Source organism: Gossypium hirsutum, chromosome A09 (genome assembly GCF_007990345.1).
Source record: "Gossypium hirsutum isolate 1008001.06 chromosome A09, Gossypium_hirsutum_v2.1, whole genome shotgun sequence".
Taxonomy (NCBI): domain Eukaryota; kingdom Viridiplantae; phylum Streptophyta; class Magnoliopsida; order Malvales; family Malvaceae; genus Gossypium; species Gossypium hirsutum.
The window spans coordinates 66,516,520-66,660,698 of NC_053432.1; the positions used below are offsets into that span (position 1 = coordinate 66,516,520).

Consider the following 144,179-nt stretch of genomic DNA (forward strand, 5'->3'; position numbering starts at 1 on the left):
TACGCAACCCATTGAATTTTCGAACACAGTCAGGTACAATATTAACGGTCTTCCTGGAGTTGGCGGTACCAGCACCGGGAGACTAGACAAATACTGTTTTATCTTGTCAAAAGCCACTTGGCATTCTTCGTTCAATTCTCCTGGATTATGTTTTCGAAGGAGTCGAAAAATTGGGTCACACTGATTGGTAAGTTGAGCAATGAACCGAGCGATGTAGTTTAACCTCCCTAAAAATCCTCTTACTTCTTTTTGCGTGAGCGCATGTGGTAGTTCTTGTATGGCCTTTATCTTATCTGGATCAACTTCAATGCCTCTCTCGCTTATGATGAAGCCTAGCAATTTTCTCGAGGTAGCCCCAAACATACACTTGGCTGGATTAAGTTTTAGCTGGAACTTTCTCAGTCTTTTGAACAACTTTTTGAGGTTCCCAACATGTTCTCTTTCCCCCTTGGATTTGGCGATCATATCATCGACGTAGACTTCTATTTCTTTGTGTATCATGTCATGAAACAACATCACCATGGCCCTCTGATATGTTTCCCCAGCGTTCTTTAATCCGAACGGCATCACCTTATAACATAATATTCCCCACATCATTACGAATGTAGTTTTCTCCATATCCTCAGGAGCCATCTTTATCTGATTATAACCTGAGAATCCATCCATGAACGAAAACAATGAATGTTTGGTTGTGTTATCCACCAATGTATCGATGTGTGGCAAAGGAAAATTATCTTTAGGACTTGTTTGATTCAAATTGCGATAATCCACACACATTCGTACCTTGCCGTCTTTCTTCGGTACTAGGACTATGTTAGATACCCATTGTGGATACTTGGAGACTTGTAGGAAGCCAGCATCAAATTGTTTTTTGACTTCTTCTTTTATCTTTAACAGCATTTCAGGTCTCATTCGTCTTAGCTTCTGTTGAATAGGTTTGCATTCTGGTTTCAGTGGGAGTCTATGGACTACTACGTCCTCATCCAATCCTGGCATGTCCTGATACGAACATGCAAATACATCTTTGTATTCTTGAAGCAAAGCGATCAAATCATGTTTAGTGTTATCTGAAATAGAGGTCTCAATCTTCACTTCTTGCCTCTTTTCTTCATTTCCCAAGTTTACTATCTTAACAGATTCTTGATGAGGTAGAATCTGTTTATCTTCTTGTTCTACCATTCTTAGTAAGTCAGGAGACGAGACATAGTCTTCAACATTTTCCTCAGCTTCAAACTCTCCTAAGCAAATAGCCTTTTCAAAATCGATTTCAAGATTTGTCACAGGTTTATTCATATCGTTGATACCTGAGCACCTGAAAGTTGAATGGAAAAGAAAACTATAGAGGAGCATCAAAGTATTGGGACCAACAAGTATGGCATGATGTGAGATATATGCAATGACAGGCTGTGAGAAGAGGGAAAAAATTATGAATTTAATGAGAATGAAAAGACCATGACAAAATGCATCTCCATTAACGTTTATTTAAATGATAAAGAGCAAATCATAAGCTCTTACAAAAGAATCCCTACTATTACTTAGGGGCACACAAAAAGAAGAGTGTTAACATTGAGCATTACTCTGGAGAAGACTTAGAAACTACTAGGATATCCACAGCAGTCCAATTGTTCAAAACAAATCCAGGAGGACAAGGGTGTATCATTGAAACATCTTTAATTGTGTCATTTCCTTTGTCAATGACATTTATACTGACATTCTGAAGACCCCTTTCAATTAATAACAGCGTGCTTCGTGGATTATCTTGCCCGGGGTATATCATTCCTGCAGATGTAAATATTTTTGACAAATGATGGTACGTTATGGGCTCCCATTCTAATTCTCGGCCTAAGACTCTTGCGATCCGCCTTTCTTGATCTTTCTGCAACTGTTTCCTTCTCTATCGTATGTCTGGCTGGAGCCTCAAACTGTATCAGGCCTTGTGGTGCACTGGCTTTAGAGCCCTGACTATTCCTTGCAGATATCTTCCCAAACCCTTCCTTACTCGGGCTCCTTTTCCCACAGTCATCTTAACGCTCAATCTGGTATTCCCTGACAGTTTTGGCATCGGAATTCTATTTCCCTCAACGACAAAAGTGGCATTGACAAATTCAAATGATCGGAAGGAACATTCTATTACATCTTTGCTCACTTCCAGGTACGGTGCATCGGCAGAGATAGATGCGACCATGTCTTCTTCTCCCTCGACAGTGACCAAACAGCCATCCATGATAAACTTCACTTTTTGATGGAGAGAGGACAGAACTGCTCCAGCAGAATAGATCCAGGGCTTTCCCAAAAGACAGTTATACGAGGGTGTGATGTCCATGACCTGGAACTCGGCATTATAAATGTAGGGACCTACTTCTAGAAGGATCTCAATCTTTCCCATGACTTCACGCCTTGTCCCATCGAATGCCCTGACTGTGGAATGACAGGGCCTTAAATAGGACAGATCCATCGGAATTCTGGAAAGCATGGTCAAAGGCATGACGTTGAGTGCCGACCCATTATCGATGAGCACGTTCGGTATTATGTAACCCTTGCAGCGAGTCGTAATATGCAGTGCTTTCACTGAGCCTTTACCGTTTGGCAGTATCTCATCATCACTAAAAAAATAAAATTGTCAGCGTTCAGATTATTCACCCACCTATCAAGCTTCTCAACAGATATGTTGTTTGCTACGTAAGCTTGATTTAACACCTTCAGCAAAGCGTTCCGGTGTGGCTCTGAATTTAACAGTAGAGATAAAACTGAGATTCGTGCTAGTTGCTTATACAATTGTTCCACCACATTGTATTCACTGTGCTTGATAAATTTCAAGAACTCCTGTGCTTCCTCTTCATCCACAAGCTTTTTAATTTCTTGTACGGGTGGAGTTTCCTGCTCGACTTCGGCCTCATACATCACTGCCTTTCCTTTTTACTTCCAATCACTGTTCTTCTTTATCGGCTCAATCTCTTTAGAATAACACCGCCCACTACGGGTAAAATGGCCTACCTCCCCAACATCTCTAGTTGTGGCTTCAAATGTTTCACCTTCAGGTGTGACGATGTTGATGTCATATTTCCACGGTACCGCCTTGTCGTCATTGTAAGGGAAAGGAGATGGTACTTCAATGATCATCTTTGGTTTCACTAGTTCCTTCCTTGCATCGTAATAAATTACGAATGGTCGATCGACGCTATACGGAAAACCTAACGATTGATTGTCAGAGGCGCATACTTCTCCTTCATCGGCCTCTTCCCTTTTATTAAAAATCCCAATCTCCTTATTATCCATCATGTCTTGTAATAGTTTTCTAAATTTTTCACAGGATTGAATGTTATGCCCTTCAAGATCATGGAAATTACAAAAACCTTAACCTCATTCTCCGAGAATTTTGTTGGTGCGACAGAGTAATTCCTTCTCAACCAATACCTCCTAGATTTTCTGCAGAGGCGTCCTTACTTCAAAAACACAGCTTTTTGTTTGCCATTTACCCTCCTCCGTTACCGCGTTCACATTCCCTTCAGCATGGTCAGGGAACAGGTTCCCAGTTGCATTACTAGCACTATCGAATCATAGGATGCCTGCATCAATGAGTCATTGAACTCTCCTCTTAAAGGCAAGGCAATTCTCCGTAGAATGCCCCTGGTTTCCAGCATGATATACACAACTAGCATTAGGATCGTACCATTTCGGGTACGGGGGTTTCAGGGGTGCCATATAATGGGGAGATATCAATTATTTCTCCAAAAATTTTAGGAACAATTCCCCATATGACACAGGAATAGGAGTAAATTGCGGTCTCTCGAGATTGGGCCTTGCTGGTCTTGGTTCGTTTTTGGGTTGGCTTTGAGAGGGTACAGTGCTTTGTGGGAATGTGGCGACGGGTCTTCGGTTGTTCATGGCGTATACGGGTTGAGAAGGAGGTGGTGCTTGGTAGTAAGAGCTTTGGGGAGGAAAATAGACGTTTGGGGATGAGTGATATCGCGGTCGTGGTTGGTTTGAGTATGGTTTTGGAGTATAGCGGCTTCCAGCTCCCACCATATGGGTTTCTGGCTCTCTTTTCTTTACGGGAGCTGCCCTTTTTGAACTGTCAGAACCTTCTATCCTTCCACTCTTGATGGCATTCTCAATAAGTTCCCCGGATATCACAATATTCGCAAAGTCGTTTGTGGAACTTCCTACCAACTTGTCATAGAATGGCTCTTTCAACATGTTGATGAAAAGGACTGTTATCTTAGTCTTAGTCAGTAGAGGCTCTACTTGGGCCGAGATATCTCTCCATTTTTTAGCGTATTGCCTGAAGGTCTCCGTTGGTTTCTTCTCCATCATTTGCAGAGTCATTCGGTCAAGTACCATATCGAATACGTGTTTGTACTATTCACAAAACGCTGACGCTAAATCCTTCCATGATTGGATCCTTTCTCTATTAAGCTAATTATACCATCGAAGAGCTGATCCGACTAAGCTATCCTGAAAACAGTGTATGAATAGCTTATCTTCATTCACATAGCCGGTCATCTTCCGGAAAAACATGATGAGATGCACTTTTGGGTATCTTGTCCAATCGTACTTTTCAAAATTCGGTACCTTAAACTTTGGAGGCAAAACTAAATCGGGTACCAAACTGAGCTCTTTAGCGCTCAATGCAGAGAAGACTTCAGTGCCTTCTATCATCTTGAGCCTTTCCTCTAGGCTCCTATATTTCTCTTTTGCATCGTGATCATCCAATCTCAACCTGACTATCTCTTCTAGATCATCCAAATCTGGAACAGGTGGATCAGCAGGACTAGCCTTCGGGTTTGATACGAACATTCCTTGCCCAAGATTAGCAGGTGGCGCAGGTCGTTGCTCCAGGCCTGTAGGTTTCCATTAAGCGTACCCTCTTTTTATTGCGTGGGCGTGCGGTGGAGTAAATCTTGGAGGATGGGGCGGATCCTGATCGAGGTTAACCCTTGACTGTGGTTCCACAACGTCAAGGTTCATAGGTCCCTTTCCTTTTACCAGAGCCGACATTATTTCCATCATCCTGGCCATTTGGTCCCTTTGCTCGAGCGACTCTTCTCGAGATCTCACCATCAGGTCTCTGGTTTCTTGTTGTGACTTTGCTAACTGTTCTTGTAATTCCCTTTGTATTCTTTCCATCCTCTCAATCCTTTCGTTAAATTCAACCTCCATCACTCTAACTTGTCGACGTGTCCTATATGAGTGACGTGATTCCAGGCTTGTAGTGTCGCAGCTACGGATTATACGGTTTTAGCCTCAGTGAATGATTAAGGTGATATGTACATGCAATGAATGAATGAATGAATAAATATCAAGTGAATGTTAGTCATGAATGTATATGCAAGAATTTGGTGTTGATTTCAAGATAGCCCCTATTTAGGCATTTCATTTATCAAAAGAGTCTTTTACAAAACATTTTGTCGTCATCATACAAACTTTCTGGCTATATCGCTATATTTCTTCACTCGTTCTAAGAATTCTAATATGTTTGATCTTCGGCTCGAGGTGAACTGGCAACTGAGAACTTCAGCTTCATCTGATAGTTGTACCACGTGCACGAATACTTTACGAATTTCATTGATCAAATAGCTCAATTTCTCGTCCTTTTCATAGAGGGTTCTTCCATAGGCGCGAGTATCTCTGTCATACTGATTATTCTTTTCTTGCAAGGCTTCTAAGAGATCTAGCTATTGTTAACGAGCTTGCAGCGTCTCTTCTAATTCCCGTATTTTCTCTCTCAGCTCTCGACATTCAGATTGACTAGCTATTAATTTGGTAGACACAGTTTCGTATTCTGCATTCTTCTTTCTTAGCTCTAACATAGCCCGCGCAGCTTTTCCCTCTTTTTTCTTCGCTTTCTCTTTCTAGAATTCCATCCCGCCTTTAATGTTGCTTAATTCTTCTTTCCATTCCGCTGATGACTTGCCTAGCCCACTATTCTTTATAGTGCCTCTTAATTCCTTATTTTTCAGATGAAGATCTCTTAAGTCATTTCTTATGATCTCAGCTTCTTTTTGAACTTTCTCGACTCTGGATCTTTCAATTTGAACATCAATCTTCAGCTGGTAATTTTCCTTTTGAAGAGCACTAAGGTCCCGTGACATCTTGGCTTTTTCTCGTTTAAATTCCAGTCTTGACATTTCTAGCTCGGATGGCATTTCTTCCGAGAAAGGATTCTGGAAGGTATAATTCGTTGACGAGACTTGCTGACTATTCATTCGTTATTTTCTCCATACATTATAATCCTGGGTGAAAGTATCAGTGTATAGAGCCAATTCCATCAGATGAATTTTCTTCCAAGACTTCGCCGTATCTCGGACCCTTTTCGTATAACCCTCGCCTGCGAAAGCAAATTCAGACTGTGCTAATCCTCCAGTGGCAGGTATGTAATAGCCCGATTTTAGGCTTAGTCGGAACAGTGGTTTCGGGACCACAAATCCGACGAAAAAAAAAATGTAATGGCTTGAATTTTCAGAGGTGTCGGAACGGTGATTCGAGATCACTAAATTCGACAAATGGGTAGAAAATATTATTAATTTAGCAAGTATAAGTTAAATATGAAGTTAGGAAAATTTTTGAAATAGTGAATAGTGCACTAGAAATAAATATTAAAATAATTAGAATCGAAATGAGGTATCAAGACCTCGGGGATTTTAAACTGAGCCATAAATATTTTTATAAATATTTATGGAGTGTTAAAAAGTTAGTATTAAAGTTTCGTTAAGAAATTTTAAAGTTCCGATAATTAATTGAACAAAAAGGACTAAATTGTAACAAATGCAAAATTTTGGGAAATGATTAAATAGCTTAAATGATAAAAGGAAGAGGGCTTAAAAGAAAATAGACCCAAGGTCTATTTGGGCTGGACGGCAGAGGCATGAAATCAGCAAGAAAGTAAGGAGAATTAAGGGCAAAATTGGAAAATTGCAAAATTTGCTTAATAAAGTTAGGACCCAAGTGGAATTATCTAGATTTCTCTTCATTTTTCTGAATTCTCATCAGCTAAAACACCATGGAAGGGCTTCTTCAAGCTGGTTCTTCATATTTTTATTACAAGTAAGTTCAATTCTTGACTATTTCTTGAAATTTTTGTATTTTTATGACTTTTACAACTAGGCCCACTTGTTAAATCCATTAGTTTTTGATTTTATGAAAGAAGTTGAAAGTTGATATGAATATGTGCTGGAAGTATATGATGATTTAGCATGAAATTAGAGCTTTAAATTGTTCATATGCTGATTTTATTGAAAGAATTGAATAGAAAGTGAATGTTTGGGACCTAATAGTAAAAGAGTTTGAAGATAGAGTTATATGTGGCAATTCTGAATTTCAATAGTTGTGTAACAACTTATAATGTCTAGTAAAGTACTAATTGAGAAAATTAGATTAATTGAGGGGTTAATTGAGAAAGGACCGAATTGTATAAACTGTGAAATTTGGGGCAAAATGGAAATCAACATTTTGCACTAAAGCAGTTTTGGACAGCAGCAGTAGTGTAACTTTGAAAAATCACCAAAAATTGTATAGATTGAATTAGAGGATGAATAAAATATGAAATTAAAGCTTATTGAGTATAGTTTCTTATAAAAGAAATGATGTGAGCAATGGAATTGTAAATCGTGAGATATAATAGATTTTGTGAGACAAGGTCAGAATGAATTCGGGTTCCCCTGTTCTGACTTTGGAAAATCATTAAAAATTGTACAGAAATGATTATGAGTTATAGTTTATATGGTTAGAATCCTTAATGAGTCTATTTTTAGAAGAAACAAGCTAAAACATCATCCGAATTCTGTACAATGAGATAATTAATTTTTAGTGAATAGTGGTCGGAACTGTCAGACAGCGAAACAGGGGAAACTTTAAAGAATAAACTGTACTATTTGGCTGAACCAAAAATTATGAAAATTTTATGGTATGAAGATATGTGAGTCTAGTTTCAGGGAAAATTAACGGATCTTAATTTGGAGCTCTGTAGCTCCGAATAAAAATAATTTAGTGACTCTGACTCGGATAAACAGCTTTGAATATACATGTTAGTGAATATTGAAATTATGGTTAATGTTGTTTAAGTGTGTTATACACATTAAGGATGTGGAATGGAGAGGAGGAGGAGGAAAATTGGGAAATATATGAATGATTCGTGTATAAATGGTCATATGTTTGATTATAACTCATAAACGATGAAATATGAATGATGCTTATTTTTGTGCATTATTGGTCATGGTTTAAGCTCATGTGTGAAAATAAAGTTTCATAGTATGTGTGTATGGTATATTCAGTATATGATTTGGCATGAAATAATACCATGAATGGTTTATGAATTAACACATGTTGGTAAGCCTGATATATGAATAAATGATCAAATTGAGCGGAACGCCGGATTTGAGTACTTCTGATCAAGTGACAAAGTGATAAGTGGTAGCTTTAGCTACACTTATCTGATCAAGAGACAAGTGGAAAGTGATAAGTAATAGCTTCGGCTATACTTATCTGATCAAGTGATAAAGTGATAAGTTATAGCTTCGGCTATACTTATCTGATCAAGTGACAAAGTGATAAGTGATAGCTTCAGCTACACTTATCTGATCAAGTGACAAGTGGAAAGTGATAAGTGATAGCTTCGGCTACACTTATCTGATCAAGTGACAAGTGAAAAGTGATAAGTGATAGCTTCGGCTATACTTATCTGATCAAGAGACAAAGTGATAAGTGATAGCTTTAGCTACACTTATCTGATCAAGAGACAAAGTGATAAGTGGCTACACTTATCTGATCAAGAAACAAAGTGATAAGTGGCTACACTTATCTGATCAAGGGACAAGTGATAAGTGATCATACGTAAGACCATAGTTATACTATGGCAAAGTGAAAGTGAAGTACTCAATTTTCCGTGACCGTTCCCTAATTTGATTAAGGATGGTAAGTGACAAATGGGCCCAAAAGAATTAAAGTAAATGGATAAGTGGTAGTGTATTTATATCAGGACGATGTTGTTATTCAAACTAAAGTGATATTTTCATTGCTAAATTGAGAATTTCATAAATGTGTTATTGAATGGTATAATCAATAAACATTGAGTTAAATGGTAAATACGTATTAGTTTTGAATTTGATGTCATTGAATTGTACGTGAATTAAATGGAAATTTCTAGTGATATGATTTAAATTATGAGCATGAGAAATTGCGAATTGAATGAAATGGAAATGAAGCATTAAATTGCATGAGTATGTATCGGGTCTCGCAGGCCCTAATTATTATGATTATAATATTTTGAGGATATATTGTGAAAAGCTATAGAAACATGTTAATTATTTTTGAAAGTTTTAATTTTGATGAAATTTTATAACTCGGTTAAATACGTTTACAAGTGTATGTGTTTTGGTAATGCCTCGTACCCTATTCCGGTGTTGGATACGGGTAAGGGGTGTTACATTTAGTGGTATCAGAGCTACGGTTTAGTCGGTTCTCGGACCAAACGTAGCATATGTGAGCCTAGCTATACATGCCACGTTATTACTCTTGATGATGTGATATCTCCGGGCTCTAACGAAATTGCTTTGTTAAGACAGAGATGATTTTCAATCGAGCTATTTTCGATAATGCTAAAAATGAAATTGAGATAAATGAAAAATGCTCACGTTATGTTGGAATTTGGAAAGGTAAGTATAAAAATTTGTGATATGGATGTGTTCATGTATGAAAAGAGATGACTATAAGTTAAAAAAAAAGTTTATGTTGTGATAAGCTCATCCAAGTATGTTGGTGATTATATAATGCTATGTGCTCAACATATTTGACTAAGTGAATATGATAAGCAAATTTACTTAAATAGATGGAACGTGTGAATGTACATCTGCTTGAATAAGTGAAATTAGTGTGTTCATATGATAGAATCTTATGTTTAATTGTTAAATTAAAGATAATAAGATATTTTGTTTTATGTCTAAACCATGAATATTATAATAGTATGAAAAATTGAATTGGAAGTCAAATTGAGTAGAACGCAGGAATGAGTACTTTCGTTCAGTGATATGTGATGAATTGACGGAAAAGACCATGGTTTGACCATGGCAACATGTGAACATGTGATTATGTGATTCCGTGTAAGACCATAGCTGGGCTATGGCATCGGTAAGTGATATGTGATTCCGTGTAAGACCATAGCTGGGCTATGGCATCGGTAAGTGATATGTGATTCCGTGTAAGACCATAGCTGGGCTATGGCATCGGTAAGTGATATGTGACTCCGTGTAAGACCATAGCTGGGCTATGGCATCGGTATGTGATTTGTGATTACGTGTAAGACCATAGTTGGACTATGGCATCGAGAAAACGAAGTACTCAATTCCGTAAGACGTTCTCTAATTTGGCAAATGTCGGTAAGTAAAATAGAAGCCAAGTATTGTAATTTAATTAGATATTAACATTGAGCTTGAGTAAGTAAATTCGTTGTGTGAAATTGTGAGTGACAGAAAACATTTGTAATAAATAGATGTGTTAATTTGCTTGGAATGAATTACGTGGTTTTGATGGTATTACATTGATGATGAATACAAAATCATTTATATATATATGTATCTATGAGAGCAAGTTGAAAGATTTATGACTTCACCAACACCCCCTTATCAGTATTGTTCTATGACGAAAATTATCTTGATGAGACAGATATGTTTTTCAACTGAGTTAATTCTAATAGTATAGAAATAAATACTAAAATGTTTGAGTGAAAATGTATTAATTATGAGTTGAAACTCATAAAAGTATGGATCAAAGAATAAAACATTTTTTTTATTGATGAATGTTATAATTATACAAGCATATGAGTTATGATATTTGGATTATGATGCTATATAGAAATTTTGATTGTGAATTAGTGATTTGAGTTAGAATTTTGTGTTGAGAACAAAAGTGATTAAAAGCAAATGTTTATTAAATGCTTTGAGAATGTGAACTTAGTAATGAATTGGCTATTTGTGATGGTATGTGTTATGTGCATTTATGTGTAAGATAAATTTGAGGCTTTACTACACTCACCCCCATATTAGTAAAATGTTACAATGAAATTTGTGAGATTCTGGTTGAATAAGCTTACGAGTGTAGTGTTACAGAAGTTCGTGTACGGAAGAATAATAATGTGGTCGGAAAAGTGAATGAATTAGAAAATGAGGACAATATAAAAAGAGAGAAATATTTGATAGTTCTGAAAACTACTCAGATTATCAAAATGGATATCATTCTATATGGATTGTAATTTTTCGATACTTTGTGTAGCTTCAGATGCTAAAATATCGCTATCCTGATTTTCTTATGAATCTATGTGATTATCTGTAAAAGATATGAAAAATCCAAAATCATGTGCGAATTTGAAATATACTGTGGAAGTAAATCATTAACCTACCATCTGGTAAGATTTTCGGGGACGAAAATCCCTAAAGGGGGGGAGAGTTGTAATAGCCCGATTTTAGGCTTAGTCGGAACAGTGGTTTCGGGACCACAAATCCGACGAAAAAAAAAATGTAATGGCTTGAATTTTCAGAGGTGTCGGAACGGTGATTCGAGATCACTAAATTCGACAAATGGGTAAAAATATTATTAATTTAGCAAGTATAAGTTAAATATGAAGTTAGGAAAATTTTTGAAATATTGAATAGTGCACTAGAAATAAATATTAAAATAATTAGAATCGAAATGAGGTATCAAGACCTCGGGGATTTTAAACTGAGCCATAAATATTTTTATAAATATTTATGGAGTGTTAAAAAGTTAGTATTAAAGTTTCGTTAAGAAATTTTAAAGTTCCGATAATTAATTGAACAAAAAGGACTAAATTGTAACAAATGCAAAATTTTGGGAAATGATTAAATAGCTTAAATGATAAAAGGAAGAGGGCTTAAAAGAAAATAGACCCAAGGTCTATTTGGGCTGGACGGCAGAGGCATGAAATCAGCAAGAAAGTAAGGAGAATTAAGGGCAAAATTGGAAAATTGCAAAATTTGCTTAATAAAGTTAGGACCCAAGTGGAATTATCTAGATTTCTCTTCATTTTTCTGAATTCTCATCAGCTAAAACACCATGGAAGGGCTTCTTCAAGCTGGTTCTTCATATTTTTATTACAAGTAAGTTCAATTCTTGACTATTTCTTGAAATTTTTGTATTTTTATGACTTTTACAACTAGGCCCACTTGTTAAATTCATTAGTTTTTGATTTTATGAAAGAAGTTGAAAGTTGATATGAATATGTGCTGGAAGTATATGATGATTTAGCATGAAATTAGAGCTTTAAATTGTTCATATGCTGATTTTATTGAAAGAATTGAATAGAAAGTGAATGTTTGGGACCTAATAGTAAAAGAGTTTGAAGATAGAGTTATATGTGGCAATTCTGAATTTCAATAGTTGTGTAACAACTTATAATGTCTAGTAAAGTACTAATTGAGAAAATTAGATTAATTGAGGGGTTAATTGAGAAAGGACCGAATTGTATAAACTGTGAAATTTGGGGCAAAATGGAAATCAACATTTTGCACTAAAGCAGTTTTGGACAGCAGCAGTAGTGTAACTTTGAAAAATCACCAAAAATTGTATAGATTGAATTAGAGGATGAATAAAATATGAAATTAAAGCTTATTGAGTCTAGTTTCTTATAAAAGAAATGATGTGAGCAATGGAATTGTAAATCGTGAGATATAATAGATTTTGTGAGACAAGGTCAGAATGAATTCGGGTTCCCCTGTTCTGACTTTGGAAAATCATTAAAAATTGTACAGAAATGATTATGAGTTATAGTTTATATGGTTAGAATCCTTAATGAGTCTATTTTTAGAAGAAACAAGCTAAAACATCATCCGAATTCTGTACAATGAGATAATTAATTTTTAGTGAATAGTGGTCGGAACTGTCAGACAGCGAAACAGGGGAAACTTTAAAGAATAAACTGTACTATTTGGCTGAACCAAAAATTATGAAAATTTTATGGTATGAAGATATGTGAGTCTAGTTTCAGGGAAAATTAACGGATCTTAATTTGGAGCTCTGTAGCTCCGGATAAAAATAATTTAGTGACTCTGACTCGGATAAACAGCTTTGAATATACATGTTAGTGAATATTGAAATTATGGTTAATGTTGTTTAAGTGTGTTATACACATTAAGGATGTGGAATGGAGAGGAGGAGGAGGAAAATTGGGAAATATATGAATGATTCGTGTATAAATGGTCATATGTTTGATTATAACTCATAAACGATGAAATATGAATGATGCTTATTTTTGTGCATTATTGGTCATGGTTTAAGCTCATGTGTGAAAATAAAGTTTCATAGTATGTGTGTATGGTATATTCAGTATATGATTTGGCATGAAATAATACCATGAATGGTTTATGAATTAACACATGTTGGTAAGCCTGATATATGAATAAATGATCAAATTGAGCGGAACGCCGGATTTGAGTACTTCTGATCAAGTGACAAAGTGATAAGTGGTAGCTTTAGCTACACTTATCTGATCAAGAGACAAGTGGAAAGTGATAAGTAATAGCTTCGGCTATACTTATCTGATCAAGTGATAAAGTGATAAGTTATAGCTTCGGCTATACTTATCTGATCAAGTGACAAAGTGATAAGTGATAGCTTCAGCTACACTTATCTGATCAAGTGACAAGTGGAAAGTGATAAGTGATAGCTTCGGCTACACTTATCTGATCAAGTGACAAGTGAAAAGTGATAAGTGATAGCTTCGGCTATACTTATCTGATCAAGAGACAAAGTGATAAGTGATAGCTTTAGCTACACTTATCTGATCAAGAGACAAAGTGATAAGTGGCTACACTTATCTGATCAAGAAACAAAGTGATAAGTGGCTACACTTATCTGATCAAGGGACAAGTGATAAGTGATCATACGTAAGACCATAGTTATACTATGGCAAAGTGAAAGTGAAGTACTCAATTTTCCGTGACCGTTCCCTAATTTGATTAAGGATGGTAAGTGACAAATGGGCTCAAAAGAATTAAAGTAAATGGATAAGTGGTAGTGTATTTATATCAGGACGATGTTGTTATTCAAACTAAAGTGATATTTTCATTGCTAAATTGAGAATTTCATAAATGTGTTATTGAATGGTATAATCAATAAACATTGAGTTAAATGGTAAATACGTATTAGTTTTGAATTTGATGTCATTGAATTGTACGTGAATTAAATGGAAATTTCTAGTGATATGATTTAAATTATGAGCATGAGAAATTGCGAATTGAATGAAATGGAAATGAAGCATTAAATTGCATGAGTATGTATCGGGTCTCGCAGGCCCTAATTATTATGATTATAATATTTTGAGGATATATTGTGAAAAGTTATAGAAACATGTTAATTATTTTTGAAAGTTTTAATTTTGATGAAATTTTATAACTCGGTTAAATACGTTTACAAGTGTATGTGTTTTGGTAATGCCTCGTACCCTATTCCGGTGTTGGATACGGGTAAGGGGTGTTACAAGGTATGAATTGTCGCGAAGAAAACTGCCTCTGGGCCAATAACGGAGCATAACCTACTCCTCCCCATAATCCGAGCAGTGGCACCCAATCTTGGTTTCCAACCTTGTATAACATAACCGAAGGGCGGATCCATGGTGCTCTCCAAGTTACATCTTCAGCTTGAAAGTTCTGAAAAATTGAAACCCAATGCTCTTCAGTGACATCCTTTGGCAATTCTCTCTCAAGATAGGCTTCCAACGGGGCGAAGGTTTTTGAAAACATGTGGTACGGTGTATGCTTTACTTTCCAGAAATGGCTCAAAATCCAAACATTAAGCAATTGCGCATATCCGATAAAGCGTCCTTCCCCTTTCCTCCTACAACTGCTTAGGGATCTGAAGGTCTCAGCCAAAATAGTTGGGATAGGGTTGATTCCTTATTTTAACTTTTCAAAGAAGTCCACTACTGCAACCTCTATATGTCCTAGAACTTTTGAGAAGACGACCAATCCGTAAATGGCCAAAGCAAACAGATTCACTCTCTTCAAAATATCGGGATGATTTAGGACTAAATCCCGCAGGGAAAACCACAGAATACAGCTGATTTCATTCTTTTTCTTTATTTGTTTCTCGGCTCATGTGTCGATCAAGCCAGTCAACTTTACCAGCTTTTTCTTTAAAGTCATCGGCTTGGGCTCCTTCACATAAATTTGTATAATTGCACATTATCAATACGAAGTAAAGCAGCGTACTATTCCACGGTTGGGGTCATATCTTCTTGATTGAAAATGAAACACTGGTAAGCCGGATCCTAGAATATGATCATCGCCTGAATCAATCTTTCATCTATGTTGACAGCGATCAGGCTGGCTATATCCCCGTACCTTTCAGTGAAGATGCCTCTAATGTCCAAATCTCACTGTCTCCAAATCTGAGTCAAGTCATCAAGGTTATTCTGACGAACGTTCACAGTTACGTGCTCGGGTAGGTTGGGAATACATCATTCCATTAAACTGTCCCCTTTTTTCTTTTTGGGTTCTTAGAAACCAATCTCGGACCTCAGCATTTTTCTCGATCGTTTATATAATTGACTCTTCCATTAGAAACCTGTTTTTGGCAACCGATCTTTAATCAACACCCTCCTGATATGATGCCTATAATGTATGATGAAAAATAAAGATAAAGACAAACAACCTTGGTTAGTAATCACAATAAATATGGATTGAAGAAAAACTATGGAAAATCTAACAAATTAAGTTACCCGGTCCAACAGACCCGATTCCTTTGCAAAGTATAAATGAAAGGTAAAGTTACCCGGTCCAATTGACCCGATTCCTTTGCAAAGTATAAATGAAAGGTAAGAGTCGTTTCTCCCGTATACTTATTTTGGTGACTACTAACGGACGGAGGTTCGACATGGCTCTAGTTAGATGGCTCGTATAGTTTACTATATGCGATTTCGATTCTAGACAGGTACTCGAATTGTTCGTACTATCGTCTACTAAGACTAGTACGGAACCTCGGTCATCGGCCATCACAGGCTTACGAGTTCAATTCGAGGGATTACATTTACTTATGCCTATGCAGAGAGACAAGTTAACTCACGAAAGCATAAGTCATATGTAACCCGAAAGTATTCACTAGCCTATGCGGAGGGACGAGTTAACTCATGAAGGCATAGCATTTACTTTCACTTAAACGGAAGGAGCCCGGGTAGAGAGCTCATGTTATGCAAAAATGCAAGTGCACGGTGTGTGGGGAGAAACTCACAAACCTTTACGTTTTATTTAAAAACTAAACCAAAACTAAAACCATAAAAACTTAAAGCTGAAAAACAACTAGATAGAACAAGTTAGAAAAATATACACAACACGATGCAAATGCTTGACTTTTCAAAAACACAATTTTGGGATCACGACTAAATATTAATTTGAACAAGGAATTTTGAAAATTTTGACAACACACGTTTAATTCGACTTGACTCTTAAAAATCTACTCCCTAGCGGAGTCGCCAGCTGTAGCGATGTAAAATTTTTTTGCTTTGGTCGCTAGCTGAGGCGATTATTTGAAAACTTTGAAAATGGAATTTTGGTTTTTTTTTTAAAAAAGGGAGTCGCCACCGATCTTTTTCTAGGTGTGATCGGACATCTAATAAATCATCTTTTCTGAAAAGAAAATTTATTCTTGAACAAAATGAAGGCCGAATTTAGGTCTACGCGAAAATCCAGAGAAAAATAGGGTTCGGGAGTCGGTTACGCACGAGGAAGGTATTAGCACCCTCGTGACGCCCAAAATTGGTATCTCATTAAACATGTGTTGTCTTGATTTTCAAAAATACGAATTCAATTTGACATTTAATCGTGATCCGAATGGAAAACGAGAATTTTTAGTTTTCGATTTTTTAGAAGGATGTCCCGTTTTTAACGTGAGCCGACGAATTTCACCCAACATAGCGATGAAATCGATGACTTAATGTTAAATTGGTTCATTGCATTTTTTATTGAAATTAGTAAAAAAAAACATGAATAAAAAAAATCTTTAAAGTAGTGAATAACAAAATGATATAAAATGGGCGGGAAACAAAAATAAAGGAGTTAGAAATACATCGAAGCACATAATAAATACGACAATAATATTAAAAACAATAACAATGCATGCGATATATTAAACGTAATAATAGTATTAAACACGAAATAAAAACAATGAATATATATACATAATAATGATATTAATAGTGTTAGAAATATACTATATATAGTATTTGAAGTATATACATAAGATAGTAAAAATATATAACTAGTAATGTTAAAATATATACATAATATATATATATAATAAATATTGAAAAATATATGTACATAACATATATGAAAAATATATACATAATAATATTAAAATAAAATAATAAGTGATAATAGTGAAAATAATAAGTATAATAATAAATATAATGATGTATGAAAATAATACTATATATAAAAGTATATATATAATATAATATTAAGAAGAATATTAAAAAAAACTATTAATAATGATATATAATATATATAAGTATTAAGTAATAATAATGAAATACTAATAAATAAAAACTATAATAATAATAACAGTAATAATAGTATAAATAATATTAAAATTAAAATAAAATAACGAGAAAAGTAAAAAAGGACGAAATTGAATTGAGAAACTAAATTTTGAGGCCAAATCGAAAAAAGAAAAATAGGGACCCCTTTGAAGTGCGCGAATGATATGAGGGACTAAAAGGGAGATTTTCCTTTCCCACCAAAACACTGCACTTAAGATGGGATCAAAATGGACACGGAGCAAAATCATGGGGCCAAATTGAAAATAAAAAAGTGATTTAATTGCAAAAGCTTGAAAAAGCGAAAGGACCGCGCACATAAATAACCCATTAAACAAAAACACGCGGATCCTCTAGTGGGTTGGGTCGGACGGATCGGGTATGGCTAAAACGACGTAGTTTTGGGGTTAAAGGGTAGCCCCCAAAACGACGTCGTTTTTGGGGGCTATATAAGGCCAAAATTTTTGAAAAAAAATCATTTGTATCATTTGAAAGTAAAAAAAAAAGGAGAGAAAGGGGGAGAATGGGGGATTTCCGGCCATAGGGCCGGTTACCGTCCGGTCACCGGACCGTCGCCAGCCACCGCCGGCCACCGTACACGATGGCCAAAAACTCAAAAAATGTATTTTTTTTTATTTTTTTGTATTTTTTTACGTTTTAAAATATTATTTTTTTATTTATATTTATGCTTAATAATATATATGTTTTATATGTATATTGATGGGAAAATAAAAGGAAAATGTACGTATGTATGCGAAAGATTGAAAAGAAAAAAATAAAAAATACCCTTTAGTTCGTTTGCTTTATTTTTTTCTTCGAATGCTTACTATTGCTTCTGTATTCTTTGGGACTGTTTTGTTGTTTGAGCATGTGATGAACTTGCCGAATTTTTTTGTATTTTTCAAAGAAGAAAATGCCCTCCTTTTTTTATTTCGGTGTGGCTTTTTAAAGCCGAATTACATACATTTTCTAATATTATCTATCTCTTCTTTGCAGGTGCAAGTGGAGGTAGACTAGGGCGGTGGAGTTGACCTGAGTTGATGGTCGCAGTGGTGTCAGAGGCAAGTGAGGGTGGCAGAGGCTGAGTTGGCAGCAACTAAATTTAAGAAGATTAGGGTTTCTTTCTTTTTTTGATTTGGGCTTAGGATTTGTAGTTGGGCTAGGGGTTTTGGGTTTAGGTAGCTTGGGTTCAATTTAGTTTGGGTTAAATTGGGTTATTGGGGTTTAAGTTGTAAATGGGCCAAAATTGGCCTACAACAGGCAGTACTGTTCACTTGATGTACTTACCCCTATTATCTAATTTGCATAACACCCGTTCATACAGTTGGGGGTCCACAGTGTTAGCCATGTTGTATCGAGAACTTTGTCGGACGACAGATCCTTCTGCGATGGATATAGGCGGATGCCTCATACTGCTGCAGTCGTGGGCACTTTACTGGATGTCATTTTTGGCATCAATTAGTCACCAATCATATATATTTCCACTCATTAATAGGTGATGAATTTTTATGCGTTATAACAATCAGTTGACTTTTTTTTTTTCGGATTATGTTGTTCTAACAATTTTTTTCTTAGATGGAGCACAAATCTGGGTATCGAAAGGTCATACACGGTTCCGATATACCGTCTGATGATCGAGAATCATTCTGGAGAAGGGATAAGTTTTTCCAATATCAATTTCATTTTATTATTTTATTTCACTCGACCTATGTTAATATAAACAATGTGATTAACTATGCAGTTCATTTGGATGCCGTATTCTGTTCTAGAAATTATGGCGATTATTCCCTCGTCTGCCCGCGTCCACTCAAACTTATGGTGTATTAGCGCACCCGTTATCAATTTTCAGATAGTGAAGTGGTGTCATGGCGATCGAATACTTCGGCAGTTCGGTTGCATTTAATATATCCCGAGTCTGCCAGTACAATTAGGGATATCCATGGGATGACCAGGAGGGGAAGGCATGGGCTTGATTGGGGAGATGAGCATGAATAATATGTTACGATGTGGAACAACCAGTTTAGGAGGGTACCTCAGATGAATCGTGGCTTGGATCTCCAACCCTCGTTACAGTACCTACAGTGGTACTGTGAGATAAGGAAACCATTTTTGTTTGGTGGGCGGTCGATGGTAGTACCCCCACATACGACACGAATTGGGCAACATCTTCCAGATCCGCATCATGCACCAGAGCAGAAGCCAGAGCAGGAGCCAGAGCCGGAACTGCACTCTGGAGGTAGTTCTTATCATCCAGATTTAAGGGGCGATAACTATTTCTCGGGCTCCTCAGGCCAGGGATATCATTCAGAGTTTGATATCTTCAGCCCACTACCAACTCAGTACTCCAGTCATCCCAGCTCATATTTATCTCAGTACTCTACTCCTTCCGGCCCGTATCCACCCATGTACTCAACTCCTCCAGAGCCGTATCCACCACCGTACTCTACTCCTTTCGGCCCATATCCACCGCCATATTCTACTCCTTTCGGTTCATGTTCATCGATGGCGTTTAAGACATATGATTTTTCGTCTATGTTTCACACACCCCCACAAACAGATGAAGAGAACGTTGATCGCCGTAGTCGTCCGCAATGTGAGCTTCGGGCTCCACAAAAATATACCCCTATAACCACACCATCAAACCATCAATTTTAGGGGGTTTTGTAATATAAATAACTTCCTTTTTTATGTAAATTTTTTTTGGCATTTTATTTATCAATTTAATTTATTTTTGGCAAATTATGTAATGACTATTTATGTAATGAGTTTTTTATCATTTAATTACAAAGGAGAGTCATCATTCCCCCGGTTGAAGAATGTAATTATAATAGTAAATGAAATACATAATAAATCTGAGTTAAGTATGTATGAACACAAATAGTCATGCTTCACCCGGAGTAAGCATGTAAATTGTATATAAACATGTGCTTCGAAGGCGAATTTCGGATTTGCTTGGGTTGAAGTACATAATTGAAAAAAAAGAGGAGTATTAAAAACAATCAATTTTAAAATGCTTAAAAAATCCATTTAATGCTACTCGGCGGGACTTTTTCTTCCAACATGTAATTAACAAAATCTTAATTTCTATCCGATCGTGACGATTGTCCAATATGGTAGTTTCGGAGCAGGCATTTATTCCGATTATGACCGAGTAATCTGCATACTCCACACAACTTCCCATCGGATTTCTCTCTAATTTCCATTTCGTTACGGATTCTAGATGATTGCGGACGACCTTTTGGGTTCCTACGCAACCCTTTGTGATACGGGGTTGCGCGCGGACCAAGATCGAGTTGCCAAGTCACGAGAAACTCCTACGAAAACCCTAAACAATTAGATCTGAAACGAAACAGAAAATTAAAAGATTAGATTTTTGAATTTTCAGATCTGAAATAAAATCTCCAAATCAGCAAAGAATCAAATTGAGAATAGAAATAAGTGTTAGGGTTCTTGAAACCCTCAAGGAGATTGTGATTCTGCCCAATTGAACACCATGATAGTTTTCCCCAAATTTCGACAATCTAATTTCACCCAAAAAGAGTATGGAAAAACCCTAGAAATTGGGGATTTTTGGGCTGATTCCTTAAGATAGAAAAAGGCTGAAAACACAATAAGAACAGAAAATAGATTAGATAATGATTCAGCACAAGTAGAAATAAAGAAAGAATTGACAGTAAGAAATTAAAAGATAAGTCCTAAGAAGCCTTGAAATCTCGAAAGATCTCACAACTCCCTTCAAACGGCTCTAATCTCCCCTCCAAAGAATATCAATGGCAAGAAGAAGGTTGAAGATGGCTCCCACAATCACAAGATTGTTAAAACAACTTCTAAAGAAAACTCAAGAGAAAAATCTTGGAGAAAACTCAAAGAAAATTCTGCTCTCAACAAATCTGAAATTTTAATAATAATGATAAGTGTTTAACAAGGTGGACAGCCATGCCTTTAAATAGGCCTTATAACTAGTCCTAATCTAATTAGAAAACTAAAATAAAAAAAACTCCTAATTATTTTAATATGGAAATTCGGTCAAAGGTCATTTTATCTGGGACTCTTGGACTGAATATTGACATAAAAATTTAAACTAAGTAAATAAATAAATAAAAATAAAAATAAAACTTTACAACTTGGGCCACTTTGACAATTGGGCCTGATTTTCAACTAAGTATGGACGGATTTCTTGATTGGGCTGGGAATTTGCTTATTGGGCCTCGCCTTCAAGAATTTGGGCTTTTGTGACTCGTATCATTCCCCCCTTCCTCAAAAAGATTCGTCCTCGAATCTGAAAAATCAAATGAACTCGACTTTCCTCTATCGAACGGAACTAATGGCAATTGAGTCCACTGAAAAGAATAGCCATGAGATAGTAAATAGCAACGGAAACAAGCTTGTAGTCCAATCATAAGCATAACAGAACAGGTATAACGCATGTGAATGGACATATTCAGATTACCATGCAAACAATCTAATTTACTCACCACTGCCTCGTGAAATATTTGAAACAAAGATGGACATGTTTTAAGGCATTCAGTCGTCTCACATTGTTCCCACAAACCATGAATAAATTGCGAGTAATAAATCAAATGGTAAACATAATCGTCACAAGTAGGTATTTGAAAAGATTCACATGGTTCACAGAGTTGCATAATCATACCATGCATTAATCGACAGTTTATAGATTCACTCACACATGCATTATCAAAAACAAGAATCTTTTTATCAACCATCAAAACAGATAGATCATCAATAAATAAAATAGGACAGTCAAGCACGTTTCGATCTAAGTGTTCATCAACACGATCTTTATCACTATCCGAGGAGTACAAAAGTGTTTCAAAGGTTTCAAGCATCTTACCTCGATAAGCAGAAGAATAAGGGTCGATTTTACCTTTTTCATTTAAAACAAACCTTCGCTCATCGGGGGCATAGTGTAGTCGAATCTTCGTTGTTGAGTTAACGTTTGTCAAATGGAACTCAAACTTCATGTACAACCACATAAACTGTTTAAGGCACGAATATAAATTGAAAACAAATTTGGAAAATTTCGTTACCTTATTCTCCAAAACAGATTTGGACAAATTCGAGGATTTTACACAAGGTAAATCAAGAGCATAACAAATCACGCTTCTTTTCGTAATGACTTTATCAACCACAATCGTAGAGTAACAATTAATCGGATCAAAATGAGGGGATCTTTTAAGAACTAAGTCACCAAAAGTTTTATCAATAATTTTCAAATCTGCACTGGACTCGGTTTCTAAAATTTCCTTACCTCGCTTACCTTCGGGATTGCATCTATAAGCTGGTCGATTTGGGATTGAAGCTCCGGGTACTAAGTCAATTTGATGTTCTATCCCTCGTAAAGGTGGTAAACCTTTAGGGGCCTCACTAAAAACATCCTCGTAATCCTGCAAAAGAGATTGAAACACACTAGGCAAATTTTCGTTAATGTTAGATAAAGATAAATAATTTTGCCTAAACCTCACAAGGATACAAGGCTGTTTATTAAGTAGGGCTCTCTTCACATCTTTTTTGTTGCCAAAAGATTTTTTCCGCTCATTTTACCACTAGAGGATTCACTCACCTTTGGGCTTTTTAAATTTTGACTTTTTCCACTACTATTAGCCTATTTTCTCTCTGTCTTTTGTACTTGCTCTTTCTCCCTTACCCCCTCACAAAATTTTATCATCCTCAATTGATCTTTATATACATCAGTAGGATTTAAAGGAGCAAAAGTGAATTTCTTGCCTTTAAATACAAGGGAGTATCGATTAAGTTTACCTTGGTGTGTAACATCGTGATCAAATTGCCAAGGTCGTCCAAGGAGCAAGTGTGCCGCATGCATGGGGACTACATCACACCATACGTCATCCTCATAATTGCCGAGTTTAAAAGTGACCAAGGACTGTTTCGTAACTTTAACTTCAGAACATTCATTAAGCCACTGAAGGTGATATGGCTTAGGGTGTTTGGTACAAGGCAACTTTAAAGAATCCACCAAATAACTACTCACTACATTCGAGCAACTACCACTATCAATAATGAGTGAACATAAGTTACCTTTAATAAAACACCGAGAATGGAAAATATTGGCCCTTTGGCTATCATCATCTTTCATCTGAATGTTAAGGGTTCGACGAACTACAAGGCATTGAAAATTAGCAAAGTCCCCTTCCTTTGGTGGTTCGACCAACTCGTCGCCATTAACACTGTCATCCACAAGGTCTGGCATATCTGGATCTGTATTATCAGAGTCGGAAGTGTACTCACCGTTATCTTTTAGAAGAAGTAATCTCGTGTTAGGGCATTCTCTACTATAATGACCACGCCCTTTGCACTTAAAGCATTCAATCTCACGAGTCCTCTTCGCACTCGAATCACCTAAATTGGGTTGCTTAGAAGGTGTTTGCGTTTTAGCAGGAGCCCCTTTTTTCCAATCTGATTGTTTGCTTCCATTACTCAAAAAAGACTTGTTAGTAACAAAAGGTGGTTTTGAACTCTTAAAATCAGAATTGGAATTGTTACCTCGATAATATTGTGAAGTAGAGAAGGACCCAAACCTTTGTTCCTTTAATTGTTGCTCGATCTCAATGGCTTTGTGAACTGCTTCTTCCAAATCAATGTAAGTTTGTAGCCTCAATGTATTAGCTATCAGCCTGTTCAAACCATCAATGAATCGAACCATAGTTGTTTCTTCATCTTCCTCCACATTAGCTCTTTGAATGAGCATCTCCATCTCTTTAAAATATTCATCCACCGTCCTACTACCTTGGATAAGTCTTCTCAACTTTGTTTTAATTTCTCTATAGTAGTGAGGTGGAATAAACCTTTTACGCATAATCTGTTTCAACTCATCCCATGTCGAAATCTCACCTTCATAATTCCGATGGCGGTTTACCCCAAGTTGAGTCCACCAACTTAATGCATAATCAGAAAATTCCAGTGTTGCTAATGCTACCTTTTCATCATCCGGACATTTATAATACCGAAACATGAGTTCAATCTTAGATTCCCAATCACAATAAGCGTCAGGATCATTCTTACCACGAAATTGGGGAATTGTGAATTTCGGTTTTGCCAAAGAAGGTTGTCTACGATCATGAAAATCGTCATCCATTCTAGGGACACGTCGAGGGCCGCGCCTATGGGGCTGGTTATTCCTATCTTCCCTGATTGGATCTTGATATTGAAGTTCTTGATTCATTCGTACCTCATTCAAAGTAGTATTCAATGCTTGAAGGGTAGCATTTATTTGTGTGATTGCAACAGTGTGTCATTCTAACTGTTGTTGGACTTCCATAAGTGTATCATTATTATCACCTTTAGACATCTTCAAAACCTGTAAAAAATAAACACTCAACACTCAAAAATAAAAGTTAGCAAACCTCACCATTAATCACTCAAAAAGAAAAATCAAATTCTCAATGAGGTCGAATTCAATCTTGTGAGTTCTTTATCAGAGTTTATATCAACCAATTAGAGAGTGTGAACCAAACTACCAAAGAATCCTAATTTGCACTAGGATGCCAAAAACTGACGAGACACCAATTGATTCGTGTTGTACCGAGGAAGAATTGGGCACACGTTTAAATCCTACTAACACAAAAAACAAGAAGGTGTTAGATATTGTAAAGGGAGAATAAAAAGCAAACAAATGAAAACCTACAGCTAAGAATCAATAAAAATTGTTGAAAACAGAAAACCCGAAAAACTGCGGAGTAACTTGACAACTTCGTTCGAGGTGTTCCCGATCTCAAAAAATCACAAAATTAAATCTGGAATGTCTTCAAATATTGAATTTTTGATCTGGAAAATTTGGGCACCAAATTCAACCCGCTGAATATTTTTTTAATTTTTTATTGGATTTCGTCTTTTTTCAATTTTTTGACTTTTTCGACTTATTTTTTTGCGGGAAATATTTTTGTATATTCAATAACAGTGCCAAAAATATGTATGTAAAATTTCAGATCAATCAGAAAACGTTTACCCACTCAAATTAATTTTTTTTCGAAAATTTTTCTGGGTAAAACTGCTGTTTGTAATTTAAAAAATAGAGATCAGTTTAGAAATCAACCAAGAACACCCAAAACGCCCAAAATCTGATACCAAATGATACGGGGTTGCGCGCGGACCAAGATCGAGTTGCCAAGTCACGAGAAACTCCTACGAAAACCCTAAACAATTAGATCTGAAACGAAACAGAAAATTAAAAGATTAGATTTTTGAATTTTCAGATCTGAAATAAAATCCCCAAATCAGCAAAGAATCAAATTGAGAATAGAAATAAGTGTTAGGGTTCTTGAAACCCTCAAGGAGATTGTGATTCTGCCCAATTGAACACCATGATAGTTTTCCCCAAATTTCGACAATCTAATTTCACCCAAAAAGAGTATGGAAAAACCCTAGAAATTGGGGATTTTTGGGCTGATTCCTTAAGATAGAAAAAGGCTGAAAACACAATAAGAACAGAAAATAGATTAGATAATGATTCAGCACAAGTAGAAATAAAGAAAGAATTGACAGTAAGAAATTAAAAGATAAGTCCTAAGAAGCCTTGAAATCTCGAAAGATCTCACAACTCCCTTCAAACGGCTCTAATCTCCCCTCCAAAGAATATCAATGGCAAGAAGAAGGTTGAAGATGGCTCCCACAATCACAAGATTGTTAAAACAACTTCTAAAGAAAACTCAAGAGAAAAATCTTGGAGAAAACTCAAAGAAAATTCTGCTCTCAACAAATCTGAAATTTTAATAATAATGATAAGTGTTTAACAAGGTGGACAGCCATGCCTTTAAATAGGCCTTATAACTAGTCCTAATCTAATTAGAAAACTAAAATAAAAAAAACTCCTAATTATTTTAATATGGAAATTCGGTCAAAGGTCATTTTATCTGGGACTCTTGGACTGAATATTGACATAAAAATTTAAACTAAGTAAATAAATAAATAAAAATAAAAATAAAACTTTACAACTTGGGCCACTTTGACAATTGGGCCTGATTTTCAACTAAGTATGGACGGATTTCTTGATTGGGCTGGGAATTTGCTTATTGGGCCTCGCCTTCAAGAATTTGGGCTTTTGTGACTCGTATCACTTTGTCTGGGAAAAGCTCGAATGTCGTCGAAGGAACCTCCCAAGTAGATACGTCAGGAAGTATGGGAAGCTCATTCTCCCATACACGCAACGTGCGTTCGAGGGTATACACTTCATCGATAAATTGATCTACATTGAGCGAGACTTTAGCACAAGCTGCTACAACATGTGCACAAGGATAATGAAGTGTCTGGAACCTCCTACAATCGCACCGTCTATTTCGGAGATCAACTCCATAGGACCTAGGTGGTATACCGGGTCGACGACCGATGGTCTCTGTAAAGCGAAACGTATCATTAAATCGTGAATATACTTCTACATTCATCGACCTCGTCATCCGACGGTTTGCAACCATTGCATCCCTGACATATTCGACAAACACATGTCCTGCCTCCATCTGGTTGACTTGTTACTGACCCATTCTTGGCATCAAGGTAGCCAACCTGTAGAATGTAGCCGAGAAGACAGATGAAATCTGAAGATGTCGTGTTTTCAATAACACAGCGTTGATGCCCTTCACCAAGTTTGTGGTCATTTGACCGTAACGAAAGCCCTCGTCAAAACTTTTAGCCCGTTGCCACGGCTCCATGGTACCCAACCATTGTCAAAAAGATGTGTTCGTTTGACCTTCCATGTCATTCTCAAGTCGAGTCATTCTTTGCCGGAAAATGTGTAGCTCAAGCTCGTACGCTGTGTATGTATTAAGAAAATATAAGTTACAGTCTCATCACAAAAAATTAGGTTATATATTGAAAGGATAATGTTATTCTTTACCCATTTTCACAATTTGTCTCTTCCAGTATGCATTCTTATAATCTCGATAGAAGTTAGACGCAATGTGCCATATGAAGTAAACAGATCCCCACGGTACACTATATTAGAGATGATGCAAATATTATCATTACTAATAACATACCTCCACAGGTTTGTAAGGAAGAATTCCCACGACTCTATATTCTCTTTATCTACAATGGAAAACGCAATCGGGAGCACGTTATTGTTCCTGTCCTGAGCAATCGCAAGAAGTAAGATCTGTGTATATTTACTATATAGCCATGTCCCATCTACTTGCACAAACGGCTTGCAGTGGGGAAATGCACGTACACATGGATCAAACGTCTAGAACATCCATTGGAAAATTCTTTTTCTCGGTTGTAGTTGGTCATCCGGGCCGTAATAAGGTCGTGTCTGCAACTCAATGGTAGTCCCTGGTACGTACTCCCTCATAGCGGCAATCCATCCCTTCAACTCATTATATGATGCATCGAAATCTCCGTACAATTGCTCTATTGCCATCTGTTTAGCTATCCATGCCTTCCGTATGACACTCGAAACTGGAATCGTGCCTGTATTTCGGCAATCAGTACCGAAACTTTAATGGTCAGCATGTCTTTAATCATTGGCATGATGTACGTACAGATGGTTTTGGAATCAAGTTTTCGATGATCTTCTGTCATACGTGATGAAGTGCATCTGTTAGGCCCAACAAATTTTCGTTTCTCTCACATCTGCGACTTTTGGATAAATGCAGCTCGTATCCGCCAATTGCAGCCTTCCGCTGACTTCTAACACTCTCTAATATATAATATCGGTTTAGACACGACGGCTTTATAGTCTACTGATATATTCATACTATATCGTTAATGGAAAATACGCACTCTTCCTTATTTTTAAATCTCTGGCCCACGAACAACTCCTCAGGATCAGAATATACGATCATCCGATGAGCAAATTGTATTTCAGGGTACTCTGGGAACTCGGCTACATGCGCCGCATCGGGGTCTATCCGAGACATGTGTGCCCTAGGATTATTATGTATCACAATACGACAAATCTGGTTCCTGACTGAAGACGCATTAACATTTACTTCTCCATTCACGCCTTCATCGTCAATATCATCTGGGACCTCATCCACGTCGAGATCACTTTCACTATTGACTTCATGATCAGAAGGATCACTACTATGGTATACATCATCACCAACCACAGCAGTCTTGGGTGCAGCATTAAGATCAATGTCGATCCCATGTATAGTTGATTGACTACCAACGTATGATACTGGAACCACCACACACTGTTCTTGATCTCCATCTTCTTCACCTAATGGAGTGGGATCTTTAGTTTCCTCCACACCATCTAACTCAGCAAATAACTGAATCGGTGCATTTTGGTTGCTCCAAGTCCCACAATAAAGAGCGACCATTGTCTCCACGTCTTCATCATCTACAAGTTCTATTTCGGTGAATTTTATGGGATCCGTCGAAACTGGAAACTTGTAGAAAAGTTTCGAGATCCTTCTCCCACAACGTTTATAAATTTTTTCACTAATTTTTTCCTTCATATCATCAAAAGAGATATTTCTATTGAATCTCATTGCTACTTGTTTGCGACATTCAAATATACATCCTACGCTTGTTGTCAAAATTTTTCCATCAAAATAAACGCATACGAAAAACTGATTCTCCATATTCAATACTAGATCTGTTAAAAAAAATTCAAAATTCTCAAAATAGTTTCGAATAGCAAAAAAGTTACATAAAATTTTTAATGCAAAATTTTTCATTCAGAAGTTAACAAAATTATTAATCTAACAAACTTTTAAATAATAAAATTTCTAACAAAATTCTACATTCTATTTAAAAATAAATAAATTAAAATACCTTATCCTTCTTCTTACTTTCCTTTCTTTCCTTCTTCTCCCTCTCTTCTTACTTCTATTTTGTTGCTAAATTTTCTTTATGTTCTTCATCTGATTTTCGGGGGAATATATAGGGAAAAAATTAAGCATTTGGACCCCACCAGTTGCGCCTACCAAGAAGGCACAACTAGTCGCGCTTGTCAAATAAGCTCAACTAGTTGAGCCTGTCAGATAGGCGCAACATGTATATATACTTTTCCCGTCTATATACACGGGTTGTATAATAACCCGAAAAAATATATATAATAATAATTTTTTAAACGAAAAAAAATTAATATTAAAAAAATTGATTGCGCCTGTCAGGTAGACACGACCTAAAAAAATATACTATTTTCGTAATTAATCTGACTGACAACCTATTTTCGTGTATAAATTTTTTTTATAATATTTAGGTAAAAAATCCCGTTTGTCTGAATATCTATTTATTGAATGAACCAAAAAAATCTATTTATTTATTCATTTATATTTTGCACTTAACATATTATTGTTTTTACTTTTACTAAACTAATTGCCACGTGACAAAAAATTATTTGTGAGCGTGAATAGGGGCAACAATTAGGGGCAAAAGAAATTTGTTCCTCCACACCCATTCATGCGTTGTCACAAGGTTGGACGATAAATCTTTTTCGAGGGATGAGGAAAAATACAAGTATGAGGGTCCAATTTTCAGCGTAAGAATAAGTTGGGCTTAACCTTTTACAAAGCCCATTAGTTAAATCTAAAAGATCTTGTAACTTCGAATGGTTTTGGAGCATTCTTAGAATTGAGAAAGAATAACAATCTCAGTTTCAACACAATTAAGAACACAAATCTTAGTTTATATTCACAAATTTGATTATTTTAAATTTAAAGAAAATTAAGGTTATAATTCTAAAAGACCTTGGTTTAAGATCAAATTTCTTGAAGCGAGACGTACTTGAATAATCATCTACGAGCTAAATAGAGTTAAAGACTTGAAGAAAACGAGCTCCAACAATCCATATTAGGCCTCTTTTGGTTTACCAGTGAAGGCCAGTGTGGTGCAGTGAGGGATAGTAAACTCACTGGTATGTTGTTTGGTTCAACAGCACAATGCAGTGAAAACTTATTTTAGCCACACTGATATGCTGAAAACAGGCTGGAGGATTCAGCTGCAGTGAAAGCCAGTACAATTGTAGGTATTTTTTTGAGACAAACATACCTATACTTTTATTTATTATTTTACCATTTTAGCCTTGAAATTTAAATTAATTTCTTCCCCAACCACAGTTGTTTTCAGATTTAGGAATGAAACAGCCATTTTCTTTTTCATATTTGAGAAGTAAAACACTAATTTCTCCCCTCTTTTTTGCTTTGTTCTTGGTTGTAGCTGCTTTTTGAAGGTATTTTCATTAATTTCTTGTTATCTCTAGTTCTGGCTTCTTCTACTCTTCTTTGTCACAGTTGTTATTATTATTACTATTATTTTTTAGAACGAAACAACCATTTTCTTTTACTTTGTTCTTGGTTTAGCAGTGTTTTAACACTGATTTCTCCACTCTTTTTTGCTTTGTTCTTGGTTGTGGCTGAGGTATTTTCATTAATTTCTTATTATCTCTAGTTCTGGCTTCTTCTACTCTTCTTTGTTGTAGTTGTTAGTCCTTTTGACTATTGATGTTAAAGTAGTAGATTAATGATCTAATGTTTTAGAAGTGCATTTGGTTAAATCTTTGTCTGTTTACTGAGAAATGTGAGGTTAAAAAAAGAACTTTTACCATTTCTGTTTTGTTATTATTGCACTCAAATTTAAAACTCTGAACAAAAAAAAATGAGCTTAGTTAAATTTGGAGAATTGAAAAGAAAATAGACTTTGGCCTTGATGGGGTTGAGTTTTTGGAAGTACATACAAATAATTCTTTGTTTGTTTGCTAATAAATATGAGGAAAAGCAAGATGAACTTTTCCCATTTCTGTTTTCTTCATATGAGCCTATTTTGATTTTCTTTGGCACTCAAATTTGAAGTCCTGAACACCAAAACTAAACTTAGTTGAATTTGGTTAATTGAAAAAATATATGGGAACTGAAAAAAAAACAAGTCCTTGTTGTGTTGATGGGATTGAGTTTTTAGAAGTGCATTGGGATAAATTCTTTGTTTGTTTGCTATGAAAAGTGAGAAGAAAATGAACCTTACAATTATATAAATTATTTGTTTGTTTGTTATGAAATGTGAGAAAAAAAAGTGAGCTTAGTTCAACATTCAATATTCTGTTCTTATGATTTGTGTCTTGCAGGTTGGAGGCTCTGAGGTGCCTACTTCATTTGTTAGTGTAGAAGCAGGCAAGGTATGTATTTGAAATAGTGAAACTTGTCTAAAATCGTGTAACTGCAAGGAAAAATGTAAAATCTTACCTACAAGTTTGATGTCTGTGCTATCAACCAACCATTGTGCCCCATCTTTCTTAAATCCTGTGAAGTCTGAAGTAAACTCTGTTTTATGGATCAGCCTCCTAAAAATGAAAACATATCAACAATTTTAAGCCATTTCTATAGAACAAAACAAAAGTCAATCCTATCAAGTAGTATCACCATTATTAAAGACATCTGATATTGTCATGCTTCAAAAATACTCTTGATAGGAGCCCACTCAACTATATTCGCTTCATGCATATGTAAATGCAGACAAATGAAAGTCATTACTCCGAAACAAAAGTCATTTCACATGCATAGTTCATGCTTTTCTAAGCTGATCATGCTAACTTTCATAAGCTTAAACACTAGTAAAAGTCATTACTCCAACACTTTCAATTCACATTTACAATCAGTAATCCAAATATACCACATCTAGAACAATTTATCAATTTAAATTATATTCAACAAGTACTATTAAAATTTTAAATCTGAAACTAAGAAGGAACAAAGATTTTTATTACAGAGAGATAAAAAAAACCAAAAGAAAAAAGAGAAGAGAGTGGAAGGTCAAACTTTATCAATGGCATGGGTTCTTAAAAAATTATTTGATAACAAAGTAGCTTCTTTTTATTGGGAAATCTGGGTATTCTTTCTCAAGTTTACTGAGAGAGAAAGAAATGGCAGTAAGTTTTTTCTTCTTTTAACTTTATTGTGTTTTAGTTTAATTTACAGTACTTTTATGTTTGTTTCCCGAGAAAATTTCAAATAAGCTGAGAATTATGGAATTCATTTTATCAAAAACTCTTGTTCTTATTATTTATATCTAAATTTTTATCATAAAAACTCAAATTCCATAGCTTTCTAAACTATAGCAGATTATCAATTAGTCACTATAACAAAAATTATCAAGTGGGCTTTGAAGAGAATTAAGCAAGGAGTTCAAAACTACCAAAATGTAACAAAATTAACTAGAAATTCACCTTGAATTTTGATCTCAAATTGCCGAAATTTCAAAGCTTTTCTTCTCCAACATTCGGCTCCCCAAAAGATGAACATGCAAGCACTAACATTTTTGTGTTTTGTTTTATCAATATTTGAGTTATTACTAATTTACTATATTAGCCTTTCTAATTGATTTTAAACCGGCACATATAGCATGGACATATACGGCAGTCATCAAATTAAAAGGGTTATTTACCAATTAAGTACTTAAAATCAGGGTTATTTACCAATTAAGTACTTAAAATCAATCTTCACTAATAATTTCATCTTAACAATCTCCAAATTGCCGTCTATGCTTTTGTCTAAGGTTAATTTACAACATAAGCACTCAGACTTATAAATCCAATCCAATTCAGCACTAAAATGAATGCATGCATGGCTTTCTAATTTTTATGTTTTATAATACTTACAATAATAATTATCTTACCAAAATAACCTTAAATAACATATAAAAAAAAATCATGCATAATGCCATTTAAACTATTATTCTACTGTCCATTACAACTAAATGGTTTAATAACCATGCAAACACTTTAGTAAACACTTTATGTAACGTCCCCTAACCCTATATCGTCTCCGAAATAGGGTTACGAGACATTACCAGTCAGTACAGTCTAATTCCGGTCATTAATTAAAATAAATATTCACACACATCCTAGTTTTAAGATGTCGTCCCTTTAATGGGCCCTCGCGATCCAATATGAACAGTGAATTCAATTCGGGACTAATTAGAATCACTACGAGTTTTTAGTAAATTTTAAAATTCATACTACATACCGTTGACAACCATAATTTACTTATTTCATCAATACTTTTACAACCTAAATGACTCTCATTAAACATCCTAGGTACATGTCATTATCAATACTCAACATACTTTACCTCATTGAATTCGGGATCGGCCTGAGATGCTGATTCAACAGTCTAGCCTTAACTTAACCTGCGCACGGAAACAAACCGTACGCTGAGTATACACTCAGTGGTATTTCTATAATCCGAACACTTAAACAATTATAAAACTTTTTAATTTATATATATTGAACTATTCAAACTCAATGAGTATTCAAACATCCACTTTCCAACCATTGTTTTGGTCTACTTTAAATTTCAAATCATTTATTAATTTCAATAGCAATTAATCAATCAGTAATGTTCATTAACAATCAGAACAATTATTTATTCAGTACCAGTCACTTATTCGGTAACAATGAATTATTCAATAATAACCAGTTACTCAGTATCGATCAATTGATCGGTTATCCAGTAACAGTCAATTATTCAGTAAAATCAGATATTCAGTAACAATTAAGTTATTCAGTAGCAGTCATTCATTCAGTGACAATCAGTTATTCAGTAATGATCAATTATTCAGTAATATTCAGTTATTCAGTAACAGTCTAATATCCAGTAACAGTCAATTATCCGGTAACAGTCAGTTATTCAGTAATAATCAGCTATTTTATACCTTTATTTACCCCTATTAACATGACTCGGACTCAGACGGATACATGGATCTAACCAACACACCAGTACGACACATAGTGCCTCATCGGCCGAAGTCGGAACAGTAACAGTAACAGTAGCAGTACGGTACACAGAGTACCTCATCGGAACAAATCTGGAACAGTAATAGTATGGTACACTGAGTACCTCATCGGAACAAATCCGAAACAGTAACAGTAACAATATCCGACACACAAAGTGCCGAATCGGTAACAGTAACGGTAACAGTAACAGTAGTCGGCACATAAGTGCCTGATCAGTAAGCCGACAAAAACCCGTACTCTTTCATATCCTATGGCATGCCAACTATATCCGACTAGCCCGACTAGTTAATAGGGTATTTAATTCACTTTTTAGTTTTCAATTAATTCATATTTTAATTAATTATTTTTTTTTTCAATTCAATATAATTCTATTCACTTTTCACTAATAAATATTCAATTTCACAATAAACACATGTTCATAATTATTTCACCACATTTTCAAATCAAATCATTTCAATAAAAACACAATACCAATAATTCATACTTTAATTATTTACCATAACATTCAATTAAAATACAACAATTATTAATTAAATTCACCCTTCAATTTCAATCAATATTCATTTTATTTCAAATAATTTAATCAATGCACCTACCATACATAATAAATAATAAATTCAATAATTAAATATTAAGTTCGGGTTATAGAAATACAAACCGTAATTTTTGAGCTAACTCCCGTTGACTTTGTTTTGTCCTTTCTTAACCGAGATTTCCGGTACCACATTGACTATTTAAGCTTCAAGCATCAAACTTTCAATTTTCACTTTCTTCTTTCTTTTCTCCTTTCTTTCTTTCTTTCCCTGCTTTTCGTTTTGCCTATTCTGTTTCTATTTCTATTTTTTTTTCTTTATTTCATTAAACCATTATATATATAATATAATAACCTAACAATTACCTATTATAAAAATCTATTTAATAACAAATATTCTTTTAACATTTGTATCCATTTATAATATTAGACTTGTCTTTCACTAATGTATTTATTATATAAATATCTTTTACTTAATAATAATATATAATTTAATAATATACTTATATAATAAGTAAATGTACATGTAATTTACAAAATACATATACTAATATTACACATGTCACTATACATACCATACACTTGTCAACTTTTTATTTATTTTTCACATAAAAATCTTATAATATAATTATTTAATTAATAAATTCCTTTTATAAATAATTATATCTATTAATACTTAAATACAAGCATTCCAAGTGTATGTATTTTTTTTATTAATACACTTGTACCCAATCATTACCACACATTTGTTTTACTTTTATTTATTTATCATATAATATTAATTTAATAATAATAAATACACTAATATTTACTTAAATAATAAGCAAATACATACATGTATTACAAATGTGTGTATTATATTTATTACACTTGTATTTTATTTTTGCCATATACTTAGCACTCTTTTTGGCTTATTTACTTATTTAGTCCTTTCAATTTTCTTTATTCTATAATTAAACTTTCACACTTCATTCAATTTAATCCTTTTATCCAATTATCCTTAATTTAAGCTAGTTTACTTAATTAAACTTTAATTAGCCACTCGATTAACTTTGTAAATATTTTTAATAAATATTTACTAATCCATTTTTCAGAAATGGAGACCCGAAAATACACTTTTTCGGTAACGGTAAAATTCGGGTCATTACGATTCTCTCCCCCTTAATAAATTTCGTCCTCGAAATTTGCCTAAAAGAGAGGTGGGGGTTCAATGATCTCACTGTTTCTTTCGATTCCCGTGTAGCTTCCTCAATATTATGACTTCATTTCTCAAGCTAGTATCTCGATCGGTTCTTCTTCTTTATACTATGAATCAATTCAAATTTCAATATCCCTTGTCAAAGTAACATATGGAAGATCTGATTTGCATCATTTGAACATCATATCCTGAAAAATCCCATAAATTTTTCATGCCTTCAGAGGTTAAACCATCCAATATATTTCCAGTCCGATCTTTCATAGATTCACGTAACCTAACAGTACGAGAACTCAATATCCTGATGTTTCAAATTCACATATGATTTCTGTTTATCAAACTATTTCAGTCTATCTCGAATCACTTTCATTCAATTTCCATATAGAATTTTCGACAATCAAATACTGCTTTTAAACTATCTCGAATTATTTTCATTTTTCTTTAGTCTCACGAATCAACCAGCTCTGTATATTCTTTTCTCACAGTATTTAATCAGATCCCATGCAGTTTTATATTCATAATCATTCAGAACTTTATACAGTGCTGAAAACTGTTATCACGTACCCAGAACTTCTTGTACTTGTTCTATAATCAGAGTATAAACTACGTATCTCAATCAAAAATAATAGAAACCACTATACCATGTAATCTGATATTCTCAGAAACCTATATTTTAGACAATTATTAAGTAAGAATTTATTCATACCCGAGTAAAATATGCAAACCTCGCCATACCTTCGACAATTATTCAAATATCATCTTTCTTTTTCGAAGATAAAGATAATTCCAAGTCAATCCCATAGAGATTCTATCTCATTTCCATTCTAATATCATTACTGATTGTAACAGTTCTGAATTCTTCAGTACAACTTCTGTTTCTAAATAGCAGACAATCATCAAATTCAATCTGAAATTTTCAATCAAAATTATTTGTTCCCTATACCCATTTAACCAGTAACTCATTATCACCTTTCTGAACTTTGCAGACCTACTGTAGAGAAGTAAGTTTAACCTTTATTTCAACTAGAATTGAACGATCATCAGATAATGACAATCGAGTGTTCATAGCTCATAACACAAAGCAAAACTTTAAATTCTGAGTATTCATAACTCCATTTGCTTTTTCTAGATGATATTCAATTATCAAATCATGATCTTTTAGTGCAAAGACAATAGCTACCACTTCCGAATCATGTATCAAATAATTCTTCTCATATAATTCTAACTTTCCAAAACATAATTCATTAATTTTCTTTCTTGCATCAAAACACTGTTATCCCTGTAAATCACAAGTTTCTTCACCGGATTTCAGACTAAACCAGAACTAATGCTTCAGTTAACTGAGCTTTCAACTAATCAGAACCTTGCTAAGGTCTATTAGATCATTCCAATTCCACATCTTTCTGTAATAACCGACTAGTTTTAGAAAACCTCTGATTTCAAATATATTTTTCACTATTATCCCAGTCACAAAATCTATAGCACATTCAACTTCTTCAATCAACAGTAGTTCGGGCAACTTTTTTGGAAACACATTAGAATTCTCTTGCACTATCGTCACCGATTTAAACCTTAACTTAAATACTTTAATATTCAATACATAAAAAAGGTAAATACCATGACCCATTTCCGGCATATATCTATGTTGGCATGTTCAATATCACAATAGACAATTAGCTCAATCTTCTCTGATTCAACAAAACATTTCATCATTCTAACCTTGCAGTATAATATACTTTTGCTTATAATTTACCACCATATCATGCAGAATTAACCATTCCATTCTTGAGATTATATCAAACAGTAATAATATCAAATCGATCAGAAAACAATAGTATCATTTCAAACAGTTCTTGCAAATCTTATTAACCCATAAATACTAATCCGAAAAATTTAATGCTTCAACCAAAAAAAAAATTCAGCAAACTCAACAGACAAATCTTTAATAGATACTGAACTTATGTAATCATAGGAATAGTCAAACCAAGATCAATTTAAAATAATCATATTAGTGTCGATAAAGAAAAAAGTACCTGTAATGACATCTGGTAGAGATAAATCTTCTTATATACAATTAACATATACCCTGGCTGATGTTCATTCTCCAGATTTTACAGTGAAGTCATTTGTCACACTTCGGCTTTCACTCGTATTTCTGAGATTACAGGGTAACCTACCTCTGATAACTGCGTTACTCGGTCTTGAATTCTAAATAATATCTTTTCAACTTTCTTTGAGCAATCGTTAAAATAATAATCAGAAGAATCATATCTAATCACATATTCCACTATTTATTCTACATTCCTCAGCTTTTTGTCTTCTTTTAAACCACCTTCAAACCATTTGTACCTTACAGTTTCTATCGGAATATACCCTCTGATATATTTATTCAATCAAACAAATTCCCTTCATACACAGTTACGGTTATATGATCCTGTTTAAGCTTCAAGAATTCTGTACGTTTCTGATCAAGAAATCTCTGACTGATATATATATATTCTTTCAGAACTCATCTCAGAAAATTTCCAAATAACCCTTTCTTAATCACAATATAATCAATTTTTCTACCACTGATAACCTAAATCTTTTAACAGAAATATCATACATTTCTAACATTTAATCGGTGAATAGAACAATTCATTTACAATCCCGATAATATTCTCTAACCAGATTTCAGTTCTTTCAAGATCATTCTCAGCTGTAATTCTCAATTCATCCACACCATATATATACATGTACAGATCATTAACAGCAAGTAACTTACCCGTTCAGACAAGCTCTATACCTTGAAACACTTCGGGAACCGATTAAGAAACAGGAGAGATAGATACTGTAGCAGATACAATTTCTTCTACTCATTGAAGAACGTCAGTTATAATTCTAAATAATTATGTATCATTTCTTTTTCTATTATTTCATCAGTCATCATTCAGTAATTAATTACCCATTGAGTTAATACCCAGTGTTGTTGATTCAGTTTTCATCTAATTCACGAAACTATTCGTCTCTAGTATACATTTCATAATCAATACCATAGATATTTTCGTCTAACATTTTCACTACAAAACACAGACAAACAAATATATCAGCATCCGATCCCGATTCAATTTCGACTCAATTATGGCATGTACCTCTAGACTCAATTCTGAGCTCGATTTAGTCTGAGAATCGGCTAAACCTAAATAGCTCTAATACCACTAAATGTAACGTCCCCTAACCTTATATGGTCTCCGAAATAGGGTTACGAGACATTACCAGTCAGTACAGTCCAATTCAGGTCATTAATTAAAATAAATATTCACACACATCCTAGTTTTAAGATGCGTCCCTTTAATGGGCCCTCGCGGTCCAATATGAACAGTGAATTCAATTCGGGACTAATTTAGAATCACTACGAGTTTTTAGTAAATTTCAAAATTCATACTACATACCGTTGACAACCATAATTTACTTATTTCATCAATACTTTTACAACCTAAATGACTCTCATTAAACATCCTAGGTACATGCCATTATCAATATTCAACACACTTTACCTCATTGAATTCGGGGTCGACCTGGGATGCTGATTCAACGTCTAGCCTTAACTTAACCTGCGCACGGAAACAAACCGTACGCTGAGTATACACTCAGTGGTATTTCTATAATCCGAACACTTAAACAATTATAAAACTTATTAATTTATATATATTGAACTATTCAAACTCAATGAGTATTCAAACATTCACTTTCCAACCATTGTTTTGGTCTACTTTAAATTTCAAATCATTTATTAATTTCAATAGCAATTAATCAATTAGTAATGTTCATTAACAATCAGAACAATTATTTATTCTGTAACAGTCACTTATTCAGTAACAATGAATTATTCAATAATAACCAGTTACTCAGTATCGATCAATTGATCGGTTATCCAGTAACAATCAATTATTCAGTAAAATCAGATATTCAGTAACAATTAAGTTATTCAGTTGCAGTCATTCATTCAGTGACAATCAGTTATTCAGTAATGATCAATTATTCAGTAATATTCAGTTATTCAGTAACAGTCTAATATCCAGTAACAGTCGATTATCCGGTAACAGTCAATTATTCAGTAATAATCAGTTATTTTATACCTTTATTTACCCTTATTAACATGACTCGGACTCAGACGGATACACGGATCCAACCAACACACCAGTACGACACATAGTGCCTCATCGGCCGAAGCCGGAACAGTAACAGTAACAGTAGCAGTACGGTACACAGAATACCTCATCGGTAACAGTAACAGTAACAATATCTGACACACAAAGTGCCGAATCGGTAACAGTAACGGTAACAGTAACAGTAGTTGGCACATAAGTGCCTGATTAGTAAGCCGGCAAAAACCCGTACTCTTTCATATCCTATGGCATACCAACTATATCCGACTAGCCCGACTAGTTAATAGGGTATTTAATTCACTTTTCAGTTTTCAATTAATTCATATTTTAATTAATTAATTATATTTTTTTTTTCAATTCAATATAATTCTATTCACTTTTCACTAATAAATATTCAATTTCACAATAAACACATGTTCATAATTATTTCACCACATTTTCAAATCAAATCATTTCAATAAAAACACAATACCTATAATTCATACTTTAATTATTTACCATAACATTCAATTAAAATACAACAATTATTAATTAAATTCACCCTTCAATTTCAATCAATATTCATTTTATTTCAAATAATTTAATCAATGCACCTATCATACATAATAAATAATAAATTCAATAATTAAATATTAAGTTCGAGTTATAGAAATACAAACCGTAATTTTCGAGCTAACTCCCGTTGACTTTGTCTTGTCCTTTCTTAGCTGAGATTTTCGGTACCACATTGACTATTTAAGCTTCAAGCATCAAACTTTCAATTTTCCCTTTCTTCTTTCTTTTCTCCTTTCTTTCTTTCTTTCCCTGCTTTTCGTTTTGCCTATTCTGTTTCTATTTCTATTTTTTTTTCTTTATTTCATTAAACCATTATATATATAATATAATAACCTAATAATTATCTATTATAAAAATCTATTTAATAACAAATATTCTTTTAACATTTGTATCCATTTATAATATTACACTTGTCTTTCACTAATGTATTTATTATATAAATATTTTTTACTTAATAATAATATATAATTTAATAATATACTTATATAATAAGTAAATGTACATGTATTTTACAAATGTACATATACTAATATTACACATGTCACTATACATACCATACACTTGTCAACTTTTTATTTATTTTTCACATAAAAATCTTATAATATAATTATTTAATTAATAAATTCCTTTTATAAATAATTATATCTATTAATACTTAAATACAAGCATTACAAGTGTATGTATTTTTTTTATTAATACACTTGTACCCAATCATTACCACACATTTGTCTTACTTTTATTTATTTATCATATAATATTAATTTAATAATAATAAATACACTAATATTTACTTAAATAATAAGCAAATACATGCATGTATTACAAATGTGTGTATTATATTTATTACACTTGTATTTTATTTTTGCCATATACTTAGCACTCTTTTTGGCTTATTTACTTATTTAGTCCTTTCAATTTTCTTTATTCTATAATTAAACTTTCACACTTCATTCAATTTAATCCTTTTATCCAATTATCCTTAATTTAAGCTAGGTCACTTAATTAAACTTTAATTAGCCACTCGATTAACTTTGTAAATATTTTTAATAAATATTTACTAATCCATTTTCCAGAAATGGAGACCCGAAAATACACTTTTTCGGTAACGGTAAAATTCGAGTCATTACACTTTAATTAATAAACCACATACAATTCGATCCTATTAAAACTGCCCTCAATATCTTCATAATTTGCAATCATATCCTTTTTAATTAATTAAGCACACAAACCTTAAAATTTAAACACGAGTTACCTGTCAGTGTTAAGTGTTTTAAAAAGCACACGATGTACTCCTCTGGTAATTTCTTAGAATTATTGAGTTCTGACCTTTAAGGGCATTGCAGGTTCTGTCACTATATGATATCTGAAGATGAAATGAAATGTTATGATTTTATTAAAAAATATGAAAATTTAAATCTAATAATATTTGCAATTAATTTTTATCAAATTAACCTTAAAACTTGAATTACATACTAAAAAGTTGGTACTGCCACATTAAAAAAAAAGTCAAACTTAGGTACCAAATGATATATTAAGTCTAAAATTTATTTCCAAAACAAGTTATATAGTACAATTAGTCTTTGTTTAATTTTATGAAGCATATGATAATCAATTATCCTTTCTATATCCTCATAATTGTTTACCATGGATCTTTGAGAATTTTTCTTTACTGTTCATCTTATGGCTTTCATCTTTTTGTGATGTGTTATTCTTAATTTTTTTATGAAACTATATTATTATATCTAATTATATATTTATGGTTTTATGTCGGTTGACATTTAAAATCAAAATAATAATAGATGGTAAAGACACGAAAATTTGTGGAGGGAGATAGTACCTTAGCAACAAAAGCTGTTTGGGATGATGAGTTGACGTTGATATTTTGTGAGCTTTGCGTGAATGAAGTCAATGCTGGTAATAGACCAACAACTCATCTAAACTCAAAAGGATGGGAAAATGTCGTTGCTCTTTTTCAAGCAAAAACACAAAAAAATTATGGAAAACCTCAATTGAAAAACAAGTGGGATACATTAAAAAAGGAATGGAGGTTATGGAGGGAGTTGCTCAAGGAATCTACAGGTATTAGATGGTGTCCATCTAAAAAGACGGTCGATGCTACCGAAGAATGGTGGGCTGAAAAAATACAGGTTAGTGTTAACTTTATCATTATTTTAATGCATAAAGTTTAGTGAAATTAATAATTTACAAATATAAATATCTGAGTATAACATTTAAACTTTTATGTAGGAAAATCCTAATTTTAAAGGATTTAAGAAGAAAGGAATTGAACCACGATTGAATGATTTAATGTGGCAAATGTTTGGTGGCATTGTAGCCACTGGAGAGAATGCATGGGCACCTTCGTCTGGTGTTCTTCCAAGTGGGGTTCCTATGGGAGATGATACACCTAATGAGGAATTTGGTGATTCAGATGAAAATAGTAATGAGAATGAAAGCATCCTTCCTAATGAGGTACCATCAAACCCTCATCGTGAAACTCCTAATCGAAGAAAGGAAATACTTGGGGTTGTACACGGTAAAGGAAAAGAATCAAGTTCAAGTAGAAAATCATCAAGAGATTCATTGGCTACTCATATTGAGAAATTGTGTGAGAGTATGGCTAGTCCAAGGAAGTCAGTGAATGAAATTGTTTTTCCTCACTCTGAATATACTATTTCAAATGCAATGGATGCTTTGCGTGATTTGGGAGATGAAATTCCAAAAAAAGATGAACTATACTATTTTGCCATCAAAATGTTCCAAATACCGGTGAAACGAGAAGTGTTTTTGAACTTAGATCCAGATGTTAGGGTTTGGTGGCTTCGACGTGAGTATGCTGGACAAAATCCAATTGCATCATTTTCATCCTTGGTAGCAACATCCTCCTTTCCCTTCCAACCATACCATCCATCACCTCCACCATAAGCTCCTTAGAATTATTATTGTAATATAACTATGCTATAACTATGCTACTTTTTTATATGTAAAACTAATGTATGATCTACTTTTTCATATGCAAAACTAATGTATGATCTACTTTTTTATATGTGAACCTAATGTATGATATACTTTTTTATATGTAAAACTAATGTATGATCTACTTTTTTATAGGTAAACCTAATGTATGATATTTTTTATGTTTGGTATTTTTAGCTATGCTTTTATTCAATTTTTTATGTTGTATAGAATGTCACAAGTTATTAATTTATTTTCATTTGATTACTTTTTCAGGTTATGGATGAATTTAACAATATGTATAATAGTTTCTATATGAATTATGATACCCCTGAATTAAGTGAAGAAGCTCAACGAAGAATAGCCACAATTGTTACACAAGTTGAGCACAACAATTATCATGAAGAGGAAGAACAAGTGTTAAGCAGTGTATTGCTACACCATGAAACTTATTTCACTAAGCAACCGTGTATGGATTCAAATTATACAGGTCAAATGTGGGTGGACGAAATATTAAATGGGTATGATGATCGTTGTATGAATAGTTTTAGGATGCCAAAAAATATATTTCACAGCTTGTTGCATGATTTGCAAACCAATTATGGCTTAAAGCATGGGAATGTATCTACGATGGAGAAGTTAGCATTATCATTGTATATTCTTGGAAATAGAGAATCAAATTCAAATGCAGCAGAACGATTTCAACGATCTGGGGAAACTGTTAGTTGAATTTTTACTGATATGTTACATATATTTGCTCGAATGGGAATAGACACGATTAAACCCACTGAAGGTCAATTCGAGGAAGTACCGAACCATATTCGACATGATACAAGATATTGGCCTCACTTTAAGGTAAAATTTACACAATCTTTATATTTTTAAAATATAAATTATTTCTAACTTTTATCTCATTACTTGTATTTATTTTAAAGGATTGTATAGGGGCCATAGATGGAACACACATAAAAGCATGCATTTCGCATTCTTGTCAAATACCTTATATCAGACAGAAAGGTGAACCAACTCAAAATATTATGGCAGTTTGTGACTTCAATATGTGCTTGCTTTATTTTTACATTTCCTAGTTGGGAAGGAACAGCACATGACAATAGAATTTTTTTGCAAGCACTTAGAAAACAAGAGTTAAAGTTTCCACACCCTCCACCAGGTTGAACTTTAATTTTTTTAATTAATCTTTACATAAAAACCAATATTAAAATTTTTAATTTTTTTTTAAACTTGATATTATGTTTTACTTTTTTGTAGGAAAATATTATCTTGTCGATTCAGGATATCCACAAATGGCAGGTTTTCTAGGTCTATATAGGGGGAACGATATCATTTACCTGACTTTCATTGAGGTAATCATAGAGCATCTGGAAAAAAAGAAATTTTTAATCATGCCCATTCTTCGTTACGCTCTGTGATTGAACGAACATTTGGAGTGTGGAAAAAAAATGGCCAATATTAAGAGATATTCCAAGCTATTCATTCGACAAGCAAGTTTTAATAGTTATTGCAACAATGGTTTTGCATAATTATATTTGAAGACATGCTTGGTCAAATGATGAGGATTTTCGACAATTTGAGAATATACCCGACATGCCAATCTCTTCAGGCAATTTTGATAGAGGTGAATCGAGTTCTTCTAACAGTGAAAGTGACCTTGAAATTGCAATGTTAAGGGAAACCATTGCAAATAGTTTAATGAATCAATATTTGTAAAAATAATTTTGTATCATAACCTAATTTCTAGTAATAATGAAACTTGTTATGTCTTATGTTACTATATATATATTTTTATTAAAAATCATTCGTTTAGATACTTCAAAATTTGATCCAAGTATAATGTTACTATTTGCAAAAATAATATTTATCATTGTTATAAAAGAATATTTAACTATAAAAAATTAAAAATTATTATCATTTTATCTAATAAATAATTTAAATTGATTATATAATTCATTAAAATATTTATAATAAAATATTGGAAGATAAATTTTAATATTTTATTAAATGAATTTATAAATTTACATATTTTAATAATTTTATATAAGTAAAATAATTTAAAAACTTCTATTATATATCAATTCTAATATGATGTCCTTAATAGTCATTTTTTATTTTCACCCCACCGTTACAACTGCGTTTGAATCCAAACACACACGCCACCGCTGTTTCTAATCTCACCGCTACAGTATCCAATCTCACTGCTACAGTAACCAATCTCACTGCCACTGCTGTTTTTAACCTCACCGGAGGTAAACACACCACTCATCCAAACTAAGCTTTAGCCTCCATGGAGTTTCAGTCCAATTTGAGTTAATTTAAACCTTATTAGTCTTAGTTTTGCTTTATTTTTACCTAATCTATTTTCGGCCCATTTGAACCGTTTTTATTATGCCCAATTATGTTATTTTCCTGGTAAAATTTGTCCCATGCCCATTCCTTACTAGGCTGGCCGAATTCCCCTTGTTATTTCCATAGTCTTATTTCATGATTAAGATATTTATTTACCTATTACTTATTGTTCAAGTAATCCTAGTGTAATTAGGAGTTCATTTTTACCCTAATTTTGCCTATATAAGGCAAGCCATGCCCCTCTCATGTAGTTCACCACACGCATCTTTTTTATGAAATATGCATCTTTTTGAGTTTCTTTATCTTTCTTTGCAAGATATTTCTCTTGTGATTTTTACAAGTGTTTTCATTATGTTTTTCTTCAAAAAGCCACGGGAAGCATTCTACACCTTTTAATATATTAGTTTGTCATTTTAGGAGGTTTAATAGAATTGTGTGACCTAAATTCCTGTTCAAGAAATAATACAATAATAAGGCTGAGGGCCAAAATACACTTTCTCTATTTGACTTTAATTAGAATAAAGTTTTTCAACCTTTAGATAATAGTTGAAACTCCTATTGTATCATTCAGTTTTTCAACATTAGTAAATTTCTCCTCTGCTTGTGTTTCATTTTTTCTTTCTTCTTTGCAATCATTTTATATTGCCATTATCGACTATTAATTTTAACAAGGTTGTTTAGAACCATTCTTCAAAGGGTTTCATAGGGCATCGACTTTTAATTACCTTCCATCAAGTCTTTTTTCATCTCTCCCAAATCTTTATATATCTTTATTATATTCTTTCGAATCTTTTTTTAATATTCTTTCATCTTGTTTAATTTTAGGTTTTAAGGTCTAAGGTTTTCTCTTCTAGAAACATGTTTTGATACTCAAAAAAAACCTTTCAACCCATTTGATATTTCTTTTCATTTCTATATTGTTGGGTTTTTTGAGATCTTCTTCTTCTTCTTCTTTCACTTGGATATTTATTCTTTGTTGGTGAATTCCTTCTTTTGGTGGTTCTTTTTGCTACCCATTCTATCTAACTCTTCTTGGTTTCCTTGTTACGTTTCAAGTTGCTTATTCATCAAGCTAGGGTTTCCCCTCTTCAATTTGGTTCTTGGTGCTTCTAACAACTTGAATCTCAATCCCATCCATTGTGACTTAACATAGCCATTGGTTTGATGGCCTTAAAATATCAGTTGTCATAATTAAAGTATTATTGAATTGAAACAAATATAAAGTCATATAAAACAAACTGATGTTTTTATAAATTCATTTAATTTAATATTTTATTAGATCAAATAACCCACTTCCTACCTTTGAATAAAAAATTAGTAACATAAACCCTATTTACAGAGTTTAAAATAATATCTCTGTACATACATATCTTACGACTTCATTAGTTATATGATTTTAGCCATAGCTATTATGTTGCAGGCGCCAATTACATTTCCTTTCTATGTCATTTTCTTCTCCAACTAAACTAGACAACTGTAACATCAAAGACTTTGGTGTCGTTTCATAAATTATTCAAAAAAATTAAATTCTTTCAAAATTAATTTAATTCGTTTGATAATCTAAAATTAAAACAGTTTTATAGATTCTTTTATAAAAAAGTAAAAAAAAAAAGTAGATAAGAACTACTTATTACTCTAGGGAGAATATTTTTGATTAATTTAATTTAATTTAATATTATATTATCTTAAAAAAATTTAAAATTTTAGAATAAGGTGAAATTTTTAAAAATTAAAGATAAAAATATAAAAATTAATTTTTTATAATTTAAATTTTATATTTATTAAATAATTTAATTATATTTAATAATTAAATTTAAGTAATTTATCAAATAAATTTTATAGCTTAAATTAATATTTAAATTTTCAATACTTAATTTTTCAATGCTTATCTTTTTTCTTCAATTTATCAAACAACTTGATTAATACATTACTTTTGTTACTTTTCAAATTATGAGTTTTTATATCTAAAAATAAATTAATTCGTGAAATGATAAAAAAAATTACATTCATATTCTTAATTGATTTTTCATTTATGTTTTTAAAATTTATTTTATCATCCCTGTTTAAAGTTTACAATGGCCTCTTTCAACAATATCATATTCATGCATCCTCTTACTTAAAAAAAAAAAAAAAAACTGCTCTACTCTAATCTCAAAAATAAAAATATGTGTTATTTTCTCTCTCTTTAGGCCCAAAAGGAAGCGTTAAAAGAGTTTGTGTTTTAATTTGGGCTTGGCTGTGCTGAGCTGAGCTTCAAAATAAAATATGCCACAGATTTGTTGTGATGAAGTGTGTGTGAAGAAACAGAGCAACCAAAGAGGAAAAAAGAAACAAGAAAAATGGAAAAAGGAGGAGAAGAGAGTTGGAGTGAGGAAGTAGAGGATCTGGTGGCTGCTGGAGACACGCAAGGCGCTATTTCCTTCCTCGAAAATCTCATTTCCCAACTCCAGGCGGCGTCCTCCTCCGACGACCTCCGATTAGCATCTGCTTTCTCTGACTTAGCTTCTCTCTATTCCTCCATCGGTTTCTCCCTCAAATCCGATCAACTTCTTTCACGCGCTTCTCTTCTCAAGCATCATGCTCACTCTTCAAGGTACTCTCTTTCTTTTCATTTATTGTTAATGTAAATAGAAATAATTTCAATGCTAAAATTTTCTTGACTTTTTCTTTTTCCAACTTCAGTATAGGTCTGAAAAACAAGGACTTGAAGGGGGATTCCTTAACTTCATCTGATGTTTCTTTGGCTGAAAATGACAATCCTTTGACTCATGGTACAACTCAATATACTTACTCTTTACCTTAACCTTCGTTTGAGTGTCGAGTTTGCTACTTTTTTTTTGGTTTCTGAATTCACATATAGTATTTCGGTGCCTTGCAGAAATTTGCTTCTTTAGTAGGGTAGTGTGATGGAAAACCTAATATGTCTACATTTTGGGGGGATTTTATTGTATGTATCTCTATGAATTTTGTGGAACTGATTTTTCTTCTTTTTTTTTTCTTTTTGCAAAAGGGAATCTTGAAAAGTTACCAGTATTGCCTGGTGATTGTTGGACACCCAAATCATCTTCAGATGATGGTATGTTTCGTTTCAATAGCTTTTTCCCTCTGAATGGTCTTTTCTCTTTTTTTGGTTCTCTGAAATGTCTGTATAATAGTTTTTGGATGACCTTTTATGGAATTGCAATTCTAATGGTTTGTACAGATTGGGAAGCTATTGCAGATCGTGAACCAAGTGAATTACTCTCCTCAGAATGCTTGCCTGGAGTGTCAAATCTTTCTTTGGAGGATAGTAAAGTTGAAGCCCCTAAGAGACGGGGAAGGGGAACATTTTCATACAGAAAAACTGAATTGTATTGCGATCGACTCTCCGATGTGTCTGCATCCAAAGATACTGATAATGAGGATGTGCGCAAACACCCTGAAACAAAAACGATGGAATGTAAGCCTTTATGTCCCACAATTCAAGTTTTTTTTTTTTTTGCCATAAATGCTCTGTATATGTATAAGATAGCTTAGTCTTTCTTATTGAACTTGAAACTATGTTTATTTGCTTGTTCCCAGGCCTTGATCTAATGGGATGTACTTTCTTTTGTCTTGTCATATCTTTTTCAACGGTTTCAAGTTATTTATGGTCTTTCTTTCTTTTTATACTGGTCAAGCATATCAATATAACAAGTTGTATAAGGTTGAGAACTCTGGGCTATCCTTTTTTTTATTTTTTTATTGCAGTAAGATGAATACAAATTGCAACTGGGGGCAAGTAATAAGTTTTTTTATGGATTTGGATATGCTACTGTTGAACCTCTTGAACCTTGATTCATCACATTGGATGGCTGATTTTAGTTTGATAGTCAATGCTCAAATTAACTTTTCTGTTTTGTCTTTTTATGTCTTTCTAATCATTTACGTTTGGAAATTCTTTTGAACGCAGCTAAATATGGCATGCATCATGTTCTTGTTTTGGCTGACTTTTCACCAAGTACTAGGACAACAGACCTAGAGAAGCTGTTTGAAGACTTCAGAGATCGAGGAGTTGCCATCCGCTGGGTCAATGATACAACAGCCCTTGCAGTATTTCGAACACCTTCTATAGGTAATAATTACTAGCTTTATTATTGATGCTTCTTTGTATGCTATGTGAATTAAATATCTAAATTTAGTTTGAGGTAGGGGCTATCTTTTAAAATTTTCACTAGTTCAGAAAACTGGAATCAGTTTCATGGTTATAGCTCTTTAACGTGCATCGATTAAACTTGGGGCCGGATACAAGCATTATTCCTCTTGGTTAAATATGTGTCCCAGAACAGAATGCAATTAAGGAAAATGATATCTTGAGGGAAGGGTGAGTTTTCTCATTTACATTTTTTGGTTCATTTTTTAGTTTCAAGTTATAAGATCGGAGTGCTTCTTGACCTAGGTTTTCAAGTTGTAAGCATATCGGTCTATATATCACTTGTGATGGGCGTGGAGCCTTTATCTTTATATAGTTTAATCAGAGATCTGTATGTGCCTGACGCTGCAGGCTTTTTAAATTGACATGGTATAACAAGTGGTGATAATGGTGCTTCTTTCCCTGTAGCTATGTCCTAAAAGTTGTTTTAACATATTAATAAGCCTCATCTTTCTTAAGTAGCTATCTATGTTTTAAGTTTAGTTGTTTTAATAAGTCCTCAAGCTGTTAATGTTATTTAGATGAGACATATACTCTTCAGCCAAAATTTTATGTTCTTCCATCTCAAAGCCATTATGAGATTAGAACACAAATCATTTTGTGTGCCAAAAATATCAGGATGGGTTGTTCTGTTGGTTACCATTTTTTTGAAAATTGGTTGAAATTTCAATATCTATCAAATTTAGGGAGAAAGTAACCAGAGATAGCATTGCGATCAGGTTGTGATGCCATTAGCTTCTTTCAGAACTTGCTTCTGATGTTTAAGGATGTGGGTAGCCATTTGTCTAAAGTTGCTTATAATCCTATATATTGGAAAGGCTCTGTGAGATGTTTTTCCTTCTAAGCAGTTTATTTGGTGCTTTGTTGTTGTTTGTTTCCTTGTTTTAGTTCTTCTTGTTGTCAACTTCCCTTTAAATTATTGGAAGATTTCCTCTCACATGGATAGATAAAATTCAATTGTATCAGAAAAAGGACAATGCTTTTTTATTTGAAAAGCTAATGGTTCAAGTGGAAACAATGGCAGGACTTGTAATGAAAGTAAACTTCAATTGTATTTATTTGTTGTCCATATTTGGACCGTTGAAACAATGGCAGACTTAAAATGAGTCAACATTAATGGATGTATTTGTTGTTCCATTTTGAACCACTTTGGACAATCTATAGCATTGTCCTTAAAAAGAGGGTTAAACATATAAATTGTATTGTTCCATGTCCAATCAGCTGGCACAGTTCTGCATCAATAGTTTTTATTTGACTAGCTATCTCAAATTTTGATGCCAGCCCTTGAAGCTCGCAACCATGTTCGATGTCCGTTTACTATACGTATACTTGACAAGGATGATATACTTTTGGGCTCAATTTCAGCAAAAGGTAATTTAAATAGGCTTGCGCCATTTAATTGAACAGTTACGACATTTTCTGTCCATTTACCATGTGTATTTGTGCTTAGTTTTCTCTGTGCATTAATGATTCATTTGCTTTTGTTGAATTTGGATTAACCATGCTGAGATATTTCTAATTTATATGCTATTGGCTTGTGAAGATGCTCTTTTGTTTGAGACCAGACACCCTGTTTCTGTATCTGTAGTTCTGTTTATATGAAGCAGCTTTTCAACTGATATAACTCTACATTGTGTTATAGCCTATGTTATCCGAACATTTTATTTTCTCTGAAGTATCATATCTAACATGTACCTAACATATATTTGTACATAGTTATAGAGGTTTGATCCTCCAAATATATGAAAAAACTTAAAAAAATTAAGCATATCTGTGTGAGATGCATATCAGTATTTGACACTCATCCCAGTTTATAGTATTCTATGCCTAGTAGATGGTATATTTCCATGTCATAAATTATGCAACTTGTTTGTTTAAAGTGTTGCGGTAGCTTCTCCCCAAGTAACAAACCTCAAAAAAAGGGAGAGATGTTATTCCATTGTTGGGCCGATCTTGCATAATTTAGAGTTGTAGGATTTATCTCATAAAGGAATACGTGGTAAAGATTTTAATGGTGGTGAAATGTGTGTTGTTCATCTCTCAGATTTGGAGCCTCCTCGCCAGAGGCCACAGACATCGGCAAGAACTGCCCAGAGGTTGATTGCTCAGGCAATAGGATCAAAATTGCCGTCAAACTTCGGGTCTAGAGAATTAAGAAGCCAGGAAGAAGCCAGGAGGACCCGAATAGTTACAAGGCAAAAGTTGAGAGATGATGCCTGGGGCGATGACTGAGTCAAATGGAAGGGTTTCTTTTTTTTTTTTTTTTTCTTCTCCTGTTGTTAATCTATAAAGTCTTGACCAACCAAAGGAAAACGAACAAAAGAAAAACAAAAATGGAGTTTGAATATTTGTTTGGTTGTGTGGTAGCTTAGGGGTTCAGTATCCCTCATTTTAAGGTGATTGCTTGATTTCTGGAAATATATTAATTGATTTTACTTCAATCAGTACTTAATTTCGATACCAATCCCTGGCATGGATTAGAGGTTAAAATTTCATCGGCAATCATAAAACGGATTGCATGAACAATTTAAACACTTTCACGTTGTAACATGATATTCATTACAGTTTCCTGCCGGACTGTCATCATATCAACGATGGTTTTTTTGGCAATTATTTACAAAGAAATGGAATGGTCGCGTGGAGAATAGTAAACCAACCCAACCATGAATTTCTTTGAATTCTGATGGGGAGGAAAATTGGGAGAAAATAATGTATATGAAAGGATTTAGCTGAAAGAACAATTAAGGAATTAATGATGTTCTTATATATTTTGTATAAGAATTATTCAGACATCAAATTTGAGATTGCTATTAACAAAAAAAGTGTCCTCAATGGTTTGTATATATAATAATGAACAATTTCAGCTTGAGGGCATAACCAAAATCCTACTCTAAAAGGATTAAATTATACATAAGTTTTTGGTTTGGTCATTGAACTATTCAAAACTTCTCATTTAAGTTACTAAGTTGTTAAAATCAATGCTATATAACTTTCTCTACTTACACCAATCAAAACCTCTCTTTCCCCTTCTCTTCTGCAAATCAATCTTCTTTTCATGAAATAGCTTTAGACGTCACAAATCTGCGAACCAAAATTTAAACAACTCGTCAATAGGTACTAATCCATCGTACAGATAGCTGAATTGTTGCTTGGAGGTTGTTGTTGGAACATTTAAAAAAAAAAACAACCCTTAACAGTCAAGTGACTTGAATAAAAACTTTTGAATAGTCTAGTGACTTAAATGAAAACTTTTGAATAGTTCAATGATCAAATTGTAACTTTTTTTAGTTTATTGACCAAAATGAAAATTTACCCATAATTTAGTAACTAAAGGTGTAGTTTACCCTTATTTAAATAATTTATTTTTTTGGATTTTTTTTATGAATTATGACTAAATTAATAAATTTTGTAAATGTTGATCACTAAATTTGTTCATTTTTTTAGAATTAGGACCAAATTGATCCAAAAAATTGAATTTCGAAAATTTTAATGATTAAATTGAAAAAAAATAATTTAATGATCAAAATAAAACTATTTTCATAATTAGGTGACCCTTTTATAAATTACAGCATTTTTAATGCATTTTGAAAGTTCAAGTATTCATTTGAGTGTAAAAAAAAAGTAGGGATTTAATTTTTTTTAAAAAATGTTTGAGTACTTTTTACACCCTTAAAACCTTTAAAGGTTTAATTTATAAAAGGATTTTAGAGAACAAAATTAAATCATAAGCATTGTTGACATACAAAATCAAAGGTTTTACATGGTTTCTATTTTCTTCTCTATGTTTGACGCGTGGTTCTTAATTATTTTTAAGGCTTATTAGAAAAAAAAATAAGTTTTAAAACTTAAAAAAATCAATTAGGCTTTTAACAAATTTTAGCACCTAACTGAATCCTTAAATATGAAAAATTAATTAATCAAGCTCTTTGTCAATATTGATAAAGTTTGACTGTTAAATTTTGTTAACGTGGCAAACAAACCAATTAAACGACGACATATGGCGCCCATGTGTACACCATGATGACATGGCATTTTACCATGTCAATAAATTTTTTTAAAAAATAAATAATATTTTAAAAATAATTATTTAAAAATTACATTTAAGATGAATCTAGACAAACATTATGTAGGTTCATTTGAACCTGGACAAGTGGTTGTTGAGGTTCATCCTAAATGTGATTTTTAAATAATTATTTAAAAATTTATATAAAAGTATTTAAAATGGTTAAGAATTATAAAAAATTATAAAAAAATCATTAAACTAATTAAGAAATAAAAACTATTTAAAAATTATTAAAAAATAATTATTGGAATGAACGTGAACAAATAATTGACCAAGTTCAAATGCATTTAGAAATCACTTGTCTAGATTTATTCATGATTTTCAATAAATTTTAAACATTTTTATTAGTTTTTAATATTTTTATAGCCTCTTATAATTATTAATAATGTTCCATAATTTTTATATGTTTTTTGTAATTATCTAAAAAACCATATGTAGAATGAACCTAGACAAGTGATTGCCCAGATCAAATGAACTTGGATATTTGTTTGTCTAAATTCATCCTAGATGTGATTTTTAAATAATTATTTTTAAAACATCATTTATTTTTAGAAATATTTCTTGACATGGAAAAATGCCACATCATCATGGTGTACATGTAGCTGCCACGTGTTGCTACCTGATTACTCTATTAGCCACGACAGCAAAACTTAACAATCAATGATCAGCGTTAATATTTCATCTTTAGGGCTCAATTGGGTGCGAAATTTTATTTAAAACTTAATTGATATTTTGATTTTTCACTAAAGTTTTTTATTTTCACCAATAAGACTTTTTTTTTAAGTTTGCTCGTGGTTTCAATTAAGGGTGGGTTTGTGGCGGCGGTGCGGTGCGGTGCAGTGCAGTGCAGTGCGTTTAGCTTACCTTTTGTCTCACACTACAGTATCGCTACAGTATTCAATCTCACCGCCACCGTTGTTTTACACTAACTGCAGGTAAACGCACCGCCTATCCAAACTCACCCTAATAATATTGTTAATATAAACTATATCCCATTATTAAAAATAAAATTTAATTTTAAAATTTTTTTATGACATATATCATTATAGTCACTAACAGTATATAGAATTTTATATATCAATGTTGTCACGTCCCAAAAATTAGGTTAGTAAAAATTGGGTTAGTGAATCAAAAGTGATCATGTCCTGTTTTTGAATAAATGTTGCAAGGATTTTGTAAAGTGAATTGATTTGGATTCAGTGGTTAAGAGTTTTGTTTACTTGCCTAAAGTCCTGTGTTCAAATCCCTTTCTTTGAATTTTTATTAATTTTAGTTCCAACCACTGGTTCAGTGGTAAAATTTCAGCTTACCAGGTCCTGTGTTTGAATCTTATTTGTGAGCAAAGTGGAAATATTTTTATTCATTCTTATTGTATCATCCATGTGGAAGTAGCCAGATTAAATTTGAATTCTGATCAGCCTAATATGATAGCAACTAACCTTATTTGTTGGGATTTAGTTGTTCTTTTTAAAATTTTTGAGAAAATCCCTCCTTAAAAACACTCTCCCACACAATTGTTCCTTTTCCACTCTCCCTCATTATTCTCATTTTGTTTTCACATTAATTTGCTATCAAAAAAACTTCTCTGATTTCTCCTTTTTTTTTCTTTTTTTTTTCCTAAATTGCTCTTCTTTGACCTCTAATTCTTCTGTTGTCGTCCCCTTGCTATTGTTTCTTTTGTTGTTGTCACCTTGCCATTGTGGTGTTGTTGAATTTTAAGTGCTATTTTCTGTGTGGTGTTCTCAATCGAGTAGATTGTATCTCAATTCCTGAGTAAGTGTTGTATACTTTTCTCTATAATAAGGTTTCTACCAATTTTCTATACAAGGTAGGTGGTTTTAGTTATCAGTAAACCTTGTTTTAATCGTTCCTGCAGTTCTGTTTAGGTGAGAATCAAAGAGCATGCTCTATCAGGTTGAGTATTGATGTCTTCTCTTTAGAGGTTAGAATGCAAAATGCTCATTTTTAGAGAGTTGATTGGTGTTTCTTCGGGATAGTGTTGTGGAATGTGTTTGTTATTAATTGATTGATTTAGGGAGTGAGGTTGTGTAATTAAATATTTTTGGATGTTGTTTGTGCAAAATTTGGTGTGTTGTTGTTTTACCGGCATCTTGGAAGTCATCAGGTGTGTGGAGCTGACTCTTAACTTCATAAAATAGCGAAAATTTGAAACTATCAACGCCACACAACCGTGTGAGCCACACAATTGTGTGTCAAGCCATGTGAGCCACACGGGCTATGCTAGGTAGGGGTGTGAGTCACACGGGTGTGTGGGCCCATTTTGAGTAAGTTTAGTTAGGATCGAGTTTTGGATTGCATATTTGAGGTTAGCAATTTCGTAAACTCAGATGAATGACATGTAGTTTTGTTCGATCAATGAAATTTGTTGTTTCTGTTTTGTATGATTTATCTTGTATGATAAGTATATAGCATGTTTGATTTTTGATAAATTTAGTAATGTGAAAATTGTTACAAGTATTATAGAGTGGCTGAATGTGTTGAAGGATTTGTGTGTTGAAAGAAGGTAAGTATTCTGTTTAAATTTGTCAAATGATTGTTATACGATTATTGATAAATTATGTTTTGTTCCAATTCTCATAGCATGTGACATTGTGGCTATTCTGATTATATTGATTTGTTATTTTTGGAATCTGACATATCTGTTCTACAAAATATGAAATTCCATGCCTACTGATTTCTGTTAAAAATACAATAGCATGCACAACATGCTTACTGTTATGATTCCGTATTTGCATGCCATGTCATATTGCATAGGGTTGGGATGATATGGTAAGGAGGAAGTTTTGGCAATTTAATGATCTGCACTATCTGGTGGTTTAACCACATATCTGTTCTAGCAACTTGACTGCAAATATGGTGGCTCGACCACATATATTTGATCTGGCAGTTTTAACTGCAACTCTGGTGGCATTGTCCACAATTATTTGTTCGTGTGTTTTATGAAGGACAAGTTTTGGGAAACTCTAATTGGTGTGTAGCAGAGTTGGGTAAGAAGTTTTTCGAAAAATTTGCATTATATTTTCTGAAAATACTGCATTGACATAACCATGCATGCTCAATTTTGCTCATTTGCATTTGATAAAATTCTCTGCGATATTTTGATCTATTTATTGTGTTATATGTAGTACTTATGATTTGGTTATGTTACACACTGAGCTTCATAGCTCACCTGCTTACTTTATCTTCTCAGGTAATTCGCGAACTTAGGATTGGGCGGCGGTCAGGAGCTTGGATTGGTTTCCTCACGTAAGATTATATTAATTAATTATTAATTAAACTTTTCTGGACTTTAAGACTTTGGGACTAAAGTTCGGACTTTTAATTTTGGTTTTGAGTTCATTGGAACTTCAGTTAGTTACTTTAATTGAAAATTCTGCATGATTTCTATTAATTAAAAAAACCTTAACGTTTGATCTTTCAAAGTTAAACAAGGTAAATGTTTTTCCGCTGCAAATCATTTTAACTGAGAGAATGAGTTTTATGAAAATAATAAATAAAGTCAATAGTGCGACATTTTTGATAAATTGAGTATTGTATGTTATCATTTTGGAAAAATTTACACACACCTTACAATAGTCAAGTTTTCTAATTAATAAAATGAGACGGTTTTTCTACTTAATAAAATGAGATGGTTTATGTTTTAGATTTAACTCCATACTTTTTGCATTGTTTAAGTATTTTGGACTTTAATTTTAGTTTTTGATGGGCTTACTACTGGATTGTGGTTTTGTTAAATTGCAAAATAATTCTTTTCCACATTTTGAAATCGTGCTTTACAAGTTAACGACTCTAGAACTTCCATTGCAAAACTAAATAACAAATTATTTTTTTGTCAAGTAAATAAGATTTACGTGTATATCTCGAAAAATTGCAAGAGATTTGTCAAAATTAACATTTCTAGAAAACACATTTTTCTAGTTCAAAATCTGAAATTTTAGAAAAAGTTTATTTAATTTCTCAAGATTTGATGGTAATGTCTAGACCGAATTTAGGGTTTTATAAATGCATCATATATAGATCCTTTAAGAAAAACTATTTAGAAATATATATATTCATTATAATAAAATTATAATAGTAAATCGAAACAATAAAACATTCATTTATTCCTTATTATTTGCCATGCAGTAGGCTGATGAGTACTAACATATATTTAGCATTTTTATGTTGGATAATTGAGTTGATTTGGAAGATATTTAAGCAAAATAAACTTTTTAGTAAGGTCTTTGACCAATGATATTGCCTGCAGGAGCATAGTTGCAAGTAATGAAAGTTCCACCAGTGTTGCACCTCACCTTAGCACACCCAAGACGAATCGAGTTGCGCCAAACCACTTGAGTATAATGCCCGCAAACCTTGCCTGCTGCACAACTGTTGGAGTTGTAATTGTAGTTTACCCTCTCACTAACCCACATTCTTACAGCACTAGTGCCCGAAAAGTCAGCGCTACTCCAGGCAAGATTCTCACCATAAGGTCCACCGGAGTGAATAAGGTTGCAGTCGTAATAGCGTTGATTAGCGTAGTTCTGTGCATAGGCAGCCACGGTGTTATCCCAAATCATAGGGCCAACACCGACGGCTGCTCGAGCTGCATTGTGAGCATTGAGGTAGTCTTGTGGTGAGTCCCCTCCCAAGGCTAGGTAGTCTTGTTGTGAGTCTTGGGCTTGGGAGGGAAGGACTAAGTAGTCTTATGGTGAGTTTTGGGCATGGGAAGGATGGACCAAGACTAAGGCTATGAGAGAAGTAAGAGCTACTAAAGTAAACTCCATTTGAAGTTTGATTCTATAAGAATATTGCAATGAAGAAAAGTTGAAGTATGAGATGAATTTTATGTGTTTTGAGAGAGGTATTTATAGACGTTGTTGTTTTGGCACTTGAATGTTCAAACTAGATCAAGTGCATAAATTAATGCCACAAAATTGATAGCAAGCTATCTAGCTCCATGTTCATATATAAAAAATAGAGAAAAATGTTAACAAAATTGCAGCATTTTACCTGCTTAAAAATAATAATGGAAATATGGTTTATTTTAATTGGAAGATGCATGTATGTTAGGGTTCATGAAAGCTGCCTAATTCGAAAGTTTGATTGTCACTTGTATAATTATTACTATTTATTAATTAGTCGTCGTCTATTTTATGTTTTTTCTTTCAAAAAGTTAGCCGCCGTCTGTGATATATATTAACCAAATTGCAAATAGGATGGACCGTAGGCTTCTTATCCAAATCAAATATGCAAAATGTATGATAAAATGATAAGATAGTAAATCCTTTATTTTTATTAAGCAAAATTATTACTAGAAATCAGAACATAAAAATTAGTAAAAAAATAAAATAAAGACAATCGTTCCATATAAATATTGATAAATCTTCATAATGAACTTAAAATTTCTTAAGTCACCCTACAAGAGTACCGAAAATGGGATATTCTCCATTATTTGGCCTAATTATTATTTTTGTTTATGATAATAGTGAAATAATGTCATCCAGTTGATTGAGCAAATCACTTTTTTTTCTAAAGTAGCAAATTACTTTTTCTTTAATATTCTGGTAATTTATTTATTTTTATATATATAATAAATAAAAAGTTAAGAGTGAATTTAGATGGACAGTGTACGTTTGTCTGTGGTTTGTGTAAAAATAAAAGTGACGATAAAATTAATAATATTATAACAATACTATGATTTAAGACAAAAAAAAATTAAATACACTACACCATCTATCTAAATCCAAACTGTTGATGATAATACCCCATTTATGTCGATGTTATATATAATATTAACTGTTTAAATAAAACGCCTTTTGGTCACCATTCCTATCCACGTTTCAGCAAAAAAAACATGAACAGATCTTACTCTTAGCTGCCTCATGTCTGCGCCGAATTATATTCGTTCACTGTCATTTTCCCTAATTAATATCCATTCCAGCCGCCCATTTTAAAGAGGAGTTCATATATAAGAATTAGTATTTAAATTTTGTTTAAAATTACATTTCGATCATTTGATTTTTAAAAGTTACATAATAGTCATTAATATTATCAAATTGTTACCTTTTTGTCACTGGATTGTTAACTGCTTCTCCTTTCAAATTTCAAGTCAAGATTTTATTTTTAGCTATAAATAAAACATATATATATATTAATTTTAATGATTTGGGAAGAGCCAATACAGATCTTCATGAAAAAAGAGAAAAAAAAAGGCAATGAAAGATGAAAATAGTCACTAATGTTATCAAAATTATTGCATTGAAATATAGTTATTTAAATGGCATAATGACAAATTTAGCCTTTTAATGTATACCTTTTTTTTCTTTTTTGTTTTTCGCTTCATTTGGCCCCCAACCTTTTAAAAAGAGTCCAATTTGACCACCAACATTGTTGAAAAATATGAAACTGGCAATTTGGTGCCAGAGCGAGTACCCTCTCCCCTACCCACCAAATCTATGTGGAGGCAATTTTCATATTTAGGTGTTTACAATTTATTGAATCTTATATTTGAGCATACTACTTAGGAATACAAATATTGGTAATTAATTTGGATCAAAATTTACTAAAGCAATCTCTTGGATTATGGACTTTGGATTGGATCGTAATTCTGTTGATGAGCTATTATAGAGTCCATACTTATTTCATATGTTATTATATAGTATTACTATTTTATTGGGATTGTATTGGATCTCCTGTTGTAAGCAAGCCTCGAAATCAAAGTCTATATATTTGAGAGAATTGCCTAAGAAATAGTTGAAGAGAATTAGGCATTTAATCTGTTATTGTGAGAATAAACTTGTGAGAGCATTATTTTTATAGTGAAACTTGTTGTTGTGGTTTTACTTCTTATGATCACAGGAGGTGATCATAATGGTGAAAGTATTATGTCTTCAAAGTACAAGGGTGAGGAAAATGATTATGGTGTGTAATGGCCCAAATTTCAGTGGTGTCAGAATAGTGATTTGAGATCACTAAATCTGACATGTGAGTTTAGATATTAATAAGTAAAAGTTAGGTGTGATTTTAGAAATATTTTTGAATTATTGAATTTTGCAAATTAAAGAAAATTTTTAGTTAAATTGAGATAAAAACAAGGTATCGAGGCCTTGGAATTATAAATCGAGTCATAAATATTTTTATAAATATTTATGGAGTGTTAATAAGTTAGTATTAATGTTTCGTTAGTCAATTGAATGAAAAGGACTAAATTGAATAAGATGTAAAACTGTGAAAAGTGATTAAATGGCTTAAATAATAAGTAAGAGGGACTTAAAGAGCAATTTGACCCAAATAAACTGGGTTGGATGGTTAGGTAAGGAAATGTCTGAGAAACAGTGTGAACTAATGGCAAAACTATAATTAAGTTGAAATGGAATAGTTAAAAATTGGATTAAATTAGAATATCTAGATTTCTCTTCATTTTTCTTCATCTTCTCCAGTCAAAAACACCATTGAAGGGTTTTCTTAAGCTTTTTTCTCATATTTTACTACATGTAAGCTCAATTTTTGATTATTTCTTGTAAATTTTATGATTTTGAGGCTTTTACAACTAGGTCCTTTTATCTAATTCATTAGTTTTTGATTTTATGAATGATTTATAAAGTTTCCATGAATAAGTGCTGGAATTTTATGATGATTTAATATGGAATTGAAGCTTTAACTTCATTTTGTGATGATTTTATGGAGATGATTAAATAGAAATTGATATTTAGGACTAAATTGTGGAAGAATTTAGAATTAGGGTTTTGTGTTGAAATTTTGAATGTAAAAGGTTATGAAATAGTTTATCATGTCTAGATAAAGTGTTATTTGAGAGGAATTAGTTCAATTGATGAATAAATTGAGCAGGGACTAAATTGTAAAAAAATTAAAAATTTTGGGGTAAAAGTGTAATTTAAAAAATTAAAAGGCATAAATTATGAAGTAGAGTAAAATTTAGATAAATGCTAATGAATACATGATTTTATAATTATAGATCAAGAAACCGAAGCAAATCGTGGAAAGGAAAAATTGCCAGAATAGTCCTTGAATTTTCTACGACCTTTACAAATTTGCCAGGTAAGTTCATACGGCTAAATTCAATGTTTTGTTATGAAAATTTCATGAATTATATGGCATATTATTGTATATGAATGTTATCAAATTCTGATGATTGGGAAATAATGTTTGAGTAAAAGTACAAATTAGTTGGAACGACGGATTTGAGTACTTTCGTTCAGTGGCCAAGACTAATTAAGGAAAAAGACCATGGTTGGACCATGGAAACTTGTGATATGTGATTTCCGTATAAGACCATAGTTGGGCTATGGCATCGGTGTGATGTGATTATGTGCTTCCGTATAAGACTATATTTGGGATATGGCATCAGTGTGATATGTGCTTCTGTGTAAGACCATATCTGGGATAGCATCAGTGTGGTATGTGATCTGTGTAAGACCATGGCTGGGCTATGGCTTCGGTGTGTGATATGTGACTATGTACAAGACCATAGTTTTATTATGGCTGTAGTGGGCCAAATTTGCCCGGTCCAAACAAACACAAAAGACCAAAACAAAATATAAAATAAATCAATAAACAAAAAGTTTAAAACACAAACAGCCCAATTACATGACCCTATAACTAATACCCTAGCCCAGTTATAAAACAACCCAAAGCTCTAAGACCCAAACGGCCCGAAAGCCAAGCCAAACTTCGACAAACCCTAGGGCAGAAGGGTCCTTTCGCCGCAGCCTTCACGAGCAGCAACCACATCGCCTCCGTACGCCCCAGTCTCTAGCAACCACGCTAACACAGCCCCGTACGCCTCACGCCAAGGGCCAACGCACGTCCGTACTCTACCTGCAAAAAGGACAAACCACACGGCAGCAAACACAAACAAAAATAGCAGAACAACAATTGAAAAAGGGCGTTTTTCATTTATTTTTCTTTTTTTTTTCTTTTCTTCGGCTATAAAAAGCCAAGCTTTTGATCCTTGTAAGGGTTACGAACGCCTACACATTTTTACGCAAGATATACGAGCAATACAAAAAAGCAACCAATATCGGAAGGTGATTTTCCGATCTAAATCTCCGGGCTTTCTTTCTTGTGATTATTATTATTCTCTTGCTTTTTTTTATTTTACTTTGAAAGCAAATAAAGTAAAGAGGAAAGGATCTACCTGCGCATATGAGCCATTGGAGACCATCTCTTCTTCGTTGAGATCGAAGCTTAAGAGAGGTTTTCGGGCTAAAAATCTTACCTTTTGGAGCGGGGTCTAAAGTAGGAAAATGAAACGACTTCATGGCGAGCTATCTTCCATCGGTTTCAATGGTGGAATGTGGTAGTCAAATGGTCGAACAGAGGGTTAAGGAAGCATTGAAATCGGCTGTGTTGAGAACCTAATAATTGGGTTCTCTGCTTATGGCTAAAAGCCATTCAATGGCCTTTAATTTTAGGAATTAGACGAAACGGCGCCGTTTGGGATATTGAAGGTCCGCGCGTCAACCCGGATAGCAACCCGGATCTGCGCCTTTTTATTCGGAATGGGAAATTTGCGCGCTGGGTCCTCTGTATTCGCGCGAGCCTTCGATTGCGCCTTATGCGCCTTGCTTTTTTTATTATTTAAGCTTATAATTTATGCTTTGTTGCAATCTGATCCGCGCCTAAACGCATCATTTTGGGTTCTGGTATATTGCCAGTTTTAGTCCCTTGCATTCGCGCGCGCGTCAAAACTTAGTCCTTTTCCTAATTTCAGCAACTGATTTTATTTATTAATGATCCTTTTAGTCTCATTTTTGTTTCAATTGAGTTTTTTTTTGTTATTTTCAGCATTTTTATTCTTTGAAACCCTTCTATTTTTGAGACTTATTTATTATTCACCATTTAATATATTATTTTGGAATATTTTATCAAGTTTTGCATGGTTTGTTATTCGTACTTTTATTTATATGTAAATACATCTATACATGTAACTATATATATGTATATATACATATATACATCTATCTATTTTCTTTTAAATTTGTTTGTTTAAACTCCTATATATATATACACTTTATAATAAGGTTACTTTTATTTTACGCATGTTATTAATCTTACATTATTCTATACATATAGTTTCTTTTAAATATATTCTCGTCTTTTATTATATAATCTCTTATAACATGGTTTTTAAATTATTATGGTGTATATATATATGTTTTTTTATTAACACCTATGCTTAATCTATTTATATATATATGTTACTAAATCTATGTATTTATACCCGTAGTTTTCTTTATATATATATATATGAGCACGTTCGTAAAACTATTATGTAGTTTATAATAAAATTAATTTAGCCCTATACATAATATTTAAATGTTTTTGCATGTATTTGCCTTTAGATTTATATGTATGTATATGTATATATCTTATTATTAATCTCATGTTTTTTTTACAATAAACTTGCGTATACACATGTTTTATAAATTTATTTTGTGCATTATGTCTTGTCATATATCTCCACTATTCTTTTGTATTGTATATATTTTAAATTATATATATTCTTATTTTTATGTAAATCTGTCAATTCATACATTATGTGTTTTAAAATATTCATTCTACGATATATATATTTTAATGATTGCATGTGTCTATTAAGCTTGACATTATTTTACAATAATCTTATGCCATGTTGCTTCTTTGAATTGCATTCTATTTTATGCCTCTAATAATTTTATTATGTCATGTATGCCGTCGTTGCATTTTATTCATTATTGCCATGATTAATTGTTCTCCATGCATAATTGAGGTTGAGTCATATTTTCAAGCTAATTATACTTAATTGCTCATTTTCTTGGTTGATCGATATTCTCATTCATCAAGTATGGTATCTCATATGCGCCTATTATCCCATCTCATCGTTTTCATTTGGTTTTTCGAAATGTGGTTTTATAAAATCCAATTTCTACGATTAATGTCATCTTATTTCAAATCGAATTAATATGTTTTTAAGTATTCATCCAAAAATTCTTCAAAACGAAGACGAAATTTAATGTTCGGCGATTCACGGAATCGTGCCCTAACGTGTTGGGTTGCAATTTCGTATTTGCTCAAAATAATCGAATTTCCCTTCGAAATTTCATTCATATCTTTTAAAATCCCTTAAATGAAGATGAGATTTGATGTTTGGCCATTCGCGGAATCGTGCCCTAACGTGTTGGGTTGCAATTTCGCATTTGTTCAAAATAATCGAATATCACTTTAAAATTTTGCTCGTGTCTTTTAAAATCTCTAAAACGAAGGCGATATGTGATATTTGGCAATTCGCGGGATCATGCCCTAACGTGTTGGGTAGCAATTTCCCGATTGTTTAAAATAATCAAATATCCCTTCAAAATTTCACTCGGCTCTTCTAAAAATCCTTTAAAATGGAGGCAATACTCGGTGTTTGACGATTCAGGAATCATGCCCTATCGTGCTGGGTTATGATTTCTCGTTTAGTCAAAACAATCAAATATTCCTTTAGGTTTTCACTCACTTTTAGAAAACATTCTTAAAAACGAAGACGATGTTCAACGTTTGGCGATTTGAGAATCGTGCCCTATCGTGCTGGGTTGCGCTTTTTCATTTGTCTAAAATAATCGAATATCTCCTCGGAATTTTACACGTATTTTATAAGGGGAGGCAATGGTCAATGTTTAGAAATTCGAGGAATCATACCCTACTGTGCTGGGTTTCGATTTTTCGTTGGACTAAATAATTGAGCATCCTTTTGTGATTTTCAAATTATAAATTTTCGGTCATCAAAATAAGAAGATTTTTGACAATCAACTCGGATCACTCGAACATTATTAGAAAAGAACCACATTTCCAAAACATTTTTATCTTAGACCTAAGGACAGTATTTAATCGATTAGGTACCAATTTTGGGCGTAGTGAGGGTGCTAATCCTTCCTCATACGTAACCGACTCCCGAGCCCATTTTCTCATATTTTCGTAGACCAAAATCGTTATTCTAGTAAACCAAAACATTTTATTAAAATAACCAAATCCTTAGGTGACCCGATCACACCAAAACAAAATATCGGTGGCGACTCCATATTTCTATTTCCCAAAAAGTCGACTTCACCATTTCTCATTAAAATAAAATTTTTTAAATTGAGGGATGGTTTCGACAGCTTGGCGACTCCACTGGGGACTGAACTTGAGAGTCAAGCCATAAAAATCGATTATCTACTGTCCTTTTGTTAAAAGACCGAAAATTTATTTTAAAAATCATCTATCTTTCGATTGCATTTGATTGTATGATTGTTTTGGTGCGGGTCTTGTAGAATAGCACTGCATTTCATTGCATGGCCACTGTGGTCACACCTTCTAAGTTTGATTAAGAAACTACGCTTTCGTAAGGTTTTCACCTCCGTATGGGCTAGTTGATTGCTTCCGGGGTACATCCGTACCTATGATTTCGTGAGATCTTCATCTCCGCATGGTCATAGGGAAATGTATCCCCCCGAACCGAACTCGATCTATATGAGCCTATAATGGGTGAGGATTGAGGAATCTGCTGGTTCGGGTACCCCTTTTCCTAGAACTAAACCACATATAGTGAACCTTAGGAGCTATCCTTGGGTGGAGCCGCGTCGAGCCTTAGTACTTACCTGTATAGGCGTTATAATCACCGTTTATGTGCTTGCATTCTATCGCTATTATTTGATACTAACCGATGTTTTGTTCTGATTGTCTTTTTTGTATGTCATTGCATACTAAAGGAGGCGTTAATCTACATTCAATTACTAAGTTAGAAAATTTGACATGGAGAATGAATTTCTTAGTAAATTCGAGGATAATGCGGCTGTTCGTGCTTGGTCGGAAAGGCTACAATTTGAGAGAGGGGATAGCTTGGTAGAAGGGTATGTATCGGAGCTACAGGATTTCACTCGCGTCAATGTAGTACAGAATGAGCTGCAAGAGTTGAGAGACATTTGGGCTAACTAGGATGAAAGGATCAAGCAGTTGTTTTACCAAAGTTATGGTGATATATCCTACCTGCTAGACATTAGAGTGGATAAGCATTTGTTCCGAGCCTTGGTGCAGTTTTGGAATTCCGTATATAAGTGTTTCACCTTTGGAGAAGTGGATTTGGTACCTACTATAGAGGAATACACTACGCTGCTTAGGTGTCCAAAGATTCAGGTCCGGAAGACTTATACCCGGGTTTTTAGTAGTTAGGCTTTCTTGAAGAAACTGATGAGCATTTCTGGGATGAGCGAGCCTTAGGTCACCGCTCGGATTCAGCAAAAAGGAGATAGCAAATGTGTCCCTTGGGAGAATTTGCGAGATTTGATCTTGACTCATCCAGACGAAAGAAAGAGGGTCAATATATTTGCCTTAAGCATCTACGGATTAGTGATCTTTCCTAAGGCTTTGAGGCACGTGGACGAGGCGGTCATCGACTTGTTCGATCGCCTTGAGAAGGGAATCACTCCTGTACCGGCGATATTGGCAGAAATTTTCAGATCTTTGAGCTCATGCCGGAAGACGGGCGAGGGGCGATTTATTAGATGTGCTCAACTATTGATGGTATGGTTTCATGGGCACTTTTGGAAGGTAGACAAGGTTTCCTACCGAGTCTTTTTCGAAGGTTATTCCCCTTTGAAGAAAGAAGCAGCTATACAGAGGAGAGAGGATATCTCGGAGGAGAAATGGATGGATATTTTTCAAAACCTCAAGGAGGGGGATATTGAATGGAGAGCTTATTGGATGGTCCCTGACGAGATCATGTACTGATGTGGTAACTTCGATTAGGTGCCACCGTTAGGAATTTGGAGAGCTACCGGGTATACTCCGTTGATAGCCTTGAGGCAATATAAGTCGAGGCAGTTTGTACCCATGACCTACGGACTTGCTCAGAGTGAATTCTCTTTTAAGGGTGCTCATTATAAAAAGAGATTTCGGGAGTTATCGGATGCTTGGAAGCAAACTTGTTGGATGAAAAGGTTAGCCGTTGGTTTCATGGTAACGCCCGAGTACAACGAGTGGTTTAAGAAGAGGATTAATGACAATATTCCTAGGCCAAACTTAGAGAGTGCTCGACCTATCCGGGAACAATTACAAGTCGCCCCATCAGAATTGGAAATTATAAAGCAAGATTTCGAGAAAAAGAGTTTAGAACTTGGGAAGAAGATCGAGCAATTGGAAGAAGAAAAGATGCACTTAAGGTTAGATGCCGATGTTCAGAGGTCAGAGGCTGAGAAGAGGAGAAAAGGAAAAACCAAGGCCGAAGAAGACCTAGACAGCCTAAAGACGGACTACAAGAAGCTACGCTTATCTATGAGGACTGCAGGCTTAGGTAAGACTTCCGAACAATGGCGCCATGAAATTCGGGAAGAAAAGGCCAATACCGACCGGTGGGAAAGAAAATTCTGAGAAGCTCAGGCACGAAATAAAGATTTGGAGAAGAGTCTGTCGGAAAGTAGAATCGAGAGAAGTGAATTAAGGGCTAGAGTAACAGAACTCGAGAAGTCTCTGCATCAGTATAGAAATCGTAACACCGTAATAGAGCTGAGGGTAAGTTTGAGCAAGATAGAAGAAATGAAAGGAAGAATAGGAGAGTTAGAGGCATCACTGCAGAACTGTGAGATGCGTATCCAGTTTTTCGAGGCAAACGAGGATCGTTGGAAAAAGCAGCTTCACCATGTGCAAGACCAAGTCAGAAACAGATATTATCTTATGGGGGAAGCCATAACCCAGATTCGGGAGGTAGCCGACTACTTGCAGACTTTAGCAGTTCAGACGGACACACTGAGCGTGAAATATGAGTTGGAGTCGGATCACGGACAAGAGTTGGCCTCGTTGTTTAAAAAGATTAAGACTTTAAGTGTTAGCGCGAAATTTTATTTGTAACTCGACTTTATGTAAAAGATTTTATTTTCAAGAGAAACTTTCTAAAAGCAATTAAATCAAAAAATTGATGCCTCCTTTGCATTCATGCATTTGCATTTGCATCATATCATTATGCATTTGCATCATATCATTATGCATTAAAGGCCATAATAGTTTTCTAATTAATTAATTAAAAATTATTTCAGTAACCTGGAAACCAACGAAAACCAACCAACCATACACCCCTACGGAACAAGAAAAAATCAATGGATAAGAGACTCGAGAAATTGGAGCAGATGCAAAAAGAAATACAAGAACAAATGCAGTCTCAGATGCAAGAGCAACTAGCCAAGATTCAGCGAGAGATGAAAGAGCAAATGATGGAGTCCCAGAGGGAAATGATGAGTCAGTTATCCCAGCTGCTGTTGGGAGGAACGGATAAGGGAAAGGGCCCTATGGACAAAGTTGAAGAAACTAACGAGGATCCTCAATACCCCCCTGGCTTCACTCCGACGCATGTACCGATGAAGCCCGAGATTAATTTACCGAAACCATCTGTCACGATCATGCCCCAGCAGGTTCAGGCTGGAGCTTCGGTACCGATAAATTTCCAAACCGGCTCAGGCTCTAACTTTGTCAACAACCCGAACTATCCGTCCGTTCCCAACTTGGATGAAATTGCCGAAGAGGAAAAGGCGAGGATGGATTCACAAAAATAATTGGAAGAACGATGCAGATGGCTCGAGGAAAAATTCAAAGCCATGGAAAGCGCGAATCATCATCAAGGGATTGATGCCAAGGACCTGAGTTTGGTCCCAGATTTAGTCCTTCTCCCCAAATTCAAAATGCCCGAATTTGAGAAATACAATGGAATGAGCTGCCCTGAAGCCCACATCACTATGTTCTGCAGGCGAATGATGGGATATGTTAACAACGATCAGTTATTAATCCATTGCTTTCAAGATAGTCTGGTCGGGGCGGCGTCTAAGTGGTACAACCAATTGAGTCGCTCTAAGATTAACTCGTGGAAGGACTTGGCCTAGGCCTTTATGAAGCAATACAATCATATGACAAACATGACCCCTGACAGAATCACTCTCCAGAATATGGAGAAGAAATCGAATGAAAGCTTCAGGCAGTACGCACAAAGATGGAGGGAGGTGGCCATACAAGTTCAGCCACCACTTCTAGAAAAGGAGACAACGATACTCTTTATTAATACCTTGAAGGCTCCTTTTATCACTCATATGTTGGGAAGCGCCACCAAGAGCTTTTCTGATATAGTAATGACAGGAGAAATGATCGAAAATGCTGTAAGGAGTGGCAAGATAGAAGCCGGAGAAAGTACCAGAAAGTCGGTCCCGAGGAAAAGAGACAATGAAGTGAACAACACGAGCACATCTAGCAAAGGTCAGCCTAAGTCATTCACCGTAAATCAATCCAAGGCGGTGACCACCAATCAGCAAAGCTCTGTAAGACAAGAATCCAACGCGAGGGAGAACACAGAAAGACCACAATTCACCCCTATACCCATGACGTATAGGGAGTTGTACCAGAACCTGCTCAATGCTCATGTGGCCTCCCCTTTCTACCTAAAGCCACTGCAGCCCCTGTATCCCAAATGGTATGACGCGAACGCCCAATGTGAGTACCACGCGGGAATCACTGGGCACTCTATCGAAAACTGCGCAGCGTTTAAAAAATTAGTTGAAAGACTCATTAAGATGGGGATCGTGAGATTTGACGACCTAGCCACATCCAATATAGCGGGAAACCCGCTCCCCAATCATACCGACCAAGGAGTGAATGGGATATGCGAAGGCTTGAACAAGAAGACCAAGTATGAGGTTGTAGAAGTCAGGACTCCGTTGAGGCGAGTATGGATGGAGATGGTCAAGAGAGGATTGATCGCGTTGGATTCGAGGGAAGAACCTAAAGAAGAGAGAAACTACTGTGAGTTTCATGACGAAGTGGGGCATGAAATCCAAGATTGCGTGGAGTTCAAGGCCCTAATACAAAACATGATGAGCAATAAAGAAATGGAATTTTATGAAGAAGCCAAAAACCTCGTAGTGAGAAATATATGCGCATCAGAGGGGGAATCGACGGCACAAAACCGAACACCTAACTATCCTGTGGTGATCATTTCAAGACCCAAAAATAATAAAGCTGGAGTACAAATGCCACCGAGGGTCATAATCCGAAGACCTGCAATCTTCCCTTACAAAGACAGTAAAAAGGTCCCATGAAATTATGATTGCAGTGTGATGACGCGGGGAAAGGAGAGCCCGATTGACGCTTCAATAGGGGATCAGGACAAGGGATCCTATACACGTAGCAGGAGACGTTACGATACGGTGAATGAGAAGGCACAACCCACAAAAGGAAAAGCCCAGATGGTCGAGGAAGTGAAAGGAAAAGCAACCAAACCTGTTAACGAGCTAGTTAACGAAGAAGAGGCCAAGAAGTTTTTAAAATTCCTAAAGCATAGCGAATACAGTGTGGTGGAACAGCTACGCAAACAACCAGCCCGCATTTCAGTACTGGCTTTGCTTCTGAGCTCGGAAGTCCATCGCAGCGCGCTAATGAAGGTCTTGAATGAAACGTATGTTCCCAATGATATCTCTGTTAACAAGTTGGACCGCTTGGTTAACAACATCAGTGCCGATAACTATATCTTCTTTAATGACGATGAGATACCACCTGGGGGCATGGGGTCGACTAAAGCTCTATATATCACCACACGCTGTAAAGGGTATACGCTGCCAGGCGTACTAATTGACAATGGATCTGCCCTGAACGTCCTGCCATTGACCACGCTAAACAGATTACCTATAGACAGCTCTCACATGAAGGAGTGCCAGAACATCGTGAAGGCATTCGATGGCACGGAGAGAAAGGTGATGGGGAGAATCGAGGTACCCCTTCAGATTGGGCCAAACACATATGAGGTGGATTTCCTTGTAATGGACATCAAAACCTCATATAATTGCTTATTGGGGAGGTCCTGGATACATTCAGCTGGGGCAGTGCCTTCCTCGTTGCATCAAAAATTGAAGCTGGTGTTGGAGGGAAGGTTGATGACGATTAAGGCTGAAGAAGATATTATTGCAACTGTGAGCAATAATGCACCCTATTTGGAGACAGATAACGAAGCAATCGAATGCTCATTTCGATCTTTGGAATTTGTTAACGCGACGTTCATCGCCGAGGGAAGCAAAATTCCGCTGCTGAAATTGTCCAAAACCACGAGGATGAGCCTCCAGCTGACATTTGGAAAAGGGGCCCTACCCGGAAAAGGACTTAGGAGACATCTACAAGGAAGAATTGAAACGCCAATGCTGAAAGACAAGAGAGATCGCTTTGGCTTAGGATTTAAACCGGATGCGAAACAAAGGAGAAGGGAGCTGGAAAAGAAGCAGGAAAGAAGGAGAGCTAGATTAACGGGGAAGGAAATCAAGTGGGAACCAATGATATTCCCCCATATATCAAAAACATTTGTGTCCGGGGGAATCATCTATCCCGAAAGAGACACATCAATAATGTGAGCTATAGAAAAAAGCCTAGAAAGTTTGGACATCAACGTCATGTACGAAGAGGAGACCGGAAGAGAAAGTTTATCAGACATTGGCCCTTACACATCTAGAAGTGTTTTGGACAACTGGACTGCGGAAGAGATCCCTGTAGTTTTTAAAACGAATACAGAGTAGTGTCCAAAACACACTTATTGCTCTAGGCCTAGGAGTGATAAGAATCTTTTGTGAAATAGGCTGATGTTTAAAAATGATATTTCAATAAAATGCACGGTTATTATCATTTTTGAGTAGATGTTATCTCGTCCTTTCAATTTCATTTATAACCATACAAATGATTACTTTCAAATTCTTTTATTCTTGAAACGTTTTTTTACATACTCTTTCATTTGTCATCCATAATCATATCACGCAAATAAACATTTCGAATTCTTTTGATTCTTTGTATCTGCCTTCGTCCTCATAACAGGTCCCCAGATATTAATGATACGAGTGACACTGATAGTGACTCAGAATTTCCTTTCGAGCAAGATGTGTGTATGGATGATTCTCAGGATTTTGAAGATGACCAAGGCTGTAACTTATCTCCTGATTTACTGAGGATGGTAGAACAAGATGAGAAACAAATCCTACCTCACAAAGAATTAGTTGAAATTGTGAGTTTAGGAGAAGGACAGGAGGTGAAGATCGGAACATGTATCACTACAGAGATGAAGCGAGACCTCATTGGAAAAGTTATTATCACGTAAATTGTCACTCCAGCCTCGTTTATATTATATATTATGCTATTTTTTTGGGGATCCTAGGTGAGGAAATAGCTCAAGAATTCAAAAATGTCTTCGCATGGTCATACCAAGAGATGCCCGGTTTAGACACTGACATCGTGGTGCATCGACTCCCCATAAAAGAAGAGTGTAAGCCAGTTCAGCAAAAACTCCGAAGAATGAGGCCCTATGTCTTGCTAAAAATAAAGGAAGAGGTCCGAAAGCAGTTTGACGCTGGATTTCTGAAGGTGGTAAAATACTCAGATTGGGTAGCCAACATCGTCTCTGTCCCTAAGAAAGATGGAAAAGTGCGAATGTGTGTGGACTAAAGAGATTTGAATAAAGCCAGCCCAAAAGACAATTTCCCATTACCTCGTATCGACACCCTAGTGGACAATACGGCGGGACATTCACTATTTTCGTTCATGGATGGTTTCTCGGGATACAACCAGATCAAGATGCACCCTGAAGATATAGAGAAAACCACGTTTGTAACAATGTGGGGCACGTTCTGTTACAAGGTGATGCCGTTTGGACTGAAGAATGCGGGGGCAACTTATCAAAGAGCCATGGTAACCCTTTTTCACGACATGATGCATAAAGAAATCGAGGTCTATGTTGATGACATGATAGCTAAGTCCCGAACAGAGAAGGAGCACATACAAGTCCTGAGAAAACTATTCTTGAGGTTGAGGAAGTTCCAGCTAAAACTCAACCCAACCAAATGTACCTTCGGAGCTAAGTCTGGAAAGTTGCTCGGATTCGTGGTTAGTAAGAAAGGGATTGAGATCGATCCAGACAAAGTTAAAGCCATACAAGAGCTATCCCCGCCGCGCACTCAGAAAGAAGTTCGAGGCTTTCTAGGAAGATTAAATTACATTGCTCGGTTCATTTCACAACTGACCAAGAAATGTGACCCTGTCTTTCGCCTCCTTAAGAAACGTAACCCAGGTGAATGGAATGAAGAATGCCAAAGGGCTTTCGACAAGGTCAAACAGTACTGGGTATTGGGTTAGCATGACGAGTCGGGAAGGAAACAAAAAGCCATTTATTATCTTAGTAAAAAGTTCACAGAATGTGAGACAAGGTACCCGCCGATAGAGAAGTTGTGTTGTGCCCTAATTTGGACAACCCGAAGGCTGAGGCAGTATATGTTGTATCACACCACTTGGCTCATATCAAAATTGGACCCTTTAAAGTACATGATGGAGTCAACAGCCTTGAATGGAAGGATGGCCCGATGGCAGATTTTACTTTCTGAATTCGACATAGTCTATGTGAACCAGAAAGCAGTAAAAGGAAGTGCAATAGCAGATTTTCTGGCCAGTAGAGCCTTGGAAGACTACGAGCCTCTGAACTTCGACTTTCCGAATAAAGACCTAATGTGTATTGCTACGGCTGAAGAAGGTGCTCCGGAAGAACTTCCTTGGAAATTGAACTTCAATGGGGCATCAAATGCTGTGGGCAATGGAATCGGGACCGTCTTGGTATCTCTAAACGGAGATCATTATCCATTAACTAGTAAATTAGATTTTGATTGTACAAACAATATGGCAGAATATGAAGCGTGCATCATGGGTATCCGCGCAGCCATAGAATGCAAGATTAGAGTGCTAGAGGTGTATGGGGATTCCGAGCTAGTGATTTATCAACTCAAAGGAGAATGGGAAACCAGAGACCCCAAGTTGATTGACTATCGAAAACTGGTCCTTGAATTGGTTAAAGAGTTTGATGACATCACCTTCCACTACCTTCCACGAGATGAAAATCAGATGGCTGATGCTTTGGCTACTTTAGCCTCCATGATCAAGGTAAACAAACAAGAAGATGTCAAACCCATCCGGATGAGCATTTATGAAATTCTGGCCCACTGTTACAATATTGAAGAAGTTGAAGAAAGAGATGATAGCCCTTGGTATCACGATATATTGCAATAGGTAAAGAATCGTACATACCCGGACCAGGCGAGCGAGAATGACAAAAGAACGCTAAAAAGACTGGCCATCGACTATGTCTTAGATGGGGATATATTATACAAAAGAAGAAAGGATCAAGTGTTACTAAGATATGTAGACGCTATAGAGGCTAAGAAAATCTTGGAAGAAATCCATGAAGGCGTCTGTGGGACATATGCTAACGGCTTTACAATGGCCAGGCAAATTATGAGATTCGGGTACTATTGGTCCACCATGGAAGGAGACTGTATCAATTATGCTAAGAGATGTCATAAATGCCAAATCTACGGAAACAAAATTCATGTGCCTCCTTCACCGCTGCATGTCATGGTTTCTCCATGGCCATTCTCTATGTGGGGCATGGATGTGATTGGACCGATATCGCCGAAAGCTTCCAATGGGCATCGGTTCATCTTCGTGGTTATCAACTACTTCACCAAGTGGGCAGAAGCCGCTTCGTATGCTAGTGTGACCAAGTCGGCAGTGAGAAAGTTTCTGAAAAAGGAAATTATATGTCGATATGGAATGCCGGAGAGGATTATATCTGACAATGCATTAAACTTGAACAATAGTACGATAGCAGAAGTCTACAGTCAGTTCAAGATCAGACATCACAACTCGTCGTCGTATCGCCTGAAGATGAATGGGGCAGTGGAAGCGGCCAATAAAAACATTAAGAAGATTGTGGGGAAGATGACCGAAACCTACAGAGACTGGCATGAGAAGTTACCATTTGCCCTCTTTGCTTATCGAACGTCAGTCAGAACTTCAACTGGGGTAACCCCTTTCTCCCTGGTCTACGGAATGGAAGCAGTGTTGCCAATCGAAGTCGAGATCCCGTCTCTTCGAGTGTTGTCAGAGTTAAAGTTAGAAGAAGCCAAGTGGATCTAGTCTCGATATGATCAATTGAACCTAATTGAGGAAAAAAGGTTAAGAGCTATCCGTCATGGTCAGATGTACCAAAAGCAAATGATGCGGGCTTATGACAAAAAGGTTTGCCCTAGAGAATTCCACGAAGGAGACTTGGTTTTGAAAAAGATCCTTCCCATACAGAAGGACTTTCGAAGGAAATGGATGCCTAATTGGGAAGGGCCTTACGTGGTGAAGAAAGCTTTCTCTGGAGGAGCATTGATTCTAGCCGAGATGGACGGTAGAAACTTGCCCAATCCTGTAAACTCGGATTCGGTTAAGAAGTATTTTACCTGAAGAAAGAGAGGCTAGAGTGAAAACCCGCAAAGGGCGCTCTGAAAAAAAGAAGAAGAAGGAGAGGCCAAGGTGAAAACCCACAAAGGGCACTTTGGAACCAAAGGGGTTTTTGAGTTGAAAACCCGAAAATGGACAGCTCAAATTTTGAATATGGGGCATATGGTAGTCTTGTACTTCCAAAATCAACAAGACAGAAGAACATTACACGTTGGAGCATCAATAAAATGCGCAGAATCTCTTGAATACACATTTGGTTCGAAGGAACCCCTAAGAAACTAGAATAGTGAAACTCGTGCTGCGATATCTGGGGCATCTTTTCCTCATTTTTCACACCTCACCAGATTCGTTATCCTATGTATTCACATCAAATTTTGCTTAATAAAATTCCATTGGTCCATTATGATAATCTCTTTCGAGCATTTTTATTGAAATCGAAATTTTTGAACATGTAATATTCACACAAAAGATGTTATGCATATTACTCTAAAAAAGTCTCTAAATAGTACAAGGACCTGAAATAGGGCCACTAGTCAGGACTATCCAGGCTCAAAGTTGGAAAATATTGGAAAAAGAGAAATCCAAATTAGGACTATTTCTTCAAATTTTCTGTCAGAGATAACGTCTAAGTAAGAAGACGCAATAGTACATCAATGATGGAACCCGGACGAGTTATGAGCAATGATGTCTTAAGCGTTTAAAAAGAAATCACTCTCATAACGTTTCTACATTCATAATCATTCATTTAGTTAGGAACACTTGATCCATCTCGATCATAGCATCCTAGTTTTTGACATACACAGATACAGGAAACCCATATTATACGTCATGTCTTTAGAAGACAGTATGGTGACATTGGTAAATTCTGCAGATTTGGCGTCTCTGTATTGGCGGAGAGCAGATCAAAGATAGCAGATTTGGTATCTCTGTATTGGCGGAGAGCAACGAAGATAATAGATTTGACATCTCTGTATTGGTGGAGAACAGATCGAAGATAGCAGATTTGACATCTCTATATTGGCGGAGAACATATCGAAAATAGCAGATTTGGCATCTCTGTATTGGCGGAGAGCAGATCGAAGATCGTAGATTTGGCATTTCTGTATTGGCAGAGAGCAGATCGAAGATAGCAGATTTGGCATCTCTGTATTGGCAGAGAGCAGATTGAAGATAGCAGATTTGGCATCTCTGTATTGGCGGAGAGCAGATCGAAGATAGCAGATTTGGCGTCTCTGTATTTACAAAGAGCAAATCAAAGACGACGAATCTCGGCTTCCTAAAGTTGCGGTGAAGTAGATTTAAGCCATCACTCTAGCTCCCTAAAGTTGTAGTGGAGTAGGCTGACGATTGCAGACCTCGTCTCCAGTGGAGCAGATCAGAGAAAACGAGCCTTAACCCCCTAAGTAGTAGGGCAACGGGCCGAAGATTGCAAGATTCGTCTCCCTCAAGTTGCAGTGGAGCAAAATCAAAGTTACAATCCTTATCTCTCTGAAGTTGCAGTAGAGCAAGATAGAAACACACGAACCATATCTCCCTGAAGTTGTAGTGGAGCATTTTGAAGCTACCTGAAGAAAGGAAGCACCAAGGAGTCGAAGCTCAGCAGGCCCTGGAAAAATTAGCCCATTTATAGTCTTTGCTCTATTCTCATTCCACGATAATGAGCAAAGAGGGGCAATGGCATTGTGAAAACGAAGTACTCAATTCTGAAACCGTTCCTTAATTTGATTAAGAAAGGTAAATGATAAATAGGCCCATGAGATTAAAATTGGTTAATAAGTGACATTGAATTCAATCAAGTGAACTTATCACTGATTTTGTGATTGGCAGGAGGAATTAGTGAAATTTTATATTATATGATTGTTATAAAATGATCGGTAAGATTTATTTTCTATGCCTATGAGCTTACTAAGCTTCTATAAGCTTACTTGTGTATGTTTATTGTTCATGTAGATTGATGTATATGCATTCGGAGGATCGAATCTACATCGAGGGTCACATTATCTAGATTTACTCCAGTAGATTTTGTTAAACAACTTTTTGATTTATATGACATGTATAGGGGTTGAAATGATAATGAAATAGTTGGAATGATTAATTATGTAAAGTAATTTGAATGTAATGCGTTAGATAATGAAATATACATGTTTTGGCTTGAAATGGTTAATTGGTTGGACTTTATTAGTATATAAATGTGTTTTTGTACAGAAGGATAGTATGAGGATGAGAAAAGTGGCCTTAAATAGCCTAGTTTCGTCCACACGGGCAGACACATGGGCGTGTGTCTGGGCACACACGCCCGTGTGTGACACATGGCCTACCACATGGGCATGTTTTAAGGTCGTGTATCCCCTGCATCTTTAAAATGAGAAATAGAATGTCCAAGATTCGACACACGGCCTAACACACCGGCATGTGGCTTGGTCGTGTGACACACACGGGATCCAGCATGGTCGTGTGATACGGTCGTGTGAAGTCTGCACATAAAATGAGAAAATTTAATTACCACACGGCCTAGAAACAGGGGCGTGTGTTCAGGCCGTGTGACTTAAGTTTCTTCATAGATGTAAGTCAAAGAGGTACACGCCCTAGAGACATGGCCATGTGGGCTACACAGCCACGCCACACGGGCATGTCCCATGTCACAGAGGCGTGTGACACCTTTTATATTAAATTTTTTTCTAAGTTTTCTAAAAAGTTTTTAAAATTTTCGGTTTAGTCCTGAACCATTTCCAATGCATGTTTTGAGCCTCGAAGGCTCGTAATAGTGACAATATGTATGTTTTTGAAAAGTTTTAAATTTGAATGGAAATTATTGTCTCGGTTTTGAATGTTTGCTTGTGAATAAGTCTGATAATGCCTCATACCCTATTCTGGCGTTGAATACGGGTAAAGGGTGTTACATGGTGTGTGTGATTGGGTAGGTTCACTTTGTAAGTTAAAGAGAGTGCATATTTATCACTAAGCTAGACTCTATAGGCATAAGAAAATCTAACTACGTGATCATCTCTTTGTGTCTCGTGTGATTACTGTTCTTCATTTAGTGCCTAGAGGAGTGCCCACCATCTCAGGCACCAATTTGGTTATGCATCTTCTACTCTTGGCAATGACCCTTTTGTTAACAATTGGTATCAAAGGCTACCACTTAAAGTAGCTAGTGGAAATCCGAAGTTTTACTAAGATTTAGGTATGGAAGGTTCATCCATATCGAAACCTTCTATGCTCAAAGTTGGCAATTATACCTACCGAAAAGCACACATGAAAGCCTATATAATGTTAATTGATGAGAAAGCATGGCATATGATCCTAATTGGATGGGAAGTATCTAGGATGGATGGTGAGAATTGTACAATTATAAAGCCAAAAATTTAGTGGGCCACTTAGGAAAAGAAGTTAGCAAACACTAATTTAAAAGGATTGCCAAATGCACAATGGTAAAGAACGCTTGGGATATCTTAGAAACCGCCCATGAGGGAGCCTCCGTAGTCAAGCAGTTAAAGATGCAAAAGTTGACTTCTGAATTTGAAGGCTTGAGGATGTAGGAATCAAAGACAACATGCGAATTTTATGCCAAGTTGTATGACTTATCAAACCAAGCTTTTGCATTTGGGGAGGAGTACTCAAATACCAAACTTATGAGAAAGGTGCTCAAGTCTCTCCTTAAAAGATTTTTAATCAAGATCACTGCTATCGAGGAGGCCAAGAATCTTGAAGAACTGATCATAGACGAGGTCCTTGATTCTCTTCAAACATTTGAAAGAATAGATTGCAAATTTTCAAATTTTCATATATGAATTGTGTTAGGATTTAGAGCTTTACAGCAATAGTGGTTTAACTTATGTCAACAATGACAATCACATCCCAGAAGAACACCAATTTTAGTTGTCAAATTGTTACTTTATTATTGTATTTGTTTTTTCAATGTAATATGCATCAAAATAGTACTTAAAATGTCTTTGTCGAAACTATTTTTATTTGAAAGAAAGACGGGAATCGATGTTTTAAAACTAAAATGTGGAGTCGCCACCAATCTCTTGGTTTAGGTGTGATTAGGCCACCTACTAAAATATTTTGTTTCATTAAAAACAATTTTGGTTCATGTAAAATTAAAACAAATGGGTTCGGGAGTCGGTTACGCATGAGAAAGGATGAGCACCCTCATTACGCCCAAAAATTGGTACCAAATTGATTCAATGCTATCCTTATATCAAAGATTTTAAAAAAAATCTTTCGAAGTATAATTCTTTTTAAAATGCTTGATTAATTCAAATTAGCGGTCAAAATTCTCTCGCTTCGAAGATATGCAACATCATATCCAGCACGATTGGACACGATCCTTTTATATCTCTGAAAATACGATCGATTTTTGATCCTCAAAAATCCGTAAAATTATAAAAGGATATCCAAATATTTAGTTTACCGAAAAAAATCATACCCAGCACGGTAGGGCATGATTTCCTGAATTCCCAAATATTGAATATTGCCTTATTTCAAAAAAAATTTTGAATAATAATGAAAATTAGAAATTAGCTTAGAACACGTTTACTCGTTTTTAAAAGAAATAAGATAGAATACTTAATGTATCACAAAGAAATATTTGTATAGAAAAGGATAAACCATTTTAAAACCAAATACAACTAAATACAACTATTCTAGGCAAATGTAACCAAATCCTTAATCATGAATGGAGAGCCATTGATACAATGGATAAAACAATGACTAAGTGATGTACATCAACAATAAATATGGCACAATATAAAACAATTCACAAAATATTTACAAAATAAAATGAAAATTTGAAGTGGTATAAGACATTTTCAAAGTAATGATGAATTAATAAACACAATATATATATAACATATAAGTTAACAAATTTACATAAAAACTAAGGGTATATATTTATTGAAATAGATATTATAGAATAAAAGTTTGAATCAAATTATATGTAAAATATTTTAAACAAAAATTCATTCAAAAATTGACAATATATAGATAACTTAAATAATATATTAAATATGAATGAATAATTATACATGATGAGGTATAGTACACATAATAGATTTTTAAAAACATGCATATATAAATAAATATAGGAATAATTATTTATAAAAAAAATAATATGAAATTAATAATACATATAAAATTATATTATCTTATAAATTATATACATACCATTATATTTAAAAACATTTAGAAGAGATGCTAAATAACATACTAAGATAATATAATATAGAGAAACATTTCAAAATAACAATTTTATAAACACAAAGATGAAGTTCCAAAATAGTATCATATATACATAAAAACATTTAAGTGAGTCATAAATCAAGAAGTATTTTAAATAATTTATGTATCTACATATATATATATAAATATTTAAACAACACTTTATAATAAGGTAGTAAAATAATGTAATGTAAAAAGAATTTTAAAACATTCAAAATAATAGTTCTTATAGATTAAAAATTTAATAAGAATAATGTGTATACAAATATGTGTAAAATATTTAGAGAAGTAGGATACATAATGTGAAAATAAGATAAAAACAATCTCAAAATAATTATACAAATGTAAACAAACAAAATTATTAACATGGATTAATGCATAAAAATATTAAATGTATTTTAAATTAATTGATTGTACAGATAAAAGACCAAATTAAGGAAGAAGAGCTTATTCAACTCGAGGGTCAAAGAAGACCAAGTAAGATTGAAACAAAATAAGGAGGATAATTTATAAATAAAGTAATCGTAAAATAGATCAATGCGCAACGCGCGTAAATGTATGGGGACTGGAATTGCAAATCTCCCCGAGCCCTAAACGTAGCACTGTACCGTGGACGAAGATGAAAACGCGCACAAATTAAAGAGCCAAATTTAAAAAAAAAACAAGGCAGAATGAATATGGTGCAATCGAATACTCGCGAGGAAAGAATGATCCAGCGCACAATTTCCCCATTCAAACAAAAGGGCGCAGATCCGACTTGCTTATCGGTACAATGCGAGAATCTGCATTATCATAAACGGCGCCGTTTTTTGCAAAGGTTTTAATGGCCTGTTTCCCTTCTTTTTTTTTTTTAGATGCAGCCATACTTTTAACCCAAACTAATAGCCCCAAAAATCAATTTGCTAGGGTTTCTTTTGCCAGCAGCCGAACCACCATAATATTTGGTGATCAACAGTACGCAAACAGTACCCGATCCTACCATTGAAGGTGCTCGACCATGCCTAAAAGGATTTGGTAAGTATATTTTTCCTCCTTTTCTTCTTTATTAAAAAAAAAACTTCAAATCTCATGTTGTTTTTTTAAAAAAACCGTAGAAAAATTCATAAAATAAAGAAGATTTCATCACTATTCGACTTCTCGCCCTTACCTCCGCATTTCTGAGGTATTTAGGCTCTCATTGGTGTCGATTCACATGCTAAAAATCCAAGCCAATAGAAAGAAAATAAATCAGAATAGAGGAAATAAAACTTGAAATCACCTTTGCTAAAAGAATTGCTTTTTCTTTCTTCTCTATGCGTGCGTTTACGTTCGTAAGTCCTTTTTGCAAATACAATCATCGGCTTTTATAGCCGGATTTACAGAGTAAAATAAAAAATAAAAATACACATTTATTGTTGTCATTTGTTGTATTCTGTTAGCTGGCCTCTTCTCGTGTATTCTAACGCAGGGATGGCCGTACGGAGGAGAGAGGAGATGCGCGAAGGAGACCGTGCGAGGAGCCTCTCATGGGAGCCCAACTCTCTGGCATTCCAGAAGCTTCTGGTGCTCTCGGCTGCTGTGTTTCTTTTTGGATGTATTGGGCCTCGGGTTTGGGCTATTAAAATTGGGTTTTAGGGTTTATTTAATTGAGTCGAATTTTATGTAATTGGGTTAAGGGATTTTGGGTGTTTGTTCAATTGGGTTAGAAAATGTATTTAGGCTGCTTTTAATTTTATTATTTGGGGCTGATGGTTTGTAAAGATTCGGACATTAGGAAATTATTATTTATTTATTTTAATTTACTTTTGGTTTTATTGCGGGCCGGACGAATTGGGCCTATTACAGTCTTAAATAAGATTATAACAAAATTATTTTTCATCAGGCAAATATAGATAAGGCATAATTCTAAAAAAAAAAAAAAAAGAAAATTATTTAAAAAATCTAACTCTTCTGCTACTCTCATTACGCATCATTCGACTATTGTAGTGACTTAGCCATCACTACCCCAAATTCAAATCCTTCCTTTCATGATTATTCGGAATATAATAAAGAATAGAGAATTTGATGCTTTTTTCTTTTTCTTTTTCTTTTTTTACCTTATTAAATTTTTAAAGAAAAAATATAGTAGCAGTGAACTAAAATGGAGGAGATAGGGCGGACGATAAGGAGTGAGCAATCGATAAATCATTGTTTAATGTTTAGTGGGTGACGAGCCTTGGAGTGAGAGAGGTTAGTTGCTGAAATTAAAACGGATTAATCAATTAGATTGAGAATCGGTCTGTGAAGTGGTATAAGTCATTATTAAATCGCGATTCGTAAATCAAATAAATTAATAATTGTTTCTTTAATATTTTTTTTAGGCCAAAACCAATATATATATAATTCCAAATCCCTTGAAGCTTCTGTCTCTGCTAAAATCTTCACATCCCCCTTTGTTTTTTTTTTTTCTAAAAAAACCAAGCTTCGTGGAGTGTAAGGTGGCTATATTTGAAGTAATGGGTATCAACAATCGTATTAAAAGCAATGAAGAGAAAGAGATTAAATAAATCCTTAAAGTCCCTTAAACGGTGCAGAATAAGGATAGTAAAATTTGAACCACTCGATTGATTTTAAATTGATTCGCTGGGGATGATTTTTTTTTTAAAAAAAAGTAGATACGAGGTGAGGTGATTTTTTTTTTTGAAAAGTGGGTACGAGGCGAGGTGGATTTTTTTTATGACCAATAAGTATAGAGCAATTATGATAATTACTTGTCTCACCCTCTCCCTTTATAAAGTTATCATTTTATTCTTATATATAACTATTAAAAGGATAAAAATTAAAAAACATATTATAGAAAATATCCACATATTTTTATGTTTAAATATTTTTTGAATAATTATGTTTGAATAATTATTTGGTTTTAAAAAATTGAAAATAAGATAAGTAGCAACAATTAAATTGAAGCATTGTGGGGTGAGTGTTGGAAAAATCAATTTGAAACCGTGTTTGTATGCAAATCCAAAGTTTAAAGTTTTCTTTGAAATCGACCGGTTATGATACTTGTAGCAATAAGCTTATTACGCAAATTACACCTATGTTTTCGGGTTAGACAAACTTTGTCATTCCCAGCTTTCTACTGTCGATCTTCTCCGTTAATCTCAACCACGGTTTGCTAGAGTCTAGGCTCTATTCGCAAATCAATGAAAGCTATGTAAACTTTCAAAGGTTAGAAACCAAACACAAACTCAATAAAACTTGACTATATTTTTCCAGAATATCGAAGTGTGTATTTGACCTAATTCTTAGTTTCTATTTATAGAGAAGATAACAAGTGTCTCAATCAAACAAGGCGTGACTGAATAATAATATTTTAAAAGGAAAACCGACTCCCACTAGGAAAGTATGCAAAGGGTGAAGACAACTCCTTTCCTAGGATTAGGGTTTGTCACCCCTTCCTTTTAACCAGTCCTAGTTGGGCCTCGTCATGAATTAGATCTAATTTTATGTGTTATCTGGTCTTTAAACCAACTCATATAATTTATCCTACCCAATGAATATATTTTCTATGCCCCAAATATTATTTATTCTTTTAATTAATTAATTAAACTAATTATATTATTTTCTCAACCCAATTCTAATATTGTTAAGGTAATGCTGACTTTATTGTACTAGAATCTATGAGCAAATTAATTTAATTAACTTGTTCTTATGAAACTATGATAACTTAATTAATTTAACTTTCATTTCGAACTTCAATTATTTAATTATAATTTAATTAAATAATAATTCAAAGAAATTAATTTAATTCCTCAATAATTTCTTGCTCATAGTGAGAGAATGCATTATTTAGTCATAGAGTCATTCGACTAAAGTACAATGATTGAACTCTCCAATCTTTTCATTGTATACTATTACTATATCAAGTGTTCATCCAATGACCTTGTGATATGATGTGTTACCTTCATAACACATCCTTAATCTCTTTGGGATAAAAGTCGTTCTCTCAATATGATCTTTTATCTCATAGTAACTATTACATATTCCTTCATGAAAACGTCAATTACTAACATGTAGTAATTAAATCATTCATCTTAGGACAAATGACCCATGGCCACATTACTTTTCTATCCAACATGTAATGTTGATGAGAGGATATCATATACCTTTATTGATCTATGAATTCCATCATTGTAAGTGAAGATATGTCATACGAAAGTTGTATACCTAAAGTATCAGCTTTCGACTCTATTACCAATTGAACTCAAGCTTTTAATTCAGTACGGTATATGAGTCAAGCATACATACTCCATCAATTACTATGGATTGAAGTCACATTATGAATGCCACAAGTGAATAAGTCCATAAATAAATCTAGATTTTATTCAACTTAGGTCATGTCTGATATACTACAAGTCCAGTTAGTCACATTTATATTGCTATCTTTTGGGAGTCATCCGCTCCAATACCTATGAAAATATCCTAATTGGACATGATAGACGACATAATAGTTTTTTTAATTAATTTGCTTAATGTTGATTAGACTATATACCTTTTTAGATTATCTACTAATATAAGTTGTTTTCTTGCTTTATAATCTGATCACATAATGCAACGTATTATTAGTTAAACATTAGATAATCAATGCGCTAATATTTACTTTTATTTTGCTTTGCGTGCAAAGAGGACATTATACAAAAGATATTAATAATAACGATGGAATTTCACTAAACCAATTTGTTTGAAAGATTACAAGTACATAAAGTACGTAGACGATATCACTATACTAAGGGCACTAAATCCCAGCAGTGACATAAGGATGAATGCATCCAACATCCATGGAGATGGTAATGGTTTTCAAGATTATATATTCGTAATGAAGTGAGGTAAGTGGTGGAACATAATATGTTAGCTGTGAAATGATGATGAATTTAATAATATTTATACCCACTTCACTTTATTGCCATCCTTATAAATAAGTGGTTTTTTTCTCAGAGTTTGAATCAAAAGAGAAACAATATAATGATTAAAGAGAAGGATGAAAGATTATGGGAAAAAGAGAGATACTGATGAAAAAAAAGAAAATTAGAGGTGGTAGGGAAAATGAAAACTAAAATACAGTGAAAAGTGATAAAATTATGCTAAGATTTCATTTTTATTATATTTTTTTATCAATGATCTATAAATTAAAAATTCAAATTAATTTTAAGTTTGTTTATTTTTTCTTTAAAGTGCTTTTTTTTTTAAAAAATAATTAGAATTTTATATTATTGAACCTCTTGAATAAGGAAACGTTATTTTGATTGGTTCCACCACTTGTGTAGGATTTTAGGGGAAAAAAAACAGGCTTTGGAAAGATCTGTGACCATTCCTTAATTGCGCCCTACTTATACACACGTCACACAACTAATATTAAATAGTCAAGAAATGGGCCAATTCAACCAACCAAGGGCAAAGGCCTTTTTCTGTTACATGTCTACAGCGTAGCCCATTAAAAGGCTGGGCCTGAAGAAAGCACAAGTTTTTCAACATTCTTTCTTTTTCCAACCATATCTCTCTTCCCACTTCTTGAATCTCACAGTTTTGGGGAGAAAGAAACAGTGGAAGCTAAAAAGAATGCCGATGAAAGTAGTGGATTCAACGGTTTCAAGCTTTGGCGGTATGTTTGAGAAATTCAGATCAGATGCACCCAACTACAAAGCCAGTTTCATCCTTTTCTTGGCCGATAAAGACCCCTCTACCTCTCTTAGTTGGTGTCCTGGTACCTTTCTTCCTCTTTTTGGTTATTAATTCGTCTCTCTTCATGTGTGCAAGTCTTGAGTTAATAGATGATGTGTTTTTTTATCACCCCCCCCAAACAAAATCCCCATCGCCTCTTAACCTCAAAATAAGGTAGGTTTTAGTCGAGGATTGATTTCTAAGATTGTTTACTAGTATCGTTTGTTTTTGCGTTTAGACTGTGTAAGAGCTGAACCCGTGATATACAAGAAATTGGAAGCATCGCCAGAGGATGTGACACTGCTGAGAGCATATGTGGGTGACAGGCCAACATGGAGGAATCCACAGCATCCTTGGCGGCTTGACTCAACATTCAAGCTAACTGGAGTCCCAACTCTGCTTCTTTGGGATTCCAACAATCAAGCCATCAAAGCTCGTTTAGAGGACCATGAAGCACACCTTGAACACAAAATTGATGCGCTTCTCTCCTCCAAATAAAACCAACCTACTACTTTCAACTATTGAATTTTCTATATTGCTTCAGATTTAGAATAAGATTGTCATCATACCTCATTTCTGTACGAAATGGAACATTCTTACGTATTAGTAATGCCTTGTAGTCCTTTATGATGTGCACTAGACATTGGTGAACTCAAATGAGTACCATTTATTTTCTGGATATAATGGAATTACAATGATAACAATATATTATGTCATGATACCAATCTTTAAGAATAAAACGCAGTCACTATTATTGATTAGTAAAACAGACGGGTACCTGGAATTGTAGAAGGCAGCTTCTTCATCAGTTCTGGTGAGTAAGATGTGTGGTGTAGATGGGAGCAGTTTCCTTTTCCGCATATGCTCTCCACCAATTCATTCGAACATCTGTATGACAATCGAATCGGCTCCTCGCATTTGAAGATTTTGAGTCCTTGAGCCCAGGCATCACCCTAGTCTCTATCACAATCTCTTTCTGCTGAGGGAATTGGCGTAAATTTAAATATTGAAGCTTTTTGAACCCTTCAACCAAACACAGTCGCTCTTCTACAAATGCGTTATTGGAAAGATTAAGTTTCAACAAATTAGGCAATGCCTGTAGGTGAGAAACTGCATCTTCCCCCACTTAAGTAAACTGCAGTGGCAAGAATTTGAGTTTGAGCAGGGTGTTAAACCAATGTGGAACTTTCCCCAATTTCCCATCTAGTGTCAGCTTCTCAAGGTATGGACTATGGAGGAGCTGATGAAAGTGCCTCCAGCTTTATTGTAGCCTGTGTCGGACCCAACCATAAGTTGCGAAGGCATTCCATTCCTTGTTAATAGTTCCATTTCTTTAAGTAACAAGGCGCTTGTTACTCTCAGTAGCGATACAACTTGCAAACTCTTTATCATACAAATATTTGGGGTACAACTATGCTCCAAATTTCCTCAAGGAAATATTTCAGTTCTCTCTTTGTCAAGTAGGAAGCGTTTAGTTGCCTCAAATTTTGCAGCTTCACAATTTCATTCGGAAGCTTCTCAGTTTTGGGAGTAAAGACTGCAAGTTAAAAAGTTTACCTATGGACTTTGGGAGCACCTTCCCTTGAGTTCTTGACAAGTTGAGATATCTTAAATTTAATAAATGTCCAAACTCACTGGGTAGTTCATCGATTGGAGCATCTTCTAAATCCAGCACTCTTAACAATTTTAAACCAGATGGCAATTCATTGAATTTACAAGTTTCATCAACAACAAAAATGATCAAGGAACGAAGTTGTGATGTACCATTTCCTGTCTTTATTTCTTTATCCTTCACTTGGATTGAGCAGCGATGATTTCCTCTTTGTTCTTCTCCTTTTTCTCCATCGCATGCAGCAAGAAAACTTTCTTCTTTTGATATCGAAAGTGCAAAATCTCATATAAGATCGTGCATTTTAAATGACCAAGGCATTCCAAACTCATTTCTAAAACTTCGGCTAATAAGTTCCATTAGATAGCTTTTAGCAACTGCTTCTGGTAGTATGTCGTTACCCATTTCTAAAACTCCTGCCATCCATAGTCTACTAATTCTATTTCGCCTAATCTCATAATCTTCTGGTAAAAGGGAGTACAAGGAGAAATGTTTGAGTTGGAAAGGCGGATTATGTTAAGTAAGCAGTAAGATAGTTCTCATTAGTTCAAGTGAAGGGTTGTTGCTTAGCTCCCAAGCCAAATTATCACGCACTCTCTTCCATTCGGATATCGACTTCTTTGAAGACTTCATACCACCTAGAGTCGCAATAGCCAACGGCAGGCCTTCACATTTTTCAACTAGGTTTCTTGCCAATGAATCAAGATGCGACTGACACCATCCTAGCTCGTTTGGGAAAGCTTTCTTACAGAAAAATTCCCAAGCATCATTATCTCTGAGGGGTAGAATTCGGTGCACATAACTTACAAACCTAGGTTGAAGAGGTGCTACATCTTCTCTTCGAGTAGTAACCATGACCCTGCTTCCGCACATACCTTCAGGAAATGCAATACTGATCTCCTGCCAGAATTGATGCTCCACACCTCGTCTAAGACAACAAGGCACCTTCTTGACTGCAAGAACTGCACAAGTCTCCAATAATGCTCTATAGGTCATGGTATCAACATGCATCGGAACTTCTTCATTTTTCTGTTTGTAGATATCTTTTACCATGGATCTAAACAACTCTTCAATTGCATATTGTTGGGAGACAGTGATCCAAGAGCAAAATTCAAAATGCTGTTTAACACTTTGTTTGTTGAAAGTGTTGGCAACAAGGGTAGTCTTTCCTGAACCACCCATGCCAACCACAGAAATGATGGTCCGCTGGGGTTCTTCAGCCATTAGCCCTCTTAGTAACTCATATTGTGCTTTTTTTTATTCCAACAAGATCGCCATCTTTAATGAAAAGTGATGACTTGCTAAGTCTGTTCTTCCAATTAGGATCATTGGGAGAAGAAGTACCCTTCTTCCAGTTGTTGAATACCAAATTGATGGGCTCTCTCAGTGATGTTTTTCATCCTTTGGTTGATGTCTTGCAACTTGGCTTCTACTTCATGCCTCACATACTAATCCTTGGGGGAAATGAAGACTTAATTGGAAGAAACTTTTACAATTGTACCTTTTGCCATTGTTACCACGCCATTGTTGTCAGTTATTCTCATGGTAGGGGAATTCATCAATGATGTCTTGAACTTCACATGCTAGCTCCCGCACGTTTTTCACCCAAAACATCTGGATTTGATTTTAGTCCCTGCTCTATCAGCATCCAGGAGAAAGACTCTCATGCTTTCTAGTAGACGATTCATTTCTCGGATTTTGTCAGGAATTCGCGATAAAGAAGATGCTTCATTCAATAAGAGTAACAAGAGTTTGCCTATTACAAGATCAGCAGAGCTTAAACTCATTTTTTTTACTGATTGTAATCAAATCAAAAATTTCAATCTTATTGTCTTTTGGTTAAAAGGTTAGGACAGAAAGGCCCTCAAGGAGAAAGGAAGGCATGCCTTCGGAGATTCTTAGGTTGCTAATACTGCAAGATAGGGATTATGAAGCGTACAAGATAGGGATCATGATACCATTCCGTTAATGGCGATTGATTCAAACAGAAAATCGTTGCTTGGCTCCTTTACCAATAGAAAGACTGTTTTCTCGATTTTTAAGCGGCCGGTAATACAAGATAAGGATCAGACAATTAAGAAGCTAGAAAACGTTCAAGTTCAGAAACAGACTTTAGGCCATGAAAAACATTCCGTTAATGGTGATTGAGTCTTGCTCTGTTTCCGTTTGGATGAAGAGAATATTACTTTGCTTGTTGCCTTTTTTCAAAATCAATTACCATTACAAAATTTTGTTTCAAATAAATGTCCTTAAATTGACTAGCTCAATGTCATCAAGTACATAATTTGCCATTAATCTACTCATAGCTCTCTGCGATACAATGCTACACAATGCCATTAGGTCGTCTTTCTGGACAGGTTCTTCATCCCAGAACCCCAACATTTAAGGATTACCGTCCCTGTGGATGGATCTGGCTTTATCACAAATTGAACATCTAGAAAATCTCTGATTTCTCTCAATGTTTCTATTCCATATGGAGAGAGCTTTCCCACTCGAACCTTTGAAACATCCTTCGGACAAAGAGCGCAAAGAAGGAATAACAAACCCTACAAAACCAAACAATAGGCTACACTGTTAAGTAACAAAAGACACTTACCCAAACTTCAAATTCTAGCTTTACAACCGTCCCAATATAATGCATTACAATGAGTAGCTTATGAGTTTCATCTTTGTTTAGAATATAAGGAGGTTATTCCCATATTATAAGATTTTCAGTTTCAGATGGGCTTTGATAAGATGCCTCATGGTAAAGCTTAGATGTCAAACCAAGGGAAAAAACTAGTCCTTTCGTATGATAAGTCTTACCACCCTAAAAAATAATTAAATTATCGAACACATTTTATTTTCCTGGCCAGTTAAAATACTTCTATTTCCTGAAAGAAGAAAAAAGGAAAAGATAAAAGAAACAAAGAACATCAAAAGCAGAACCACCAGAACTCAACCAATATGAAGTATGAATACATGGCCATATTGTTATTACAGTGGAAGATCAATACAAGGAATAAATAAATAAATAAAGGAATGGCATGCAAAAATGCAACGTAAAGGGCTAAACCAGTAGCAAGATCAGAAAATTAGTAGAGGAAGAAATTTTTCAATAGATTCAAAGGCAGTTTGTGGAATTAATGCAAATACTGATCATCTTCTTTGCTTCATACTTAAAAGCCTTCACTTTACCCCAACGAAAATTAAGAGTTTTACTGAGCATAATATTCTGAACAACAGACCTCACATTTAATTTAAAATTTATCCTAGTCACAGCATATAAGTACAATACTATATGATGTGGACAAAGAGAAATCAAAATAAAGAAACAGAATTAGAATAATGAAATCGGACAAGTGGCAGGCCAATGGAATAGAGTACATAGAAGTAATACCTGGTGAGTTGAATCCACCACTCCACCTTTCTCAATCTCTTCAAGAAGAACAGAAGCCAGTTTCTCACCAACATCAGCTGCAGGTATCAACTCTTTTTTTCCCTCATCTTCAATATCTTCTTCTTCATCCCCTCGTGGATAAGAAACTGTAGTATCCGCAGAGATGCAGCAGCCAGAAGTAGTTTCAGCAACTAGTGAAATTCCATATCCAGGCGAGCTGCATTTAGGGGGAAAAAGGAATTTGAAATTTCCTGGCTATGATAAAAAATGAAATTCCAAAATATATATAGTAACCGTACTTTCCAGCCTCTAAGCGTTTTCTATAATCACTAGCGATGTAAACATCAGGAAGCAAACGATTAAAAATTCCACGAGCCGCATATATCATCTCATTTCCAAGCTGAACGCTCACTCTGGTAGTGAAAGCTTCCCCTCTAATTCTCTTAACCATTCCTTCGTCAGTCCACATGGTTGCCTGTAGCAGAAAGTGTTAGAAATTCACATAAATTCACATAAAAAATGAAGTATGTTAGATTAAAAAAACTCACTGTTAGGTGCTGAACAGTAGGAATTGTCAAATGAACTTCACCACCACCATGAGGTGAGACTCCCCGACTCTTTATTTCCAACTTTAATCCTTCTGAAGGAACCCCAAAATGCCTCAACAAGGGAAAGGCGGTGGAACGGAAAGTATCAACAGATGGATCCTTAGAATCATTTGTAATCCCTGAAAATAATCAAAAGTAGTCTAATCATATCCATCAACTCCCCTATTCTATAAATTTGACCTATGACACTTGTTTTCCCACATCAACGTTGAAACATTGTTGCAACACATACAATTCTATAAGACCCCCGAATGCAATAGTTTTCACATATTAACATTAACTCAACCTCCTGATTGTAAGTTATTATACATTGCACAATAATAAGTGATTTTCTAGCCATGCTAACATATTACAAAAGAGCATCTTAACTGACAATCAAAGGAATGTAACCACAGAAGAAGTAAAAAAATTGGAATTCTAGCAAAAAAAGGGATTACCTTTGAGGATTATAACTAAGGTTTTCCTAGCAAATAAACCAAGCAAGATCAAAGGCTCCAAAAAATACCCAATTGCTCTACTAAAACCACAATCATGCACCAGATGACTCCCTCCAACTATAATCCCAGGCTTGTACTTCAATTTTGTACCTATCAAAGAGCACCAACAACTTTTAAGTAACTTGTTATTAAGTTCAATTCAAAAGCTTATAGCTCAGAGGGAAAAAAAAGGGGTATTACCAGTTTCATTGATTTCAATTAGGCAGTCATCGGTGAGCTTTTCAAAGAGACGAAGGAGGGAAATCTCGTGCGGGCGGAGACCAGGTAAGGTGTCGCCGGCGTGGATGTCTTCTATGAGAACCGGAGTTGATTTTAATGTTGCTAAGAGTAGCCTTTGCCTCATGTTTTGACTTCCCTTTAGTCTCTTATACGTTATTTTCCCCATTCTTTCCCCTTCTTCTTCACGTTACCCTGTAGAGAGGGAGACAAGACGGAGGCTTGAGTTGAAACGAAAAGATTTTGCCCGGAAACAAGAGATTGAAGGGTTCTGTTCCTAATTAATACTTTCACTAAAACCCTAAAGCTAAAATCTTGACTGATTGGGTAAAAAAAGTGGGTCCGGGTTAGATATTTTAACTTTTTATAATACCTGAATCCCGATTAGCATAAGAGGATATTTTTAGCCCAATCAGCGACGTTTTTAATGATTTTAAAGTAAGGTAAAATTAAATATTTAAATAGCTCTTTTAGGTATTAAAATAAAAATAGATGGTTTTTTAATTTAAAATATTATAATTTATTTAAAATTTACATTACAATACCTTATTTATGTTTATATTATTAATTTTTTTTTGCATATGTTTGTACTTGTATTTTTTTCATTCAAAGTACCACAAATTTGTATATATTACATGTTAATAATTCATTTTAAGTAAATTTTTACGTGGTTGTATACTTGTCTTGTGCTTTTGTTATTCTTTCATTTATCATATTTTGCTTAATTTTTCATAATGATTCAATTTATAAAATAATTTATGGTTTTTATTTTATATAATTAATCATAGTGATTCAATTTAAAGAAAAAAGATAACCATATTTATTAACATTTGACCATGTAGTAAGCTAGATAAACTCCTTGGACTTTGAGATCACAGTTAAGGGTATAAAAATTCATAGCTCTAGTAAAAAAAAAAAATCTCTCTCTCTTACTACACCATTCTACCTCAACCTCCTCTCCTAATTCTCTTCTAATTTCTCTAAAAGTTGTCTCCGATAGCTTTTTGCTTTGCTCCAAGTGAGGTAAAGCACCTATCCTCATCTCCTCCTCCTCCCAGCTTGATTAACCCATCAAGAATATTGTATTCATATTATATTTTTATATGTCTAAATTGTTTTAAATATTTATGTGTTAGTAACTAATTTTATGTTGATTTTGATACAATCTGTGTATCTATGTTACATTCATGTAATTTTTTGTACAATTTCATATTTCATTATATATTTTCCATATTATTTTTGATTCAATTTTAACTCTAAATCCATTTACTTGAAAATCAAATCATTACCTTATATGTAGGTATTAATATACTATTTGGTACTTAAATGATGTTAAACATTAAAGATTTAATGTGATTATGATTATATATTGATTGAATAAAATGGTTGGTTAATGATTTGAATAGAGTTATTAGTAATTAATTTTTTGAAAAATATTTAAATACGATTAACATTTCATAGAATACAAATAGTGGTGATAGGTATAATGCGGGTTATGCTTTGCACCCAATAGTATCATTTGCATGTGAGTGATTACCATTAGCGCTTTGTGCCATGTAGCATCAAAGAGTTTGGTTGAAACTGTTATCTATGAGTTTATTAAAATATAAAATAGTAAAGAGAATAGAAAAAGAATTGTAATAAAAGACTTAAATCGTACTAAATATGTCGAATGGATTATATCCATAAAATGATATTAGTATTATAATAAAAATAGTAAAACGACCACAGCGCAAGAGAAGTGGATACCCGACCGTAGGGAAAAGAGATATATTTGTCGTATTGTAATTCATGACTAATATGGCTATGAAACATAGTTAATGTCTTAAGCTAAAGGTCCTAAGAATGTGAGATGTTTATAATTTACTAAAGGTAATAGTTGTTAGATTTGCTATAATTAAAGCTAAGGAGTTATAGATTCTCATGGCGTAGTAAAAAATGGGATATAGTAAATGAATTAAATATGGTAAAAGCTTTAAAGCATTAAAATATCCAAAAAAAAATTACTTATAACAGTATTATAGATTTGGTAAATGAGGCTAAGCATTAGTTGCATACCGATAAAAGCATGAAACTTTATCTATAAGTAAGAAAATAGTTAATGGTAAGAAAAGATAATTAATTAAGTTGATAAACAAAAAGAATTAATGATTTCCCTACTTTCATAAAATTTAGATCCCTTAAACCAGTTCTTGAAGCTCTTTAGCTTTATTTCTAACTTTTACGCATACGGAAATGTTAAGAATTTTACTCGCTTATTGTTTTCCTTACTTTTCTAGCTTCATCCTTATGAAGTTTGCTCCATGCATACCCTTTCATGATTGCTCCTTCTTTGAGCTACCAAAGAGGATGAAGAACGGAAGAAATTGAGACAAGGTTAGGAAGAAAATCATCCCGAGAGCTATCTCTCAACTATTTATAACACTTCCCGTACTTCTTCCAACCTCATGAGAGTCGTGCATCACTAATTATTATGCCTCCTACTAAGGAATCGGTTGGTTCCACCCTAACCAAACCAAAATTGAATCTCAACCATGTCCAATTCAGTTTTCGGCTTTCTTTTTTCTTCCAATATAGGTTGCTAGCTTGCAGTTTCTTTCAATTTATTCCCTTGTTCGTTCTTAATTTCGAGTTATTAGAAATTCAGGTGTTACACTAGGAATACAAAGTCTTGCATTTGTTTTTCTGTGTTGCAACTCAAGAAGCTTGTGTCACACTCGAGTATCGTTCCTAAGGCTTTTGGGCTTAAAAATACACATCCTGCACATTCAAATAAGCTAATTAAATCTTCCAATATAAAAATCTATATGTAAATGCACTTAATGCCTAATGGTTTACGTACGACTTTTGTTAAATATTATATCTTATAATGGAATAAACGTACCTTGAAATGGTAAGAAATGTTGTAAATATATATGAAATTGGTGAAATAGGTAATTGTGTAAATGATTTAATTGATTTGCATCAGGTAAATGGTATGAAATGTTAAGGTATTGGCCTAGTATTGTATAATGTAACAGCCCGTTTTTGGGTCAAATCGGAACAGTGGTTTTGAAACCACAAATTCGAAATAGAAATATTTATTTTATTATTTCTTTAAGGTCTACAGCATGATAGAATAATTGTGTGAAAATTTTATTAAGAAATTTTATCGATTGAGTGCTCAATTTGACTAGAAGGACTAAATTGCAATAAGTGCAAAATTTGAGTTCTATAAGTTAAAGGTAGTAAATTGTTATGAATTTTTAATTAGAGGTCCTTAAATGGCAATTAGACCATTAGGGTGAACAAAAATGGGCATGAAGTAAGTGAGTTTACAAAGTTTAAGTGAAGGGTAATTTGGTAATTTGGTAAATAAAGAAAAATTAACTAATTAAAATATGTCCATATTCTTTAATTTAGTTCCCTTAACCGAATTTTTGAGGAGAAGACATAACTAGAGTTTGGCCAACTTTCAAGCTCGATTGTAAGTCTGTTCTTGTCATGTTTTTAATGATTTCTATATTTTTGATATCGTGGTAACTTGATCTAACTATTTCAAGGACTAATTTGAAAGAAAGTTAAAGCTTAAAATTTTACCCATGTTGGATGTGCTTGTATTTTGATGTTTTATGATAGAAAATGCATGTTTGTTGTTAGATAAACAATATTTGTAAAGTGATTTTCGATAAAAAAGACGAATAAGGACTTATTTGTAAAAGGTTATAAAATGTGTAGAAAAGTATGAATAAATGAAAAATGTGGGTTGTTATGTGTACAAGTAATATTCAGCTAGGCTTGGGTTGTAATGAAATTGAATGAAATTCATTTTACGAGCCTAGAGACTAAATTGTAAAATGTTGAAATGTTAAGGGTAAAAATGTAATTTTTGCCATAATGTGTTTTTGGGCTACATTGAATAATGTGATCATTAAATAAGTTAAATTTGACATTATAGATTAAGAAAAATAAAGTTTGGATTAGGGTGATCGTAGGCCAGGCCGAGCCTAGACAAAATTTTAGGCCCGTTTTCTAGGCCCGGGCCCGGTCTCGGCTTGGCCCGAAATATAGGACTGAAAATTTATCCAAGCCAGGCCCAAAAAAATTGCTAAGCTCGAGCCCACCCTAGCCCATATTAATTTTTTTAGCTTATTTCATTAAATAAAAATTTAAAATATAATAAATCAAATATTAAAACAAGAAACAAATAAAAAATGAGATTAAAATAATTCTTAAAACAATACACAAATTGAAAATATAATAAAAAGTGGTTATATTAAAATTGAAGATAAAAAAGTAAATATGATTAAAAAAATTATTTAGTATATAATTTGGGCCGGGCCTGAGCCAAAAAAGTTTTACCCAAGGCCCGGCCCGTTTTCTAAACGAGTCTCTTTTTTTACCTAAACCCATATTTCGGGCCTATATTTTTACCTAAACCCTCATATTTTTCATGCGGGCCTTCGGGCCAGGCCAGGAATCCCAAACCATGATCACTTCTAGTTCGGATCTAGATCGAGGGAAAAATAAAATAATTGACGAATAGATCCCTTTTTTCGTTTTTGCATTTGAGGTAAGTTCATATGTAAATAAACCTTATTATAATTGTATTTTAAATGCCTTAATTATGCATGAATTGTGTAAATGACTCTACGGACACGTTCGAAGATGTTTTGACAAGCGAGAAATCTCAATCGAACCTTAGGAATAGATTAGGATACAAGTGACTTGTCACTAGAGTATTATGTTATGTGATCTAGGTGCTGGTCCTGTACATCCTACCGGTGGCTGAGTATATCGGCATATGTTACGGTTACTTGACAGCTTGTGTGAGCAGCACCGCATAGCTACGCCTTGACTGACAACTTGTGTGAGCAGGTCCATTGATAGCTCGAGAGCGAGCATATATGTTATGAGATAGAGGTAGCAATGGCTACATATGTGACACCTTGTGTGCAAGTTTTCCCTTGTATCCGATATTATTATTCCGAGTGGTTCATTAGGTATGTCAACGATGATAATAAGTATGAAATTCTTCCGAGATGGTACAGGTATGTACATAAAGCATATGATTATTAAGTTCGTGAAATGATGATTTCAAGGTAAGTTTGTGATGGAATGAATTATGGTTATGAGATTGTGGTAAATTACATCATCTTATATTATATTACTTGAATGTTTAATGTATGGTAAGATTTGCTTATTACTTTCATACAAGCTTACTAAGCTATATAGCTTATTCGGTTTTATTTTTCCATGTTTTATAGTGTTACCAAGCTAGCTCGAATTGGAATCGTCGGAGATCGCATCACACTATCAAACTGTCTTTTTAGGGTATCGATGGTTTTAAACATTTTGAGTATATAGCATGTATAATGACTTGGTCATTTTTATATTTGTGTCATTATGAATTTGGCCAAATGCGTTGGCTTATATTTGTTTAAGGTGATTTGGTATTTAGCCATGTAATTAGCTTATTTTGGCTAAAATGGTTGTAAGCCTATTTATATAAGTATATGTGTCAATGCCTTTTGTCTATGTGTTTTGTAATGGTTCGCTATATGCTTATTTATGGTTATGTAGCTTTGTTGTTAAATGATTGAGTTGGTTCATTGGTATGCTAGAAGATTTATATGATACAATGCATATTAATGGTAGCCATATTGAAGCTTGTAGAATGTGAGTTTGATATGATTTGGTTTGGTAAAATATGATGTTGTAAGTATGTTAAGTATTGAAATGACATGTTTTAGCCTTGATTGAGGATGTTTTGGGTTGTCTAAGTATGCTATGATTTGTGTCATTTGATGTCGAGTATGTGTGTGCAAATAAGGGTGGCAAATTGGCGTGGTAGATAGCCTTTATCTTTGTCCACACGGTGTGTGTCTAGACCGTGTGTGACACACGGCCTACCCCATGGGCATGTGTTTCGACCATGTGTCCCCCGCACCTTAATTTTGAGAAACAAAATGCTTAGAATTGAGCACACAGGTGTGTGTCTTAGCCGTGTGAGAGACACAGCCCTGGACATGGACGTGTGTTCTGGCAGTGTGAAGTCTGCACCTATTTTATGAAAATTAATTTATCACACGGCCTAGCACACAGGCGTGTGAGTTGGCCGTGTGACTTCAATTTGTTCATGCTTTGCAAAATAGAAAGTTACACGGGTTAGGGATACGGGTATGTGTAACCACACGGCCTGCCCACACGAGCGTGTCCCAAACCACACTGGTGTGTGACCCCTGTACATGACAAAAGTTTTCTAAGTTTTGTAAAAATTTCCAAGGTTCTTGATTTATTCCCAAACCACTTCTAAAGCATAATTTGGGCCTCGTAAGCTCATATTAGGGACTTTGTGACTGAATGTAAATGGTTTTAAATTTGGTTGAAACTTATGACTCAGAATTGTATGATTGTTTACGATGTAAGTTCGGTAATGCCTCGTAACTGTAATAGCCTGAATTTTTAGTGGTGTCGGAATGGTGATTCGAGATCACTAAATCTGACAAACGAGTAGAAAATATTATAAATTTAGTAAGTATAAGTTAAATGTGAAGTTAGGAAAATTTTTGAAATAGTGAATAGTGTACTAGGAATAAATATTAAAATAATTAAAATAAAAAAAAACGAGGTATCGAGACCTCGAAGATTTTAAACCGAGCCATAAATATTTTTAGAAATATTTATAGAGTGTCATTGAGTTGGTATTAAAGTTTCGTTAGAAAATTTTAACGTTTGGATAGTTAATTAACTAAAAAGGACTAAATTGGGAATAGTGTAAAATTTGTTAAATTGTGATTAAATAGCTTAAGTGACTAAAGTGGAGGGATTTAAAAGGCTATTAGACCCAAATTATATGGGCTGGACGGTTGGGTAAGAAAAATCAGCAGAATGTAAGGAGAAACAGGGGCAAAATTGGAAACTTAACAAATTAAACATTTAAAACAAAGACAAAAGTGAAAAATCTAGAGATCTCTTCACAATTTATCAGAAAAAACGCCATAGGAGGTCTGGAATAAGCTGGTTTTTCATATTTTTGAATCATGTAAGTTTAATTCTTGATTATTTCTTCTAATTTTTGTGATTTTGATACTTTTACAATTAGGTCCAACTAATTATTTCATTAGTTTTTGATTCCATGGCTGATTTTGAAAGTTACCATTGATTAGTGTTGGATTTTTATGATGAATAAACATGAAATTGAAGCTTTAATTTTGTTATATGATGATTTTATTAAGTAATTTTGATAGAAATTGATTTTAGGGACCTAATTGTGAAAAAGTTGGGAATTAAGGTTTGGTGTTGCGGTTTTGAGTATGAAAGGCTATGTAGTAGTCTAAAATAGTTGGAAAAAGGTGTTAATTGAGAAAAATTAGATCAATTGAGGGGTTAATTGAGTAGGGATCAAATTGTAAAAATTGTAAAGTTTGGGGTAAAAGTGTAACTTCAAAAATTAAAGGGCATAAATTGTGAAATGAATTAGAATTGAATTAAATGCTGATGAATGAATAAATTTGCATTTTAGATCGAGAACCTGAAACAAGTCGAGGAAAAGAAAAAGTAGCCGATTAGTCCCTGAACTTTTACAAATTCTGCAAATCGATCCAGGTAAGTTCATATGGCTGAAATTTAATGATTAAATGTTAATTTCATGAATTATACAATGTATGATGAAATGTATTTATTGTTGAAATGAGAATAAAATAAAAATGTGAAAATCGAATAAATGATCAAATTAAGTGGAACACCGGATTTGAGTACTTCTGATCAAGAAACAAAGTGATAAGTGGCTACACTTATCTGATCAAGAAACAAAGTGATAAGTGGTTACACTTATCTGATCAAGAAACAAAGTGATAAGTGGTTACACTTATCTGATCAAGAGACAAAGTGATAAGTGGCTACACTTATCTGATCAAGTGATAAAGTGATAAGTGGTAGCTTCAGCTACACTTATCTGATCAAGTGGCAAAGTGATAAGTGGTAGCCTAGCTACACTTATCTGATCAAGGACAAGTGATAAGAGGTCATATGTCAAAGTGAAAGTGAAGTACTCAATTTTCCGTAACCGTTCCTTAATTTTGATCAAGGATGGTAAGTGACAAATGGGCCCAAAGGAATTATGGTAAAAGAATAAGTAGTAGTGAGTTTATACCAAGGAACTCACCAAAGATTGTGGTTGACAGGTAAATTTAGTAATGGTGTATATTGTATAAGTGTACAAGTGTTTGGTAAGATTTATGTTTTATGCCTATGAACTTACTAAGCTTTTCTATAAGCTTACATGTGTGTGTTTATTGTTTTTGTAGATTAACGTATTTATACATTCGGAGGATCGGATCTACATCAAGAATCACACTATCCAGATATACTCCGGTAGTTTATGTTAAGCAACTTTTTGGATTTATATGGCATGTATAGGGAATTGAAGTGAAAAGTAAATTTGAATGTTATGGTTGCGTTAGATATCGAAATATATACATGTTTTTTAGTTTGAAATGGTTGATTGGTTGAACTTCATTAGTATTTAAATGAAGTAGATGAAATACTGGAATTGGTTGTGATTTGAAATTTGCAGGGAAGGTTAGACAATTATAAAGGGGTTATATTGAATTTTTTTTTAAAAATTGCAATGGAGCAGTTCTTGGACAGTAGCATTGATGTAACTTTTAAAAATCACCAAAAATAGTGGAAATAGAATTAGAAGTTGAGTGAGATATGAAATTAAATCTGAAAGAGTCTACTTTCATATAAAAGAAGTGGAGTAAGCAAAAGAATTATATACTTTTAGATATTTGAATTTTAGTGAAACAGGGCAAGAATGTTTTTGAAGTCCCCTGTTCTGACTTTAGAAATTCATTAAAAATTGTACAGAAGGAATTTTGAGTTATAATTTATATGTATAGACTCCTTAATGAGTCTATTTTCAGTAGAAATAAGTTTAATCACCATATGAAGCCTTTAATAAGAGATAATTAAATTTTAGTGATGAGTGGTTAGGATAGTCGATTAGTGAAACAGGGGAGACTTCAACTAATAAACTGTACTAATTGGATAAAGAAAAAAATTCTGAAAAATTTATGATGAATAGATATATGAGTCTAGTTTTATGGAAAATTTACGGATCTAAATTTCGAGTTTTGTAGCTTGAATTATAATTATTTTAGTGACTGCTGTACAGGAGGACAGCTTTATTATGAATGATGAAATTAAATTTGAAAGTAAATTTTTATGCCCCGAACTTTTAAGTTAAGTCAAGTAACGCCTCATGCTCGACTCCGGCCATGGTCTCGGGTAAGGGGTGTTACAGTAACCCTGTTCTGACGTCGAATACGGGTGAGGGGTGTTACATTTAGTGGTATCAGAGCTACGGTTTAATCGATTCTCGGACTAACGTAGCGTGTGTGTGAGTCTAACTATACATGCCATATATAAATTGTGATAATGTGACGACTACTAACAATTTAAAATTGTTCTTTCATATAGTAAATAACTCTCGACCGAGATGTAGTTGATGATGATGAAAGTAATGCGTCGGCTCCCGCTTAAGGGGCAGCGCCATCTGAAAGTATACCAGTAACGGTTAATCAAGGAGGAAAGGTTAGAGAAGCTTTCTTCCAAAGGATGAATGAGTGGTTTGCCGAGTTTGTTCGAATAAATCTGACTGCCCAACATCCTCCACCCCCACCTAACCCTCAACCGGTTCCCGTAGCTCCTCAAGGTGTGGAATTATTAAGATTGAACAAGCCTCTAGTTGATAAGATTAAAAAACAAGGGGTTGAAGAATTTAGAGCTAATGTTGACGATGATCCCGAGAGAGCAGAGTTTTGGCTTGAGAACTCTATCAGTGTATTTGATGAGCTTTCTTGCACACCAGACGAATGCTTGAAATGTGCTATATCACTTCTGAGGGACTCAACATATCAATGGTGGAATACTCTTGTATCCGTGGTACCGAGAGAAAGAGTTACTTGGGAATTCTTTTAAGATGGGTTCAGAAAGAAATATATCAGTCAATGGTGATCAGAAACGCAAAGAGTTTTTAGAGCTGAAACAAACCTGTATGTCTGTGACTGAATATGAGCGAGAGTTTGTTATGCTCAGTAAGTATGCTCGAGAATGTATTTCTAACAAGGCCATCATGTGAAAAAGATTCGAAGATGGGTTGAACGAGGATATCAAATTGCTAGTAGGGATTCTAGAGTTGAAAGAATTCGCGGTGCTAGTTGACAGAGTTTGCAAAGTCGAATAGTTGGGTAAGGAGAAGAGAAAAGCCGAAATTGAGGCTAGAGATTTGAGAAAAAGATCGATGAATAATTCATTTCAGTTTTCGTCAAAGAAATCGAGGGATTTGTATACTCGTTCGAATGTTTCAGCTGGGTATCCCAACAGAGATCGCGGGAAGCAATATTCGGGTTCGAAGGCTCAAACTACGTCGATAGCTAGCGTTGGTAATGCTAGGTTTAATAGTCCTGAATGTCAACACTGTGGTAAACAACTTCTCGGTGAATGTAGAATGAATAACCGGGCTTGCTTTAAATGTGTCTCCCTAGATCACTTCATTCGAGATTACCCTGAAATGACTGAAAAAGATAATTTTCAGAATGTAAGATCAAGCAACACTGCCACTAGAGGGAGGCCACCAAGAAATACGAGAAATGGGACCACTAGCAAAGTAACGAAAGATTCAACTGCGAGATCAGAGGTCAGAGCATGTACTAGAGCCTACGCTATTCGCGCTCACGAAGATACGTCATCCCCTAATGTTATCACTGGTACATTTTCTCTCTATGATACTAATGTAATTGTATTGAATGATCCTGGATTGACTCATTCTTATATTTGAATGAATTTGGTATCTAGAAAGAATTTTCCTGTTGAGTCTACTGAGTATGTGATTAAAGTGTCGAACCCCTTAGGCAAATATGTTTTAGTTGATAAAGTTTGCAAGAGTTGTCCTTTAATAATTCGGGGCCACTGTTTTCTGGCTGACTTAATGATTTTACCGTTTGATGAGTTCGATGTAATTCTTGGAATGGATTGGTTGACTCTACATGATGTCATAGTGAATTGTAGACGAAAGATTATTGAATTGAAATGTCAAGATAATGAAACTCTTCGGATTGAATCGGATGAGTCGGGTGAGTTGCCTATTGTGATTTCGTCGATGTCGGCTCAGAGGTATGTAAAAAAAGGGTTGTCAAGCTTATCTTGCGTATGTACTGAATACAAAAGTGTCTGAATTGAAGATCGAATCTATGCCGGTAGTTTGTGAATACCCAGATGTATTTCCAGAAGAGTTACTTGGATTACCACCAATCGGAAAGGTCAAGTTTACTATTAATTTAGTACTAGGAGCTTTATCGATATCGATAGCTCTGTATAGAATGGCTTTAACCGAATTGAAAGAATTGAAGTCTCAGTTGCAAGAGTTGACAGATAAGGGTTTTGCGAGACCGAGTTTTTCACCCTAGGATGCACTGGTGCTATTCGTCAAGAAGAAAGACAGATCCATGATGCTTTGTATTGATTATCGTCAGCTTAACAAGGTTACAATAAAGAACAAGTATAGTTTATTGAGAATTAATGATCTGTTTGACCAGTTGAAAGGGGCAATAGTGTTCTCGAAGATAGATTTGAGATTTGGTTATTATCAGCTGAGAGTTAAGGATTCAGATGTGCTGAAAATTACGTTCAGAATGAGGTACGAGCATTATGAATTTCATGTTATGCCTTTTGGATTAACAAATGCTCCTGCAGTTTTTATGGACTTGATGAATTAAATCTTTAGACTGTATTTAGATCAGCCTGAACATGCTAGGCATTTAAGAATTGTATTGCAAACCTTGAGAGACAAACAATTATTTGCTAAATTCAGCAAAAGTGAGTTTTGGCTCCGAGAAGTCGGATTTCTGGGACACATTGTTTCAGCGGAAGGTATACGGGTTGATCCAAGTAAGATTTTGGCAGTTGTTGATTGGAAACCACCGAGAAAAGTATCCAAAGTTTGAAGTTTTTGGACTTAGCCGGTTATTATTGACGTTTCATTAAGGGATTTTCGATGATTGCTACACCTATGACTAGATTATTACAAAAGGATGTGAAATTTGAGTGGTATGAGAAATATTAACAGAGTTTTGATCTGTTGAAAGCGTTGTTGACTGAGGTACCAGTGTTATTGCAACCTGAGTCGGGAAAAGAGTTTGTGATTTTTAGCGACGCATCATTGAACAATTTAGGTTGTGTGTTGATACAAGAGGGTAAAATGATAGCTTATGCCTTGAGACAGTTGAAACTGCATGAAAAGAATTATCCGACTCATGACTTGAAACTAGCCACTATTGTGTTCGCTTTAAAATTTTAGAGTGTCACATCTTTACCGATCACCAGAGTTTAAAGTATTTAATGACTTAGAAAGATTTGAATTTGCGACAATGGAGAAGGCTCGAACTATTGAAAGATTATGAGTTAATGATCAATTATCACCCGGGAAAGCGAACGTAGTCGTAGACACTTGAAGTAGAAAATCCTTATTTGCGTTGAAGGCGATGAATACGCGGTTAACCTTATCTGATGATGGATCATTCTTGTCTGAGTTGAGAGCTAGACTGGTATTTCTTCAGCAAATTTGTGAAGCTCAGAAAGGTGATAATGAGTTGCAAGCTAAAAGAGTTCAATGCAAATCGAATAGTGATTCAGAATATCAGATTGGACCCGATGATTGTTTGAGGTTTTGAGGTAGGATTTGTGTATCGAGAGATACTGAATTGATTCAGAAAATTCTTCATGAGACACATAATGGTTGTCTATCTGTTCATCCTGAAAGTACAAAGATGTATAATGATTTGAAGAAATTGTATTGGTGGTCAAGCATGAAACGAGACACTTCAGAGTTTGTAACAAGATGCTTGACTTGTCAACAAGTGAAAGCCAAACATCAAGTGTCTTCGGGTTTACTTCAGCCTGTGATAATACCCGAATGGCAGTGGGATAGATTTACGATAGATTTTGTATCGGGGTTACCACTGACTCTGAAGAAGAAAGATGTTGTTTGGGTCATTGTTGATAGATTAACGAAATCGACTCATTTTATTCTAGTACGTACTGATTATTCACTTGATAAACTAGTTGAATTGTACATTACAGAGATTGTTAGATTGCACGGGTGCTTACTTCTATTATTTCGAATAGAGATCTGAGGTTTACATCGAGATTTTGGAAGAAATTGTAATAAGCGTTGGGTACGAAATTGAATTTTAGTACCGCATTCCATCCACAAACTGACGGTCAATCTGAAAGAGTGATTCAAATTCTAGAAGATATGCTTCGCTGTTGTGTTTTAAAGTTCGAAGGCAGTTGGGAGAAATATCTACCGTTGGTCGAATTTGCTTATAACAATAGTTTTCAATCGAGTATAAAAATGGGACCATATGAAGCATTGTACGGTCACAACTGCCAAACTTCGTTATACTGGACCGAGCTTAGTAAGAAATAGATTCACGGGGTTGGCTTGGTTGAGAAACGGAAGAGAAAGTGAAAGTAATTTGTGATTGTTTGAAAGAAGCTTCAGATCGACAGAAATTGTACGCAGATTTGAAATGGAAGGATATTGAATTTCAAGTTGGTGTTAAAGTGTTTCTGAAAGTGTCATCGTGAAAGAAAATTCTTAGATTTGGTCACAAAGGCAAGTTGAATCCGCATTTCATTGGGTCGTGTGAGATTATTGAAAGAACAGGATCAGTAGCATATCGACTAGCTTTGCCGTCGGAGTTAGAAAAGATCCACAATGTATTTCACGTGCCGACGTTGCGTCGATATTGATCAGATCCATTGCATGTACTCTCACTGTTAGGGATTGAGATTCAACCTGATATGACATATGGTGAAGAACTGATCAAAGTGTTAGCTTGAGAAGATAAACAGTTGAGAAATAAAAGCATAGCTCTAGTGAAAGTTTTGTGGCAACGAAACGGGTTCGAAGAGGCTACGTGAGAACCCGAGGAAGCTATGAGAAAACAGTACCCTAACCTCTTTTCTAGTAAGATTTTCAGGGACGAAAATCCCTAAAGGAGTGAGTTGTAACAGCTCATTTTTGGGTCAAATCAAAACAGTAGTTTTGGAACCACAAATTTGAAGTAGAAATATTTATTTTATTATTTCTTTAAGGTCTACAGCATGATAGAATAATTGTGTGAAAAAATTTCGTTAAGAAATTTTGCCGATTGAGTGCTCAATTTGACTAGAAGGACTAAATTACAATAGATGCAAAATTTGAGTTCTACAAGTTAAAGGTAGTAAATTGTTATGAATTTTTAATTAGAGGTCCCTAAATAGCACTTAGACCATTATACTTTAGGGTGGACAAAAATAGGCATAGGGTAAGTGAATTTATAAAGTTTAAGTGAAGGGTAATTTGGTAAATAAAGACAAATTAACTAAATAAAAGATGTCCATCTTCTTTAATGTTGTCCCCCTAGCCGAATTTTTGAGGAGAAAACATAGCTAGGGTTTGGACAACTTTCAAGCTCGATTGTAAGTCCATTTTTGTCCCGTTTTTAATGATTTCTATATTTTTGAAATCGTGGTAACTTGATCAAATAATTTCAAGGACTGATTTGAAAGAAAGTTAAAGTATAAAATTTCACTCATGTTGGATGTGCTTGTATTTTGATGTTTGATGATAGAAAATGCATGTTTGTTGTTAGATAAACAACATTTGTAAAGTGATTTTCAATAAAAACGTCGAATAATGACTTATTTGTAAAAGGTTATAAAATGTGTATAAAAGTGTGAATAAATGAAAAATATGGTTTGTTATATGTACAAGTAATATTCAGCTAGGCTTGGGTTGTGATGAAATTGAATGAAATTCATTTTACGAGCTTAGGGACTAAATTGTAAAATGTTGAAATGTTAGGGAAAAATGTAATTTTTTCCATAATGTTTTTTTGGGCTACATTGAATAATGTGATGATTAAATAAGTTAAATTTGACATTATAGATCAAGAAAAACGAAGTTTGGATTTAGATCAGGGGGAAAAACAAAATAATTGATGAATAGATCCCTTTTGCCGTTTTTGTATTTGAGGTAAGTTTGTATGTAAATAAGCCTTATTATAATTGTATTTTAAATGCCTTAATTTTGCATGAATTGTGTAAACGACTCTACGGACACGTTGGACAAAGTTTTGGCAAGCGAGAAATCTCAATCGAACATTAGGAATAGATTAGGATACAAGTGACATGTCACTAGGGTATTATGTTATGTGATCCGGATGCTGGTCCTGTACGTCCCACCGGTGGCTGAGTATATCGGCATATGTTGCGGTTACTTGACAACTTGTGTGAGCAGCACCCATAGCTACGTCTTAACTGACAGCTTGCGTGAGCAGGACCATTGATGGCTCGAAAGCGAGCATATATGTGTTATGAAATAGAGGTAGCATTGGCTACATATGTGACACCTTCTGTGCAATTTTTCCCGAGTATTCGATTTTTTTATTCCTAGTGGTTCATTGGGTATGTCAACGATGAGAATAAGTATGAAATTATTCTGAGATGGTAAGGTATGTACATAAAGCATATGATTATTAAGTTCGTGGAATGATGATTTCAAGGTAAATTAGTGATGGAATGAATTATGGTCATGAGATTATGGTAAATTACATCATCTTATATTATATCACTTGAATGTTTAATTTATGGTAAGATTTGTTTATTACTTTTATACGAGCTTACTTACTCTATTTTATTTTTCCATGTTTTATAGTGTTACCAATCTAGCTCGGATTGGAGATCGTCGAAGATCGCATCACACTATCAAACTGTCTTTTGGGGGTATCGATGATTTTAAACATTTTGAGTATATGGCATGTATAGGGACTTGGTCATTTTGGTGTATGTGTCATTATGAATTTGGCCAAATGTGTTGGCTTCTATTTGTTTCAGGTGATTTGGTATTTAGCCATGTAATTCGATTATTTTGGTTAAAATGGTTGTAAGCCTATTTATATAAGTATATGTGTCAATGCCTTTTGTCTATGTGTTTTGTAATGGTTCGCTATATGCTTATTTATGGCTATATAGCTTTGTTTTTAAATGATTGAGTTGGTTCATTAGTATGCTAGAAGATTTATATGATACAATGCATATTAATGGTCGCCCTATTGAAGCTTGTAGAATGTGAGTTTGGTGTGATTTGGTTTGGTAAAATATGATGTTGGATGTTAAGTATTGAAATGACATGTTTTAGCCTTGATTGAGGATGTTTTGGGTTGTCTAAGTATGCTATGATTTGTGTCATTTGATGTTGAGCATGTGTGTGCAAATGAGGGTGGCAAATTGGCTTAGTAGATAGCTTTTATCTTTGTCCACACAGGTAGACACACGGGGTGTGTGTCTAGACTATGTGTGACACACGGCCTGCCCTATGGGCATATGTTTTGGCTGTGTGTCCCCTGCACCTTAATTTTGAGAAAGAGAATGCTCAGAATTGAGCACACGGGTAGAGACACGGGCGTGTGTCTCAGCCGTGTGAAAGACATGGCTCTGGACATGGGCGTGTGTCCTGGTCGTGTGAAGTCTACACCTATTTTATGAAAATTAATTTTTCACACAGCCTAGCACGCAGCGTGTGGCTTGGTCGTGTGACTTCAATTTGTTCATGCTTTGCAAAACAGAGAGTTACACGGGTTAGGGACATAGGAGTGTGTTACCACACGACTTGCCCACACGAACGTGTCCCAAACCACACGGGCGTGTGACCCCTGTATATGGAAAAAAATTTCTAAGTTTTGTAAAAATTTCGAGAGTTCTCAGTTTATTCCCGAACCACTTCCAAAGTATAATTTGGGCCTTGTTGGTTCGTATTAGGGACTTTGTGACTGAATGTAAATGGTTTTAAATTTGGTTGAAACTTATTACTCAGAATTGTATGATTGTTTGCGATGTAAGTTCGGTAATGTCTCTTAACCCTGTTCCGGCGTTGAATACGGGTGAGGGGTGTTACATATAATGTATTGAGTTGCAAGAATTGACACTGTATAGTTGAAAATATTAGTTGTTTAATGTGTGAATGCGTTTAGAAAAGTTGTTAGAGAGTTCGCGAAGGAATATGCAAGTGTACACAGTCGTTATCAAGTAATAAGTAAAAGAGTATCATCTCCACAAAGATTGTGTCTATTAATTAATAGTTGTAAAATTGAGAATTTACAAATTTGTTAAAGAAAACATGATATTTTTAAGGTGATGGATGCTAAAATTAAATTAATCAGTTATATGCAAATGAATTAACCTAAATGCAGTAAAATGGTTTAGTAGCAATTCACAAGTTTTAACAACAATAACATGAACAAGTTAGAACAATTACAACACTTGACTCAATTCATTCTTTATCATGTTTAACAATGTTCTGGAAAATTTCCATGGTAACTCGATCATTCATTAACTTGGAATCTAATAAAAGTTTTTTTGAAGTCTTATACTTAGGAAAAGATGTATATTTTTATGTCTATATTTAACTAAGGATTCCTTAGAGTTTATGTGAAGTAACAGGGACTAGGTCGGTTTGAAACAATTTAATCACATAAACCTAAAGTTATGCAACGTAATAGAATTCTTTTGGAATCATTACAAACCTTAATTTATTCTGGGTCGGATATAAATTAAGCATGTACCTTCCAATTATTGTGTCCACTAATCTGTGTAACACCCCAAACCCGGCCCAGACGTTACGGTCGAATTCGGCATGTCAACTGAAGTGTTTTTTGAAAACCATATTTTCATTGAAAACCCTTCTTCATGTAAAACTCATTGGAGCGTTATTGTAAAACTCATGTTTTAATTAAAAATCTTTGAAAAGAATATTTTCGTTATAGATTAAAGTGAATGGAAGCTGTGCACCAGGTAGGAAGCCAGAAAAGAGGAGGTGAGTCTATTGGACTGCTTAAGTACCAAGCTCTTCATGGATCCAATCCTAGACATGCACACATCCATTGCCACACTTAAAACATATTACTTGTCCATGAACAACAAATTAAGTTTAAGTCCATTTAAAATATTTATTTCCTTTGAAAACATTTACGTTGCGGAAGCTTTGCTCGGTAATCGTGATATTTTGAAAATAAGTAACTTTTATAAAACGCGCCCTAGAGCTAACCAATTTAATAACCCAAAATATTAAAAATAATAAAAAGAGTGGCCTTATTACAACTTAAACTAGAATAAAAATAATCAAAATAATAAATGCGAAACTTATTTTAAAGAAAACAGAAACTTAATCTTCGTGGCCACTCTAAATCCCGCCCAACTCCAAGTCCACCAACTAGGGCTCACCTGTAACGACCCGAACTTTAAGGTTATTAGAAAAGTGTATTTTCGGGTCACTGTTTCTGAAAAATGGATTAGAAAATATTTATTAAAAATATTTATGAAGTTAATCGAGTGGTTAATTAGAGTTTTAATTAAGTGAATTTAGCTTAATTAAGAGTAATTAGGAAAAATGACTAAATTGAATAAAGGATGAAAGTTGAATTGTAGATTAAAAGAAAATAAAAAGGACCAAATAGGCAATTATGCCTAATGTATGAATTTAGGCGGCAAAAGATGAAAGTGTCTAGGATTTTCTTATATTAATTAATTAATTTATTATTATGGTTATTATTATTTAACTAATATTAAATAATTAATATAATTAATATTATATGAATATTATATTTGAAAATTTTATTGATTGGAAACTGGAAAGTGAATTGAATACCCTATTAACTGTACTGGACTGAGTCGGATATAGTTGGCATGCCATAAGATTTTGAGAAGGGATTTGGAGATGAGATTTGGATATGCTGATGTTTATATCCTTCGGATTTATCCGAAGAGGCACTTTGTGCTATTCTGGTGTGTTTTGGATGGATTATATTATTCTGGTGCGTTTGGGAGGATTATATGATACTGGTGTGTTTTGGAGGATTATACTAGTGTGTTATGAGATCGAATGATTTCGGGTTCCCCTATTCTGACTTTGGAAAATCATCAAAAATTGGAGAAAAATAATTAAGGGATTAAATTTATATGTTTAAAATCCTAGACACTTCCATCTTTTGCCACCTAAATTCATACATTAGGCATAATTGCCTATTTGGTCCTTTTTTATTTTCTTTTAATCTACAATTCAACTTTCATCTTTTATTCAATTTAGTCATTTTTCCTAATTACTCTTAATTAAGCTAAATTCACTTAATTAAAACTCTAATTAACCACTCGATTAACTTCATAAATATTTTTAATAAATATTTTCTAATCCATTTTTTAGAAACAGTGACCCGAAAATACACTTTTCTAATAACCTTAAAGTTCGGGTAATTACATTTGTACCCCCACCTCTCTCAGGGAAAATTTCGAGGACGAAATTTATTAAAGGGGGGGAGAAATGTAACGACCCGAACTTTAAGGTTATTAGAAAAGTGTATTTTCGGGTCACTGTTTCTGAAAAATGGATTAGAAAATATTTATTAAAAATATTTATGAAGTTAATCGAGTGGTTAATTAGAGTTTTAATTAAGTGAATTTAGCTTAATTAAGAGTAATTAGGAAAAATGACTAAATTAAATAAAGGATGAAAGTTGAATTGTAGATTAAAAGAAAATAAAAAGGACTAAACAGGCAATTATGCCTAATGTATGAATTTAGGCGGCAAAAGATGGAAGTGTCTAGGATTTTCTTATATTAATTAATTAATTTATTATTATGGTTATTATTATTTAATTAATATTAAATTATTATATTATAAAATAATTGAAATAAAGACAAATGTGTGATGATAAAATTGTACAAGTGTAATATATGTATTTGAACACTTGGAATATAATTGTATATTTACTTAATTTTAGAATAAAAGATATTTATTAATTAAATAATTAAATAATGAGATTTTTGTTTGATAAATAAATTAAATAATGACAATTGTAATGAATTTATTGGTACAAATGTGAAATATAAGTGTGTACAATTGTAATATTAGTATTTAATATTAAATAAGATATTTATTAATTAAATAATTATATTATGAGATTTTTATGTAATAAATATATTAAATTATGACAAATGTATGGTAAAATTTGTGACATGTGTAATAATAAAAAAAATGCATACAAGTGTTAAATAAATATTTGTTATTAAATAGATTTTTAAATATAAATATTTTATTTTTATTATTACATTATATATATATATAGTAAATAAATAAAGAAAAAGAGAAAGGAAACAAAGAAAAGAAACAGAATAGGCAAACGAAAAGCAGTGGAAGGAAAGAAAGAAAGGAGAAAGAAAAGAAAAAGGGAGAATTAGGGTTTGAAGGTTTGGAAGTTTAATAGGTAAGTTAATTTAGCTCTTTTTACTTAATTTTGATGTTTTAAAAGCTTTAGAACAAAGTTTTGATGAAATTAAATTAATATTTTGAAAGTTATTAGAATTCTAAATATTGTTCATGTTGAATAAAAAAATGAATTAGGGGTTAGATTGATAGGAATTCAAGTTAGAAATGAAATAAGGATTGAATTGTAAAGTAATTCATAAGTTTTATGTTGAAGGGACTAAATTGATGAAATTTTCGAAATTAGGAAAATATGCTGAAAATTTAATAGTTAGGTATGAGTTTGGACAAAATTTGAATAGAAATGAAGTATGAATTGAGATAGAAAAAGTAAGTGAATTTAGTTAAGATTAAATTGAAATTAAAGTAGAAATTGAATCAAAATTGTATTAATTAGATATAAATTAGTAGAGAATTAACGAATATGAATTGTTTTAATTCCCATAGCTAATGTTGTCTCGGGAAATCTCGGCTAAGCAAGGAAAAATGGCAAAGACAACGGGAGTTAGCTCGAGAAAATACAGTTTGTATTTCTATAATCCGAACTCAGTCATTATTTGTTATATTTATATACATATGACAATTGTTAGTGTTAGAATTATGATATTTTACAATTGAAATGGATTGATTTTGGTATGTGATGAATTTATCAAATTTATATTGATTGAAATCATTTTGATTGAATTTATATTGATTGAAATATAATATATATATATGATTTATGTAAAAATTTGAATATTGAATGAATGTTATATTGAAAAAAATTATATTGATTGGAAATATGAGGGAATTGATATGAATATATATATGATTATTAGAATGGCATATTGATGAAAGACTTATTAAATTAAGAAAGTGAATCAAATACCCTATTAACAGTATCGGACCAGATTGGATACAAATGGCATGTCATTGGATTTGTGATGTGATGGGGAGATTTGTAGTTCGGCCGAGAAGATGTTTCTGTTATTATATACTTTGGTTTATCCGAAGAGGCATTTAATTCCTTATTGGTGTGTTTGGGAGGGTATGATATACTGGTGTGTTATGGAGGATTTATAATATTCCGGGTGTGTTTGGGTTGGATATTCTGGTGTGTTTGAGAGGAATCCGCGTATCTATCAGAGTCCGAGTCTTGTTAATAGGGGTAAATAAGTGAAAAGATAAATCGAGTGAATTTTGATTGATTGAGCTATTAGAATGAAACGAGAAATTGAATTGAGAATTGAAATTGAGATATGAGATTGAAAACATACACTTGAAATTGAGATATGAGATTGAAAACATACACCAAAAGGTTCATGAAATGAGTGAAGTTCAAATGGATGATGATTGATGTTAGAATGAATTAAAATGGTATATTGTTAAGAAGTAAAGTGTGAATACAAATGAATTGTGAATATATTGTAAAGAATTTATACGGTAACCAAATGAAAAGAATTGAGCAAATATATTGTTGTGTTTGTTATATGGCTTGTATAGAATTTTTATGGTAAGTAAATGAAACTTATCTATAAAATAAATAAATGAATAGTTATATTTGTTATTGTGATTTTAAGTTTAATTGTTATATTATCAAGTGTTCGGATTATAGAAATACCACTGAGTATACCATACTCAGCGTACGGTTTGTTTCCGTGCGCAGGTTAAGTAAAGATAGAACGTTGAATCAGCATCCCAGGCCGATCCCGAATTCAATGAGGTAAAGTGTGTTAATTATGGGTAATGGCATGTACCTAGGATGTCTTATGTGTGTGTCATTTTGAAATTGTAAATGTAAGGATGAAATAAATAAATTTAGGTTTGGTTATGGTATAAAATAGGATTTGACTAATTTGGTATGAATTTGAATTTTTGTGAGACAATGTCAGATTGATTTTGGAATTCCCTATTATGAATTGAGAAAATCATTAAAAATTGTATAAAAATAATTATGAGCTATAATTTATATTCTTAGAATATTTAATGAGTTTATTTTCAAGAGAAATAAACGGGAACATCATCCGAGTCCTATGCTATGAGATAATTAAATTTTAGTAAAAAAGGGTCGAAGTTGTCAAATAGCAGACCAGGGGTAACTTTGAGGAATAAACTGTACTAATTGGCTATATTAAAAATTTTTAAAATTTTATGGTAGAAAGGTATATGAGTCTAGTTTTAAGGAAAATTAACGGAACTTAATTTGAAGTTTCGTAGCTCCAGTTATAAATATTTTAGTGACTGCTGCTTAAGAAGACAACTTTGACATAAACATAAGAAAATAATGGAATTGTGTGTAATTATTCTGTAAACTCTGGTAATGCTCCATAACCCTCTTCTGGTGACGGTTTGGGGTTAAGGGGTGTTACATCACCTGCAAGGATGGAAGAGAAAGGGGGTGAGTTTAGAAAACCCAGTGTGTAAAGTATCCCAACCAGAGCCCAAATCAATTCAAGCTTTACGGGGCCTAAGCCCTATTCAGAAATCAGTGTTAACTGGGCATTAGCCCATATCAATATTAATCTGGGCCATAGCCCCTTACAGTGTCAGAGTATATTGGGCCTAGCCCATATCAGTATTAATCTGGGCCGTAGCCCTATTACAAGTTGAGATATATTGGGCCTTGCCCATATTAACACAGTTGGGCCCGCTTCAATATAGTTGGCCCATAACAAACAGTCTCATATGATTAATGCATGATAACCCCATCCAACCCTGCACTTTCCTCCGTCCATCCCAACACTTCCTGTGGGGAATAAATCACCCACGCCATCCCTACACTTACAGTGTTAGCACCGGTTGCGGCACTAACTATAATCCGCAGCAAAGCTGCTTATATCAGAATATGTGGCACAGCCACCAGAACGGGTTCTTCCTCCATAACATAACCCAGATCCCATGCAACAGATATACATGTCATGGCATACAACAAACAGAATCAGAATATCATGCATTTCAGTCAAAATTAACCCTAGGGATATAACGGTCATTTTGCACCTAGGGTAAAATGGTAATTTTCATACTTAGGGGTAGTTTAATAAAATTTACTATTCTAGAGTTTACATACATATTCTAACCATTAACACATTAACAGGAGCATTTACCGAGCGTTTTTACTGAATTGGGCTCGTTGGCCCACTAACTCATTTTCGACCCATTAAGCCCAAATATACTTAAGTGCACGAAATTGCGCACTCTGCAATCATACTTCTTGCATTACCAAAATTAACAACCAAACCACCTCACGAGCGCTCGCACGCTTGCAAGTTCACAAATGCCGGCTTTTCGGCTTTTCGGTTTTTGCCGATCTAGTCTAAGAGTGGGTGTCGTTTACACATCTGTTTTTCGACGAAACGTTGACGAGTTCCACACACGAGTTGCCTACAATCAGTTACTAACACTTTAAACTATGAATCCATAACAACTTAACACATCAAACCCTTACCATATTTGGCCCTTAACACCTTAGGCACTAAAGTTCTTACCTTTGCCGGAAAAAATGGACTAGATCTAATTCTGGTCGTTCCAAATATCCAAGCCCTCGATTAGTAGCCTTTAATCCACACTAGAGCAAAACAAATCAAATAACACCACTAAACCCTTTTAGTTTAGTCGACAGGCACCCTTTGCATATAGGGATTTTCGGCTTTTCTTTAAATCCCGAAATAAAGAATGGAAATAAGATTCCGAGTACTTACCACCAATGATGTACTTGTCAAGAGTGTTTCATACACTTCCCCAATCTCAGATCCACAGTGAATCTAATCTTAGAATGCGAGTAGAGAATAGAACTAGATATTAATTCCCGAATCACTAAAATATGAGGTTTAGGAATAAATAATAAGAAAGTGGAGATGAGTAGAATAGTAAAAAGATTCGGCTATAGGGGAGAAAAGAAAAACAAGAAAAAGAAAAATAGAAGAAGAGAAAATGAAATATATATATAAATTTGCAACTTAACAAAACAAGAACCGATTGAAAGGGAAAAAGAATTAGCCAAATTAAAATACCCAAAAAAAAATCCTAAGGGCCAATGATATACGGCACTTACTAGATATGGCTGAATGAATGTATTTCGGCATAGTAATTCTTTTTAAATTCCAATTCCCTAATTTGCTCGTTGATTTTTGGCCAAATTCAAAGTTTGAATTTCATTCAAACTCCCAACCGATTAGCAATCCACCTGCTTGCACCGCTTCAGCATGCTGCCAAGAGTCCTGGTCAGACCCCAACTCCTTCCCCATACGTGCAGCAAAAACCTAGCCTTTCCTGGGCGAGCTGAGGCTCGACCTCCAGGCCTTGTCCGCCAATGCACTTTCACCTAAGCTGCTGGCCACAGCACCACGCTTCTTTCTTTACTAATATGGGGTCACAATTAGTGTTAACCTTTACCTGCTGAAGCCTCAGTTACTTGCGAAATAAAAATGAAATTTCACCTGCTATACATCTCAAACTCGCGACCTTCTAACCCCACATCTACGCTTCTTGCCATTGCACCGAAATTCCTTTCATGTCACGATCTTCTCATAATTATTTATAAACCTTACCTGCTTCGGTTCTGGCCTGTTTAAAAATAAAACATGATTCGCCTTCGCCTGGAATCGAACCCATAACCTCTCGACAGGCCTGGCACGCTATTGCCACTGCACTGAAGCTCTTCTCATGAAATAATCTGCTCACAATTAATCTTAAGACTTATCTGTTGCAGTCTCGATTCGTTTAAAAACAAAATATGCTACTTACCAAACTAAAACCCCTAACCACATGCACACTCTTAACGCCTCCTTGCCACTTGACCACGTGCCTCTTTTGTGTCACCTTTCCTCTCGAAATATTTATAATGCCTCCTTGCGGAAATTCTTGGTTGTAAAAAAAAACAACCATTTGAGCACACCGTGCCTTGAACCCAGGCACCTCCCATACCTTCCTAGCATGCTTAGCCACTGGGCCAAGTGCTCCTTTATGCTAAAACGCAGCCCAAATTATTAATAAGGCCTACTGCCTAGATTCCCTAAGGTAGCATAAAATTAAAATTTTTCTAGAGTCTTAAATCGAACCCAAGCCTTTTCCCACACAATAAATCCATCGTAATTTCTTTAATTACTAGACGAAACATACTAAATAATAATAACAATAATAATTTTAAAAATATATCTAATAATAAAAATTTCAAATATCAATAATACAGTAAATAGTAATAATAATTTTCATAAAAATTTTTCAAACATACATGCAGTAATATTTTTCTAATAATAATAATTTTATCTCATAATACCAATTAAAATTTCGTAAAAATTTAAAATATCCGTAATAATAAATACAGTAAAAATTTTCTAGTAGTAATTTAATTTAAAATTTTTTCCTTAAACGATAATATTTAAAACTTCTTAATTATTCAGGTTTTTTTCTATCCGAATCCCAGACTCAAGGCCCAATTCTTTCTAGGCCCAATTTTTGGGGCATTACAATTTGGTTCAGATTAATCAACTAATTCTAATGCATCCAAACATATTTTAATCATATAAGCTTAAAGTTATGCAAGGTAATAGAATTCTTTTGGAATCATTACAAACTGATCGCGTGATTTCGTGATAGGTTTTAAATATTTATAATTACTCGTTCTTGAACTAACTATTATCGCGATGTAGGCAAGTGTACCTATCGAACAGTAGTATAGTTTTAGCAAGACCGATTGTCGAACCTAAATAAACTAAAAGTACTAGTAATGATTGTCTTTTTATTATCTAGCCTAAGAATAAAGAGATTTTTGTTTTGACTAACTAATTATCTAAACTAAGAACGCACAGAGAATGGAATTGGGGAATTGCTTTTGTAAAAATCGATTGAATGAAGACAATACCTAAGGAAAAATCCACCTAGACTGTGCTTGTTATTCTGGCTTTGAATCGGATGATTTATTCATTTAACTTGTTCCGTAGAGATCCCTAAGTTATGTTATTATCCCTATTCAAGACTAATAACGTCTAATCCCTAGATTGAATAACTGAGACTTTTCTCTAATTAACACTCTAGGGTTGCATTAACTCGATCTATGGATCCCCTTATTAGGTTTCACCCTAATCCGGCAAAATCTTGTCACCCTATGTCTAGGCGCGCAATCAACTCCGCTTAATTATGACAAATGTACTCTTAAACAGGGTCTATTCCTCCTCTAAATAAGAGCTTATCTTGAATCAGTATCCTGGGATATCAAAACAAGAATTAAGAACACATAATTAAGAACAAGTCAAATATTTATCATACAATTCAGAAAATAATAACAAGATTCATCTTAGGTTTCATTCCCCTTAGGTATTTAGGGGATTTAGTTCATAACTAAATAAGAAAACATCTCAGAATGATAAAGAATACAAAACATAAAGAAACTCAAAACTCCTGAAGGGAAATTGAGGAGAGATCTTCAGTCTTGATAATAAATCCGACTTCTGAGATAGATCAATCGGCTTCCTTGGAGCAATTCCTTACTTCCCTCCTCTGTCCTCCTTTTCTTCCTCCTCTAGGGTGTATTTATAGGCTTTGGAATGCCTAAGAACCCTCAAAATTAGCCTTTTCTGAATTGGACTCAACTTGAGCTTGGCAGGGACACACCCGTGTAACACGCTTGTGTTCGATTACTTCAGGCCGTGTTTGAGCTTGCCAAATTGACACGGCCGTGTGGTCTGCCCATGTGAGGAGGTCCAGGCCGTGTTGATTTCATACTTTGGCCCATTTTCTCTGTTTTTGGCTCGTTTCTCTCACTCTCATATGCTCTTCTAAGTGTAAAACATGAAATTAAAGCATTAGGAGCATCGAATTCACCAATTCTAATGGAAAATCATCCATAAAATGCGTTAAATATGGGATAAAAATATGTATAAATTACGGTTTATCACAAACCATTAATTTATTCTGGGTCGGATATAAATTAAGCATGCACCTTTCAATTATTATGTCCACTAATCACTATCTGGTTCGAATTAATCAACTAATTCTAATGCATTCAAACATATTTTAATGTATGAATAACATGAATGATTTTAATTGGAAGTATGAACAATTAAGACACAGAACAATAAAACATGAATTGAATGAATTTAATCAAAACATTGCAATTATTCTATCTAAAACAATTTAAGTCATCATTATTAATGGAAAAATAATCAAAAATTTTGCAAACATATTTAAAAAATAATAAAAAATTAAAGATAAAGGAAGAAAAAACTCTTGATGAATTCAGTGATTCCCTGAAGACTGTTCGTGGTGGTTTCCCCCAATTTCTATGGTTGCTCTTTCGCAAATTCTCCTTAAGGTGGAGCCAAGAAAGTTTTTCTCAAGGAAATGCTAGCTAAAAGAAAATGGAAAGATGGAGAGCTTTAAGCGTGGAAGAGATAAGAGAAATATAATAGAATGTTGAGTGGCGAGGGATGGTTTGAAAGGCGAATGAGAGGTGCTATTTATACTTGAGGGAGAGCTTGAGAGTGTCATGTAATATATTCTGATTATTGCGTATGATTGGAATATCATTTTTGTGGTTTGATATTGTATTTGACATACTGATTGAAACTTTCGTAAGTGATATTTTTATACACATGCTTGTCTGAAGTATTTATTATATCGCTCAGTTTTTTGCCATCTGTTCATGTTTCGAACTCACACTGAGCTCGTGTAGCTCATCTCTGTACTGTTTTTCCTTTCAGGTACATTCTGTGTTTTGGAGCTAGACTCGTATACCGGAGGTCTCAAAAAGATATGGTTTGATTCGGTTTAAATAAAATCTCATAAGTTTTATACGGTTAGTTTTAAGTCGGTTTGTAAAACGACTATATAAACTATGGTACAAGTTTTTATGCTGGACTTTTGTAAGGTGTTATTTGAACTGAACTTTAGAAATTGTGGATTTTATTTTCTAATGTTTGACGCCGGTTTAATATGTTTTAAACATAATGAACAAAATTTTTTTTTTGGTTTGAATTAAAGTTTTTGTTTCCGCCACTTTTGGTGGCCAATGTAACCTCTGAGATTCGGTCTAAAGTTCTACGCCAAGTTTTAGGGTGTTACATTTAGTGGTATCAGATCCTGGTTTACAAAACTCGACCTGTGGTTTTACGTATCCGTGTGTGTGTGTGTTCGTTAAAAAAAGAAGTATTTGGAGAAATTGTACCACAGTGTTTTGAAATAGATTTTGTCAAAATGGAATGTCTGAGACTCTAGTGCTGGTCCATGCGAAACTTTTAGATTGTAAAGATTAGTACTATAAGATTAGAAATGTAATGTTTAATATTTGTGTTGTCTTCGATTTTTTTATTGTAGATTTCTTAAGATTAATTTCGAGGTTCGTCATGGATTCTGATGGTACGTGGGATTGTGAAGATCAGCCTGGTGAGTCTTTCGAGGAGTCGTCAGCTTCTCTGGTACGTGTGTCTCTTTAGGAGTAGAAGTTAATGCGGTTCCGCCAATTTTGGGTAACGATGACCTGGAGGTTTGTACTAAGGCGTTGACTCGGGTTGTGAGAGAAGTGTTAGAGAAAGTCTTCGAGGCTAGTTTAGAGAGAACTAGAGAGATGGTTCAAGGTAGGTGTGCAGATTGTAGGAAGAAAAGATATCGTAGTTCTTCGAGGTTGGAGCCTTGATCTTCGAAGCATGTTAGGTCTCAGCGAGATGTCAGTAAGAATAATGTGGGAGGTTCTAGTAGTGGCGCGAGTGTGTCAATTTGTGGGTATTGTAAGAAGCATCATTTGGGCGATTGTTGGAAAAATTTGGGAGTGTGTCTTAGATGCGGGTCCACGGGGCATCGAATTAGGTATGGTGTAGGTTAATTTGATTTTGCGTGCTATTGTTGAGTAGAGTTGACTTTCTGATTGTAGATAGTGTTTGTCTATGTGTAATAGTCAAGTGATTTGATCTGGTGTAGGGGTTCAATGTTCTGGTTATGTAGGCAAGATTCTAAGGTTAAGTACGGTAGGGTATTGAATCAATATCAGAGTGCACAACGGGAGCGTAGTGGTGACTTTTGGGTTTAAGCATTTGTTTTATTAGTGGGAAATTTCGGGGACGAAGTTTCTTTAAGGAGGGGTAAGTTGTAACATCCCGGAATCTGAGGTTAGAAGTTTGGAGAATTGTGGTTAGGGTCAATGAGTGGGTTGAACGTTTGGGATCAGTTTCGCGTTTTAATATTAGAATGGGCCTACTGGTTCAGTGGTTCTGAGCATGTTAACTTATCTCTAGGCCTCGTGTTCAAATCCCTATAAGTGTTTTTGATATTTATGTTTTTTTTATGTTTTATTTTATTTTATTTTAAGAGGGGAAGTTATTTAAAAAAAAACAAAGTTTCACGTTTTTCTTTATTTTCTTTTTTCTTCCCCATTATTCCTCTTTTTTTTTCTATTCTTTCTAAATTTCATTTTCGTTTGTTTATTGTTTCTTCTGTTTTACGCACTTTGTATCTATCGTTCCGTCAAATGTGATTACTCTTGTGTGTTTCGTGTAATCGGATGTGAGTCAGAATAGTCTTGTGGAGGTGAAGTAGTTAATCATTGTTGTTTGCAATTCCAATTTAAGGCGTGTCTCTGAAACTTTTGATTTTAATTGTTAAGTTATTGATAGATTGCATGATATTTTGCATATTTCAGTATATTTTTAGGTTACCAAAGGATGGGGATCGTTTCGATGTCAAAAACACGAATTTTAGTCTGTTTCAGTATGGTTTCGTGACCACACGGGCGTGTGCCACACACGGGCGGTCCACACAATTATATGCAATTGGGAAATTAGGGTTTTCAATGGTTTTGGTTCCACATGGCCTGGCCAAAAGGGTGTGTGTCCCCACACAGACGTATGAGATCTCCATATAGTCGTGTCTCCTTTGCTCCTTATTTTTAGTACTTTTGGACAGTGAGTTACACAGGGTATTCACACAGTCGTATAACTTGGTCACACGGGCATATGTCTCCTCCACGTGGGCGTGTAGGCCTCCACACTGCCTAGACACTTCTACACGGTTGGGCCACACCGTCATGTGGCCCTATTTTGCAAAATTTTTGTTTTTAGTCATAGACTGTCTGTTTTATGTTTCTGTGTAATCTGACCCTCGGTTAAGCCTCTGTAAGTGTGTTTAGGACTTGATTTAGTTTGGTTCGTGTATATATGTGCGTTTATAGGCTTTAATTTTCTTGCTTGTTTATGTCATAAATAAGTATGAGTTTATTATTGTTGTCGTAACTAAATATTATAATACAAGTGTAATCAAATCTGAATTTGTTCAACTGGAAATGTTAATGTCTGTTTCTATATGTTGTCTACATAATATGTGCATTGTTGCATAGCATGAAAATTTTGGGATCTGGTGATGGAGAGAAGGAAGACAGAATTAACAGTTTTAACTACGATATTTTTGTATAGAGGTTTACCGTACTAACCTATGCTTATATCAACTCAGCTGTATACAATTACTCAAGTGGCATAGTTCCACGTTGTGGTATGTAGGGTGGATGAACTATTATGGTTCTATGTGGTGTGCATGGTAGACGGGCCTACCATAGCCCTTATGTGGTGTGCTGGATGGACAAAGTGGTGTTTGGTTGGTGGGGTGGGATTTTGACTTGTGCATCCATTCGCATCTGAATATACGTCTATTTTTCAGAATATTTTGTCTGTTTTGTGTGAACTTTTGGTTATTAAAAATATAGTTAATGTAATGTAATATGTTTTGATTATTGCGTAAGATTGGAATATCATTTCTGTGATTTGATATTTTATTTGACATACCGATTGAGACTTTCGTATGTGATATTTTCATACATATGCTTGTCTGAATTATTTATTGTGTCACTCCGTCTTTTTCCATCTGTTAATGTTTCGAACTCACACTGAGCTCGCGTAGCTCATCTTTGTAGTGTTTTTCCTTTCAGGTGCATTCCATGTTTTGGAGTTGCACTCAGTATACGAGAGGTCTCAGAAAGATATGGTTTGATTTGGTTTGGTTTAAGTAAAATCTCATAAGTTTTATACGGTTAATTTTAAATCGATTTGTAAAACGATTATATAAATTATGGTACAAGTTTTTATACTGGACTTTTGTAAGGTGTTATTTGGACTGAACTTTAGAAACTGTGGATTTTATTTCCAAATGTTTGAAGTTGGTTTAATATTATTTCAAACATAATGAACAAAAAGTTTTTCATGGTTTGAATTAAAGTTTTTGTTTCCGCCACTTTTGGTGGCCAATGTAACCTTCGAGATTCGGTCTAAACTTCTAGGTCGGGTTTTGGGGTGTTATAGGGAGTTTGCTAAAAATAGCATGCACATCCCTTAAGAATCTCTCATGCATGGCCGACCATGATTTGTGGGATGAGGGGTTGTTGGTTGTTTGATTTGTGACCAATTCTCCATTGATTTAAGGTATGGGGTTGGACGACAATCAAGGGACTTAGTTGGGGTTGATTTGTAATTTTTCACACATGTAGGGACCTTTCTCTAATTGTTCCAAAGCTGATTTGGACTACTTTTTCATGTCTTTGCTGAATTTGGGCTGCTCTTCCCCCTATTGGACAGTTTGGCAACCCAATTAGAGAGTAGGCTAATTCTTTTCAGCAACCATTTTTCAAGCTGAGTTAGAGCAATTTTTATGAGCCCAATTCATCAGCTTGTCGTCCACATTTTTGGATAATTAGCTCACTTGCATGTGTTTTCTTACTAGCTCCCAAGATTAAGTAATTTAATGGTCCATACTACAACATTTTAAAAAAGAAATTATCATGTAGAATAACTTAGTAAAATTATGTAAAATTAACACCTAATTATGTAAAATTACAAAGTTTACTTAAATTATGCCCAATGTCTCAATATGAACTAAAATTACACAATTAGCTATCCAATTGTTTGGGATTTGCATAAATCCCCAGTAGAAAGGTGCTAAATAAACCTATATAATTTAGACTTATCATTGGAAAATTGCATGTTGTCGCGACAAGATTTGAATTCCAAGCCACGACACGACAAGGAACACCGTCGTCTTGATGAGGCACCTAGTCGTCTTGACGAGGCCAAGTCAGTATGTCATGTCGTGACAAGAAAATCCATCATGTTGTGACATTGACTCTGTATTTTAAATTTTTTACAATTTGATCCTATTACTATCTTAGGTTATCTTTAGAGCTTTCGTAGGCACGTATAAAACTCTAAAATGATTACTTATCAAATTATATGCTTATAATAATTGTATTTGTATATCTAATGGTATGAGATTGTATTTATTTTGATTGTAGTTGCTTCGACAACAAATGTGACGCACTGTAGCCTGGACTCGATGATCGGGTTGGGTACAGGGTGTTACAGCTCAAGCACACCCTCGACGTAATTCAGGGTACGAGGATGGCAAAGAAGGTCATTTAGTTGAAATTCAGGAATAATTTAAATTTGTCTCGCAAAAAGCACAAGTATTTTTTGGGAAAAAAGATTTGTTGCTATAAATATCGCAACTTAACTCCGTTTACAAAACCTTTAAATTTTCGTTGTGACTAAATATCGTTTTCTAACCTAGATTTTTTAAAATGATTATGTATTGATACCCATGGTAGTGGTTCTGATACCATAACTTAAAGTACCAAAACATAAGCAAATGGAATGATACTTATCAACCATGTGTAATGGAGTATGATTTTAGTTAGGGATAATATATAATTTGGCCCCTGAACTTGTCCATTTGTTCCTAGTCGATCCCTAAAATTTTTTTTGGACCTAGTTGGTCCCTAAACTTGTATTCCATCAACCAGGTCGGTCCTCTATACTAACATCGTTAGTTTGGACTGACATGTCATTTTTAGCCAATGTAGTGGTTTCATGTGGCAGCTTCCTAAAACGCCACATGGCAAGCATAATTTATATATTAATATTTTTTAATTTTTGTTTTCCATGTGGCACCACTGGATTTGGCTAGAAGTGTTACATCAGCACAACTAATAGTGTTAGTGCGGAGGTACTAACCTAGTTGACGGAATAAAAGTTCAAGGACCAGCTAGGTACAAATGGACAAGTTCAAAGGCCAAATTATATATTAACACTTTTAGTTACATGTGAAGTAATAAACTTTTGAGCGGTGATTAATAAATTGCATAACAACAAATCAAATTGATTATGGTTCATGATTAGGAAACTGAGGGACCAGTGATGCCTTAATGTATCGATTGTAACATCACTTAAGAGGTGTTACATATAGTCTATTATCTTAATTTTTAATAAAGTGTAGTTTTTAGAGGTTTCTTATTTTTTATGTTTTTAGCTTGCTTTTATTATTTTTATAATAATTCATATTCTTTGGACTTAGCCCATGCTTATATTGTAGGACAAGTTGAAGCTATAAGTGTGATGAAAATATAACAAGCAAATTTAGAACTTGTAGTATGGTATGTCGCGACACACATTCAATTGTGTTGCGATGCATGAGCTAAATTAAGGATAAGGATCTAGCCTAACAACCTTGGTGTGTTGTGATGCAAAGATCCTTGTGTTGATACTTTCAGAAGTTAATCAACATTTTTAAAATCTTTCAAAGGAAAAATGATCATTTCACTCAATGCCAAGGTTTTTTTTTTATCAATAAGAACATGAGGTCATCATAATAAGGGGATGAGGCTAGCTAAAAGGGTTAATTTTAGGTTTAGATTTTTTTTAATATATTTTTCTTTTCTTTATTTTTCCTTTTCTTGTAAATAGTCCATGGTTTGCTGTTTTCCCTTTTGTTTTCCTTTATAACTAGCTAGTAAGTATCTTGAATATTGAAGCATTCAAAGAATTATATTTTGAATATATGAATAATATTCAAGATTAGAAGAATATTTTAATTCAACAATTTGGCTTACAATTTTCTACTTTCATTTCTTGCTTATCTTGAGATAATGCTTTTTATATTTTGTATTCAATTATTCAATCCCATTATGTGCTAAACACTTATTGTGGTTGAGTCTTACTCAAAGTTAATGGGTTAAGTTCTCAATCTACATGATTCGAGTACTTTTATGGTTGCTTGTTGATTATTGAAGTGAACTTAGCCCCACTATCTTGGAGTGACGCTCAGATAATGCTATATTTAAGTGAAAATCCAAAAGGAACACTTAGTGATTTCCTTCATAATCACATCACTTCATGAAGATTCGAAAGGACCGCAAAGCTTATTCAGTCACACGAAGATTATTCCAACTTGGAGCCTAATTAGACTCGAGAGGGCACTAGGTGCTAACTTGGATTGCCAACATCATATGTAGCGCAAGTTAAGTATTTTGGTTGCTTAATCACATTAATCAAAGCATTTTCTTAACAACTAATTTTTTTTCTTGATTTATTTTTACTTCAAGTTAAATACTTTTCCACATTTTATTTTATAGTACCTAACTTATTGCTTCTCCCCACCATATAAAAATTATTTTCCGTAGTGATAAACTACTAATATATTAGAATTAGTATTGGATTCAATTAACTAATTGAGTGGATAAAGAAACTATGTTTCCTTGTATAATTTCAATTAGTTTACATGACATTCTACTTCTCTTGGACTTAATGCTTGGTAAAATATGAAACTCTTTATATTTACTTTGACCTATGCACTTTCAAAATATTGCAATGTGTCTCATCTTCAAAAGATAAAATCTTATTTTATTTAAGACACATTTGTATACTATCATATTCTCAATGAGGGATCTACTATAAACTCATAGCACAAATTATGATTTAAGCCTAACCGATCAATTTTTACAGCCCAAATATCATATATTTAAAAATGAATTCACTCACAAACTAAGAATTCTCTCCAAAAAGCTTAAGAAACTAATCAATAGGACAATTTAATTACAAGATTTTGCACCAAGCAAACTTCATTGTAATGAATAGAAATATGCATGTTCAATTCAATATATTCCAAGGAAGAACGGACCTTCAAATATAAACTTTGGGGTGTTCCTTCATTTAGCTTGAACAAATCAATCCAAAATGTAACACCCCCAACCCGTATCCGTTGCTGAAATAGAGTTACGAGGCATTACCGGATAACACACCTCATTTACATACATATAAGCTTTCATAATCAAAATCCATTCAAAACATTCACAATGTCCCTTATAAGGCTCTACGAGACCTTAAAACATGCTTAGAAAAGGTTCGGGACTAAATCGATAACTTTTACAAACTTAAGGAAACTTAAAAAAATTCAAACATTAAAGGGTCACACGCCTATGTGAATAGGCCATGTGCCTCACACGGCTACCAAACATGCCCGTGTGTCAGGCCGTGTAAAATCTAAGGGAGGTTACTAACTTGGGTCACATGGCCGACCACACGCCCATGTGCCAGCCCATATGCCACACACGGCCAGTAGACACACCCATGTGTCTAAGCCGTGTCAAAACTGTAGGGTATACTGACTTTAAATTGAAAGGTACCCCAGGGGACACACGACCGTATACCAAGGCCATGTGTCACACACGGTCGAGCCACACGCCCGTGTGCTCAGCTGTGTGGAGTGAAAATAGACTTGGTTTAAGTCACATTTCTCACATTCCTCAAGCATACCTAAACCATATCAAATGGCATCATTTCTAAACATATATAGACAGCCAAAACATGCCAATTCACACACATATCATACCATCTATTATCAACCATTTCAATTACCCAATTTCACATTCAAAACATACTAAATCATTATGCCAAAACAATGTACCATAATCATCACATATTATCTCATTTCCAAATACATTAACTCATCAACCCATCATCTATTTCAAGTCACATAACTTACCATATTAAAATATCAAATCAAACCACATTATGCAAATTTCCAAGCATTAGTACATCAATTACCAACTAACCGAATATACAACCATTTGGCAAACATACTAAAACAAGCCAACACTTAGAACATTATATACATCACATATACCATTATTAAACATATAATTCAAGCCAACTCAAATGGCCCTATATACCAACATTTACAAGCCAAATCACATGGCCAAAATCATAACTCAACATATCAAAATGACACTAGTCTATACATGCCATATACCATATATATACAAAACTTTAAAAGTACCAACAAGATGATTGATAGTGCGATGATGTATTCCTGATGATCTCCGAGTCTGAGTTAGCTTCGATGATCTAAAAACATGGGAAAGAACACACAAAGTAAGCTTTAAAAGCTTAGTAAGTCATACACAAATAAATCATTTTATGAATCAATATCATTATCAACAATTAAGCAAAATATGAATAAACACAATTAAATACACATTAAAGATCACAAACCTTTCTATTAATCAATTTATACTTCTCAAACATACCAATTCATCAATTACCTTCTCTTCTCAAAACTCATATAAATTTCGTACATACCTGAATCACTTAGCTCATTCATATACTCTTTCTTGACTTTGCCCGTTAACATCATGATAACCTAATGTCATGACATTCATATCCTATACTATTCCTAGGGTTCATACGGGAGTTTCAGATGTCGTAACTTCGTCAATTCATGCTCGTACTTGCTCATTCAACATTCGTAACAATTCAATGATAATAAAACATGTATAATTCAATTCAAATACATTTATTTGCATATGAACTTACCTCGTAGACGAAAAAGACAAATTGGATCGATTACTCGATAACTTTCGATTTTCCCCGATCCAAATCCGATTTCTTTCTTTCAGGATTTATATAAATTCAAAATTAACTCTTTTATTCCTCAATTCATTAAATTTTATCCAAATCGCACAATTTGGGGCATTTTACACATTAACCTTATAATTTCACATTTCTTACAATTTAGTCCTTATTTCATATATACACAAAATTCACAAAATTTCCTTATACACATGCTTGGCCAAATATTCCCTTAGTTCATTTAAGCCCATATATTTCATTTATTTCACAATTTAACCACATATTTTACACTTTTCACAAATTAGTCCTTTTTATGCAATTTCACTAAAAATCACTTTATAGAACATGATAATCTATCAACAATTACTCATTTTCCATCATCAAATATTCAAGAACTAAAACATTCATCAATGAAAATTTACAAAATCACCCAAAATTCAGAAATTAAGGTACGAGTTAGCTAGTACTCAAAGCAATGATCACAAAAATATAGAAATCATTAAAAACTGAGCTCAAAACATACCTCAATTAAGCCAAGTACTTGCAAAAATTTCAAACCCTATTTTTAACTTATTCTTTTCTTTATTCAACCATGAAAAGATGATAATGGAACCATTTTTTTTGTTTTTACTTAATAATATATTATTAAACAATTTACTAATTTAACCTTTATTAAACCATTTAAAATCATCATAATATATGCCCATTTATGTCCATATCCATTATCAATGGACTAATTACAACATAAGAACTTCACATTTAATAAGCAATAGCAAATAGACACCTTTATCATATAGAATGCAACTTTTGCATTTTACGCGATTTAATCCTTTAGTCAAATTAACCACTTAAACGATAAAATTATCGTACGAAACTTTCACACATATATAATCACATACTGTAAACACCAAAAATAATATTAAAATAAATTTACAACCTCGAATTTATGGTTCTGAAACTACTGTTTTGATCTAAGCTAAAACCGGGCTGTTACACAAAATTTCAATTTATTACCCATATTAATTATCTTTGAAGCTTTTAAAAGGTTACTAAGATAAAAGCTACATACTGTGAAGGAGTGACAAGAGAGTGGCCACTTCTTGACCACTGAAAGTAAAATAGTAAACAAACAGAAGACACAAAAGTTGTTTACGTAGTTCGATTTTCCTACATCTGCGAGCCTAGCTTGGTTAGAAATATCCACTATCATCAACACTTACAACAAGTAACCCTAATCTATCACACACCTATGACAATTTCTACACATTTTCACATTGAAGAATGATACTATCACCACTAAATTTTTCTCTATGAATTCAATAAGTAAAACCACAACACCAAAGGTTTTACTATTACTATGCACTCATAAAATAAAATGTCTCATAAGGATAGATTAAGTGTCTAATTCTCTCAGTACAATAACTTGTACAAATATCTCAATTATATAGAATATTTTGATACTTGCTAACATAAGAAGATCAGTATCAATCTTTATTAAACAACAACAGAATATGTTAAATATAAAATAATAATAAAATACATGTAACGCCATGAGTCTTGGGGCTAAAAGATTTGGGTTTTGTGGTTGGGGTCAGTGAGAAGGGTACATTATTATGTTTAGTTGAGCGTTTAAGTGTCAGAATGGGCCTGCTGGTCTGGTGGTTGAGTGAATGCTAGGATACCTCAAGGTTTTGGGTTCGAGTTTTTGGGTGCGCATTTTTGGAGAGCCTTTAATCTTGCTTTGTTTTAATAATTATTTATTTTTATTTTTCTATTTTTTGGGAGGTGGACAGTATTGTTCTTGTTTCTGCCTTTTTCTTTTAGTTTTTTTTTTCACTTCTTATCTTTTCTTTTTGGGAAAAGTGGTGGTTTTCAAAGGACTTCAATTTCTTGGTCATCGGGTCAGCATTTGAACGTTTTTGTTCGCAAAACAGGTATGGATTCGAACCTTAACTATTTTGTTTTACGAATCGTAATTTTGGCATTTCTTGAGTGTACTATAACTCGTTGATTTGGGAGTTTAGTTGTTGAACAAGTATAGGGAATATTGCGTATTCTGATGTACTTTTGACATTTAAAAGTTTGGGGACTGTTTTGACTGCTAAAATAAGGTTTTTAGCCTGTTCCGAAAGAGTTTCGTAACTACTTGGGTGGCCACACAGGCGTGTGCCTGATCACACAACCGTGTGAAATTAGAAATTAGGGTTTCCGGGCTGATTTGGGTGCCACACGGCCATGTGGCTGATTTGGGGATTTTGTCGATTTTCACACAGTCGTGTCCCTCGGCACACGAGCTTGTGTGATTAGGAATTAGGGATTGAGTGATTTGGTGCCACACGGCCTGGCTACACGACTGTGTAGCTAATTTGAGGATTTGGGGATTCCACACGGGCATGTATTTTGGACACACGACCGTGTCTGGTGGGCACACGGGAGTGTGAAACCCTTACACTGTCGTATCAGCCCTGTGCTCAAAGTTAGTACAAATAGACAGGGAGTTACACGGCCTGTTTCCACGGCCATGTCCCTAGTCCACACGGGCGTGTGCCTTAGTCACACGGTCGTGTACCTCACTTCACACGGGCGTGTGCCTCAGTCACATGGTCGTGTGTCCTTCTTTACGCGGGCTTTTGACCTCCCACACGGCCTGGGCAATTCCACACGGCCAGAGCATACGAACATGTGGTTTGAAGGCACTTGTTTCGATTCTCTATGTGTTTCTCATCTAAAAATGTGTCTGCGTGCTTCAACCCTTGTCTAAGCTTTAGTAAGGGTCAATAAGACTTCGATTTGGGCTTCAGTGGTTAAGTGTTATTTGTAATTGTTGTGTGAGATGTCTAATTCTGAACCCGATTAACTGAATGTGGGTGTGCATATCTATTCTGTCTGACTATCTGTGAATGTGTCACTATTCTATAAGATTTTGTACATACACATACATTTGCATAAAGTAAAGATTTGGGTGGGACTGCGAAGAAAAAGAAGTCTGATTCTGATCTGATCTGACAGTTTTACTGCAACTTATTTGTACAGCGATTTATTGCATTGTACTGCATGTATGTCAGCTTTGTTACGTATCATTATATGATTTAGTAGTGTAACTGCATGTTGATAAGCCATCGTTGCCGGGCAACCCGGGGTGGTAGTTGTTCGATATTGAATTGTGTACTGTATTTCTGTTCTTAATCTTGTTTCGAACTCACACTGAGCTCGTGTAGCTCACCCTCTCTTAGTGTTTCCCTTTTAGGTACCTTTTTCAGAATTTTTGACGCTAGACTCGATTTGCAGAGGTCTCAGACAGTCTCAGCGGGAAATAAGCTATTAGTTTGTGTTTTCAGTTTCTACTTTGTTATTCAATTTTGAAATGTAAGGTTTTTTTGAAAACTATGGTACAATTCCGTTTTAAGTTTTATTCGCTTTTATTCCGCTTATTATACTACCTTAATTGTAATTTTACTGATTGGATTTTAAAAGATAAAATATTAAGATTCGACATGTTAATTGTTTTGTAAAAAAATTACCTACGATCACTTCGGTGATCAATGTGACATCCGGGATTTGGTCTAAACTTCTAGGTCATGTTTAGGGTGTTACAATACAAGGTAAGCATGGACTCTTGACGGTTAAGCAATTGGTGTTTCAATTCAATTCAATCTAATATTCATGATCCCAATGATTAAATAGGGTAATTTGATTTGACCCAATATCCAAAATATGTTTCTTCAAGTGTTATAATCTTCAATAATCAGCTAGACATCATCCACATAATCAACACAACTCATATATATTGTTCAATAATTGCCAACATCTCAAATATGGAATTTATCTTAAACAACTTCAATAATAAGGGAGTGGACACTTCATTGACACTTAATTACCAATTCGATATTTTACAATAATTTTTAAATTGTAAATAATAAAGATCAAAGACACATCAATTATAAATTCCATCCTGAATCTTCTCGATGATATATATTTTTTAAATGGGAAAAGAAAACCCGTTAAATCTTACTCTAAAAATACTAGTTTACTTTAACAATTGAAAATATCTTAATTTTGTTAAATTTATTTTTAAAAAAGTACACATAAAAAAATTCAACAATAAATAATACTAAAAAAATCATGACTTTATAACTCTTGTAGCAACTAACTCCATCAATAATCAATAGTCCTTTTACATCTCTTTCCAAAACTTAATGCTGAACCAAATCATAGGAAAGGAAATCCAGGAGCCATTTTCTTGGGTTCCATGAACATCTAGCAGAATATTTAATATTATGAGTCCATTAATGGAGTTAAAAATGAAAAATATTATGAGTTGATATGAAGCTTCCAATGTTGAATCCCTCTTCTAACATCAGTTTTTGGAATCTTTAGATAGCAGCCTTTTCTTTCTTTCTTTTTTATTAAGCATAATCCCTTATTAAGCTACGCAACATGTGACTTAGAATTGTAAAATAAATTTTCTTTCAAATAAATCCTTTTTATAGTTAAATTCTGATAGGTAGAAATCTTTGAGAAAGTCAATTCAAACTTTTACTTATGTTGATATGGCCACAAAATCAAACAGTCAATATATCACTAAAGGAAAAGAATCTGTGAGATTATTCTCGGATATATATCAAAATTATATATCAACTATGATTTAATCTGTAATTATATACATGAATTTTAATTTGATTCAATTCTTATAAATTATTAACACAATTATTGATATAATATCATTTTATGTTTATACATAAATAACTATATCTATCCAAGATAAATATAATTTAATGTATTTATTTTTCAAAATATGTATGATTAAATCAAAATTAAAGTTTCAAGTATTTATTTGAGCCACAATTAAAGTTTCATGGCACCACAATTGCACATTAAATCAAAGCTCATATATAATTTTGAAATTTATCCCTAATAATAATTAGTCTAAACTTTGTACCTAGTTCTTGGATATTTTGGATGGAAGTAGTAATGAATTGCATTTCATCAAAAAAGTAAGGTTAAAATATGCCATTAGTCCTCGTATTTTTCACGAATTTAAAATTTTATCTTTATACTTTTATTTTTAGGAATTTAGTTCTTCTACTTTTTCAAGTTTCAAAATTCAAGTTCAGCTATTAACACCGTTAAAATTATTTTGTTAAATTCAGATTAATTACAGTATTATTATTTTTTTAAATACATTCCTACCAAGTGAAGGTTTTTTAATTAAAATATTCGAATCCTACGAATATTTATGAATGAATGAACTATAGACACACATTCTTTTTCAATGTAATAGTGTTATTAGAAATATCTATGGGTTAGATGAACCAAGGTCCAGTTTTTTAAAAAAAATTCAAGTTTATTTTATTAAAAAAAAAAGAAGAAGTTTGAGCATGAACCGAAGTCTTTGTATTGTCAAGCAGATATGCATGCGAAAATTATGTTAGTTAAACTGATTAATTGTAAGTTTAAAAAACAAAGTTAGGGATGAAGTAATTGTAAATCCATTTTGACTGAAAATGTGGGTGGTAAGTAGAATCAAAACTTTTAAAATGAAACTAATTCCAGCTTTTCATCTTTTTAAATCATAAAGTTATACAAATAATCAAATAAAAAAATTACGATTTCTTAAAATATAAATTAATGAAATTTTATAATATAAGAATACTATTTATATAGGAATTTCACTAAATGGATATATAGTTTCTTTTTTAAGAGAACCGGAGCTTCGTTAAATAAGATTAATATCCTGACTGTTAACGCCTAGGAGGCCTGTTAACTTCAACTAAATCAAACAACCAAAAGGGCTGTTCTTTTTGCCCAAACAAATCTAAAACCAGTCCCAATCCCATTCATCCTGATCTATCAAGCTTGTTATACTAATATTCATATTATATTTTACTTTTTTTTATTAAAAAAATTAAGCAAATTAGTTCTTATATATGAATAATAAGAGCAAATTGATTTTTTTACTTAAAATTTCATTTATTTGTACTGTAAAATATTGGCATGACTGACGAAATAATCAAACAGTGACACGTGATGGTACCTCATGCTAAGTAGAGGGATTGGGTTTTAACAGTAAAAATGGATGAAATTTTTAATAGAAAAATCAATTTGTTCTTTGATCTAATAACAAGAAATAATTTAAAATAAAAAAGACTAAATACAATCCGATGTCTAATACAAGAATTTTCATCATAAACTTTCCTAATTTTTGTTGTTTTCTGAAATGATCCTATCAATATAGTAAAGTTATAACGTATACATTAACATTATACATGCACTCAATTGATCATGCTCAAGATTTGTACACTTGAATGTGTCTAATATTTTTCATATTTTAACTAATTGAAATTGAAAGGGATACATACATGTATGATTGAGTGCATAATTACTACACTTATTTTATTAAATGTTATTATATTTATGTTGTCACTAATTGAAATTGTATTTAATATTTAAAAAATTTCACAATGTCTAATGTTATTATATTCATATTTTAACTAATTAAAATTGATTAATTTATAAATAAGTTTATAATAATTATATTGTATTAAATATTACTTCCTTTATTCACTCACTAATTGAGATTGAAATTAATTATTAATTATACGATTTGTTATGGTGTTTACCACTATCGACTCATTATTCGTCTGGGCTTGACCCGATCCTCTTTAGTAGTGATAGCATACATAGTTCGCTTTCATGAGTTCGCATCATCATGCAAGCGAACCTACACTTAGGGAACACGTGTTAACTTTAGAATAAGGTACACGTTGGCATGCATGGGGGCTTACCTAGGACATTACATTCAGGAATCATATCATATAAATAGGAAAATTAGTCTCCTTCAGAGGGATACTCACAAAAACACTCAACAATATGGTGTGTTGAACATGGATAGGCATCCGATGATCAGAAATTCAAAAAAAAAAAAGATAACTCACCGTAACAAGAACTTCCCTAGCAACTTCCCATTAGATCAAGTTGGAGGTTTTGACACCGACAATCAACCTCGAGAGATGGACCATTTCACTGGTTGGTTCGCTGATCGAACAGAGAACTTAGGTAACTCAAGCCAAAGAGGTGCCTCAAACTCTTTTGATCTCAATGTTCCTTTTGGTTAGGGGCTATCTTCAGGGGTGAGCGAAATTCAATTCGACTCGAAAAAATCGAAAAAAATCGAATTTCGAGTTAGACAATCGAGTTATTCGAGCTATTCGAGTCAACTCAAATTTTTTTTGAATTAAGAGTTCGAATCGAGTGGAGTTTTCGAATTCGAATAATTTGAATATTAAACTATAATATTTTACATTTTTACCCCAAACTCCCAAACCTTTTTATTTTTCCCTCAAAACTTTTACTCGCCTCCTATCCCAATCCCCCCATCTACCCAAAATCTATTTCCCACCAAAATTTTACTTTTCCTCAAAATTTTACTCCTAAAAACCCTCAAAATTTTTTATTTTCCCTCTAAAATTTTACTCCCTCCCACTTTCCCCCTAAAACTTTTACTTCCTTCCCATCCCACCCCCCATCTACCCCAAACCCATCCCCCCTATTTTTTTTAATATTTTCCCTCCAAAATTTTACTCTCCTTATTTACTTTCCCTCAAACTTTTACTCTCTAAAACTTTTTATTTTCCCCTAAACTTTTACTTCTCACTCTTTACTCTCAAATAAATAATCAAAATTACCCAAAAAAAATCTCTAAACATAAATAGTAATAATTTTATTTATATCTACTATTTACATTATTAAATTAAATTTCACATTTTATATTCTTTATATTATTGAATTATTTAGTCATATTGAATATTTATATTAAAATTGAATTATTAATGATGCCATAAAATATTCGTGTTAAAATTTTATATTGGTATCAATTTCACATTTTATCTTTAAAATAACTTTTATTAAAAAATTACATTTTTACATTTAATATATTTTTTAATTCTAAAATATATAGTGACAAGAATATGAAGATAATTGGAACAACTAAGCAAGCAAAGAAGCTAACCCGTATATAAAATATTAATAAATAAATTATGAGGTGATGAAAGTTAACAAAAAATTTGATTACGGTGGCCAAATTTTATTACGATGGGTGACAGTGGTTACCATGACCCAAAATTATTTTTTAAAAATTAACTCGAACAAATATATTCGATTCGAATTCCATCTCACTCGACTCGATTCGAGAAAATTTCAAATCAAATTAGGATGATAAAATATGATTAGTCAACTAGATTAAGTCGAAATTTTTTCATTCAATTCAATCGAACGCTCACCCCTAGCTGTCTTTTTCCTCTAATCAGGGAGCATTACCACAACAATTATTTGGTTTGCAAGAATAGCTACGACTAATGAAGGAGTAGATGACTCAACAGAGTACCAGGTTCGAGCAGCAACAATACTTGTTTCACCAAGAGTTGTTAAGATAGAATGAAGAATTAAGGAGAAAGATGCAATTCGACCATTCTAATATCCAAGAAAAATGAGATGGATGCTTTGCGTAGATACATTCAAGCGTTACACCCTAATGTATAGGATATGGATTGGTTGTCGATTTTAACAACCCCTTATCTCCAATGGTTGCAGCTGTGGGCCTTTCGCCACAGTTCAAAGTATCAAAAGAGATGTTTGAAGGTATAAGGGACCTAAGAGCACATCTCATACAATATAATGATTATATGAATGTGTTAGGGGCTTTTGACGCGACGAAGTGTAAGCTTTCTTGACAACTCTCAGGGGAAGCGCGAAGGATCGGTACTTATCTTTGCCACAGGGTTCTATTTGAAGCTTCTTACAATTGGGTCAAATGTTTTGGGGTAGGTTTCACGCCCATAGAAGGATAATGAGCACCCTAGTGTTTTTAATGTCAATGAAGTAGAGAGATGGAGAATATTTATAAGATTATGTAAAACGGTTTTATGTAACCATGTTGAACACGAAAAACTTGGAAGATCAATGGGCTATTAATGCCTTTATTGTGGGAGTTCAAAATGAGTATGTTCAGTCCTCATTCACTGATAGTAGACCGCATAGTTTGGCAGACTTATATAAGAGGGCGCATAAGTTTGCTGAAGCCAATGAAATTAAGAGAATAGCTCGTGATACCTTTCAGAGGGATGATAGACAGTTTAGAAGTCGTCAAAGTGTGCGTGGCTAGCAAGGTCCTTCTTCTCAGAACCTACGGGTCAGGGATAAAAAATGAGTTATTCACAAAATGTGACACCAAGGGCATCCCAAAAGCCTTAGGGTAAACACACGAGAAGGTATGTTTCTCATGGAAAATTTAAAGTTTACACTTCTTCAAATGTTTCGCGTGCCTATATCTTTAATCAGGTGAGAACCTTCGAAATTTTATCGAGTCCACCACCTATGCTACCCAATTAGTTGAAGTTTAATTCAAGGGACAAATGTAGTTTTCATAATGACAAAGGTCACAAGATAGATGATTGTTTCTTTTTGAAGGATTCATTGAGGAAGCTGTCAAAAATGACGAACTAAAAGATTTTGTAGCACAGGAAGCTTCATCATTGCGATAGAGATCACGAGGTACTGATAAAGAAAACAGATGGTCAGAGGCACAATACATGTCATGTTGGTACAAATGAAGAATGGGTGACGTCTAACACAAAGAGAAAGGCTCATTTTGGAAGTATGATGTCTATTAGTTCACCCAAGAGGTTACGTTAGCAAAAGAAATAGAGAGTAAAATTTTATGAGGAAGATAATGATTCAGTGTGCGGCAAGGAAGGAAATGACCTATAGTGGTGACAACAACTAGTGTTAGATTTGAGGTTAGGATAATTCTAGTTGATAGTGGAAGTGTTGTAATGGTTTTAACTTGGGAAGTGTATCATAAGATGGGATTGGAAGAACAGGCTTTGAAGAAGGTGAGCCCTTTATATGGCTAACCAATCCGTCGAGGTAAAAGGGTGTATCACTCTACCTGCTACCCTTAGGGATGGTGAGCACACTACTATAGAATACGTTTAATTTTTTTGTGGTAGACTATCCCATAGCTTACAACGCCATTTTTGAGCACTTTATTATGCGAATGACCAGAATGATGATTGCCACTTTTTGCATGAAAATCAAATTCCCTACCAAAACAATGGTGGGATTCATGAATTCTAACCAGTAATTAGCCAAACAATGCCATATGTTGTCAGTTAAATAGACTCGCGAGCAGAAGCTACAAGATCAAAGTTCGCAATAGGTAGATGTAGCTAGTCAAGTTTTAGATTTGAATAGTTTGGATGTTAAAAGCGAGGAAAGAGTTTGCTAGCCAGAGGCGATAAAGGCAATAGAAACTTTGCAATTATTTTATGATGACATATAAAAGTTAGTGAGGATTTCATCGACATTAGTAAAAGAGGAAAATAATGACTTAGTATAGTGTTTAAGGGAGAATTCAGATATTTTTACATGGTCAGAAGCGGACATGCCTGGTGTGGTTCCACAAGTGATTGCGTATCGGCTGAATGTGTTTTTCGAAGTTAAGTCGATTAAGCAAAATAGAATAAGGTTCTCTCTACAGGTTGTGGAAGCCATTAGACAAAAAGTAGGAAATTGCTTTTAGTGGTGGTTATTCGAGAAATGGCGTACCCTGACTAGGTATCAAATGTTGTCATGGTAAAAAAGGCTAAAGGCAAATGGAGAATTTGTATTGATTTTAGTTTTTAGTATTGGAATGTGATGTTTCAAACATTGGCATAAGAGCGGTTCTAATGCAAGACAAGTGCTCAATTGCTTACTTTAGTGAAAAACTCAATATTGCTCAAGTAAATTATTCGACTTATGACAAGGAGCTCTTAGCATTGGTTCGAGCTCTTGAGGCACCCTTTGTCACCGCTTAGTTCGTATCATAATCATTTCCCTATCTCAATCGCAATCACTCGTTCTTCTTCTCCTTCGATTCTAATCACTCACAAGGAAAACTCTCAAAGATCAAATTTACTCTTTTGTCCCTTTCTTCTATTTTCTTTCTTCTCCAAATGATACCCCCAAATTATACCAAATTTCAAAGGAAAAAATAAAAAAAGAAGAAGATAGAAACAGTTAAGAAATATTATTAGGCCATTTTTATTTATTTAATCTCTCTAGTCTTAGAAATATCCATTCTTATATTTTTTAGAGAAGGAAAAAATAGAGGTTTTTTATTGGAATAATCTCTAAAAGGTTATTTCTTTATAATATAATTCATTAAGAGAATCAAAGTGAAGAAATAGAGAAATTTTTTACCAAAATTGGTAGCTTAATTAGATAAAAAGATAGTTTTTCTCCTCAACATGCTTGTATGATATTAAGCGTATCTATAAGGTTGTTTGCAATCTAGAGATTAGCAAAGCTAGCTTGATCAGATATAGTGCATGTTCATGAAAAAGTGTAGTGGGGCAAATGTGCAGAATCGATGGAATGATGGTGTGTCGTAAGGTGGGAGGATTGTGGAGTTGTTTGATAATGAGGGTCTAGTGTTGGCCTTGAGCGGTGTACTGGTGGCATGGACTAGTGGAATAGGTGTAGGGACAACTTGATCTAATGATGTAAGAATGTATGGGTTTGGTGCAATAAGATGGCCAGGTCACGTTGGAGGTTAGGTGGCTAGAAGCTAGTCAAAGCACTGATATAAAGTTGTGTTGGTGTTGTCTTATGGTACAATGAGCATCTTTAGGTGGCTAGAAGAAGCATTGGTTAGATATAGTGGCTATGTTAAGGCAGAGGGGCCTTGATTAATATAGTGGTGCGACTAAATTAGAGGCCTACTTGCAACTTGAAGCTAGGAACGATTGGGCTTTGTAGCAATAGTGGATGTAATTGTGGGTGTTGAATTTTGTATTGGGCAGTATGTTCTTAGTGATTAGAGCTACAATGCAAGGTTGATGGTAACTAAAGGCATGGGGCAATGGATATTGTGAAGAGTTAGATGAAGGTGCAAGGCAAGGTTACGGGAGAGGGCTTTGGTCAATAAGTGAAGGGTGGCTAGTGGTTAACACAAGGGCGGTTGAAGAAAGAAAGAAAAATTTGGTGGTAAAAATAAAATGAAATTTGATTGGTGAAAAGTTTGAGGACTAAATTGATGAAATTTATAAATACAGAGGTTAAATATATTGGATTATTGAGAATTAAGACCAAATTGATAGAATGTGTAAATGTTGAGTGTCGAAACCATTTTTTCAAATTTAAAGAAAAACGGGGAATCGACTTTAGAAACGAAAATGTGGAGTCGCCACCAATCTTTTTTGATGAGGTGTGATTGGATCACCAAGAAGTTTGGTCATTTTAATAAAACATTTTGGCTTACTAAAACAACAATTTTGGTCTACGAATTTTGAAAAAATGGGTTCGGGAGTCGGTTACGTATGAGGAAGGATTAGCGCCCTCATTACGCCCAAAATTGGTACCAAATCGATCAGATACTATCCTTATGTCTAAGATTTAAAAATGTTTTTGAAACGTGGTTCCTTTTAATAACATTTGAATAACCCGAGTTGGTCATCAAGATTCTCTTACTTAAGAGGAATATAGCATCACATGCAGCACGATAGGACATGATCCTTTATGCCCTCGAAAACATGATAAATTTCGACTTCCAAAGGTTTATATGTTGAAAACCACAAAAGGATGTCCAATAATTTAGTCCAACGAGAAAATTGAAACCCAGCACAGTAGGGCATGACTCCTCGAATTCCTAGACATCAGACGTTGCCTTATTTTAAAATTTGGAGAACATGAGTGAAATTCTAAAGGAATACTTGATTATTTGGAACAAACAGGAGATCGTAACCCAGCACGATAGGGCACGATTCCCCGAATTGCAAAACATCGAACATTCCCTTCGTGTTGAAGAATTTTTAAAGACATGAATGAAATTCCAAAGGAATGTTCAATTATTTTGAACAAACAGGAAATCGCAACCTAGCACGATAGGGCACGATTCCCCGAATTGCCAAACATCGAACATTACCTTCATTTTGAAGAATTTTTAAAAGCATGAGTGAAATTCCAAAGGAATATTCGATTGTTTTGAACAAATAAGAAATCACAACCCAGCACGATAGGGCACGATTCCTGAATTGCCAAACACCGAGTATTGCCTTCGTTTTAAAGAATTCTTAAATGAATAATTATAAAAATAGCTTAAAATGTGTTAATGCGATTTATAATGAAACGAAATTAATCTTGAAGATTTGCACCTTACAAAACCAAATTTCATAAGCCAAGTGGAAAACAATGATATGAGATAATAGACACATATGAGATACAATCAATTAACAAACTAATAATTAAGTATAACTAACCTAAAAAATGTAACCCGATCACAATCATGCATGAGAAATAATTAATATAATAATACAATGATGAAAATAGCAATATAACAATTCAACACAACCAAAACAATACACACAATAATATGCCACAATAATGTACATAGCATGGTATGAAATAATCAATGCAAGATGTAAA

At 34.1% G+C, this 144,179-nt stretch overlaps 7 protein-coding genes and 1 long non-coding RNA gene across 12 annotated transcripts; 4 read left to right on the top strand and 4 right to left on the bottom strand.

Annotated features, from left to right (window-relative positions):
* Nucleotides 1-26,509: 26,509 nt before the first annotated feature.
* Nucleotides 26,510-28,987, bottom strand: LOC121206137 (uncharacterized). The gene is made up of 2 exons (XM_041076454.1): nt 27,547-28,987; nt 26,510-27,320 (listed from the first exon to the last, which is right to left on the bottom strand). The coding sequence occupies exon 1, from the start codon at nt 28,969-28,971 to the stop codon at nt 28,258-28,260; it is 714 nt and encodes a 237-aa protein (XP_040932388.1). The 5' UTR covers nt 28,972-28,987; the 3' UTR covers nt 26,510-27,320; nt 27,547-28,257.
* Nucleotides 28,988-30,143: 1,156 nt separating this feature from the next.
* Nucleotides 30,144-43,731, top strand: LOC107889217 (L10-interacting MYB domain-containing protein-like). 3 transcript variants are annotated; one of them, XM_041076453.1, is made up of 4 exons: nt 30,144-30,485; nt 31,578-31,628; nt 42,474-42,821; nt 42,922-43,731. In XM_041076453.1, exons 3-4 carry the CDS (start codon nt 42,474-42,476, stop codon nt 43,597-43,599), a joined length of 1,026 nt encoding a protein of 341 aa, XP_040932387.1. In that variant the 5' UTR covers nt 30,144-30,485; nt 31,578-31,628; the 3' UTR covers nt 43,600-43,731. The 3 variants fall into 3 exon arrangements, with proteins under 3 accessions (XP_040932387.1, XP_040932386.1, XP_040932385.1); XM_041076452.1 differs by having other exon boundaries at nt 30,144-30,481; XM_041076451.1 differs by lacking the exon at nt 30,144-30,485 and adding an exon at nt 30,492-30,689.
* A 4,421-nt stretch (nt 43,732-48,152) lies between these two features.
* Nucleotides 48,153-52,605, top strand: LOC107889218 (coiled-coil domain-containing protein R3HCC1L). 2 transcript variants are annotated; one of them, XM_016813572.2, is made up of 7 exons: nt 48,153-48,586; nt 48,676-48,764; nt 49,004-49,069; nt 49,196-49,432; nt 49,925-50,086; nt 51,446-51,535; nt 52,209-52,605. In XM_016813572.2, exons 1-7 carry the CDS (start codon nt 48,333-48,335, stop codon nt 52,394-52,396), a joined length of 1,086 nt encoding a protein of 361 aa, XP_016669061.2. In that variant the 5' UTR covers nt 48,153-48,332; the 3' UTR covers nt 52,397-52,605. The 2 variants fall into 2 exon arrangements, with proteins under 2 accessions (XP_016669061.2, XP_016669062.2); XM_016813573.2 differs by having other exon boundaries at nt 48,681-48,764.
* Nucleotides 52,606-58,357: 5,752 nt separating this feature from the next.
* On the bottom strand, nt 58,358-59,139 carry LOC107890298 (pathogenesis-related protein 1). Its single transcript, XM_016814769.2, has one exon. It carries the CDS (start codon nt 58,805-58,807, stop codon nt 58,460-58,462), a length of 348 nt encoding a protein of 115 aa, XP_016670258.1. The 5' UTR covers nt 58,808-59,139; the 3' UTR covers nt 58,358-58,459.
* A 22,978-nt stretch (nt 59,140-82,117) lies between these two features.
* On the top strand, nt 82,118-83,533 carry LOC107889219 (uncharacterized). Of its 2 annotated transcripts, none has more exons than XR_001681690.2 (2): nt 82,118-82,766; nt 83,171-83,533. It is a non-coding gene; the product is annotated as an uncharacterized lncRNA (long non-coding RNA). The 2 variants fall into 2 exon arrangements; XR_001681691.2 differs by having other exon boundaries at nt 83,200-83,533.
* Nucleotides 83,534-87,216: 3,683 nt separating this feature from the next.
* On the top strand, nt 87,217-88,144 carry LOC107889220 (thioredoxin-like protein Clot). The gene is made up of 2 exons (XM_016813574.2): nt 87,217-87,471; nt 87,667-88,144. The coding sequence occupies exons 1-2, from the start codon at nt 87,327-87,329 to the stop codon at nt 87,924-87,926; spliced, it is 405 nt and encodes a 134-aa protein (XP_016669063.1). The 5' UTR covers nt 87,217-87,326; the 3' UTR covers nt 87,927-88,144.
* A 1,409-nt stretch (nt 88,145-89,553) lies between these two features.
* Nucleotides 89,554-91,109, bottom strand: LOC107890064 (disease resistance protein RPM1-like). Its single transcript, XM_041076455.1, has one exon. It carries the CDS (start codon nt 90,259-90,261, stop codon nt 89,554-89,556), a length of 708 nt encoding a protein of 235 aa, XP_040932389.1. The 5' UTR covers nt 90,262-91,109.
* Nucleotides 91,110-91,208: 99 nt separating this feature from the next.
* Nucleotides 91,209-94,035, bottom strand: LOC107889221 (probable RNA 3'-terminal phosphate cyclase-like protein). The gene is made up of 6 exons (XM_016813575.2): nt 93,702-94,035; nt 93,462-93,611; nt 92,965-93,143; nt 92,716-92,891; nt 92,417-92,633; nt 91,209-91,583 (listed from the first exon to the last, which is right to left on the bottom strand). Exons 1-6 carry the CDS (start codon nt 93,904-93,906, stop codon nt 91,374-91,376), a joined length of 1,137 nt encoding a protein of 378 aa, XP_016669064.1. The 5' UTR covers nt 93,907-94,035; the 3' UTR covers nt 91,209-91,373.
* Nucleotides 94,036-144,179: the final 50,144 nt, after the last annotated feature.

Coding starts and splice junctions, on each gene's coding strand:
- LOC121206137 (XM_041076454.1), bottom strand. CDS start 28,971: ATGAAGGAAAAAATTAGTGAAAAAATTTATAAACGTTGTGGGAGAAGG.
- LOC107889217 (XM_041076453.1), top strand. CDS start 42,474: ATGGTAAAGACACGAAAATTTGTGGAGGGAGATAGTACCTTAGCAACA. Junction 42,822..42,921: donor GGTGGGCTGAAAAAATACAG/GTTAGTGTTAAC, acceptor ACTTTTATGTAG/GAAAATCCTAATTTTAAAGG.
- LOC107889218 (XM_016813572.2), top strand. CDS start 48,333: ATGGAAAAAGGAGGAGAAGAGAGTTGGAGTGAGGAAGTAGAGGATCTG. Junction 49,070..49,195: donor CAAATCATCTTCAGATGATG/GTATGTTTCGTT, acceptor TGGTTTGTACAG/ATTGGGAAGCTATTGCAGAT. Junction 50,087..51,445: donor ATTTCGAACACCTTCTATAG/GTAATAATTACT, acceptor TTTTGATGCCAG/CCCTTGAAGCTCGCAACCAT.
- LOC107890298 (XM_016814769.2), bottom strand. CDS start 58,807: ATGATTTGGGATAACACCGTGGCTGCCTATGCACAGAACTACGCTAAT.
- LOC107889220 (XM_016813574.2), top strand. CDS start 87,327: ATGCCGATGAAAGTAGTGGATTCAACGGTTTCAAGCTTTGGCGGTATG. Junction 87,472..87,666: donor CTCTCTTAGTTGGTGTCCTG/GTACCTTTCTTC, acceptor TTTTGCGTTTAG/ACTGTGTAAGAGCTGAACCC.
- LOC107890064 (XM_041076455.1), bottom strand. CDS start 90,261: ATGGCTGAAGAACCCCAGCGGACCATCATTTCTGTGGTTGGCATGGGT.
- LOC107889221 (XM_016813575.2), bottom strand. CDS start 93,906: ATGGGGAAAATAACGTATAAGAGACTAAAGGGAAGTCAAAACATGAGG. Junction 93,144..93,461: donor CTTAGTTATAATCCTCAAAG/GTAATCCCTTTT, acceptor GATTATTTTCAG/GGATTACAAATGATTCTAAG. Junction 92,634..92,715: donor AAACGCTTAGAGGCTGGAAA/GTACGGTTACTA, acceptor CCCTAAATGCAG/CTCGCCTGGATATGGAATTT.